The sequence below is a fragment of the Megascapheus bottae genome, chromosome 16, assembly GCF_031878675.1.
Source record: "Megascapheus bottae isolate mThoBot1 chromosome 16, mThoBot2.hap1, whole genome shotgun sequence".
Lineage (NCBI taxonomy): Eukaryota > Metazoa > Chordata > Mammalia > Rodentia > Geomyidae > Megascapheus > Megascapheus bottae.
Window position 1 is genome coordinate 42,027,151 of NC_143524.1, and position 144,179 is coordinate 42,171,329.

Below are 144,179 nucleotides of genomic sequence, written 5' to 3' on the forward strand. Positions count from 1 at the left end.
TCTTCATCCATAGATGTAATACATTTTAATATTGTTCACCCAAATGTGTTTGAATCATCATTAAATATGCCTGAGATTATGTATTTTATACCTACAGAACCTGACAAAACAGTAAATACATGCTTATTTCCATGCATCATTTTGCTTGAAATGTAATATTATCTTTCCACCCCCAAAAATCAATTTAAAAAATCTAAGATGGGCTCCACTGTAAAATGACTAAGCCAAAATATTGTGAAAAATCCAAAACAGAATTGGATATACTTAGTGCACTGATGAATTTTAATTTTGGCACAACTCATAAAACATTAGATCACAAGCTATAAAGCTATTCGTTTGACCAGATATTATTTTATAAAAAGAAAAATGAAGATGAGAAAAATACAAATAAAAAATACTCTTCTTGAGCCAAGAATTATCAAAAACAGGATGAGAAACTTCCTGAAATTTGCATCTAGAGAAATTTTATATGTGTATTAGGCATTCAGTAATTTCTTCCAATTCAACTTAGTAATTAGCACTCTATTACCTACTTATACCAAGCATAGGATTCCCTATAGCCCACTATTTTTTCCAATATATTTTTATTGTAATTATTAGAAGGGTTACATTATATTTGCCAGATAGAAGGTGCATTACTTCACATACATTGATACCCTTTCTCATGTCTTGGTCCCCATTTCCCACCCCTCCACCCCCCCATCTTATTTTCCCCCTTCCCTATCCAATTTCAAATAACCAAATACAAATATATCCAATATATCAGATAACAAAGTGAGATACTGTAACAATATGAGATAACCAAAGGACAGCAAAAGAGATGAGAGATAACATAGTACATTAAGGACAACAATCACTCATTATATGGCTTTTGTTTCTATATCCTAGAGGTCCTTTTGTTTAGTGTCATGCTGTATGGCCTTATGTATCTAGGTTTTGTTCTATAGCAAATTTGAGGATGATTTTTAAAAGGAAAATATATAATGCAAATATATGTTAAAGTAGCTACAATTTTAAAGCACTATAGCGGGCTCGTTTAACCTACATAACTGGAAAGGCCCTTCTCCAGTAATAGCTCTTGCATATTCTCTCTGTCTCTCTGTCTCTGTCTCTGTCTCTGTCTCTGTCTCTCTCTCTCTCTCTCTCTCTCTCTCTCTCTCATACACACACACACACACACACACACACACACACACACACATACATAAACATGTGTGTGCCCTCTCTTTTATTTTGTCTTTAACTGAATACCTCTCTTCAACCTCCCATGGAGGTGAAATAAGTCTTGACTATAAACTTACCAGCATTTGAAAAACTGTAATAGAAATATGGGGAAATGAAGGATAAAGATTTACATTACTTGGTAAAGAAGGGACTTTGATATCTGTGAAAGAAAAGCCTACTGAAAATGCAGATGATAAGATTCTGTACCAGAAATAATGACTATTTCTGTTACTAATTAGTGAATAATTCAGCTTCTTATCTGGTAAGGACTAAGAAATCTTTGAAAAAGATCTTGTAGAACACAAAATACATTTTGTAGCAGAGATGTTTGGTCAAACTCTAAAGTTTTAACTTCTTAAAAATTTTTATCATTATTGCTTCCTCTATCATTCAGTCATTTTTATTCACATGACAAATTTCTTCCTTGGCCAGATATTCTGAACTACTGGAAAAGGACAGTATGCTTCAAATATAACAGTCTTGATTTTAGAGGTAAGTATATGCATAAAGTAGCTGAATTTGAAAGACAATCCAGATAGCATTATAAAACATTGGGAATGGAGCAGAAAGTGAAGAGAACCAACAAAACTTCCATTAATGCTCTGAAACATGTTCTGATATTAAACTTGGACCATTGGTGCTAAACTTTATAGATACATTAAGTATAAAGAAAACTATCTGGTTTGGATGCATGGGTTATAGATGGTTGAGTTAGTTTTGTCTTCTTTTAGCTTTTTGTTCTCCCATCTTTTTGTAGTTTTTTTATTTTAATAAGACTGAAAGACTTTTTCTCCCACATTTACTAATATAATCTTATAATGTGGTGAAGTACATTGATATTATGAGGCAACAACTGCCCTTGAACTTGTGAGAAACATTCTATTTATTCTTGATAGATGGGCATGCTTCATAATTATTGAATTCACTACACCTAACATTTATTAATAATTTGGTTGCAAACGTCTTTATTTTATTTTCACCTAATGCTTTCCTCTTATTTTGGAAAACTAGAAATCAATTATGATTTTCTTTCAGAAACAAAAGGAGTCAGCAAGTAGATCACCACAACTGTGGTGAATAACACTTAAATGATAGTAGTACTAACAGACAAATAGCTGAAAATTGAGTTTAAAACTATCAGTGCAGGAATCGAGGCCTGAAGGAACAAATGCCATTCAATCTTCCTTTATATTTTCACTGAATGCCATGATAAACCTCATTGCCCCACACATTGAAGAATCTTGACATTCAAAGCAGGTTATATAAAGGAGACACTAATCGTGAACTGGTAGATGTTCTTAGTGGCTAGAGTAACATCTAGCCATTGACATCCTTCACCTCATGACAATAATGGAAACTGAGGGAAAAAAAAACTGGAGAATGGCCTGAAAAATGTTTATAAGCTTCTGAATACAATTGAGTTACCTTTTCTTTACAAATATTCGCATAACTCCTTCCCGAATCTGTTTTGTCCTGACCCCGTAAATGACTGGGTTTAAACAGGGAGGAACAACCACATACAGATTAGCCAGAAGGATGTGGATATAGCGAGGAATATTTCTACCAAACCGGTGAGTCATGAAGGAGAAAAAGGCAGGTGTGTAAAAAGCTAAGATGACACCGACGTGGGAACCACAGGTGCTGAGTGCCTTGAGTCTGGCGTCCCTGGAAGGAAGGCGGAAGACAGCTTGTAGGATCTGAATGTAAGAGAGTGCAATGAGAATCAAATCAAAGATCAAGGCGGCAATGGTAAATAAGCCATAGATGATATTGATTCGTATGCTGGCACAGGCCAGTCGAGCAATTCCCATGTGTTCACAGTAGGTATGGGGGATTATATAGTGTCCACAGAACGGCAGTCGTTTGAGAAGAGGGCAGAAAGGGATCACCAGGAGCACTGGTCTCCCCACCACAACAGAGGCCATGATGGCCACCCCCCTGTTGGTGAGGATGGTGGTATATCTCAGTGGGTAACAGATGGCCACAAAGCGGTCAATTGCCATGGCTAAGAGTACAACAGATTCCATACCAGTGTAGGTGTGAATGAAGAACATTTGGATGAGGCAGCCTTCAAAGCTTATCTCCCTAAGGTTGAACCAGAAGACACCCAGCATCTTGGGAATGGTAGAAGTAGAGAGCCCTAGGTCAATAAAAGAGAGAAGCGCAAGAAAGTAGAACATGGGCTGATGAAGACTAGGCTCTGTCTTGATCACACACAGGATGGTGAAATTCCCCACAAGTGCTATCAGATAAACAATGAAGAAAGGAAAGGCAATCCAGATATGGAAAGCTTCCAGACCTGGGACACCCAGCAGAAGGAAGGCAGAGGGATGGGAAGCAGTGGCATTGACAGGAAACATCAGAGGACTTCCCGGCAGAGACTTCACTGTCTTCTTCAGTATTTCTGGGGAGACAGAAGAAAATAAGACGTTGTGTTTGACTGAAACTAGACATAATAAGATGTCAAGAAAGTTCTTAGGAACAGAATGGCAGGGAATTATTGGTTAAATAACTTGGCAAGATATGGAAATTATTGACTCTCCTACCTAATATTGCCTGAGGATTGAGGAAGTTAGAAACCAACTTGTCTGAAGAATATGGGATGTCATGATACATGATTGTCTTTAACTCAGCCTTTTGCAAAACACACAATTCTATAAACAACCATCAAATAAAAATTCTTCTTGTGGTTACATTTTACATATCATCAAGTTACCTTGGCTACAGTCTCGAAGAGACAGATAAGGAAAAACTCCTGAATTTTTTTCTGAAAAATAGATAAATGAAAGATGAGAAATTAGGGAGGGGACGGGTATTAGGAAGTCATGGTCAGGAACACATGGGCTTAAGAGTCCATTTGTTTTTCGTAGTCTCTGATCTTTACTTGTTTGGATGGCAATATAGTCACATGTATATCTTAACAAGACTGGTCTTATACTTTGTTTCATGGATCTATTATTTGTACATTACTGGCTCTATAGTACAAATATTTGCAATATACTGCATAGGCAATTAATATAAAACAATAATTATAACGAAGGCAGTAAAATATTCAATTGCTTCACAACTAGGCACAACTTTAAAAAAAATAAAGATCATAAACATCAAACTAGGAAAAATAAAATGTGATCAGTTTGATGAACATAAAAGCTAATATTTCTGAATGTTGAAATATGTCAAAGATTTTCCCATAAGATTAAGAGTACAACAATTGCATTTGATTTTTCCTGTGATTTCTATCCAGACAACTCTATCAAGAAATATTAGCAAGAAGAAACCATTACTAAAAGGAAAGAAATAAATTTTCTCGCTCATAAATTACATTAATTTTTAGATGAAATTTAGAGCTTAAGGTCTAAGAATCCAGACTTTTGCCCAGTGCCAGTGATTCACATTTGTCATCTTAACTACTTAGGAGTTTAAGATTTGGGGATGACAGTTTGAAGCTGGCCTCAGAAGGAAAAGCCCATGAGATTTTTATCTCCATTAACCACCGAAAAACTAAAAGTTGAGGTATGGCCCAAGTGACAGGACACTAGCCTTGCACAAAAAATGAAGTGGGAGCTCAAAGGCCCTGAGTTCAAGCCCTCGTACATGCATGCATGTGCGACCACACACAGAGAGAAATACAATTTATTTTAAAATTTAAGATAAAAGTTGACAATGCCATTCATGTTAAAATAAAAAATAAGGTACTGTCCAAAAAGTACTGTTCATTGGACAAACAATGGTAAAATTGGAGAACCAATATTAAATAACTGAAACAAGAAAGTGACATTTGCCCAATGATAAACACATAGATAAGAGTAGATTAAAATTAGATTTATTGTGCTTATTCAAGTTAATATTTTTCTTATTTTTTTTTATAAAAGTGAAGAAGTTACAAATTTAACATCTTTAGAGTCAACAAATACATTTTGTCATCCACTAGAAAGTCATAGTCTCCTAGAACCCAAAAGTTATCTCTATAAATTGATGGTTCATTTACTTTTAATTTTCAATATTTACTTGTTACAAAATTAATTTCAAAGAAATAGTTTCTTTAAAAGTTTTATTAAAGACCTAGCGATAAGTTCACAACAGAAAAATTTAATAGTAAAAAAAGATTTAAACTGCCAATTGACAAAGAAATATACACTTAAAATTCTCAAAAATCATTAGATGTCAAGAATTGTATATTAATTATGTAATTACATAACACTATACATGTGCTAAAATTATTCAAATTAGAAGACATGATAATGCCTGCCTTGATAAGGAAAAAGCACAATAGATTCTCCTATAGACAGTGTGAAATGAAAGTATCATATTGGGTGAGGAGAGTAGCTGCTTCTTATGAGCTTATTGACATAGCATACTCACGTTTACATATAACAAGTGAACACTGATATGCTTCCTCAAAGTAAATGAATGCATATGTGGACATGAAGGTGTACACAAGTACGCTCATACCATCCGATTTATAATTACTACCAAGAAGGACCAATCTAAATGCTCAGGAGCAAATATACAGACAAACGGATCCTGGAATACTTGCAAGATAGAATTATAATCAATAATAAAAATGGGTTTGATGCAATGGCAATACAGAAAACCTGTGTTGGAAATGAATTTTAAAACTTCCTGAGAAGGGAAGACAACAAGGGAGAGGTAACAATGTTTGACAAGAAATGTACTCATTACCTTACATAACTGTAACCCCTCTGACATCTCCCTTACAATAAAATAAAATGTAAAAAATAAATAAAAATAAAAAGGGATTGATTCATGTTATTCAAAGTATAAGTGACTCGAATGTCAACACTGGTTACAAAACAATAATTACTACATTATTCTGTGTGTCTGAAGTTCTAGAACATGAAATGATGTGTTCAAAGTATTAGTGATCTGCTGCCAGGAGTAAACAGGCCCAGCGACTGACAGGAAAGAAGACAAATGGATGCTTGGATGCAACAAAAAATAGTGTTTATCTTTACAGTGGTTTAAAATACATAGGTACATACCTCTGACAAAAATGAACACATACTTTGTTACTTGGTAGGTTGTATATACATTTGTTTATTTGAAATAGGAAAGGGAAGGGAAGGAAACAAAATGATTGGGAGGGGCTGGGAAAGGGAAATGGGGACAAAAACATAAGAAAAGATAGCATTGTGTGGGAAGTAATGGACCTACTACCTGGCAAATGTAACTGTAACCCCTCTATCATTACTCCGACACTAAAAAATTTAAAAAACGAACACATATGATTTGTGCAATTAAGTATATGTAAACTTTAAAACAATCTAGTTCAAACTTGAAGAAAAAAGCACATTTATACTTAATGAAATTAAGTGGTAAGTTGTATTGTCTTTCTGCTTCGTTTGTGTATGTTTCAAACTGTCCATAAAATGCTATAAAATATGAATTTTTAAAAAGTAAAACAAAAACTTATTCAAAATAGGTGTCATTATTAATATTTATAATTTAGGGCACAATATTTTCATATATTTTTATTGTAATTAATAAAATTACATGATATTTGCCAGATAGAAGGTGCATTAATTCACATACATTGATACCCTTCCACCGTCTTGGTCCCCGTTTCCCTCCCCTCCACCCCCACCCCTCATTTTGTTTTCCCCCCTTCCCTATCCAATTTCAAATAACCAAATGCAAACATATCCGATATATCAGATAACAAAGTGAGATACTGTAACAATATGAGATAACCAAGGGACAGCAAAAGTGATGAGAGATAACATAGTACATTAAGGACAACAATCATTCATTATATGGCTTATGTTTCTATGTCCTAGAGATCCTTTCATTTAGCGTCATACTATATGGCCTTTTGTATCAAGGTTTTGCTCTATTGCAAATCTTTGCTAGGAGAGCCTAAGGTTTCTACTGATTATGACAAATGAGGGAAACCATTGAGCCTAAGTTCCTTTGAGTCTGGCTTCCTTCACTTAATATGATTTTTTCTAAGTCTTTCCATTTCCTAACAAATGGCACAATATTATTTGCTGTAATACAGTTTTGAATTTTGGAGCTTACTTTAGATGTGGATAACTTCAGTCGAAGAGAATAATATATTCAATAAAAAAACAATACTCAAGCTATTATATTTCAAAGTCACATTTTAAAGGCATAAAATAAATAGATGAGAGTATATATTTTTGTAAAGATTTCTGGACTTTTCATTACCTTACATGATAAAGGAGAGTTTATTATTACTTTTCCATAGCTGGCATTCATCTATGGCTACTACTACCTGATGTGACTTTCAGAATCTTTCCTCAGTGTTCAATGTACTTGGCTTCTCCACCTGGCAGAATGGTTTCGTGAGCCATACCCACAAATATAAAATATAACCTTCACTTCTTGTCAAAGTGTTAAGCCACGGATTAAAGTGTACTTCTCAGAAGGAATATTTTATGTAGGGTAGGTACATCCCCTGAGAAGGCACCTGCGCCTGCTCTTCAGGGACTCAATGTCTCTGAAATAGACTGGAGCTTACTCTAAACATTTGAGTCATGATCACCTCTGCTTGAAATGTTTCCTTCTTTTTACTTTTTTTGACTAACAACTATGTTCATCTCTCTATGTAATTCCACTTGGAGTTATAAAAGATCGTGTTGACTGGAAGTGTTCTTAATATCTGATTGATTATTTTATAGTCTTTTTACATTATGCCAAAGAAAAGAGATGAAGGCAATTTCCCTGGAACCAAATAATTTATTTGATTCTGTTAGAGACCAGTTTTATGAATATATACATAATTCTGAATTTTGTTTTATTATGAAGAATGAAATACACAAAGAATCAAACCAAGGGAATTAAGTTCTATTTTAGTAAAAAATATATTCTTTCTTGATTCACATTTATATTCTTCATAAATCATATGGAATTTGAGAATTCTTAAATTTACCTTGTTTGAGGAGACAATTGTTCTTTCTATTATTAAGTGTCCTTTACAGTAAATGTATTTTTTAATTTAAGAAATAATTGATTCCACGGGTGTAAACATATTTAAGTAGTATATTTTAATTTAATCATGTTAGAAATAGCACAATTTCTACTCTCATATTAAAATTCTCATGGAGATTTCTGGCTCAGGCCTGTAATGTGAGCTACTCTGGAGGTGAGAATAAAAGATTTGTCAAAACAGAGTTAGAAAAGAACTTATCTGGAAAAAAACTACAACCATTCTTTTTCAAAGTTCAAGACAAATAAGTGGCACGTGACTTATGTGAAGCTCTGAGTTCAGTGCTCACTGTTGCTCCAAACACAGCCAATATCCACTGTAAGACAATATCAATATTAATATATAATATATTGCATGCAATTTTCTTAATATTTGTATTTGCCAAAATACAATTTCTATAGCCAGTTCTCCCAATGTATATATATATATATATATTTAAACACATATATACTGCATAATGTATTTATACATACATTTTTGCAGAATTATTCAAATGTATTAATAAAAATACTGTTAATGAAAATATGAAGAAAGACTGTAATGTTTGAACTTTAAAAAAATACCCTGAACACTCACTTTTCCTTGCTAATAGACTCATCAACTATAAAAATTAGTTTTATAAGATTGCTGAAATTATCCTTGCCTCTTCCTCAGTCCAATTTACCATTTTGATATCATTTCATGTCACGTCATAAGGATGATCCTGAAATACACTATGCACAAAAGGAAAATTGCATAATTTTCTAAATATTTTCAGAAATTCTGCACATGTGAGTGGAACAAGCATAGTTTCAGCTGGAGAAATGATTTGTGTTCTATTCAGGCAATTAATCTGGATAGGTGTGAAACTTCTATTTCTTCAGATTGAAAGAATTACCTATGTCCATTCCAGGCTCCTGCCCCACCAGCTAACTCTTCTCTTTACAATATTCAACATAGTATCATTTACCCAGTTGTGTCAACAATAAAAGTGGTTCTGTACCTGTGGCAAGATTATGGAAAAAAAGAAAATTTCAGGAAGTTAACACAAAATACATATGGCCAATGACGTATTTTAAACTGATTCTTATTATCATGCTATGCAATTTCAACAAATTCATGCACTACTACGTTAGTTTTGATATATGCTTGGAATTGAGATTTTGTACAAATTGCTTTGAGGGACTCTTTTTACTTACAGATATAAATAAAAATCTGAATATAGCTTACAGCATTCCCGCAGATATAATTCTGCCATGATAATAGTATTTTTTGCATCTTCCAGTTTGTAATCTATGACCTCCAAATTTTGTCATTTTTTTTCATCTTCTTCCTCTCCCCCTCCTCTTGCGCCTCTCCTCATTCTCCTCATTCTCCTCGTCCTCCTCCTCCTCCTCCTCCTCCTCCTTTGTCTTTTTATGTGGGTCATGGGGTTGAACTCAGCCTGGGCATTGTCCTTCACCTCTTCGGCTCAAGGTTACTAACTTACCCTTGAGCAGAGTCGCACTTCCCATTTTTCCAGAAGTTAATTGCATATAAGAGTCTCCGGTCCTTTTTGCCCAGATTGGTTTGAACCTTGATCCTGAGATCTCAGCTTCCTGACTAGCTAGGATTGCAAGTATAAACCACCAAGTCCAGCTTTGTCATTTATTTCTAAAAATCATAACTACCCTCTCCCTGATCTGCTTGGTTCTGACACCATAAATAACAGGGTTGAGAGCAGGGGGGATGACAACATAAAAGTTGGCAAGAAGAATATGGATGTACTGAGGAACGTTTCTGCCAAAGCGGTGGGTCATGAAGGAGAAAAACGCAGGTGTGTAGAAGGCCAGCATGACACAGACATGAGAGCCACAGGTGCTGAGCGACTTGACTCGGGCGTCCTTGGAAGGAAGACGAAAGACTGCACGCAGGATCTGGACATAGGAGAGGACTATGGCTATGATGTCAAACACCAGGATAGAAATGGCACATAGGCCATAGATGATGTTGATCTTGATGCTGGCACAGGCCAGACGGGCAAGGCCCATGTGCTCACAGTATGTGTGGGGGATGATCTGATGGCCACAGAAAGGCAGTCTAAGGATGAGAACAACAAATGGAATGGCAAATGCTAATGGTCTCAGAAGGATGATCAGAGCTATTACAGCCACCACCTTGTTGGTCAGCACCAGTGTGTAGCACAGAGGGTTACAGATGGCTACATAGCGGTCATAGGCCATGGCCATGAGCACAGCTGACTCCATGCCAGTACACAGGTGGATGAAGAACATCTGGGTGAGACAGCCTTCAAAGGGGATTTCTCTCAGGTCACACCAGAAGATGCCCAGCATTTTGGGGATGGTGGATGTGGACAGGCCCAGGTCGATAGATGAAAGGATGGCCAGGAAGTAGAACATGGGCTGGTGCAGGCTGTGTTCAGACTGGATGACAAACAGAATCGTGATGTTTCCCAGAAGAGCCGTCAAATACACAGCACAGAATGGAAACCCAATCCAGATATGCACATGCTGTAGTCCTGGAATTCCCAGGAGAAGAAAAGTGTGAGGATGAAACTCTGTGATGTTTACAGGGATCATGTTTCTGTTGCCTTTGCACAGATATACATGTGTTCAAACAAGGTTTTCATTCCTTAAAGTCTCTAGCTCCTTCTTTCCAGGATCATCCATCAATTTCCTAATGTATTACATTAAAAAACAAAAACAAAAACATACTTTGACATTTCCCCCCCTCTCTCCCTCTCCCTCCCCCCCACCCTCCCTCTCCATCTTGTCAGTCGTGGGGCTTGAACTCTGGGCCTGTGCACTGTTCCTGAGCTCTTAAGCTAAAGGCTACCACCCTACCTCTTGAGCCACTGTGTCACTTCTCATTTTCTAGTGGTAATATCCATTGGAATTTAGTGCCTGGGCTGGCTTCAAATCTTAATTCTCAAATCTCAGCCTCCTGAGTAGCTAGGATTACAGGCCTGAGCCACTACCCCAAGCAGCTTTTACATTTCTTCTAATCAAGCCTATCATGACATAGCTGTATAACCCAGCAAAAACTTGAGAATGTGCTATTTTCATTTTATTTCAATGGAACTAATCAGACTTTTTTTTCTAACTGTGATTCAAATCTCAATCATATTTAAGTAAACTTTTAAAACTCCAACGATGATACCAGATAAAGGCTACATGAATATACAGACTAATATCTATACAGAGAGAGCGGTATCTTTAGGCAACAACAATATTAAATTGAATGACACTTGTTTCGATGTTGAATTCATATAAAATATTTTCAAAGCACCAAACTAAGTAAAGTCACTAAGTCAAAATTCAGACATATTTTTCTCAACAAGGATATTTTATCCTAGAGTGAAGTTCTTTCAAACAGGTAATATACAATCTCTGTGGATTTGATTGTCAGAACAAACAATAAAAGAAGTATATGGAATATTGTATTGCATGGAAATTTTTAAAACAAACGTAATGAATCTTGCTATGTGACTGAGGAAAGCAAAATCTCACATGTGTGCTTCATCATTCATTTTGTTTCATGTCCAATCACAAAGTGATGTTTCTCCTAAAACTGGCTTTCTGTAAGCATTTCCTTCTTTCAACCTCCAAAACAAAAATATTGGCACTGATTTCACCCTATACTATAATGCTGGCAGAGTGCGGAGTGTTTATCTTGTCCCAGGCAAGCATTAACTTTGAGAAAGCAATTGTTTCACTCATACTCCGATTCCACATATTCAAAATTATATTCCCTTAGCAGTTTAAAAAGTTGATAGGACAATGGTAGGGTGAGTGTTTGAGATAAATATGGACAACATAAAAGACTTACACAAAATCCATAGAGTTTATTGTGCCCAGGGTACTCTGGAGAAGGAAACAATAAGAAAAAAAATTATTTAGATAGCTAGCATGTTTTCTCTACTTTTGAAGTCCTAGCATTTTGGCAATGCTAATAATTCTGTAATTTTAAACAGGATTTCCATGACATTACAATTAGTACTCTACCTTGATCCCCAGATGAACTGGAAGGAAATATTTTAATTTTGATTCAATTCATTGCAAAGGTAGCAGGTTCAGTGATCAAAGACATTTCAGTTGACCAGAATCCGATTCTTGGGGAGATTAGGAGATGTCAAGAAAAAGAGGTGTATGTGGGACTCTATAATGGACACAAAATAGGCAATGACAGACAGGAAAACGTATATATAGGGCTTTCTTTGACCAAAAGTCACCCAAATCACCATATCTGATAAGAAGGAAATCTCAGCTTTGGATTTAGGGCAGTATCTGCTTCAAATGCACCTCTTTTTTAATTTAAGATGATACAATGGAAAATTAGCTTGTGGTTAAAGAAGTCCAGAAACTCAGTGAGAAGAAAGAAGATGCTGGGGAGTTTATGAGAAATAATTGTGAGAGTGAAGATAGCTAAAATAACTCTTTAAATGCTCAACAAGTTATTAGGGAACTTTGACTACAATACCATGTATTCCAAATCAGTATTAATCAACATTTGAATATTTCTGATGAAAGCAATGATAAGTGCTTAATTGACTGATACATCAAGTAACATGACCTAATGATTGCACATTTTATACATGTATTAATACACTATCCTGTTCTTCATAAAAATACAGTTATGATATTTACCAAACTGAAAGGACTGATTAAAGTTAACATACAAAGAGAAGGGAAGAGGCAATATAGCAAAATAACTTAGATGGAAATGAATAGATAAATACAAACACAGAAAACTACTGAAAATATTGAAATGACAATTGTATATTCTCATGTCCATCACTTCTCCAATTATTTAATGATATGATTAACTAGCATCTTTTCTAGAACATATACAAGAGTCTGTATCATTTGTTACCTTGTTAACCTTTTATCCAAGAAAAGCCTACCATATTCACTAGCTTTTCTTGTTACTCCTTTCCTTTCATCTCAATCTCAGTGAATTATCAAACTCAATCCTCATTTAAATGATCACAATTCATTGTGTACTGTTTCCTTGTCAAGTCCCCAAACCAGACTTACCAGGAAAGCCCGTCCAGAGGTGCTAGATTACCTGATGCAAAGCATTTCCATTTTCAGTCTCTTTGACTGAATCACAGGATTTATATTGTGAATTATTTGCTCTTAAAATTAAGTGTGCCACAATACCTGCTCCCTGGGGAACAGAGTCTCTCAGAGGCATCAAAGTACATGTTTCATAAATACAGAGCGTGATGCCAGGGGTGATAAAGTTAAAGGTCCCAATTTTTGATGTAGCTGGGGAGGATAAAACATAAGGAAGCTCTGCATATCCTCTTATTTGTGTATTCTATGGAATTAAGTTCAATATACAGCCTCCAGGGGCATGTTCAATCCTAATTTGTGGGGTACATAGGGACTGATTCATTGCTTTCTACTAAAATAAGGAGTTTCCGTTTTTTAAATATATCCAGATCTCATTCTGTTATCTGACTCAAAAGCTCTGCTCATTTCTATATATTATTATCTGTTGAGTTATATAATAATATGATGCATTCTGAGGATTCTTTTTATATTTTTTATTGTCAAAGTAATGCATAGAGGGTTTACAGTTACATTTTCCAGTTAGAGGGCGCATTCCTTCTCACACATTGATACACTCTCATGAATAAAGTTTTAAAACACATACTATTATTTATGGGACTATCTGTAGAAGGATAATATATGCATATGAAAAGAAAAAAAATAACTGGCTAGTAAAAAAGGCATAAATAACAATTTCACAATTCCATAAAATTTAGGCAAGTGTAAAATTTTTATGAATCAAGAAAAATATTGTTATTAATATCTTATTAATTGTCTTCCTATATTATTGTTTGAAAGAACATAAGTTTTTAGGATAACCAAATTTGGAGCAAGTCAAGATTCAGAATTTAAGCAACTAGTATGTTCTATAGCATACAACTGAACTGAATTATTTAATTTCCAGGAAATTGCCTTCATGCTTTAGCTACAGCCTCACTCTGTGATTTTTTAGTGGTTAATTGGAGATAAGAGTTTCATGTTCTTTAGTGCCTGGGCTGGCTTTGAACCATGATCCTCAGATCTCACCCTGCTGAGTAGCTAGGATTATAGGCATGAGCCACTGCACCTAGCTTACCAGTTATTCTTGTTGCTACTAAATGAATTGTATTCATTATTTATACGTATGTGACATGATTTCCATTTAGTATAATCAAATTGTACAATTTTCAATCATTTGATAAAGGGGATAATTTCACCTGTTAAAATACAGTCTACGTCATATGGCTCAAGTATGTGAAGATAACCATTAGGAGATTTTCTCAGATAAACCTAGAAGATACCATATATCGGAAAAATTCTTTTAAAGCCAAAGAAGTATATAGGTTAAGTAGTGGATTGTGTCTGAGTACTGGTTGTATATATTATTGACAAAGTACTTAATATGGAGTCCTAATTTCAGTTTCAGTACTTTCCTGAAATACTCTTATCCTAATATGATACTAAGATTATTATACAATATTCATGTTACATGCATCTATTTCAAAAATCATCCAAACACATGGAAGTCAATTATGCCAAATTAAGGACAAACCATATTGTACGTTTACTTAGGTATTTACTCAATCATGAAATAATTTTATCAAAATACTGCAAAAAATTATGAGAATATTTGCCTTCTTTATATGATATTTGTTTCATTTTCTTAACACTGTCATTTTTCCTGATCCTATACTTTATTGGTTATGAAAATTATTTTGATACATTTATTAAAATATCCTTCCTTTGTCCATTACTTGATGTTATTGATGTTGGCTAGGTGTTGTCCTGAAGTACACTGTTCACAAACTCAATAATATATATCCATGTAAACATTTTTTTCTGAAATTCTATACTTGTCAAGGTTGAGTAATATTGGAAGGAGTTTGTGCACTGTTTATGCAGGCATTGGGTATGTTTCTATTTCGGATGAAGTAATTAATATTGTTCTAGTCCCCCTTACTTTCCACCAGACACAATTCTTTTCAAAACATTTTAAACAATATCATTTACTCAGGTTCTTCTACAATGTAAAGGAAAAGGTAATGAACAGTACCTATTTCTTACTGCTGATGGAAGAATTCAGGGAATTAATACAAAGTTATATCAAATATATACAGCCCATTACATATATATATATATCAAAGGTACACATAGATATAACATAAATATACATATATACTAGTACAATCATATACTGCAAATATATGTTAATATAGTTGCCAGCTTTCCCAACTTCTATTATATTTTTATAAAACTCTCACTTTATTCAATGTATGAGTTTTGAAAGTGTGATATTTGGTTAGGACTGGCTTTACAAACAATTCTTAGTGTTAAATTTTGCTTATTTTTCATATTAATATAAATGAAAGATTGGACTATAACTTACAGTATGTTCACAGAAAGTGTTATATTGTGTTGAGAGCAAAAATCAAGGTATATTTTTATTCACAAGCCCCTTTATCTCTCATTTTCACATTCTATTATTTCTAAAACCTGTAACTACCTTCTCTCTTATCTGCTTGGTTCTGACACCATAAATAACAGGGTTGAGAGCAGGGGGGATGACAACATAAAAGTTGGCAAGAAGAATATGGATGTACTGAGGAACGTTTCTGCCAAAGCGGTGGGTCATGAAGGAGAAAAACGCAGGTGTGTAGAAGGCCAGCATGACACAGACATGAGAGCCACAGGTGCTGAGCGACTTGACTCGGGCGTCCTTGGAAGGAAGACGAAAGACTGCACGCAGGATCTGGACATAGGAGAGAGCAATAGCTAAAATATCACTTATCATGTTAGAGATGGCACATAGGCCATAGATGATGTTGGCCTTGATGCTGGCACAGGCCAGACGGGCAAGGCCCATGTGCTCACAGTATGTGTGAGGGATGATCTGATGGCCACAGAAAGGCAGTCGAAGGATGAGGGGAACAAATGGGAGGGTGATTGCTAAGGGCCGCAGGAAGATGACCAGAGCTATGACGGCTACCACCTTGTTGGTCAGCACCAGTGTGTAGCGCAGAGGGTTACAGATGGCTACATAGCGGTCATAGGCCATGGCCATGAGCACAGTTGACTCCATGCCAGTACACAGGTGGATGAAGAACATCTGGGTGAGACAGCCTTCAAAGGGGATTTCTCTCAGGTCACACCAGAAGATGCCCAGCATTTTGGGGATGGTGGATGTGGACAGGCCCAGGTCGATAGATGAAAGGATGGCCAGGAAGTAGAACATGGGCTGGTGCAGGCTATGTTCAGACTGGATGACAAACAGAATCGTGATGTTTCCCAGAAGAGCCGTCAAATACACAGCACAGAATGGAAACCCAATCCAGATATGCACATGCTGTAGTCCTGGAATTCCCAGGAGAAGAAAAGTGTGAGGTTGAAACTCTGTGATGTTTGCCGAGATCATGTTTTCGTTGCCTTTGCACAGGTATGAATGTGTTCAGATAAGGTTGTCATTCAGTTAAAGTCTCTAACTCCTATTTTCCCGGATCATCCATCAATTTCCTAAGGAATTACATTTTTTTTAAAAAGCAGAGCATACTTTGAGATTTCTGTCTTTGTTCCTTTCTTCCTTTCTTTCTTTTACTATGTCAGTCCTGGGGTTTCAATGCTGAGTGTGGGTACTATCCCTGAGCTCTTAAGCTCAAGTCTTATTACCCTACTCCTAGAGCTATGGGGAATTGTCACTTCACATTTTCTAGTGGCTAATTGGGAATAACTATGAACATTAGTGCCCTGCTGGCTTTGAATCTAGATTCTCAGATCTCAGCCTCCTGAGTAACTAGGATTACAGGCCTGAGCCACTCCCCCTGGCAGCTTTTACATTTCTTCTAACTAAGCCTATCATGACATAGCTGTATTACTCATTAAAAACCTAAGAACGTGCTGCTTTTATTTCATTTAACACAACTAATCAGATTTTTTCTAAATGTCATTCAAATCTAAAACATATTGAAGTAAACCTTTATAACTACCTAGATGATACCAGATGAAGGCTACATAAAAATGCAAACTGATATCTATCTATGTTTTATACAACAACAATATTATATTGAATGACACTTGTTTTGATGTTGAATTCATACAAAATATTTTCAAAGTTCCAGACTAAGTAGAGAAAGTCACTAATGCAAAATTCATGCATCTTTTTCTCAAAAATGATATTTTATCCTAGGGTGAAGTTCTTTCAAAGATACAATCTTTCAAACATACAATCTCTGTGGATTTGATTGACACACCACAAGGACCTTAATACGACGCTGTGTAATTCATTTTTGAAAGTAGCAGTAATCCAGGATTGATTCAATCCTTCCATTTGTAAAACTGAAATAAGCTTTTCTGATATTTTCTCCACACATATATGGAATATTATATTGCATTGAAATTTTTAGAACGAAGGTAATGAATCTTACTATGTGAATGAGGAAAGCAAAATCTAGTATGTATGTTTCATCATTCATTTTGCTTCATGTCCAATCACAAAGTGATGTTTCTCCTGAAACTGGCTTTGTGTATAGATATCCTTTATCCAACCTCTAAAATGGAAATACTAGCACTAATTCTACCCTATACTACAATGCTGGGAGGGTGTGTAGTGTTTTATTTTTGTCCCTGGTATACATTAACTTTGAGAAAGAAATTGTGTCACTAACTGTGATTTCACATATTCAGAATTATGTCTATTTAACAGTTAACCAAGTTAACATAAAAATGTAGGGTGAGTGTATGAGATTAATATGACAACATAACAGATTACACAAGATCTATGAAGAGTTTCATGTGCCCAGGTTTTCCTGTCAGTTAGAAAGAATGAGGAAAAAAACACCAATGAGATATCTGGTATGCTTTTTCTACTTTGGAAGCCTTAGCCCTTTTGAGATCCATGGAATTCTAATTATTCTCTAATTTTAAAATGGAATTTCCATGGAGTTACAGTTAGTGCTCTACCTTGATCCCCAGATGATCTGAGAGGGAATATTTTAATTTTGATTCCATTCATTGGAAGGGCAGCAGATTCAATGATCAAAGACATTTCAGTTGACCAGAATCTGATACTTGGGGAGATAAGGAAACATCAGTAGAAGAGAGGTGGATGTTGGAAGCAAGAAGGTACAACCAACTGACACAATGACAGACTCAAAAATACATACAGTGAGTTCTTTGACTAAAGTCACCCAAATTACATCTGTAATATCTGATTAAAAGGAAATCTCAGCTTTGGGCTTTGAGCAGTATCTGCTTCAATTTACCTATTTTTATATAAGATGATAGGATTTAAATTATGATAGAATCAGTGGTTATAAGAAGTCCAGAAGCTCAGTGAGAAAAAAGAGGGGGCTGTGTATGAGAAATATTGTTAAAATGAAGATCAGTGGAAGAATTCATTAAGTGCTCAACAAGATATTAGGAAACTTTGACAATAATTGATTATATTTTCCAAAACTATTTACAGACATTTGAATGTACCTCATAAAAGCAAGGATGACCTAATGATTGTACATTTGATACATGTATTAACACTCTATGTTGTTCTTCATAAAATGTAGTTATAATATTTACCAAACTAAAAAGACTGATTAAAATTAACATACAAAGAGAAGGGAAGAGTCAATTTAGCAAAATAACTCAGATGGAAAGGCATAGAAAAGTAAAAACACAGGAAACTATTGAAATGACAATTGAATATGCACATGTCCATCCCTTCTCCAATTATTTAATGATATGATTAACTAGCATCTTTTCTAGAACATACACAAGAGTCTGTGTCATTTGTTACCTTGCTGTCCTTTCATCCAAGAAAAGCCTACCATATTCACCAGCTTTCCTTGTTACTCCTTTCCTTTCATCTCAATCTCAGTGAATTATCAAGCTCAATCTTCATTAAAATGATCACAATTCAATGTGTACTCAGTTTTCTTGTCAAGTTCCCAAACCAGACTTACCAGCAAAGCTTGTCCAGCGGGGCTAATTCACCTGTCCCCAAACATTTTCCATTTTCAGTCTCTCTGACTGAAGCTTGCTCTTAAAATGGAGTGTGCCACAATACATGCTCCCTGGGGAACAAAGTCTCTCAGAGGCATCGAAGTTGATGTTTCATAAATACAGAGCGTGATGTCATGTGTGATAAAGTTAAAGGTCCCAATTGTAGATGTAGCTTGAGAGGATTCATGCTATACTGGCTTCTCTGTAAAAGAGCCTTTCTTCACATGTATTCTCTTCATTGTTTCTCTTGTTCTAAAGTTTCTTTCATGTGCCAGATACAAGTCCAATGTTTATATATATATATATATATATATATACATATATGTACTAATATACTAATTTGTATTTATGTATGTATGTATAAATATTACCTTAGAATCCTCCTGCCTGTACCAGTTCTTCCAACTTCATGACTAGACAGGTCTTAGGAGTCTGGTCCAGCATTCTGCAAACTCCGCACAGATGAGAGTAGCCTGATTAATTTTCACATGATTACATCAGTGTTAAATGCTGTGGGGAGGATGACTGGGAAAGTCAAGCACCAATTACAGAGTTGATCCAAGGCATATTCGATCACTGTACCCTCTCACTGGATAAGTGACTCACATCAACAAAATCCCTGGGGAAGCTGAACTAGATTGTTCCCCTGATAAAGCACCAAGGAAGCTCTATTTTTCCTTCTTCTTCAAGTATTCTATGGAATTGAGCTCCAATATGCAGTTTCCATGAGAATGTTCAATTCTCATAAATTATTTGGAATTGTTCTCCATACAAGAATGTTCCTCCATTTATGTATTTCATAATTTCTTTACACCAGTAGGGATGAATAAACAATTATTTTACACTTTAGCAATTAATTATATACTATTTTAGTATTTAGCAAAGTGACCATTTCTGGACATTGGGAAATATTGCCGTTGGATCCTGGGTCCATTAAACCTACCTCTATGGATATAGGATCCTAATTTTGGGGGTACGTAGGAGCTGCTTCCTTTCTTTCTACTAAAATAAGTTTCAGCTTATCTAGTTTACTACCATCACCACAATCTTACAATGACTTGCTTCCAATGATGACATATCCATACTTAATTTGCTTTAATCTCTGCTTTTTACATTTATTAATTTCCTCTAAATATTTGGCTAATATTCCCTAAATGTTTGGAAAATACTATTTTTAAATACATCCAACTCTCATTCACTTCTCTAACTTAAGAGCAATGCTCATTGCCTTACATATTTATCTTTGAGTTATGTTGTATTATGATGAATCCCAATGTATTCTTAACATTTGATCTTTCTCCTTTACAGTCTGCTACTGCATCATACCATAGCCAAAGAATGAAAGAAATTTTAGTGAAACTAAATAATTCATTTCAGTTGCATGCTATAGAACATATTTGTTGCTTTAATTCTGAATCTTGACTTACTACAAAAAGTAGACACCGTGAAGGACTCATGTACTTTATAAAAATATAATTAAGAAAAAAGATAGTAATAATAATATTTTTGGTTTCATGATGATTTACTCTTACCTAAACTATTTGGAATTGTGAAATTTTTATCTATATCTTTTTCTACCAGTCCATTATTCTCATTGCTGCTAAATGAATTGTACGCATTATTTATAGGTGTAATATATGACAAAATTAGTTCCATCCGTTTTATATGTTCAAATTGTATATTTTTAATCAGTTGATAAAGAGGACAGTTTATATTCATCTGTTAAAATCCAGTGTGTTTTATATGACTGAGGCATAGGCAGACAACTACGTAGGAGACTTTCTCAGATAAACTTAAAAGATACCTTATCTGAAAAATAAAAAATCTCTCAAAGTAAAAGAACTAATATTATACTTTAGTAGTGAATTATGGCTGAGTACTAGGGGTATAGAAATATTGATAAAGTACCTAATGTAAGGACCAAATTTCAATCCCAGTACTTTCCTGAAAAGAAACTGTTATCCTAATATGATACTAATATTAGTATACAACATTCATGTTACATTCATCTGTTTCAAAATTCATTAAAACATATAGAAAGCAGTCAATTATGCCAAATTAAGGACAAGCCATATTATAGGTATACATATTGATTTACTTAGTCATGAAATAGTTTATGAAAATACTCGAACAAAATTAGGAGCATAATTTCCTTCTTTATGTAATTTTGCTTCATTTTAGTCAACACTGTCTCCTTTTCTTGTTTTACATTTTATTAGCTGTGAACATTAGTTTGGTATGGTTAATAAAATTATCCTTCCACACTCTCACTCTCCATTTTCTTTTTCCATCACGCTGGCTAGATGTTGTCCTGAAATTCACTATACACAAAAATTAACCAAATGTCCTTGTAAAGTTTTTTTTTTCTGAAATTCTATACTTGTCAAGTTGAATCAATATTGGAAGGAGTTTGTGCACTGTTTATGCAGGCACTGGGATGTCTATCTTTTTGATTGGAGGACTTCACATTGTCCTATTTCCCCCTTACTTTTCACCAGACACATTTCTTTTCTATACCATATTAAAATATATCATTGCCTCAGTTTTCTTCACAATAAAATGTACAAGTAATAAACAGTACCTACTTCTTATTGCTTAGAGAAAAATTCAGGAATTTAACACCAAGTTATATAAATCACATGTGGGCCCCATTACACATATATCATAGACATATGTAAATAAGCACACATATATATGCTACATATACTAGTACATTTATTTGCTATAAGTATATGCTATTACTATAGTTGCCAGCTTTACAAACTTCAATTACATTTTTATCTAAATCTCACTTTATTCATCATTTTATTTCTAAAAGTTTAATGAATGGCTGGAACTGCCTTATAGTCAATTCTCAGTGTGAAATTTTGACTTGTTTTTCTTCCTAATGCAAACAGAAAATCTAAATATAGTTTACAATGTGTTCACAGATATTGTAACATATTGGGGAGAGTAAAAATTAAGGTCTGCTTTCCTTATCCTCAGGTCTCTTATTCTGTCATATTCAAATTCTGTCATTTATTTCTAAAAATCATAACTACCCTCTCCCTAATCTGCTTAGTTCTGACACCATAAATAACAGGGTTGAGAGCAGGGGGGATGACAACATAAAAGTTGGCAAGAAGAATATGGATGTACTGAGGAACGTTTCTGCCAAAGCGGTGGGTCATGAAGGAGAAAAACGCAGGTGTGTAGAAGGCCAGCATGACACAGACATGAGAGCCACAGGTGCTGAGCGACTTGACTCGGGCGTCCTTGGAAGGAAGACGAAAGACTGCACGCAGGATCTGGACATAGGAGAGGACTATGGCTATGATGTCTAACATCAGGGTAGAGATGGCACATAGGCCATAGATGATGTTGATCTTGATGCTGGCACAGGCCAGACGGGCAAGGCCCATGTGCTCACAGTATGTGTGGGGGATGATCTGATGGCCACAGAAAGGCAGTCGAAGGATGAGGGGAACAAATGGTATGGCAAAGGATAAAGGAATCAGGATGATGACCAGAGCTATGACAGCCACCACCTTGTTGGTCAGCACCAGTGTGTAGCACAGAGGGTTACAGATGGCCACATAGCGGTCATAGGCCATGGCCACGAGCACAGCCGACTCCAAGCCAGTACACAAGTGGATGAAGAACATCTGGGTGAGACAGCCTTCAAAGGGGATTTCTCTCAGGTCACACCAGAAGATGCCCAGCATTTTGGGGATGGTGGATGTGGACAGGCCCAGGTCGATAGATGAAAGGATGGCCAGGAAGTAGAACATGGGCTGGTGCAGGCTGTGTTCAGACTGGATGACAAACAGAATTGTGATGTTTCCCAGAAGAGCTGTCAAATACACAGCACAGAATGGAAACCCAATCCAGATATGCACATGCTGTAGTCCTGGAATTCCCAGGAGAAGAAAAGTGTGAGGATGAAACTCTGTGTTGTTATGTGACACCATGCTTCTGTAGACTGCCACAGCCACGCATGTCATCCACCTTTTCTATCCAATGTTAGCGATTTCCTAATATGTTAACGTAAAAATGTGCTTTAACTTTCTTACTTCCCAGTTCCATTGTGACTTAACTCTGTGCCTCCTCTGAAGAAATATATATTCCCTTTTGGTTTCAACAATCTAAACCTACTTCCTATATTATTTTTACTCAATTTGAAAGTATAATTTTCCAATCTGATTTTGATATTACTTGAAAAGCTATATAAATACATGAATGCTGAAATTTTAACATATATATTTTTATTTTGAACTTAAGCAAGAACTGTTCTGAAATGTACTCCTCTGCTGAATCTGCAGAAATTCACTTTAAAAATCCCAACCAAATTGGAGGAAGCCGCTAAATCAAAGCTCATACATCTTTTATCAGAAATGACAGGATTGCCTATAGAGAGACTGTATTTCATTCAGCAATTGCATTGTCATTGATGTGAATAACGTAACTGGCTTTTGTCATTATTTTTTCAAATCGTTGTTTTTGTCTTTATTTTTACTTTTTGGCCAGTTCTGGGGCTTGAACTTGGGGTCTGAGCACTGTCTTTGAGCTTTCTCAAAGCTAGCGCTCTACCACTTAAGCTCAGCAATACTTCTGGCTTTTTCTGTGTATGTGGTATTGAGGAATCAAACCCGGAGCTTCATGTATGCTAGACAAGCACTCTACCACTAGGCCACACCCAGGTTCACAGATCCTTGTTCAAATATGCATTTTTAAAAAGTATGAGTTTGATTACGAACAATAATGGAAATAAATATCCTTGCCTACGTTCATGCCATCATATTCAGAACTTAATTGACTTACATGGAGTTTTCATATGATAGGTATGGTAGAAGATTTTCATGCCTATGAAAATAACTATATCCTAAAAGTGTCCTGCTGACTAAAGCAAAATCTAGCATATATGCATAGTCAGTCATTTCTGTTTGACTATCACACAAAGATTTTCTAGGATTATTTTCCTGTTTTTCTCCAAAATATGCATTCTCAGGGTAAAGCATTGAAACATCTACAGCTTATTCTTTTGGATTTTCTCCACGCACAATTTTTACAATGTCCATCAATGAGAGGAATAAAATGAGTCGAAATCAACAAGTATGTTCCACCAACAAGAAAACTGTAAGTAAACAGGGATAAACATTGAAAAACAAAGTTCCATGTTTAGTAATTTTGAAAATAACATTATCATTTGTTAAATAAAAGGTATCTATATATTGTATTCAATTAAAAATAATCATTTTGTCTCTCTTTTAGTTGTATTAGCTGTCTATCAGTTACAGACATTTTTGAGATATTTTAACAGAATAGTAGATGTCAATGACACTCTGAATATCGTGTTTATCCAGGTGCAAGTGGCTGACATCTGCAATCTTAGCAACTAAGCAGGCTGAGATCTGAGGATCACAGTTCCAACCCAACCAGAGCAGGAAAGTCCATGAAACTTTTATATCCAAAAAAACTAATCAGAAAAAAAGCCAGAAGTGGTATTGTGTCTCAACAGTGCCCAGACCCAGAATTGAAGCCCCCAAAATAACAACAATAACAACTACCAAGCAGTGTCTGATCTGGGGAGTTTAGTCATGTGTTGTATAAAAATTGTGACAAAATAATATTTGGAGTCATTTGTAAATCATAACAAGAATGTATTACATACAGAACTGTGTTGGTTAACATATATATAATTTCTCTTCCATAAGATCCCATAGTACTAATACTTTTTCTCTAATGAACTACCAAAAACTTGGGAATAGAGCTGTGCCTAAAGGAGTAGCACTCTAGCTTGAGAAAATAAATGCTCAGGGACAGTGATCAGGTCCCGAGTTCAATCCCCAGGATGGAACACCCCCTCCCCCCCCCACACACAAAGGAACTTACATGAGTTCAGAACTAGGAAGATCCAGATGATGGAAGAAAGCACAGAAAGAAAGTATTACGAGCTTTTTCCTAGATCACCCAAACATAAGCTATCTCATTCATCAACCAATGTGATTTTGAAACTATAATGTACCACAGCAATGAATAGTTCCAGCAGGTAAAATAATGCAAATCTGTCTTGAATGAAGCAAAGTATATTTCAGTATCTCCTGATTCTGGTGATTTATGTTCTTGTCCTTCTATCGACCTCTAAAACAAAATTTTGGCACTGATTTCACCCAGTACTATGATGCTCTCAGGACTTGTGAGTATTCTTATCCTGCCCCTGGCAATCATTATCTGTGGGAAATATTTGCTTCACTATGTTCAAACCCCATGTTCATAAAAAGTAGATCGACCTGCCAGGCGTGGTAGCTCATGCCGATAATCCTAGCTATTCAGAAGGCTGAGATCTGAAGATCAAGATTCAAAGCCAGCCCTGGCAGTAAAGTCCATGAGACTCTTATTTCCAATTAACCACTAGAAAATGGGAAATGGCGCTGTGACTCAAGGGGTAGGGCAGTAGCCTTGAGCTGAAGAGCTCAGCGACAGTGTCCAGGCCCAGAGTTCAAGTCCCATGACCAACAAAAAAAAGGAGATTTTGTGGTACACCTGACAACAATAATACAGCACACTGTGACACAAGTGTCCTAGAGATTTTTATGTGTCAAGGTATTCTTTCACTGGGAAACAAAAAGTGAGAAAAACAAATATAATTGAAATGAACAAGATGTTCTCTCTTGTTGGAACATCTACTACATTAGATTTTGGAATCCTAATTATTCTCTCATTTTAAACCTGATGAATTCCATGAATTCGTAGTTCTGTGTGAACATCATCCTCAGGTGATCTGGAGAGTTGATAGTCTAATGTTGATCCAATTCACTGCATGTGAATTTAAGTTAAGCAATCATAAGAGTTTTCTGGTGGATAGCTTCTGATGGCTTAGGACAAAAAGGGAAATAGTAAATTTGCATAAAAGACAAATGAATAGTGGTGACAGTGTACACTTAAAGGTAATAATTAAATTCCTTTGCCTATAAATTTAGTTTCCAGAATCGTCTGGAGATGTGACATCTGATAATGAAGGGAATTAGTGCTCTGGACCCAGGAAAATCTTGACTCCAGTGAAACTATTTCTTTCAAGGTGATAAAATTAAAGATTCTAATAGAAATAGTGATTAACAGAGACCCAGAATCACAAGGAGTGGAAGAAGATGTTGAAGATAGGGTAATATGTAGATGCTGGACTGAAGTAGTTAAAGGGGATGGTTTCAAATGTTATATAGCATTGTAGAAATTTTTTTTGCCAGGCCTTGGGCTTGAACTCAGGGCCTGAGCATTGTCCTTGGACTTTCTCACTCTACCACTTGAGCTACAGCACCATTTCTGGCTGTTTCTATTTATTTGGTACTGAGGAAGCAAACCCAGGTTTTTGTGCATGTTAAGCAAGTACTCTTACCACTAGGCCAAACTCCCAGCCCAGGAAATGAAAAAAAAATTGAAAACAACAATACATTTCGTGTGTGTGTGTGTGTGTGTGTGTGTGTGTGTGTGTGTGCGCGTGTGATCTTAGAGGTTGAACTCTAAGTGATCAGGACCTGATCACTGTCTCTGAGCATTTTTTTTCTCAAGCTAGAACACTACTACCTTAGTCACAGCTTTATTTCCAAGTTTTTTGTAGTTTATTAGAGAAAAAAGCCTCACAGACTTTCAATTCCTGACTGGCTTTGAACCACAATCCTCAGTTCTCAGCATGCTGAGACTGAGATTCTTATCTTCAATAAACTACTCAGAAAAGCTGGACGTGGAACTGTTGTTCAAGTGGTAGAGAACTAGTCTTGTGTAAAAAAGGTCAGGAACGGTTCCTGGGCCCTGAACTCAAGCACCAGGACAAAGAGACAGAGAGAGAGAGACAGAGAGACAAAGACAGAGACGGAGAGAGAGACAGAGAGACAGACAGAGAGAGAGACAGACAGATAGACAGACAGACAGAGATGGAGAGACAGAGAGGAGACAGAGAGACAGAGAGACAGAGAGAGAGCTATAAAGATAATTACATATACACATATCTGCCACTTTTGCAAATATTTAATTATATCATTACTGTAGTTTTTTTCAGAGGATGCACTGAAGCTGGGGTAAGTTGTGATTTGTCATGCTATTATCCAAGAAGGCTTCCCAGGTTCCTTAAGCTTTCCTTTTTACTCCTCTGTTCTTTTAATCTCTTCCACTTAAATCTCAAATAAATTATCACAATCAAGTGGTTCAACAGTGACAACTTTCAAGTCTCCAAACCAAACTTACCAGCAAAGCTGTCTAGTTGTGATAGTTTACCCCAGCCCAGATATTTCCATTTTCACTTGCTTTGACTGTAAGTCCAAGATTTATACTGTTAATTGTTTGCTCTTAAAATGAATTGTACCAAAATAGATTTTTCCCTGGGGAACAGAGACTCTCAGAGGCACTGAGATAAATGTTTCATAAATATAAATTATGTCATGGGTAATAACAGTAAATTTCACAATTTTTAGTGTAGATTTCCTAGTTTAGGATGAGTAATGCTGTACTGACCTGTGCAGAAGCTCTTCTCCCATGCATTGTCTTAGAGAGCTCTCTTATTTTAGATTTACTTTCATAAGTACCAGTTACAAATCATTACATATTATATATATATACATTAGTATGATACAGAATTCCCAGTAAATCTTTTAACCTGTTATTAAAACAAAGATATTTATTAAGAATTTACATCACACAAAAACTGAATCACAAAATAATAAAGTGGTCTACTTGGAGCTACTTAAAAGGCACTGCTGAGTAACAGTGGAGTAATGCTGGTTTACTGATTTTCTGTAAGCATTGTGCTTAGTTGTTTCCCGTTTTCTCCTTGTTGCTCCTCTGTGAGGATGCCTTGTTCTGCAGAAACAAGTAGGGCTGTCCAGTTTATTAAAATACCTGATAACTACACTTCCAATCACTTGGGTCTTGCATATAAATAATGGAGCATACATTGAACAAATGGAGCTAATGAGAAATAAATTTTCCCCTCTCCCCCCAAAATGGCAAATCAGGATATGTTCATATATAAACTTAAAATATAAAAACTGTTAAGAAAACAAATGGTTTATAATTTTGTGCCCAATGTATCTTTGTACACTGTATCATTTTGCTTATGAATAGTCTGTACTATAACCACTGTTTGTACAGTTTAAATGCTTTATTGATGTTAAAAATAAAGTGATTTAGAAAGACATAGAGACATCAAAACAGAAAGCTATAAAGATAATTACATAGACATTATCTAACATGTTTCCAAATATTTGGTGAAATGATTTATTAATGTCTTTATCAAAATATACTCCTAAATCTGGATAAACTCTTACCTTACTCTCCTCTTACCTTGGTGATACCTCCCATTGTCCAGTTAGCTTTTTTAAAAAAATACATCTTTAGTGAAATGAAATGACAACATTGATGTGTTCCTAAGTGACACATTTCAAGTCCACAAACAAGAGTTACAGCAAAACTATCTAGGTATGCTATTTCGCCAGCCCCAATTATTTTTATTTTCACTCTGTCTTACTGAAGCATAAGATTTACACTATTAATATCTGCTCTTAAGATGGAATGTACTGAAATATTCCTCACAGGGCAACAAAGACTCTGCAAAGCACAGAAATAGATATTCCATAAATATGGAGAATAATGTCATTGTTAAAAGTCCAATACTTGGTGTAGGGCCCAGGCTTGAGATAACTAGTGATGCAGTGGCTTATCTTTAAACAGAAAAGGATATTTTCCCATGTGCTAGCTTCAAGACCTCTGTTGTTTTGGATTTCTCAATTTATTTCTTTATATCAATATGGACACAAGCATAAGGTTTTATCCTTCTGGATATAAATTAATAATATTTTGTATTGTCAAAGGGTCCAGCTTAGCCTTGGAAAAATCTATTCGTTTAACCTGTGTCTATTAAAAATACCTCTAGGACAATATATTCTAAACTTTAGGGGTGTTTGGGGTTAATTCCTTACTTTCTGTTAATATAAGAAGTTCCAGGGTGGAAGGAGGGAAATGAGGGCAGAAACATAAGAAGGGGTATCAATGTCTGAGAAATAATGCACCTACTATCTGGTGAATGTAACTGTAACCCCTCTATAATAAACCTTGATAATAAAAAATAAAATGAAAATAAAGCTTTACCTTGATTTTTCATTTCTACAACCAAAATCTAACAAGCAATAGTTTCTAAGGACCACTTCTTTTTATTAAACAATGACATTAAAAACAAAGTTCTCAGTGTGGGAAGTGTGCTTACTGCCTGATCCCATGCTTCACACTTTCAGACCCTCCTGGGTGAGAAAGCAAAAATTGTTTATACTAATTTATGTACACACAAATACCCATATCTGTCTATATATCATCTATGTATAATATGTCTATCATGTTTCTTTAACATATTCATCATTTAAGTGGAAACAATGAATTCTTTCACTAAATACATTAATATTTGAATTATTATAGCATATCCCTATTTATTATAGCATCAAAATCCCTGTGAGAAATTTGGTTCCCCTCTGCCATCTACTATTTTCTTACATAGTAGTTCTAGTTGTGTTGTAACACAGTTGATAAAATCGTTATCCTCTAAATCACTGAGAAATATTTATTCTGCTAGAATTCAAAAACATTTCCAGATATTCTTTAGTTACCACATTTTCCTTAACTTTAATACATTTTTAGCAAAGATTCATTTGCTATATTCACAGTGTATTGAGATCCTTCTTGTCATATTTTGGATTTCATCCTATAATCCCCTGAAATCTACATAATTTTTCAAATGTTCACAAATTACCACAAAATGTTGTGTCAAAAATTGCTTGGGTTTTAAGCTGGGTGTGGTGGCTCATGCCTGCAATCCTAGCTACTCAAGAGGCTGAGATCTGAGGATCAAGGTTCAAAGTCAGCCTGGACATTCAAGACCATGAGACTTTTATCTCCAATTAACCACCAGAAAACAGGAAGTGGTCCTGTGCCTCAAGGGATAGGGTACTAGTCTTGAGATGTAGACCTCAGGGACAATCCCCAGGCCTAGAGTTCAAGCCCCATAACCAAGAAAGAAAGGAAGAAAGAAAAGGAAGGAAGGAAAGAAAGAAGGAAGGAAGGAAGGAAGGAAGGAAGGAAGGAAGGAAGGAAGGAAGGAAGGAAGGAAGGAAGGAAGGAAGGAAGGAAGGAAGGAAGGGAAAGAAAGAAAAGAGAGACAAGAAAGAAAAGAGAGAGGAAGAAAGAAGGAAAGAAAGGTAGGTTTTGTCAAATGTGTAGTGGTGCATCAGCCATTGTGGTATCATAGATCATAATGTCACCATGGAAATCTTGGAGTAAACTTCACATAGTCAATAACTACCCTCTACTTTTCCTGGGACTTAGGTCACTTTACATAGGCTATAATATAATCCTCTTCCTAGAGTGTTCTTTCCAATGGATGCCCACTAGTGTCTGTTTCATGCATGGATTCTTTTCATAAATATCACACTATGTCTTTCTACCATAGATGATTCAGAATCAGATCCTTTGTTGTTCAGAGCCACTGCCTTTACACCTGAGGAAACCTCTCTTTATGTCTTTATGCTTGTCTTTACAAATGACCTTAGAGAAATCATTACCTGAATCTTTTTTTTATTGTAATGTATACAGGGGTTACAGTTACATTTGCCAGATAATAGGTGCATTACTTCTCATGTGATACTTCTAATGTGATACCTCTTCTCATGTTTTTGTCTCCATTTCCTTCTCCCCACCCCCTCCCAATCATCTTGTTTCCCCCCTTTCCCTTTCCTATTTCAAATAAACAAATAAATATATATACAATGTGCCAGGTAACAAAGTCAGATACTGTAAAATATGAGATTTACCAAAGGTCAACAAAAGAGAAGAAAAATAATGTAGTACATTAAGAACACCAATCGCACATTATAAAGCTCTTTTTCTCCATATCCTGGCATTACCTGAATATTATTCACTTTAATGATAGAAATTGACTACATGATTCATATTGTATAGCTTCACCAATAATAAATACCTTGTATGAAGTCCCAAAAGAAATTCATTGATTAATGGTACATTGAACAATTTGTCATTAATTTTCTCAGTGAGTATCATTTTGAGGGCTAATATCAGATTAATAAAACAATAACCACCGTGAATATATTATCTTACTATTATAAACAAGAAACTTATTATCAAAGATGACATCCATGTGAATTGGATCCCATCTTTCAGTCTGTTGAAATCAAGAATCTCATCCAAATTTGACTTCATCAAAATATTCTAAATAAAATTTTTATTTTCTGTATATGTACAAGGGAACAAAGTATGAAGCTTTTATAATAAATCCATTGAAACCCTTTCTTAAAACACTTCCAGGGATAAATTTATAAATTAATTGACTGATGTTCAGAAATATTGAATATATAGTGTAGCTTCCAGTTCATCTACAGATGAAGAGGAGCTTAAATTTCCATTTTGACCACTCAAACTAAGAAATGCATGGTTATAGAATGGTATTCGTGAAGACAGAGGAATATATATAGAGCACCCACACAGACACCTGGAATTGGCAGCCAAAGATCATATCCATGGCCTCTAGCTAATACAACATAGCACGACTTCTAAAAAAGACTACATATTGCTCTACCTCCAGTTCTGGACACAAACCATTCACTCGGGATTGTACCTGATGTCACAGAGACCATATATCCCTGGGTGCTCCCTCTTTGTACTAGAAGTGTCACAATCACATGTGGCTTGTCCTTTAATTTGTAGAAGTTACTGATTCAATGTGTTTATTATTTGTCTGTTTCACAGTTCACACAAAACAAAAGAAATGACAGCTCTAATTATATGCTATTACTATTAGTATATGTTACTCACATTACATTTATTTCATTTCTGATGTATGGAAAAACATATCCGCAGGGGTGACTTCTATTTATTTTTGACATATTTACTTATACATTTAAAGGTTCATCAAATAATTTGCTTTAAATACTGTAAAAGAAATTTTAAATATTGGATATATTTGTATTTGGTTATTTGAAATTGGATAGAGAAGGGGGAAAACCAAGATGGGGGATAGGGAGAAGGGTAATGGGGACCAAGACATGTGAAAGGGTATCAATGTATATGAATTAATGTACCTTCTATCTGGCAAATATCATGTAACCCTTTTATTAATTACAATAAAAATGTTTTAAAAAATTAAAAAAAAGAAATTTTAAACACAATTACTTTGTTTATTCTACCTTGATGTTGCAATTCTTTAGTTATGAAAATGTGTATGATAAGCTAATTGAGATTATTCCTCTATTCTATGCCATTGTCCATTTTCACTTTCAGAAACTGCCACAGTAGCACTGTCCTGAAATAAACTTTACAAAAAAGAAACACAGTGCATGTCACTCTACACTTTATTTCCAAAATCCTACACTTCTTAGGCTAAGGCAACATTGAAAGAAGTTTCTGTTCATTTATCTATGTATTGGCAATGTTAATCATATCATAATGAAAAAATACCTGTATTTTTATCAATTTTTTCACCTCTCCACTTCTATGCAGCTACCTCTTCTATCTATACTATTCTATACCATAGTTTAGCCGCATTTCCCTTAGCAATAAAAAGGAATTAGCAATTAAGAAGTACTTACTTTTATGGCAAATGGTAGATTTCAATGACAACATAAACTTAGGAATCCTGAATACACTCCTGAAATATATTCTGTAAATGCTTCCTAGTATAAATATGCCAGCCAATTTATCAACTTCATGTGATTTTTCATGTAAATCTCATTTAACCATATCTTACTTGATGGCAAGTATGTTAATGAATTGTACATTTATGTCTCATAAATAAAAATTTGTTTAATTTTAACATACCTCATGATCTCCCTCCAGATATCTTACTGTTGTCTGAGAATAGATCTATTCTATTTTACAAAATGCATCATTTATTTCTAAACACCACAACTACCCTCCCCCTGATCTGCTTGGTTCTGACACCATAAATAACAGGGTTGAGAGCAGGGGGGATGACAACATAAAAGTTGGCAAGAAGAATATGGATGTACTGAGGAACATTTCTGCCAAAGCGGTGGGTCATGAAGGAGAAAAACGCAGGTGTGTAGAAGGCCAGCATGACACAGACATGAGAGCCACAGGTGCTGAGCGACTTGACTCGGGCGTCCTTGGAAGGAAGACGAAAGACTGCACGCAGGATCTGGACATAGGAGAGGACTATGGCCAAAATATCAGCCATCATGTTAGATATGGCAAACAGGCCATAGATGATGTTGATCTTGATGCTGGCACAGGCCAGATGGGCAAGGCCCATGTGCTCACAATATGTGTGGGGGATGATCTGATGGCCACAGAAAGGCAATCTTAGGATGAGGGGAATAAAAGGCATGGTGAAGAATAAAGGAATCAGGAAGATGACCAGAGCTATGACAGCCACCACCTTGTTGGTCAGCACCAGTGTGTAGTGCAGAGGGTTACAGATGGCTACATAGCGGTCATAGGCCATGGCCACGAGCACAGTTGACTCCATGCCAGTACACAGGTGGATGAAGAACATCTGGGTGAGACAGCCTTCAAAGGGGATTTCTCTCAGGTCACACCAGAAGATGCCCAGCATTTTGGGGATGGTGGATGTGGACAGGCCCAGGTCGATAGATGAAAGGATGGCCAGGAAGTAGAACATGGGCTGGTGCAGGCTGTGTTCAGACTGGATGACAAACAGAATCGTGATGTTTCCCAGAAGAGCCGTCAAATACACAGCACAGAATGGAAACCCAATCCAGATATGCACATGCTGTAGTCCTGGAATTCCCAGGAGAAGAAAAGTGTGAGGATGAAACTCTGTGTTGTTATGTGACACCATGCTTCGGTCACACTTGGATACCTACAGTTGTTCTTGACCAAGAGTATCATTCAGCAGCTGTCTCCCGCATTTTCTCCACAATGTTACCAATTTCCTAGAGAATTGCACAAATGATTCTTCAGTATTCTTCCTCACCACGCCTTTTATGACAGAACTGGATGATGGTTTTGAAAACAGAAACACATGCTGTTATTGTTTTATTTCAACAAGGAGGTTTGCTTTGCTTTCATTTATATCTAAACATAATGAAATGTGCTTTTATCAATGAGATGGGGTAAAACTCTACATATCCAGATTCAATAATCTCTAAGACACATGCATTCTTCTCAAGTTTAGGCAACAAGCACTCCCATAGAAGTCTGCATTTCCTGTGGAGACTGAATTTACACAAAACCTTTCTTAAAGTCCTAGATCAAATGGAGGAACCAATGAGTCAATACCCATAGAAATCTCATCAAAATGGATATAATAGCCCAAGAGATTGTATTTCAGGCAGAAATGAACGACCCTTTTCATATGACTCACATAACTAGATTCAGCTTAACATTAGATTGTGCAATTCATTATTAATAGAGAAGAAATCAAATGCAATTGCTTTATAACAATATTAGATATAGAAATTACAGCTTGACTCTCCACTAACATTCCAAAGTCTTAATTGTCTTATGTGATGTTTTCACAAGGGCAATATAGTAGGATATTCTAATGCCTAGGAAATTTCACAAGAAGTATATCAAAAGTGACCTGCAGATTAAAGAATATAAAATGTAGTATATGCACATTGTCTAAGACCTTTACATTTGATGTACTATCACAAAAGGATTTGCCCTTAGATATCTGAATGGCATTAGCTTTAGTTATCTTCTATATAAGTCCTGTCTTTGCTCTGCATATGCACCTGTTATGTTTGAATGGTTATGCTCTAAGGCAAACTCAGCTCTTTAATTTTTGGCAGTCATGGGACTTGAACTCTGGGCCTGGGCATTGTCCCTGAGCTCTTTGGCTCAAGGCTACCTTCTCTATCCCTTGAGCCACAGTGCCACTTCAGGTTTTCTGGCAATTAATTGGAGATAAGTGTCTCAAGACTTTTTCATTCCTGGATTCCACAATCCTCAGATCTCAGCCTCGTGAGTAGCTAGGATTACAGGCTTGAGCCATTGTGCCTGACTCCCACTCAGCTCTTACCTCACATGCATATCCCACTCAAGGATTCTTTGATTTACTTCTCTAATCAAGCCACATTAAACTCTAACATCATCACAACTTCTTTTCCATAGAAGGATGACTTGTCTGACAGTCTCATTTGTTGGTCTTTCTACAGTGGTTTTCAACACATATCTCTACATTAGCTCCTTAAGCTGCACTGTCCTTTGATTCATATGTAAGATCTCTCTGCACAAAGCTCAGTCCAAAACCTCTAACATACATTTCTTTTAATATCGCTAGTAAATTTTATACAGAATAATATATTCAAGCTTCATCCATAGTTTCCTATGGAAAGCATTTTCACTTTGGGCTGAGCAATATTCTCCCTTTTTAACTATCACATTTCTTTTATCTATATATCTATATTCTTTTATCTCTTTGTGTAAGTCTCCCAGTTCTTATTGGTAATGCTATAGTATTAACAATATTACTAAGACTTATTAGCCATATCCTCTTCCGGATTGTATTAGAATAGTGTATTGTGGGAACCTGTAAATGCTGAGCCATAAGGTCTGACAAGGAATAGGAATGCCATTCTCTGATTCCTAGAAAGCTGGGAGTGACCCAGAATGGCTCTTGGCATTAGAGAGACCTGAGATTCTGCCCTAAATGTTGAGTTAATCAGAATCCAAACTTTCTTGGACCTTGGAGCCAGGTGAAGGCCTAAACAGATGGTTGTTGTTTGCTGTCTACCTCTGCTTCCTAAGACAAGGAAGTCATTCTGAGATTGTATCACTTGTCTGTAACTTCAAAGAAGATTGTTAACTTGTTTTCTGCATGTCCTCCCCTGTTTTTCAACCAGTAAATACCTATTAATGGGACCTTGGGTAGTCTGTTGCTGGCCAGAGGCACAGGCCTCCTGGTCCCCTGAAAACCACCTCCAGTGACCAGTCTCCTTTTCTGTCCTTCTCGTAGCAGTGGAGGGATAAGATGCTCACAGCAGTTTGCAACAATGTATTGCTGATTTTATTTTCAAATCTGGTGGCTAAGTTCTCAGATGAAGAATTACTGTGCCATACTATTCTATTTTCCTAATTTTAATTTTACACCATGGGTGTTGTATAAGGATATCTATTCCTCCACATTTCTACCATTGTTTATTGTAGTTCACATTTATAATTCCCTACACAAAGTGTAATAATTCTCATTAACTTGTCATAGGACAGAAGTGACACTGAATCGATTTTAATTTATCCATTGCTATGATTTTGACAGAGATACCTTGGCAAATGTTTAAAAATCATAATTAGATATTACCTAGATGATATTATATGATGTCTGATTCCACAAACACATAATACATCTCTGTGGAAGTCAGAAATCAAGGGATTGTAACTAGAGGCAGACCAAAATAAATTGAGGAGAAAGTATCTAAATATATACTCTTCAACCCTGACTTCGTATGTGTTCTCCCTTTTGCCAATCTCCAAAGCAGGCAAAAATATTAACACTGATTTTGTGATGCTGTAATGATTTATTGTTTTATCCTGTCATTCATTTTCTACAGGAAAGCTTTTGCTGCATTATATTAATATCCTATGCACTTAAAAATTATATCAAAAATTGGGTGCATGTGTGAGGTTGGTACATATGGGGAGAATGACAGATGTGGTAATATTGGTCAGGATGCACTGTGCTCATAAACTGACATGTTGGATTAAAATCCCTGTACACAAATACTTATGGATAAATAAATATTCTTTGTGTCTACAAAGAAGCTCTCAAACTTAATGGGAATGGAAGGATTTCAGCTGTGAGATAAATAAGGCAACAGCAATAATAGACTGAAGTGACAGACACTGTTAGAGTGAGAAAAACAAATAGCATTGGGATGTGCAGATGTTTTCTCTCTTTTAGAGGATCTAGCACCTTGGAGATTCTTGGAATGCTAATTTTCTAGAAAGAATTTCCATGGATTTAAAGCTGATAGGCAAACACGGATCCCCTGGTGATCTGGAAAAAGAAAATTTTCATTTCTGTCAAATTAATTGAAAATAGTAAGATCAGTATTCAATATCCTTTAGGCTGATTAGACTGTGAGGGTTTGGGAAACAAGGAAAATACATTTCCACAGAAGACAGGCAAACAGAGATAAAAATTTACATCCCCAAAATAGCTAATACAGTAATAATATAGTAACGCACACATGGCTTATTTGTCAATAAAAACTCCAAATCACCTTCAGAAAGAAGTCAGTTTGGGACTTAGCATAGTTTCTGTTTAAATGGTAATTCTGTTTCTTTCAAGAAGACAAAATTGAAATAGGAAGAGGAAGCTGAATACAGTCTAACAAGTGTATATATGAGCTAAGACACTTAAAAGGGCTCTCTTAAAATGTCCTGTAGCACATTAAAGTAACTTTGCTAACAGTTCATTATATTTTTCAAAAGAGCAATTACAATTTTGAATGTGTGCAACCTAAAGAAATAATAAATAAATAAATGTCAAATAGCTGGATCTAATCATTACATATTTTATAAATATATTAATGCCTTACTGGTTTCCAAAGACTTTAATATGTTTATTAAAATTACAATCTTGATAAAATAAAATAAAGAAACAGTAAATTGTCAAAATAGAAGCAACTAAGATAGAAACACTTAGAGATAGACAATGGAGAAAGATATAAAGATAATTATATATACAAACCATTTTTCTGAATATTTAATTATATGATTTAGTATCAACTTTTTATCAGAATATAAACCTGAGTCTAGATAGATTGTTAGTTTCCTCTACCCTTACCTAAGCAATGTCCTAATGTTCACTTCTCTTTCCTTTTTTTATTCCTCTAACATCTCAATCTTTTTAACCTAAACCTCAGTAACATGGCCAGGGTAAACTTGTTCCTTAGTGACATCTTTCAAGTCCACAAGCCAGACTTACCAGCAAAGTTGTCTAGCTGTGATAGTTCGCGTGTTCCAAAACATCTCCATTTGCTCTCACTTTGACTGAAATGAAAGATTTAGACTGTTAATTATCACTAAAATAGAATATACCGAAATAATGCTCCCTAGGGAAGAAAAATTATCAGAGGAGCTTAGATGATCATTTCATAAACATAGAAGATGATGTCATTGATGATAGAGGTTACTGTCCCAGTCCTTGATGTTCAATCTTATCACAGAATAAGTGATGATGTCCTGGCCTATCACTAAGCAAAAGTGGCTGTCTCATGATTCAGTCTCTTCAAATCTCTCATTAAAAAAAAAAACAACTTTAAATTTCATTTTATCAATCCCAGGTATAGGTCCAAGGTGACCACTATGGAAGTTACCCTCAATATGCCCTCAAGTTACCTTGAGGGTAACTTGCCTTTCTGTTATCTGATCAAAATCTCTAAATTTCTCCATCCTACTCCTGTCCTAACCAAAATACAACAGAAATAAAATCATGAAAAAATTGAAGCTTGTCAACTATCCATCCTTTCATGGAGTCACGTGTCTGAATGTATAATAATGGCCAGTTGGTTTAATCACAAATCCAGCTTCTTTTTGGTGATAGCAACGAATTAGGGATTTTTAATGACTTGAAGGAGACAGAAGTCTAGAGCTAGAAATAGGAGGCAAAGAGAAATAAATAACTTGACAGCTTGAGACCATGTGTATGAGTTTGAACAGCATTTCCTCCATGTAACGGGTAGAGGAAATGAGGCACAAGAATTAAATTATATCTATTTCATCATCTAAAACTGGTTAAATCAGTGCTAAATGACATGAGGATAACTGATGAGGAAAATACCATTTCTCTATTTGATACATGTTCTATTAAAAGTACATTCCATTAGCTGGACATTGATGGCTCTTGCATGGAATCCTTGCAACTCAGGAGGCTGAGACATTAGGATCATTGTTCAAAGCCAGAGCAGTCAGAAAAGTCCCTGAGGTTCTTATCTCTAATTAACCACCAGAACACTGGAAATAGTGCTGCCTGCTCCAAGTGATAGAGCAGGATCCTTGAGTGGAGAAAGAGCTCAGGGACAACGCCTAGGCCTGAATTACAGTCCCCAGGACTGACAAACTAAAACCATCCCATCAATATGGTTTAGGACTGGATAAGTCTTCCAGGTCAACTAAGTCCTGTCGATGTGGACTTGGATCACCTTCCTGAGCAAGCAATTGTTAGGCAGCTTTCCTAGATCAAGTGTTTTCCACGAATTAAGGTTCAATATGGAGGCAAGTGGAGGTTTGAGCTCCATATCAACATGAACTGGTGAATATTTATATATCAACATGAACTGGTAAATATTTATTTTAGACTCTAACATATACTCCAATACTATTTTATTTTGACAAAATGTCCAGCTCTGGCCACTACAAAATCTTTCAGTCAAAGCCTATGTCTATTAGACATACCTCCATAATTGTATGCTCTAATTTGTAGTGTGACTACGGGGTTGTTTCCTTATTTCCCACTAAACTAACAAGTTCCAACTTGTCTTATTTCTGCACCCAGGGACTCTTGGTGAGATGTTTCCTAGGATCACTGCTTCCTTGGATTGGATAATGGTTTTGGAAACAAAGCTCAGAGCAGTAGGCGTTCTTCCTGCATCCTATCCATGTGTTCAAGCTTTACTGAGCTAAGATAAAGTGAAAATAGTCATACTAACCTACGTACATACACATATTTGTGTCTACTAAAAAAAAGATGCAGTGAGCTGAAAAGAGGGAAAGTAATGTAGAATGCTTTTGATTAGTTTTAAAGGATTGGGGCCAGGAGCATGGACTACTGGTAAGAGTGCTTGCCTGCCATGCATGAAGCCCAGGGTTCAATTTATCATTACTACATACACAGAAAAAGGCATAAGTGGTGTTGTGGCTCAAGTGGTAGAAATCTAGCCTTGAGAAAGCCCCCAAACAGTGCCCAGGCCCTAAGTTCAAGCCCCAGGAGCGGCAAAAAAAAAAGTTATTGCATAAACCTCATTATACAGGACACTGAAAGAGTATGATGATGCTAATTTTCCCCCCGTGGTAAAAAAATTGGAGTTGAATGCACTCGTCTGGGAAGACTTGATTTGGAAGATAAAAACTAAGATTTGGCTGAGGTTCTGTGTGGAATTTCCCAACTAGGTGATTTTTACAGGATAAAACTTGTCCTTCCTACTTCCACCAACATAAATACACTGTGACATAAACAGAGTAATTTTGTGTGTAATTTAGGATGATAATTCTGAAATTAGTGTTTGTGCTAGAATTTAAGACATGTATACACTGCCAGGTGCCTTGCTTTAGAAATAACATTTCTTGGAGTTTCTAAAGTGCCATTCCCATATATCTAGATGTTGATATACTCAGAAATACTATCAGTTCCTAGAGACCCTCAAGATCAATTACTGAAAGCAAACAGAGTATTTGGGTGTGAACTTTTTGTGACAAATGAAGAAGCTAAAATACAGTACATCACCACCAGTCAATGATGACATTTATCCTGATATATATTATATATAATATATATTCAAATCATGATACTTTTGTATACTGACTTCAGGATAGTTTTTTATCATAAGATTTCTATATTATATGAATAGCTATAATAATAAATAATAGCACAGACTATTCAAATTGTCTCAAGAACTGTATAAATTGTGTTCTTCACATTAATATGTCTTGTTAAGCATACATTTTCTTAAGCATTTTCTCTAAGATAAGTGTTGTGCTAAGAATCCTTCATTATTCTTTGTAGCTAAAGACCTGTTACATTTTTATTTTATTTTCTGTTGTAAATTGTTTTTAAATAGTCTGAGAAAAAAAGCATAACTTAAAATGTTAAAAAATATAAAGCAGTAAATAGTCTGGGAAAGAAAAGTGTAACTCAAACTGTTTAAAAATCTAAAGCAGCCAGACACGGTTGCTCACACCTGTAATCCTAGCTACTCAGGAGACTGAGATCTGAGGATCAAGGTTCAAAGCCAGAGTAGGCACAAAAGGACCTGAGACTCTTATCTTCAATTAACTTCTAGAAAACAGGAAGTTGGGCTTGGCTCAAGGGTAGGGTGGTAGCCTTGAGCTGAAGAGCTCAGGGACAGTGCCCAGGCCAAAATTCAAGCCCCATGATCCACAAAAAAACAAACAAACAAACAAAAAAAGACAAAAACAATAAATGTTTAATGGCACAAAATATTATAGCTTGATCTTTGGAAATTTTCTGGGTACATTCTTTGTGAATTGTGAATAATTCTTTATGAAGAGTGGTTATGCACAACTTAATCTACAGTTTCTACATTAAAATCTATGAAGGAACTATAGGTATAATATGTGACTGAGTTGAGGGGTTATTGGATTTGTGGAACACCATTTTAGGATCTGAGATTTTAAAATCCAACTGGATATAGAGAAACACCAGAATATATCACAGAGAGAAAGACTAGATGTAACTGGATTGTGTTTATTCTATTCCACGTGGCTAAATGCAAAAGACCAATCAGTAGTATTTTATAGCTACTATAAAATAATGTTGAGATTATGCTTATTTTAGCTATCCTTACTCCAACCTCCATATATTTGGCAGATGATTCCAATTAAAGCTATGGATTGAACAAGGGGTTTTTTTGAATCCAGGATTAAGGATTTATATGAACACAAGAGAATGCAGAGCACATACAGCCAGGCATTCATTTTGATTTACAATCATTTTCCAAAACATTAAGAGTGATTCTGTAAGTGCAAAGGACAGAATGAAATTGGATTAAATAAATAGAATGAGTGAAATGAAATGAAGGAAAGAATAAATGAATAAATAAAGAAACAGGAAAGGAAGGAAAGAAGGAAAGAGAGAAAGAGGGAGAGAGGGAAGGAGGATGGGAAGGATGGAGAAGCGAAGGAGGAAGGAAGGAGGGAGGGAAGGAAGGAAGGGAAAAAGGAAGGAAGGAAAAGAGGAAGAACAGGTTAGTACATTCAGGAGTTCACATGCTAAAACATGCATTCAGGTGTTTATATCCTAATACTTGCATGTGTAATCAAGAGTGCCAAGGAGCTCAATATAACATGTTCTTTCCCAGAAGAAAAGAAGTTAACAATAGTGATACACATAGTCATATAGGCAAAGATAACAAGTTCTCCCAGGATATACCTTTCCCCATACCCATCAGGACTTGTACATGAAAAAGAATGCTTTTTCTGCGTGTTGATGAATCTATTAGTAGCCCACAGCCAGAAAAGTATCAACTTGTCTTGAGAATTGGCAGCAATAAGGCAAGGAAGAGAAGATACTGAAAACTTGAATCTTTGCAGAAGAATCAGCATCCTTCCCAGGAAGTCTTATCTTTTAGTAAACACTTTGAGCACTGGCTCTCTTATCTGCCGGGTCCTGACACCATAAATGATGGGATTCAGGGAAGGTGGGATCACCAAATAGAGGTTGGCAACTAGAATGTGGATGTAGTGGGGAATGCTGTGTCCGAACCGGTGAGTGAGGAAAGAGAAGACCGACGGGATATAGAAAACACAGAGAACGGCAGCGTGGGAGCCGCAGGTGCTGAGGGCTTTAACCCTGGCCTCGTGCGATGGCAGGTGGAAGACAGCGCGGAGAATGGACACGTAGGAGATCCCGATGAGGACCAGGTTGAGGAGGAACAGGGAGACCACGAACAGCCCATAGGCCGCGTTGGCTTGGATGTTCCCGCAGGACAGTCTGGCGATGCCCATGTGCTCGCAGTAGGAATGGGCGATGACCCGGGCCTGGCAGAAGGGAAGGCGGTACACCAGGTAGATTATGGGGCAGATGAAGAGGGCTGGGCGCATCACAATGCAAAGGCTGATGGCCAGCAGCGCCCGGGATGTGAGGACCGTGTTGTAATGGAGGGGAGCGCAGATGGCCACATAGCGGTCGAAGGCCATGGCCACCAGCACCTCAGCCTCCATGCCGGTGAAGGCGTGGATTAGAAACATCTGGGCCACGCAGGCGCCGAAGTCGATCTCATGAGCATCGAACCAGAGGATGCCCAGCATACGGGGCACAGAGGCTGTGGACAGCGCCAAGTCCACGGTGGAAAGGATAGCCAAGAAGTAGAACATGGGCTCTCGAAGAGCCTTCTGCGTCCTGATGACTGTCAGAATGGTGGCATTGCCGATTAAAGCCACGAGGTAAATAGAGCAGAAAGGAAGAGAGATCCACGCATGGGCCTCTTCCAAGCCTGGGATTCCAACCAGGAAGAAAGTAGCGGGGTGGAAAGCGCTCTCGTTGGGGTAGGTCATCCTGTGCTGGGCAGAAGGACGAGGGGAGTCTCCTGCCAGCTGGAGTGAAAGGAGAAAGACTGAGAATGAAGAAGGTGAGGGAGAGAACCTGGGGGAGGGAAGAGAGAGAGAGATCAGAGGAAGGAGTGGTTGAGACAGAACCCTACTGGTGTGTCCGCGTAAACTTCAAGTAACCTCTCCTAGGGAGTAACTGTGATTAGAGATATGCATATGTTGAACAATTCCCTCGACCATTTCAATAGTGCGGGGATACCTGACTCGGGCTTTTCATTTTGCCTGCTGATGGGACCATAATGTTGAACCTGGACTTTCGTAACAAATTAAATGCAGATTTGTAATTATAAGACATTTCCATTCCTTTTGGGAGCTAATGGGACAGAATTCAACTCCAGGAAGAAATTGTCTGCTGAGAGACTTTATAAATGTAACTATTTTATTTATAGTTAACATGGTGCAGAGGTCATACACAATACATGATAAAAAAAAAAAAACAAATTAAAAACCCAAGTTTGCAGACATTCCCATTCTCAAATCCTAAATACTTCTTCCTCTATATTCTGGATGGACACAGATAACATTTATAAAGTTGACATGATTCCAATTGCTTCTCAAGAGTACTGAAATAAATGGTGACCAACATACTCAGATGCTGTCAGACAAATGCTGGTTACTTGAGCTTGTCCATGAGTAAAAATAACTATGATTTATTCACGCAGATTGAAGAAAGGAACACTTGGAACGGAGACTAGAATTCCTTTCTAGTCACATTTGCACATATCTGTTCTTTATTGATACTCATATCAGGTACTCTCACAGCATCAGTTAATTTCACCTGTCTTAAATTTTAGTACTGTTCTAAATATAACACTTACTTGGACATACCTCCTAAATTCAGAGAAAATAAAAATGTGACTAGATGATAGTGTCACATGTTTTGGGTAAGAAACATAATTTCCTGGATGGCTGTGCTTCAATGAAGAAATTGATTCTGGCAATGATCTGAAGGAAAATAAAAAGATAATCAAATAGTGTCTTCAAAATTGTACAAACATTGCAAGCTACCAAGAATGAAGTGAATAAAAATTATCTGAAATCTTTGTGTTAGAAGTTATAATTCATCAAAGCCTATATCTGTCTCTAATTCATCTTTTCCATATCTTAATTTTCTAACCATTTTTAATTATTTTTTTCAATAGCAAAGCACATTGACATGCAATAATTTCTCAGGCTTTTCCAGTTTATTACAAAGGAGAGAAAGCAAGTGCTTTCTTAGTGCTCTATGTGTTCGATACAGCATAGTCACTCTGGACATTAGAATAGCATTGCCCAAAAGAAATAAAATGGTAAGAACGATGTCACAGGATTGGCATTGTTTATCTTAGGATTAAATCTAGGATCCCACTGTCAACAGTAGGCCTCTACTAGTTTCTGGCTTCCTACTGCCACAAATATTTCTTTCACCTAATGTAACCAGATTTTTATAAAGCATCTTAATTTTTTATAGTTCATAAATACTGTGTTTATGATCTACTTGCTGTGCGTTGGCTACACAGTTCACCTCACAGCCTTCCCTGCATGTCTCCATGCACTGACACTAATGCTTACCAGAAATCAGCAATTCACTCACTTGTGTATTCCAGAAAGTGTCAATCATGGCAGTAAAATCCTCTTTCTGAGTAGCATCTGGAAGCTACGTTTATGTGATATATATATATGCATTTATATGTATATTAGCCACATTAGTTTTATAACCCCAAAGGGATATTTCTAAGATTTCATCCCACTTTGATTCCAAACACAGAGCTCTGGGACTAAGTCTTCAGGGAGTTCTCCATAAACTCCTAGAGCCTCAGTTAAAAAAAAACAAAAAACAAAGAGGAACATGGATGAAAACTCAGGTGTATGTAAACACACATGAAATGGGCCAAAACAAACAGCTACTATTGTTCATATTTGATATGAAATAATAGTAGCTCTTCTCATGCATGTAATTTTATGGCCCACTGTGATGATCCTTTTGCACAGAGAGCATGTCTAAATAATTTCTAGCATTTAAAATACCACTTCATTTCCCTTTCTGATTTTAAATGTCAGTATTTCCCTCACTGAAAGGTTATTTAACATTTTATAAATGCTTTCGTTTGTTCTTGAATTCTATAAGAACAAGTAGCTATAATCTTTCAGCCTTGAAGTGTGGCTTAAGTGCTACAGCATTTGGCTAGCAAATATGAGGCCCAGAATTCAATCTCAGTTTCACACACACACACACACACACACACACACACATCCTTGACGTATTTAAAAGAAAAATAAGTTTCTAGACATCAGTGGAATAAGCAGTCAAAACATAATCAAATCATCTAACAACATATAGAAATATTTGTACTTTGATGTTAGTTTGATTTTTTGAAAATGACTAGCATACAAAAATTTTAGGTCTAACAGCAAAGATATGGAACCAACCTAGACGCCCCTCAGTAGATGACTGAATCAAGATACACAATAGAGTTCTATGCTGTCATAAGAAAGAATGACATTGCCCCATTGGGAAGGAAATGGAGACAGAAAAAAATCATATTAAGTGAAGTAAGCCAGATCCAAAGGAACATAGGCTCAATGGTTTCCCTCATTTGTAGTAATTAGTACAAACCTAGGACTCTCCTAACAGAGGATTACAATAGGACAAAACCTACATACATAAGGTCATAAAGGATGAGGCTAAATAAAAGGATCTCCAGGATATGGAAACAAGAGCTTTATCTTTTGTGGTTGTTGTTCTTAATGTAATATGTTATTTCTCTTCTCTTTTTTTGCGCTTTGGTTAATCTCATATTATTACAGTATCTGACTTTGTTACCCGGCATATTGTATATACGTTTATTTGAAATAGGAAAGGGAAGAAGGAAAACAAGATGATTGGGAGGAGGTTGGGGGAGAGAAGTGGGGACAAAAACATGAGAAGGGGTTTCAATATATGAGAAGTGATATACCTGCTGTCTGGCCAATGTAACTGTGACCCCTCTATACGTTACAATAAGAAAATTAGGCTTAGCAAAATAATTCTCTTTTATTTATCTATTTTAATTTTTTCTCATATATTTTATTGTAATTAATAGAAGGGCTATATTATATTCACCAGATAGAAGGTGCATTACTTCGCAAACATTGATATCCTTTCTCATGTCTTGGTTCTCATTTCCCTCCCTCCACCCCCGCCCCTCATCTTGTCAAATAATTCATACAGGGAAATAACTCACTGTAAATTTTTATTTAAAATTAAATTATAGGAAATTTTCATAAACATCAGAATTACTCACGCTAGGAGTATGTGTGTATTCTTTAATCTACATATTCTACATGAATAAAAAGTATCCATTAATCATGGTGTAAGACAGAGTAAAGAGAATGCTTGTGACAATAAACCAACTCTTACAAAGCAGCTCAGTAATTACACATAATCTCTACCCATAGTGCATTTTCACATATGCAACATTTACTTTCAGTATACATTTTTAATTTTTTCTATTCCTTCACACTATTTTAAAATCACTATAGTATGCATTCACTCTTTAGGTTATTTTCCTACCCTGGAAAGAAATTATGTGGAGTTTCAGACCTGTCTAAAGGTTTATGCTTGTTTTTTCCAAAATTGATTCCAAAAAAGAGGATTATTACATTAAAATATTGGTTATGTGATATCATGATGCATGTTTTTCAAAATATTGAAATCTCTTTTATAACTTAAAAGATTCTATTTGTATGTATTTTATGTGTAAAAAAATTTTCTCGGGCGGGGAGTTTGGCCTAGTGGTTAAAGTGCTTGCCTAGCATGCATGAAGACCCAGGTTCGAATCCTCGGTACCACATATAGAAAAAAGCCGGAAGTGGTGCTGAGGCTCAAGTGGTAGAGCTCTAGCCTTGAGAAAGTCCAAGGACAGTGCTCAGGCCCTGAGCTCAAGCCCAGGACTGGCCAAAAAAAAAATTTCTCAAGCTCTCAGATATTTAGGCCACTGCATATGAAATAGTGACCCATCGTGGTTTGTTCTTGGGCAGAAGACTAATACTGAATCCCTATCTGTTATCTATTACTAATATCAGTTCAAAATGGATCAAAGACCTCAGTATAAGGACTTGAAACTACTACATAAAGGAATAGAAGAAACCTTAAAATTTATTGAATGTCAAGCCGGGAGTATGGCCTAGTGGTAGAGTACTTGCCTAGCATGCATGAAGACCCTAGTTTGATTCCTAGGTACCACATATGTAGAAAAAAAGCCAGAAGTGGAGGTGTGGCTCAAGTGGTAGAGCTCTAGCCTTGAAAAAGTCCAAGGGCAGTGCTTAGGCCCTGAGTTCAAGCCCAGGACTGGCAAAAAAAAAAAAATAGCAGACCATTAAGACATTGGCAGGTTCTTGTATTTTGCTAATGAATATTACCAGACCCTTAACATACATTTGGGCTTACAAATATACTTCGGAACTAGAAAATTTTGCAGTATGGAATCCCTGAAAAATGTGACTGCTATGAATATGAAATTATCAAGAAATCTAATAACAACTGATGTTGGTGGGAGTGTAAACTTGTTCAACACTCTGGAAAGCTGTATGGAGGTTCCTCAAAAGACTAAAACATAGAGCTCCCCTATGACTCAGCAATCCCACTTTTCTGAATTTACCCAAATGATGACAAACAAGGCAATACCAGCACAACCATGTTCATTGAAGCATTATTTACCAAAACTAAGATTTGGAACCAACCCAGTTGCCCTTCACTACATGAATAATGTAAGTAAATGTGGTATATATACACAGTGGAATTCTATGTTTCCATTAGAAAGAATGACATCAACCCCTTCATAAAGAAATAGAAAGACTTGGGGGGAAAATCATGTCAAGTGAAGTAAGACAGACTTGAAGAAACATAGACTCCATATGTTCCCTCATGTGTAATAATTAGTGCATATCTATGATAATCCAAGAACAGGATCAGAATAGCTCAACAGCTATATACATATGACTATATAAGATGATGCTAATCAAAATGAACTCCAAGGTATGGAAACAAGAGGTTTTCCTTAGTTATTGTTGCTTTTAATATACTATTTTAAGGTATTTCTTTTTTTCTTTTGCTTTTTCCCCTTTGGCTTATTCCCTGTTATCACTATATTTGATTTTGATACCGTGTTTTGTACATCTGTTTATCAGAATTGGAGAAGAGAAGAGGAAGAACAGAATGGTGAGACAAAGAAAAAAGGGCAGACCAATGCAACAGCAATACTCTCAAGACAATATGTTGGCAATGAGCTTTACAACTTGGGAAGAAAAATGAGGGAGGGCTAACAATATTCAACAAAATGTACTCATTACATTATGTATGTAACTGTATATCACTTGACATTAAAATTAAATTTAAAGAAATTATAGAAAATATATTTATGTTGGCATAAGTATAACAATAAAATGAATTATGCTTATAATCAATGAAATTACCATTAAATCATGTAAACAATGTATCTGCATCACTTGCAAAAACATGCAGCATAGGATTCGGGAGTATGGCCTAGTGGTCCAGTGCTTGCCTAGCATGCATGAAAACCCGGGTTTGATTCCCCGGAACCACATACACAGAAAAAGCTAGAAGTAGAGCTGTGGCTCAAGTGGTAGAGCACCAGCCTTGAGCAAAAAGTGTTCAAGGACAGTGCTCAAGACCTGAGTTCAAGCCCCAGGACTGGCAAAAAAAAATGCAGCAGAAAAAAAGGCTTAGAACAGAATTGTTGAAATTTTTAAAATAGTGATTACATCTACTTAGTATGAATTCCCTTTATTATTTCCTATGTGTAAAAAGCTCTCTATTATGTTTAGTCTGTAGAATTAGAAAATACATGTTCTATATCACAACACAAATCTTTTATTATGATTTAAAATTTAGAAAAACTAACATGATTCAAATATTCAAAATCTGATAACTAAGAAACTAGTGAAATAAAACAAAACCTAACATCTAAGCCGTATATTGTATTTTTTCTATATTCAAAATCAAAAGGTACTTAAAATATACTCTATTTTCTTTTTGGAAACATACATATGGAATTTTTGAGAACTGAAAGTTCTGACACTCAGCATGCTTACTGAGAGCCAAGCTCCAGGGATCATTAAGGAAAAATTACTCTCCTCCTTTTTCTTGTTGTATTTTGTCCAATGATACTAAATTTAAAGAAAGAGAAGATGAATTATGATCTCAAATCTCCAGTTCCTAGCAGTTCATTTCCTTTGCCCTAGGGAAAAGCAATACTGCTCATGGTGCTTTGGGTATTCAGCTATGAGATTATTTAAAAAACTATAAGTGATGAGAGAAAAGAAGATTTTTACTCAAGACACATTGATGCTATTCTAGATCCAAAGAGAACCCAAAATGAAGTAAGTGCTTATCATTTTTACTGTGTCAGGAGCCAAATACACAATAGTCAGATCAAACAACCCAGGACTCAGCACAGTGAGGCTTTGAAAAAATTGCTGACGTTTCTTGAGACTCCTGATCCCTGATGAATTTGTGGCTCCTGTGAAGGATCCATGGATCTTACAATGACATCTCTCTCTTGGTGTGGGCTGGGGCTGAGCTGCAACTTTAATTTTGTTGTTAATTTCCGAGTATAAATATGCTTCCATATATTGAAACATACTTATATGTGCACTTAATCTTTTTTTAATTTTATTTTAGTGTTGGGGGGATGTACAAAGGGGTTGCAGAGGGGTTCCATTCATCGAGTAGTGAGTACATTACTTCTTGAACATTGTTATGCCTTCCCATGTTTTTCTCCCCACACCCCATCTCACTCATCTTGTTTTTCCCTTACCTTCTCATTTTTAAATACACTTAAACTTGATTGTTACAATACTAGTGGAAAACCAAAATAACTTACTTTTATATAACTATCTTTAGTATCAATTCATACGTCTTCTCTGTTTTACATGCACAAATGCATCATAATATACATGTGTCACAAATACTTAACACTTACTTAACAGGTTTAAATTTTGAATGATTCAAGTGTATGAGATTGTAGACATTTAAAAATTGCTGAACAGCCCGGTGTGGTGGCTCATTTGTAATCCTAGCTATTCAGGAGGCTGAGATCTGAAGATCAAGGTTCAAAGCCAACACAGGCAATACAAAGCCTACAAAGTCAAGAGACTCTTATCTCCAATGAATCACTAGAAAATGGGAAGTGGGGCTGTGGCTCAAGGGTAGGGCACTATCCTTGAGCTGAAGAGTTCAGGGACAGCGCCCAGGCCAGAGTTTTGGCCCCATGACAAAAAAAAAAAAAAACAATTGATGAACATACTTAAAAATCTTGTGTACATTTTCTTTTGCATAGACAAAACTTATGAGCAAAACAAGCAGTTAAATTATCTTTTCAGAAACATCATTTTATTAGTATATAATTTCCCGCTTAGAGTAATATCATTGAAACATTCTCATCATAATTTCCTGACTGAAAAAAAAGGATATCTTTTTTAAGCCATTCAGTTTTTGTTCATTTAAAATTTGCCTCCACACAATCTGTCAGCCTCCATTCAGCTGGAAAACATAAATATACATATACATATATAATTACAAATTAAAGACAAAAAGAGAAAGAGAAATGCTTAAACTGCATTAGAAACAGAATGATTCGAAAGAAACATGAGTTAACATGATACGAGCATTCATTTTAGGACAAAAAAATAGAAAATTTGTGAAATCTATAGCAAGGTGAGGCATACCTGTAATCTCAGCTACTCTAGGAAGAGATGGGGAGGATCAGAGGACAGCTGAAAGCCAGCTGGAGCAGAAAATTTCATGAGTCTTCATCTCAACAAAAAGATGTGCTGTGATATGCTCGGACGTCAGACCAAAGTGTAAGTTCAAGGAGACAATAGGCAAAAAATTTGAACATGACCAAAAGGGCTGGGTGGTAGCTAGAGTGGAGGGTATGATTAGGATCTGAGTTCAAGAACTAAAACTATAAAAAAGGCAATAGAGAAAAAGAATATATTTAAACCTAATTAAAGAACAACATAAGATTAGTTGAGTCTGGTTATGCTAATTATCAGACTCAAGCAAGTGATCATTGTTATCTTAGTGATTTGTGGAATGTTTTATCAAAAGAACAAGACTAAGATTTAAAACAACTACTTCATGGATCTTTAAATGGGGTTTCTAACCAAGACTTGTAATCAGATGAAGGGTGAGATTTATTTTTAGTGTGTATGCAGAATATTACAATCTTTCTATTTAAATTAATGTATTCTGTCATATCATTAGAGTAAATTGTTACTATAAATAATCGAGAGTTATGAAATCTATGTTCTAATAAACCAGTTCTATCACTCACCTATGTTAATTTAAACCTGATAGAAATTATATAAGCCTTACTTTAAAAGAAGTCTAAAATTTGTATCTGCTGATATATGAAATGTTTTCAAGAAAACAGCAAACTCAGTGAACTATAATTCACTAAGTTATAATTCATTTTTCGGTGAACTATAATTCACCGAAAAATGTTAAATCTTAGATGTTATACATCATATAATTTGGAATAATCTGGAACAGTCCAACATATTGCATGATTTAGAAATGATATTTCTCCAATTTCCACAAAACCAAAATTCTCTTGGCAAATATATCCAGCTGTTATCATATTTCTAAAACATAATTCATGCCCTAGCCTTCATCCTGAAGATCAGAAAATACATGTAAGAAAAACCTTTCATTGTAAAAGTACAACAGATTAAGAGGCTAAAAAGCAGTACATCTTTACATCCAGTAATTAAATCTAGTCTGCTATACATATCCCAACCCTGACTTCATTGGCCACTGGCTTGATAATCCAATTAATTATTTCAGGATTCCATATTAGATGAATAGTAAAGAAAGTGTGTCTGAATAGTGTTCTCAGTGTTTTGTGAAGGGAGACAAATCACTGGACACAATCGGGAAACTCTTAGGGTACAGTATTTAAATATCAAAACCAAATGGTACAACAGCTGGAGTGTATAAAGCTAAGGTGGGCATCACAGTGCTGAAGACAAATACAGGGAAAAGTATAAGACAAGACTTACATGAAAGAGACTCCCGGTAGAGTGAATTTAACCATGAGCAAGACGTTTATTTAAATAAATTATAGGAAGATATGGGAGCTCAGAGTACAAATTATCATCTAATTACTGTGATATCCCTGTACTCAGATAAGGAATAAATAAAAATAAATTCCATGACCAGTAAAAGGCTGTTAATACCAACATTTCTTACTAACTTCCTAACCCCAGTACCCTCATCCCACTGTATTCACATCTCAGTGAGCCTCACGTCCTTCTGAACGAATCTTGTTCTCCCCATACAGTTGACAACTTCTCCAACCGAGGGTTTTTAAAACTCAGAGTCATGCTGGCATTGTCACTTGTCACTTCCACTCTGCCAAAGGCAAAAAAAAAAAAAGAAAGGAATCCATTCTCCATTCAACCTCCTATCATTCCTCCTGTCTCCAAGCTTTCAAGTACACTGCTCTTAACACACCAACTCATAACTCCTACACAGTGTTTAAATTTCAGTACTGTTAATCTCCTTCTCAATTAAAACTTACCATTTGAAAAGGGATTTTTTCCATTAAATATGATAGATGATAGATAGACAGATACACAGATAGAATGATACATTTCAAATTCATACCACAGTGAAATTATGAATGTAAATACAATGGTAAATTTATTGAGAATGTTTCCTAAATGACTCAAGAGATCAATAGAACTTAATGCATCTCACCACAGAAAAGAAAACGTTTCTTACAGCTTCTAGTGCAAATACATCTTTATGAGTATTTAAGTAGACTTTTCCAAGGTATAGGAACTCTGTACAAATGCCTTTTAATGAAATTATTTGTATTTAGAGACACAGTAAGTATTCAATCACTACTCTCTGAATTACCCTTCTTAACTCATTAGTATCTTAAAAATGGGTAAATTCTGGGCCAGGAGTTTAGCCTAGGGGTAGAGTGCTTTCCTAGCCAGAAATGGTGCTGTGGCTCAAGTGGTAGAACTCTAGCCTTAAGAAAGCCCAAGGACACTGCTCACGCCATGAGTTCAAGGCCCATACTGGCAAAAAAATGATAAATTACTTTTGCTTTGAAGGAAATACCTATGAAAAAGAAGTTAAAACACCCAAGCCTTGTTATGACAGCAGACAACAGAACCAACGTCCATCCATCCACCTTCATTCTCATTGGCATTCCCGGGCTAGAGGATGCCCACATCTGGATCTCCATCCCCTTTTGTGTGGCCTACATCCTGGCTCTTCTGGGAAATTGTTCCCTTCTCTTCACCATCAAGACAGACCCCAGCCTCCATCAGCCAATGTACCTGTTCCTCTGCATGCTGGCTGTGGCTGATCTTGTGGTGTGTACGACAGCGGTCCCCAAACTTCTCAGCCTCTTCTGGTTCCATGATGGAGAGATTTGCCTTGAAGCCTGCCTCACACAAGTTTTCCTGATTCACTCGTGCTCGACCATGGAATCTGGCTTCTTCCTGGCCATGGCATTTGACCGGTACATAGCCATTTGTAATCCACTAAGACACTCAGCTATTCTGACACACACTGTCACGGGGGAGATGGGCTTGGCCATAGTCCTTAGAGGGATAGCACTTCTCACTCCTCACCCTTTCCTGCTACGCTGGCTTCCCTACTGCAAAACCAACATTTCCCACACCTACTGTGAGTTTATGGCCCTCATCAAGCTTGCCTGTGCTGAGACCACAGTCCGCAGAGTGTATAGCCTTATGGTTGCCTTCCTCACTGGGGGTGTGGACTTCATGTTGATCATCTGTTCTTATGTCCTCATACTACATGCTGTCTTCCTTCTGCCATCTAAAGATGCCAGACTCAAATCATTGGGTACCTGTGGCTCCCACGTGTGTGTGATTTTAGTGTTCTATACTCCAGCATTTTTTTCCTTTCTCACTCATAGATTTGGGCATCAAGTGGCTCCCCATGTTCATATATTTGTAGCCAATATCTACCTTCTTGTTCCACCCATGGTGAACCCCATTATTTATGGGGTGAAGACCAAGAGGATACGAGACAGGTTCCTTAAACTATTCAGCTCTGTGAAGGCCTCCAATTGAATTGATTTGGTTGCTGTGTAATATCTCATTAATTGTAGGAAAACATTGTTCTTATCATTCTGGATTATGAAATGGTTTACCATTTTTAAGATAGCAAATCTATTTGTGTGTGATTTTTGCTTATAAAATGACTTGTATGTATTTATTAAATATAAGCTAAGCATGGTGTGTATGTTTGTGTCTGTGTGTGTGTATGTTTGATGACTAGATTATATGTGGTAATGTCTTGGTTTAGATTTTGTAATCGATTTTATAAAAATCTAATGTTTTTGGTGTCATTTCATGTAATTTCTTGACTTTGTTTAGAAGTACAGGTTATTCTTGCTTCACTAAGAGACAATTGCTCATTTTCTAAATATACCTCTATAGGGTTTCTGTCATTTTTCAATTAATGACTCAAACTGATAAACACAGCATTTTGCCCTCAGGATTTTATTAATAATTTAAAATTAGATTTTCAAGAAAGACATAAACTTCTAACCAGTTTCAGACAGACACTACTTATTCCTTCTGTCTTAGGTATTATTTTGTCTTTAAGTTCCTTCTCTCTTTAAGCTACATGTCAGAAATTCTTATAGTAACTTGCATGCCATATTCAATGTTCAGTTTTGTATTTGATTTTTTCCCTTCATTATGTTTCTTGATGTTTCGCTTTAAAATTTATCAAAATCTTACATGAGTAAGAGCTTGTACTTGCCTTACTCAAAAAAAAGAGCTATTGCCGTAAAGCATATGCTTATGCCTCCGTCAACATATGAGTTCCTCAAAGAATGTGAATGATCTTTAAATAGCAAAATGAGGTGGATATGCTCAACATTAGGAGAGAAAACTCATATATATGATGTCTAATATTTAGTTTTTATTAACTTGTAATCTTTAATCCAGCTACCGTGTTATCAAGCCTACCTTCATATTTTCTTTACATAGATTCTGAATTAAGCAAATGATGAAATTGTGCTTCTCTGAATATTTTGTGCCCTCTTTCTTATACAAACACACATACACATTTATACACTGAAATTACCTTAAACTATTTTATGAATTCCCAACAATATGATGTTAAGCCTGAATGACATTTAAACATCAAGGTAATATGAGAAATGTCCATATCGTTTTTTGTTAAGGAAATCTCACTCTGAAATGTGGCAGTACCATTCTTCCTCCTCCATCATTTTAGTCAACAAGGTCTTTAGAAGTATTACATAAGAGGGATTCATGTGATCATGGGATTCCATTGTCAAGATTTGAATAATAATAGCATTTAGAAGAATGGAGAAAACCTCGAAAACCAAAATCATAAAATCAGTGTTTATTCTTTGAAAAGAAAGTGCTGCAAAGTCAGATACAGTAACAACATGATATTAACCATACAGGCAAAAAAAAAAAAGAGCAGAGATATAACATAGTACATTAAGAACGACAACCACACAAGATAAAACTCTTATTTCCATATCCTAGAGTTCATTTCATGTTACCTGGTATGTCATATATACATTTATTTGTTTATGTGAAATAGGGAAGGGAAATGGGGAAAACAAGATGATTGGGAGGAGGGTGAGGGAAGGGAAATGGACAAAAACGTGAGAAGGGATATCAATGTGCGGGAGGTAATGCATCTATTACTTGACGAATGTAACTATAAACCCTCTATACAGTATCCTGACAATAAAAAATAAATAAATAAGAAAAAAAAGAAAGTGCTGCATCAAATAAATTTTTACTTAATCATATCGGAATGAAAAAAGGCTTCCAGGACCCAGAGTTTGGCCTAGTGGTAGATTGCTTGCTGAGCATGCACAAAGACCTGGGTTCGATTCCTCAGTACCACATACATAGAAAAAGCTTAAAATGGTGCTGTAGCTCAAGTGGTAGAGCTCTTGCCTTGAGAAAGCCAAAGGACAGTGCTCAGGCCCTGAGCTCAAGCTCCAGGACTGGCAAAAAAAAAAGGCTTTCAGATATTCCACAAGTTTTCAGTGATAATAGAGATTGCTTCACATTATCAGAGGAAAATCCATATATTAATATTTTATAGTAAGGTCCCAAGAAAGCTATGTTTCCCATATCGAACCTATTGAATTAATATATGAATTCAAAACATGGGTACAAGTAAAATAGAACCCCGCTCATCTTGATACACACTGTCAAAGAACAATTGATTACTTTCTTATGAGAAATACATAGGAGAATTTGAATCATGGTTAAAAGGCTGAATGAGTCTCATGGGGATGGCTGCCAAGACTAATGACATTAATTAAAACCCGTTTTCCTGTTCTGCAACCTAAGGTAGTTATTTAGCTATGATACATTTTCTGCCAGTCTTCCAATGCTGTGACTCTATACCTTGAATACTGAGGTGAATCTTTTCTTAAAGACCATGACAAGTGCTTTCACAAGGTATATGCAACTTTATAACCATTAAAAAATTAAATTAAATTCTCAATCGCTTGATGGAGCAATTCTAATCCGAGGTATTTATTCTCAAAAGATTACAAAGCTATGATGCAGTAAAGCCACCACCACAACCATATTTATTGCACCACTATTTGCCATAACCAAGGTATTGAATCAGCCCTGATTCCCCTCAATGGATGAATGGATTAAGAAAATGTGATATAGATATAGATATAGATATAGATATAGATATATCTACACAATTGAATTTCACTCATGCATTAGAACAATATTGTACCATTTTTAAAGAAATGAAAAGACTCAGAAAAAAATATATATTAAGTGAAGTAGCTCTGGCCCTGAGAGTCAAAAGATCCATGTTTTCCCTTGTATGTAGGAGCTAGATTTAGTTCACAAACTCATACTAACAGTAGATTCAATGCAAAATCAAAGTTCACCAAAATAAAACCCCAGGAAGCAGATACTTGAAAGGGGTAGCATCAAGAGGAAAAGGGTGGAAGAATAAAGGGGAATAAAAAGGAAAACTGCAGTTAAGAATCTAATCCTACAAAATTAATAAGAGTGAAGGGAAAAAATCATATTAAGTGAAGTAAGCCAGACTCAAAGGAACTTAGGCTCAATGGTTTCCCTCATTTGTCATAATCAGTAGAAACCTTGGGCTCTCCTAGCAGAGATTTGCAATAGAGCAAAACCTTGATACAAAAGGCCATGAAAGGATCTCTAGGATATAGAAACATAAGCCATATAATGAATGATTGTTGTTCTTAAGGTACTATGTTATCTCTCATCTCTTTTGCTGTCCCTTGGTTATCTCATATTGTTACAGTATCTCACTTTGTTATCTGATATATTGGATATATTTGTATTTGGTTATTTGAAATTGGATAGGGAAGGGGGGAAAACAAGATGAGGGATGGGGGTGAGGGGAGGGAAATGGGGACCAAGACATGTGAAAGGGTATCAATGTATGGGAATTAATGCACCATCTATCTGGCAAATATCATGTAACCCTTCCTTTAATTATAATAAACATATATGAAAAAAAGAGTGAAGGGAAAGTTGGGTAGGGAAGGAATGCATAAGAATGTTGGAGATGGTGCCAGGTGTGGTGGTTTAGTCCTGTAATCCTAGCTACTCAGGAGGCTGAGATCCAAGGATCAAAGTTCAAAGCCAGCCCAAACACAAAAGGATTTGAGACTTTTATTTCCAATTAACCTCTAGAAAACCGGAAGTAGGGCTTGGCTCAAGGGTATGGGGGTAGCCTTGAGCTACAGAGCTCAGGGATAATGCCCAGGCCCAGGGTATAGTGTAAACCTTGAACTGAAGAGCTCAGGGACAGCACCCAGGCCAAGTTCAAGCCCCAGGACCCACAAAAAAAAAAGTTGAAAGTGGTGACATTGATCAAGATATATTGTATTCATAAACCAATTTGTTAAATGGCAGCTCCTATTTACAGCTTAGAGATAATAATAATAATAATAATAATAATAATAATAATAATAATAATTGAGGGGTATGGGATTATGATGGGGGGACTGAGAGGATTACTTAGGATGTATCTGATGCCTATATGGAAGGCACAATGAAACTCACTTTGTATGGCTAATGTCATTAAAAATATTAATTAAAATAAAGTTATTCTGAGGGACTAAGCCCATTGTCTTTCTTTATGAGATGACTCCCAGGATACTTCTCAATTACTTTCTAATTTCAGAGTCTAGAGAAGTAGCTTCAACATAATTTTTCCTCCCTAGAGTTTATCCCAAGGGAGGAAATGTGCTAGTTTAAGAGCCATGACAGGGTGCAATACTCAGCCACATAAATGTGATGCTGATGAAGCACTTTGCTAGATGAAATCAAGGACATTGAATGGAAAAATATAGAGCATCTTAGGTCACTGACAAAACTTTCAGTGTTTTCCTGGAGACACTTTTACTTCCTTGAAGAACTATCTGCCTTAGGATACATTGTGGACTTGATTCTTTAGCTCCGCCCTTCCATAGTATTGTATACCTACTATTAGTGCCCACCCTTGACAGACCGGAAACCCAGCCAGACCTGTGTCTGTCTGCACTTGAGATCCCACCCGTGCCTGCAGGAAAGCTTTCAGGAGAGAAAGATGGGTAAGAAATCATCACATTATTCATTTTACCATCCAGAAAGTGGGGAAAACCATTAAGATGTAGGACTTCCCTGGGCTAATGTGAAATCACTGCTCTGTGGTAGGTAAAAGGCACTGAATGATATTCCCTCTGACAGGCGCTTGATTATTATTCCCAAAACTACTCAAAGGAGTTCTAGGATGAGATAGTAAACACAATCAGTGGTGAGAATTCATGTACTTGAACTCCTGGTGGATTTCTTTTGTTTTATTTTTGTTTTTTATTCTAACACACTGCTACATCATCTTAAAACTGATGAGCTGGTGATATTAATGATGACCTGTCTTTTCTCTCTCACCCTTACATTTTTCATGGACTCCTAGTTATCCTGGGAGTAAACTTCAGGCTATTTGGAAAGATAATTTTCAAGAGACTCTCCTAGAAACTGTCCATGCACGTGCTCGCCTGGGCATTCCTGGTCAACACCTGCGTTTGCACTGTGGTCCATGGTTAATAGATACTTCTTCCCAGTCACATTTGGCTTTACTACAACCCAAAGTATCTCTCAAGTCTCTTGCACCACATGGGGCCTTTTAAATACTTTTGCTTGAATGTTATACAAAGAGATATAATTGCCAGAATTTTTTATGCTCAAAGGTGTCTAGTAATATGTCCAATGTTTTTGAGGTAGTAAATCAGAGTTGTATTTACAAGGGTTCCAGTCCATACAAAAATCTCATAATCTTTCAGTATTTTGTTCTGTTTTTGTTTTGTTTTGTTATTGTTATTATTGCCACTTCCAGTTTTCTGGTGATTAATTGGAGGTAAGAGTCTCAAGGACTTCCCTACAAGGTTTGGCTGGGAACTGCAATCCTCGGATCTCAGCCTCCTGAGTAGCAGGTATGATTACTAGGCTAGTCTTTCCATTTTATATGGTGTACATTGATCATTACAGACCTAATCAAGAGTACCATCAGTAAATCTTACTTCCATTCCCAGATGAGCTTCATTGCACTTTGTATTATATATCATCTTGTGGCTTTTTTTTAATTTTATTTTATTCTTAGGGTCATGTATAGAGGGGTTTCAGTTATATTTGTGAGGTACTGAGTACATTACTTCTTGAACATTGTTACTCCTTCCCATGTTTATCTCTCACTTCCCCTCCCCCGACCCCTTTCAAGTTGTAAAGTTCATCTTGTGGTTTCACATCGAAACTTCAGCACTAACTTTCTAAAATTATTCTTACGTAGTTGTACACAAGGGTTTCAATTTAATTTGTCCGTATCAGAGCACAATGATATTGATCAATGCCATCTCTCCTATCATCCTTCCCCCTCCCTCAATCCACTACCTCTTAAGAACTTGAAGGCAGTCGGTATAAAATGCTACACTTTTACCATGAATACTTTAATTTGTTGTAGAAGAATTGTGGAAGGCAAAAAGAATAAGTGAATTAGTAAAGTAAGAAATACAAGAGGTAACTAAATATCAGCAGATGATTCAAAGTCCAAAATACAGAGCACTGAACACCAAAATGATATTTCATATAATAGTATCGATTTTTCATCCTACTTTTCCATTTTCCCTCCCATGTAGTCCGTGGATTGCTCCATCAGCACAATGTCTGTCTTCAATAGTTCCTCCCTGTATCCGCGCTTCCTCCTGACAGGCTTCTCAGGCCTTGAGAGTAGATACGGCTTGATTTCACTTCCCATCTCCTTGGTGTATGCCCTGTCAATGGCAGGCAACGTTACAATCCTCTTCATCATCAGGACTGAGCCTTCTCTCCACCAGCCCATGTACTACTTCCTATCCATGCTAGCGCTCACAGATTTGGGCCTATCCATTACTACCTCGCCTACCATGTTCGGTGTCTTTTGGTTCCATGCCCGGGAGATTTCTTTCAATGCTTGTCTGATCCAGATGTACTTCATCCATGTTTTCTCAATCCTTGAGTCAGCTGTGCTCCTGGCCATGGCTTTTGACCGCTACATAGCAATCCGAGAACCTTTGCGCTATGCGGCCATTCTAACCAACGGTGTGATCACTGGAATTGGGCTCGCAATTGCTGGAAGGGCCTTGGCTCTGGTGTTTCCAGCTTCCTTTCTCCTGAAGAGACTTCAGTATCGCGCTGTTAATGTTCTCTCCTACCCATTTTGCCTTCACCAGGATCTCATCAAAACAACTGTATCCAGCCGTCGGGTAAGCAGTATCTATGGCCTTATGGTGGTCATTTGGTCCATGGGACTTGATTCAGTGCTTCTCCTCCTCTCCTATCTCCTCATCCTGTGTACAGTGCTGAGTATAGCGTCCAAGGCAGAGAGAGTGAAGGCCCTCAGTACTTGTATTTCCCATGTCTGTGCAGTACTCACCTTCTACACACCCATGATTGGACTTTCCATGATCCGACGCTATGGGCAGAACGCTTCTCCGATTGTCCATGTGCTCATGGCCAATGTGTACTTGCTGGTTCCGCCACTCATGAACCCCATCGTGTACAGCGTCAAAACCAAGCAGATTCGTGAAAGAATCCTCAAGAAATTCAGGAAACAGAAAGTTTAGGTGACCTAACTCTTATAACACAACCACTCGCCTACCATGCCCTTTATATGAATTATGTGTTTCATCCTTGTTCTAATCATGCCTGGTCTTACTTTCTGAGTTTCTGGATGTTTGGGGGAATTTCTTCACGTAAAACTGCATCCTGCCATAAAACAGACACTTAACCTTGAGATAAGGAAGACACCCTGTTGTCTGCATTTTGGGCAAGAGGTTGCTTAAGTTTGAGGGAAGCAATTTTCTCAGGAAAGCATACATCCTGTTCATTCTTGGGGTGAGGATTGCATCCCTCAGGAAGTATTGCATCCTGTTGTCTCTCTTTGAAAAATTCTCTGTTTCTAAATACCATATTCTTTAGTTTCCTTCACCAAGACCTCATTTTCCTCAAGTTATCCTGTCTCATTTCCCCTACATAGCTTTGGTTCCTTAATCTTAAAGGAAGTGCATGAAAGGCTATCTCCTGTATTTGTTGTAAGCTGACCATGTATCATTTTCCTCTGTCTATCTTGCTTCAGGATTATTTCAAAATTTTCCTGTCTTTTTCTTTCTTTCTTTCTTAATAGAAGTCTTTAAGGAAATGCTGCAGGATTCCTGCCTGCCCAGAACCATCTGTTTGGGGAACATACTTTTCTTTTATTCATGGCAAACAGATATCATCCTGGTGGCATTTGGGGGATGAGGAGCATATTTCCCCCGTTCTCTCTTCATTCCTGTCCTGTGCCCTCCCCAGATTCACATTGTAGCAGCATAAAAGAAACCCAATTGCTGTAGATGTGTGTGTAGTCTGGCACACCAAGGAAAGAAAAGAAAAATAGCGGGGGGAAAAGTGTCAGAGAGGCACATATAGTGTATGATTTTACAGGATGACTTTACTGGCTTCCGGTTTTTTTTCCTATCCATTATTTTTTCTCCTCAAAGCTCTGATGTAATTAGGCAAAGGAGCTGTTAGTCTTGGTTTTCTATGGGAAGGTAGCATTTGTAGTAGAGTGTCTGCTTACACAACTCAGCTGACAGCAGAATCCTTCTCTTTCCCAGCTAATTCAGCTAAGTGAGTATGCCAGAAATTTGAATACTGAAGAGAACCACATCAGGCCATCAGTAAAGATGTGTCCAGGCAGAGAACTTACACACTTAGTATCAACTATGGACTTGTAGGCCACAGTACTATTCTGACATTCAGTCTAACGCTGGTAGCTCAAAATTTTATTATTACTTAATTGGTCTCTAGATTCTCAGGATTGATCCAAGGAGCAAGAGCATAGAACTACCTGGAATGGTCATTTGCCAAACTGCTCCCTAGATGTACAGTTCAGTTTAGCCACCGGTCAGTTTCTTACTACATTCTCTGTACATAACAGGAAAAAAATCCACTGGCTTGGAGCCAGTAATGTCTCATGAATATGTATCCATAGGCTATAATACATTACAAGACACATTACAAGAAATCCACTGAGTATCTGTGGATTATATGCTTGTGAAGTAGAGCAGTAGTGTTTTTGCAGATTGATTTCTGGATTTGGTGTGCAGTAGTTCTCCATTTGCAGAAGGCAGTTATAACCAGGTTGCATTGACACAGCATGTGCAGGGGCCATCATCTTGTGGGCCTTGCACTCTTTTCACCTAAATATTGCACACTTAATAGTGCCCCATGTCCAAGGCTCTGAATCCAGACTTATAGTCATCTTGTGCTACTGGAATTTGCATGCAGAGCCATGAGCTTCCTGTTTTGTTGGTATTCTCCAAGTCTGCAGGAATGGGTGGAATGTTGTCAGGTGCTAATGATAGAACTATGCATGTTGGCCTGCCATGTAAATTATCTATTTCCTACTGTTGCAATCCTTGTGATTTTTAACTAAATAAAAATCTTTGTTTTCTGTCATCAGAAAATGAAAACTAATGTTATTTTACCTTTTTTCCACTGGAATTTTAAAGTAAAGCATTTCATTTCTGAACATGGCAATAGATGTTTTTTTTTGGCATTGACTCAAAACCAGAACATCAATTTAGATAAAATTTGTTGACCAAATCAACTAGCATCAACTACTTTTTCACTTTACAAGCTCTAAATTGTGCTGATTATGTATGCTTGCACATTTATACATGTACATGCTTATGCACACTACCCATCTATATCACTGCCATCTGCTTGTGCAGGGTGAAAATCAAACAACATGAAAAAATATCTCTCGTTTTGTTTTCATTATATACTTATATTCTCAGAACTAGATTTTTTTCTCCCTATTTGATATATTTTCTTTTGGATTGAATTAAATATTGCTAATTAAAACTAGTTTGAAATGATGAGACATGTCAGACTGCTAATGTGTATGTCAGCTAATTGAAATCAAAACCCGAAATCCTTTTACATGATGGGTGAATGAAACTGCACACTCTTTCGTGATATTAAAGAGAAAAAAACACACAGAGAATCAACTAAATTTATTCAGCCAGTTGTCAAATAATCTGGTAACAGCAATGGCTTTTGCCTAGCTTTTCTAGTCTGAGGAGTGCCCTCCCGCCCTCTTTGCTCTTCCCTCCCTCTCTTCATTCCTTTTCAACTCTCTTCTTACTTCTTACATTTCTTCCTTTTTTCCTTCCTTCTTCCCTTCATTTCTTTAATCCATTCATTTTTTAACATAAAATTACTCATTTAATTCACATTCCTTTTGGTCTCTTAAAAATATTTATTACATAATAACAGATGCTGGAGGGGATGTGGCCAGGACGGATCACTACTACACTGTTGGTAGGAGTGCAAACTCATTCAACCACTATGGAAAGCAGTATGGCAGTGCCTCAAAAGGCTAAACATAGAACTCCCCTATGACCCAGCAATTCCACTACTTAGCATGTACCCAACCATCCAGAATCTAGGGCATACTAAATCCACTAGCACAACAATGTTCTTTGCAGCACTATTCACCATAGCAAAGATATGGAACCAACCTAGATGTCCCTCAGTTGATGAGTGGATCAACAAGTTGTGGTATTTGTACACAATGGAATTCTATGCTGCGGTCAGAAAAAACGACATCGACCCATTTGTTAGGAAATGGAAAGACTTAGAAAAAATCATATTAAGTGAAGTAAGCCAGACTCAAAGGAACTTAGGCTCAATGGTTTCCCTCATTTGTCATAATCAGTAGAAACCTTGATACATAAGGCCATATAGTATGAAGCTAATTGAAAGGACCTCCAGGACATTGAAACAAAAGCCATATAACGAATGATTGTTGTCCTTAATGTACTATGTTATCTCTCATCTCCTTTGCTGTCCCTTAGGTATCTCATATTGTTACAGTATCTCACTTTGTTATCTAATATATTGAATTTATTTGTATTTGGTTATTTGAAATTTGATAGGGAAGGGGGAAAAACCAAAACGGGGGGTGGGTGGCGGGTGGGGGGAGGGTAATGCGTACCAAGACATGTGAAGGGTATCAATGTATGTGAATTAATGCACCTTCTATCTGGCAAATATCATGTAACCCTTTTATTAATTACAATAAAAAATATAAAAAAATATTTATTACAAATATAATGCACAGAGGGGTTACAGTTATAGTTACATGAGTCAGGTAATAAGTAGATCTCCTTTTTTTTTATTTTGCCAGTCCTGAGGCTTGAACTCAGGGCCTGGGTACTGTCCTTGAGCTTTCTCAAGGCTAGCAATTTACCACTTGAGCCACAGCACCATTAATTTCCAGCTTTTCTGATGCAATACTGAGGAATCCATGCATGCTAGGCCACACTCCTGGCCCAACGTTTCCTTTTGAGCAGTGTAATTCCTTCCCTTATTGTCTCCCAGGCTCTCTCCTGGCAAAGTTATATAATTCACTTCCAATATATATATATATATATATATATATACATATATGGTGTGTGTATGTGTAATTCAGTATTACTTCTAAAATGAGTGCAATGTTAAGATTTCTTAATTCTTATTTGCAGGAAAAATGTATTAGTTATAGATTTAGTTCTACTTTCACTCGATTGACAAAAATAATTCCACATTTGGAAAAATCTTGACTAAATGTATATGCCATGCTCATGAAAATTAGTGTAATGACAGTACAAACATACATTTAATTTTATGACTATTTTCTCAAATGCCAACAATGACCACCTGTGATTGACCTGCCTTTGGCCTGGTAATATAAATATGAGTGAGGCACTTTTTTTTTGCTAGTCCTGGGGCTCGAACTCAGGGCCTGAGCACTGCCATTAGTCTTTTTCAAGGCTAGAGCTCTACTACTTGAGCCACAGCACCATTACCAGCTTTTTCTATGTAGGTGGTACTGAGGAATTAAACCCAGGTCTTCATGCATGCTAGGCAAGCACTCTACCACCAGGCCAAACTTCTGGCCCTGAGTGAGGCTTTTTTAAGGTAAAACTGCCTATCTTTCTATCTGTGTAATACATGTTAATTTTTGTCTATCACTTTATTCAGTTTTGTTTTGTTTTGTTTTCAATCTACAATCAATCTGAAAATACTCTGCCTCCAAAAACAAAGCTCCTTATCCTGAACCTAGCATACATACCTGGTTCACACACAGACATTAATGTTGGTTCTGCAATTTAAACAAATAAAATAACTGCTTTTCATATGAAATTGAGTGATTTTTTTTAAATTGTTGGGATAATGTATAGAGCAATTACAGCTACATTTGTCAGGTAGTAGGGGCATTACTTCTTGTACATCGATATGTTTTTGTCCCCGTTTCCCTACCCCCACACCTGCCAATCATCTTGTTTCCCTCCTTCCCTTCCCTATTTCAAATAAATATGGTTTTGAAGTGACTTATTGATATAATTTCTAAAAAAGCAATGAAATTTGTGTCTTCAAATTTATCTCATTTTAATATTAATTATTTAATAATTATTTTTGTAAATCTACTAAAAAATGAATTAAATGTTAAAGAATATCTTTTTCCCTGCAAATAATAACTCTTAAGATGACACTTATTTTAGAAGTAATTCTGATTAATATATATATATATTTCATTAAAGTTGAAATCAACTTGAATACTGCCCTATATATATTCTCTCCTATTTCTATAGATTTAGTTATTAGAATTGGTTAGATAGCTACAGATCCCCATACAATTGTAAGAAAAGAAATCACATATACTTTTCTAGTTCTTCCAAAACTAACAAATTGTAAAACTGTGATATATTACTGTCAAGATGAGGGAATTAATACTGCTGTTCCATCTTATTCTGAGTCCCCAGCTTTAAAAAAGTTTGGAGTTTTAGGTAGGATTGTATACCAAGTCATGATCTGACAAGTTCTAAGACACACAGTGTATTCCTTCTTATTGTCATGTTAGAGTCATATCAGACAGATCCCCTCTCCCTTCCCTAACCTTCTAGACAAGTACATCCTTAGCTCATGTGGGCTCAATTGAATATTACTACTTCTAAAATGTGTGGCTACTGACTCCTGACAATGAATACAACTCCCTGGTGAACTTTTCTATTTTGCTCAGGACTTGGCTCCAAACAGAGACCCTTGGGACATTCTGTCCTTCAAAAATACGGTCTCAGGGAGGCTTTCTCCTGGAAAGCACCAACCAAAGGGGGAAAATCTCTGTTATCTTTTTAGGTATTCTTGAAAACACAGGAAGTGAGACTGGCTTACAATTTGGTGAGTTCACAGTGTCTCTCTCCAATCCATGGATAGAATGGCACACAAAGAGAAACAAAGAAGGCATGAAGAGGTGTCATAAAGGAGCAAAAAAGAGTCCACTAATTCATGGCATGAAAGGATCTCTATATTTATTTCCAATAGCAAAAAGTCACTAGTAAGTCCTATTTCCATTTCTTTTTATCTGTAAGGTCAGATGCCTCAAATTAGGCAAATCAGGAAGCTCTGGGTAAAATTGTACAATCTTCATTATCTTCTATCAGGATGATTTAAAACAAAATAACCCCTATTTGCATCCTAGTATAACACAAGCTAGTGGTGCAAAAGAGGGAGAGAGAGGGGGGGTGGGAGATTAGAATTAGTCCAGTGTATTTCAGGCATATAAAAAATTGACTCACCTCATACTAAAGAGCAAACAATTCAGGTGGGTTAACACTAAAAAAAATCCATGCTAGTCTCCAGAATTCATTTGATGTGTGTGTGTGTGTGTGTGTGTGTGTGTGTGTGTGTGTATGTGTGTATTTAACAGTTGAGAATTTTCAGTTTCTAGTTCTTTATGAAACTTACACTGTGTCTGAAAGATAAAATAGCTTCTGTGACCATGAATTATCTTCTAACCCTTTACCTAAAATTTGCAAGATATGCAGTGATCTTTGGGTTTTCTTAATTCATTAAATATATCATTCAAGACTTGTATAATAATGCATTCTGTATAATTTAAGCTAAGTTATTTTACTTTTATTGAAAGGCTTAGTGGTTTATTAACTTATTTAAGAAACAGAATACAAAGATAATAGGTAAATATTTTCAAAATTGAACATATTTATTTCTTCTCAAAAGTACCACCAAATATATACTTAAGATTATTCTAACTAATACATATATATGTCTCCCAAATAAGAGTCTCTTAATCATTAAACGACTCACTAAAGACTCATTAAAACCATGGATTGCTATACATTTCATTAGCTTCATATAAAATATGCAGAAGAAGCATTGCTTTATGTCTTCTTGTTTCTTCAGATTTGACACATACTTACTTTCTGGCATATTAAGTCTACAAGAGACTGCCCTCTAAGTCTATTCTTATTACCTTGAATTTTTTTCTTTTACATTATTGTGAGCACTTCTGCCGTATGTATTTGAGAAATTACAAACTCATCATATACCATTTTATTTTTCTGACACTTTACATGATGTAAGTTTTCCTATAAAACCAGAAAACATGTTGCATAACAAGCCTATGAGAACTGCTTGTATTTATTTTACTATTTGACAAGTTTAAGCAAAATGTCACCACAACATCTATATATATTCCCAGGACAGGAGGAGTCATCTCATTCCCACATTTCTCTCTCTAAATTAGACATTTTCTCAGAACACCCAAGGCTTTCACACGAAGGCCCCTAAATAAAAGCTCTCTGATGACATGAACAATCTCTCCCTATTGGGTATAGGTTTTCATGCATTTCAGTTCTTGATAAAAATCCATTTACTTCCATAAACGCAGTTATATTGATTTCATTTGAAAAAAGAATCCAGTGATAAGCCTCCAATTACTGAAACAGGGAGGATTTGCATTAATTGGCTTTTCTAGCCTCCTGACCAGCCTGGGTAATATAGCAAAAGCCCAGTTTAAAACTAAGAAGCACAAAAGATAATTAATCATTTCTCCTCTTAGATATAATTTAAATAATCCATATAGCCAATTGAGCAATTTTACATATGATCACAAAAGTAATCATGTGCCACTGGTTTTTTTTTTAATTGTGTCCTGCAGAGCTCTATTAGAAATTGGTTTTTTATTTAACCATTTCTCACTACACCCTATCAAGGGCAATCCGCTAAAATGTGACTGATCTTTATTGATGATATCTTGGTCAACAGGATGTGACCGTCTGGTTCTCTTGTCTACATTTTCTATTGCCTCTCTCTATTTTTTTTATTCTACTTTTTGGAATTTAAACCCTATGCACAACTCAACACACATAATGGGGCTTTGTGCTCTAGCTTCTTGAGGAAGCAGCATGTACAAGAAGTATGTGGGGGCCGGGAGTTTGGCCTAGTGGTTAAAGTGCTTGCCTAGCATGCATGAAGACCTGGGTTCAATTCCTCGGTACCACATACATAGAAAAAAGCCAGAAGTGGTGCTGAGGCTCAAGTGCTAGAGCTCTAGCCTTGAGAAAGTCCAAGGACAGTGCTCAGGCCCTGAGCTCAAGACCAGGACTGGAAAAAAAAAAAAGAAGTATGTGGGATCTGGGAACGCATCTCCCCATGGTCTTTTTAATATCACTTCTTTTTGTCCAGGAAATAATGTAGAAAATTCCACAGTCTTTGTGCCATGTAATTACTATGAAATTGATGTTTCTTTCCTGATCATGAGAGAGCAAAGGTCAGACGTGTTCTTCTCTTTACCCCCAGTACAAGCACAACAGCCCGATGACAGCCTTGTGGCCTCCCTCGATGGGTCAGCATGTATCTTCACAGAGCACAGCCCTCTGCAGCCACCAGCAAGATGGCCCTTCACAATGACACCCAGTACCACCCGACCACCTTCTTGCTGCTGGGAATCCCAGGGTTAGAAAGCAACCACCTGTGGATCGGCTTCCCCTTCTGTGCTGTGTATGTGACCGCACTGGTAGGCAACGTCCTCATTTTGTCTGTGATCCAGAGTGACCAAAGCCTTCATCAACCCATGTTCTACTTCCTGTCAATGCTGGCTTCCATTGACCTGGGCTTATCCACGGCCACTATACCCAAGATGCTGGGCATATTCTGGTTTAGCTTCAAGGAGATCGTCTGGGGGTCTTGCCTCACCCAGATGTTTTTCATCCACCTCTTTACTGGCCATGGAGTCGGTCGTCCTTCTAGCCATAGCTTATGACCTCTACAGCACAATCCTGACCAACAAGATGGTACTGTTGCTAGGCTTGGGGATGATAGGGAGGTCGTTCCTTACCGTGTTTCCCTTCGTGTTTCTCATCTCGGCGACTGCCCTTCTGTGGACACTGCATCCTCCCGCACACCTACTGTGCGCGCAGGGGCCTGGCTCGGCTGGCCTGTGCAGATATAAAGGTCAACATCCTCTACGGCCTGGGGACCATCGCTTTTCTGGGTTTGACATCGTAGCCATCGCGGTGTCCTATGCGCACATTCTCCGAGCTGTGTTTCGTCTGCCCTCGCGCCAAGCCAGGCTCAAAGCCCTGAGCACCTGCGGATCCCATATGTGGGTGACCTTGGCCTTTTACACCCCAGATCTCTTCTCTTTTATGGCACATCGTGTTGGCAGGAATATTCCCCGGTGTATTCACATCCTGATGGCCAACTTGTATGTGGTTGTTCCACCGATGCTCAACCCCGACATCTACGGAGTCAGAACCAAGCAGATAAGGGAATGGGTGCTGAGAACCTTCATCCAGAAGTGAGGGCAAGCACGGGGGTTCTCTCTGCGCATACCCTACTGATTCAATATTGGTTATGCACAGAAATGACTATGAGTATGGGCTTGTCTGTGCTTTAAAACACAGGAAGATAAACAGGTCAAATCACACCCCACCGAAAAGGAGATAAGAATTTTGAGAGCTTGGAGGGGATGTGGCCAGGAGGGATCACTACTACACTGTTGGTGGGAGTGCAAACTCGTTCAATCACTATGGAAAGCAGTATGGCAGTGCCTCAAAAGGCTAAACATAGAACTCCCCTATGACCCAGCAATTCCACTACTTGACATTTACCCAACCATCCAGAAACAAGGGCATACTAAATCCACTACCACAACAATGTTCATTGCAGCATTATTCACCATAGCAAAGATATGGAACCAACCTAGATGTCCCTCAGTTGATGAGTGGATCAACAAGTTGTGGTATTTGTACACAATGGAATTCTATGCTGCTGTCAGAAAGAATGACATCGCCCCATTTGTTAGGAAATGGAAAGACTTAGAAAAAATCATATTAAGTGAAGTAAGCCAGACTCAAAAGGAACTTAGGCTCAATGGTTTCCCTTATTCGTCATAATCAGTAGAAACCTTGGGATCTACTAGCAGAGATCTGCAATAGAGCAAAATCTTGATACATAAGGTCATATAGTATGAAGCTAATTGAAAGGACCTCCAGGATATTGAAACAAAAGCCATATAACGAATAATTGTTGTCCTTAATGTACTATGTTGTCTCTCATCTCCTTTGCTGTCTCTTGGTTATCTCATATTGTTATAGTATCTCACTTTGTTATCTGATATATTGAATTTATTTGTATTTGGTTATTTGAAATTTGATAGGGAAGGGGGGAAAACCAAGACGGGTGGGGGGCGTGGGGGGAGGGTAATGGGTACCAAGACATGTGAAAGGGTATCAATGTATGTGAATTAATGGACCTTCTATCTGGAAAATATCATGTAACCCTTTTACTAATTACAATAAAAAAATAAATAAATAAAAGAATTTTGAGAGCTTGTGGTACATCTGCCAAAATTTATATAGTGGAAGATGTCTTTAGAAAAAGTTTCAAAAGTTTCACCACAAAGAAAAGGAAACAGAGAGCTATGGTTGTATCACCATTTGTTGTTGTTGTTTTAGTTCTGTACCCTTTGTCTTGTATATAAGTTTATCTGACTTGAGGTAGGGAAGGGGAATCACAGAAACATGGCACAAGGGTCAGCCAATTCAGCAGTAATACTCACTAGATACTATGTTGAAAATGAACTTGACAACTTGGGGGTAAAAGGAAGTGAGAGAAAATAAGGGAAGGGTAACACTGTTCACAAACCTAACTTGTATAAAACCTTACTTATGTAATTGTGACCCCCATGTGGGCATCAGCTTGACAATAACATTTAAACCACAAAAAAAGGCAGGCTTGATCTTGTACTTTATTCTCAATAGTTATTCAACTATTTTTTCATTAATTGAAACCTGAGGCTTAAAATAAAAATGTAACTTCCAGTGTCAAATAAATAAAGTAAAGGAAGTTATATAATTGTAAAAAGGAAAAAGAAAATATAGCTATTACCTGATGTATGAAATGGTAGACCCTCTGTACAATAACAATAACAGTAAGAGTACCAAAAAATAAATCCTTAAAATACATCTTTCTCTCACACCATACCTGCCTTTAATAATTTTTTTTGTTTTCCTTTCAACTAATGCTGTCATGTGGCTTATGTATCATTTGGATCAATAAAACACTCTCAGCACATCTGGTTACTAGCTTTAATTGTCAGTATACACAAATATCTGTACTACTTTCTCATTTCAAATGCTCATTCTCTTGCTCCACTCTCCATAATCATTTTAACAATCAGACCATGTCATTCCCATCTTCTTAAATGAATTAGTAGTCCCGTCAAAGATGAGAAAGGAAACAAATGAAGTCTTCTGTGTTATTGATTAGCCCATGTTATTGCCACTCTACCATGAACAAAATTAAAAGCAATGAACTCATGTATAATATAATAGTGGCACATTACGAAACCAAAATCAATTTTTTTCCATGAAAGTAAACAAGAAAAGAAGATAATATAGGGTGATGGTAGGACCCCAAAATATGAAGAACTTCAGGATCAAATAATAAGAAATTTATTTAGAATGAAGGTTCTTCTCTGAGTGACACCACCAATTACATAGAGAACAGGATCTGGGAAGATGATGGTTTCTTCAGCAATGAGAATTTACCTTGGATGTCAGAACCTTTCAGCTTAGGGATTTAGAAATTTAATCTAGGTACCTTACTGAGCCACATAAAGGAAAAAGAAAGAGTCAAGGACAAACTAGAATCAGGCCAGATGCTGTAATGGCTAAAATAATACATGAGTGCTTCGTGTTTTAGTTTTCCATTGAAATATGCGTAATTGAAGAAATAAAATATCCTGCTAAGTTCAAATAATGTCCATGTATTCCGGGGGGGGGGGGGAGGAGGGTTGGGGCATTGGTTCTAGTGTTTGACTTCAGGGCCTTGTACTTGCTTAGCTGGTGCTCTTTCCCAGATTTCCTTTGGCTATTTTTTTTAAGAGTCTCACGTTAAATCCAAAGCTAGTATTATACTTAATGGCGAAAAGCTAAAGCCATTCCCTCTAAAATCAGGAACAAGACAAGGATGCCCACTCTCTCCACTCCTCTTTAACATAGTATTAGAATTCCTAGCCAGGGCAATAAGGCAAGAAGCAAGCATAAAGGGGATCCAAATAGGGAAAGAGGAAGTAAAACTTTCCCTCTTTGCAGATGACATGATTCTGTATTTAAAGAATCCTATAGACTACACTCCATAGCTTCTTGAGCAAATTCAAAACTTTGGAAGGGTAGCAGGGTATAAAATTAACCCTCAAAAATCAACTGCCTTCCTCTACACCAACAGTGAGGGGAATGAGGCAACAATCAGGAAAGCAACTCCTTTTGCAATAGCCTCAAAGTAAATAAAGTACCTAGGAAGTATCTTAACTAAGAATGTAAAGGACCTTTTCGAGGAAAACTTTAAAACCCTGACAAAGGAAATTAAAGCAGAACTGAGGAAATGGAAAAACCTCCCATGCTCCTGGATTGGAAGAATCAACATCGTGAAAATGACAATCTTGCCAAGGGTTATCTACAAATTCAATGCAATACCCATCAATATCCCAATGACATTCTTTAGAGAAATAGAAGAGGCAATCCAAAATTTCATATGGAATAATAAAAGACCCCGTATAGCAAAAACACTTCCTAGCAGAAAGAACAGCGCAGCAGGAATTTCAATACCAAACTTTAGACTCTATTACAGGGCTATAATTATCAAAACAGCTTGGTACTGGCACAAGAACAGGCCTGAAGACCAATGGAATAGAACTGAGGACCCAGATAGTAAACCACAGACCTATGGCCACCTAATCTTTGACAAGGGAGCCAAAAAAATAGAATGGAAGAAAGACAGCCTCTTCACAAGTTGTGCTGGCAGAACTGGTTAAGCACCTGCAGAAAACTAAAGTTGGATCCTTCTTTGTCACCCTGCACTAGAATTAACTCCAAATGGATCAAAGACCTGGAGGTAAAAGCTGACACTCTGAAAACTTTACAAGAAGGAATAGGAGATACACTAGGCCTCCTTGGCACAGGTTGAAACTTTCTTAATAAGGACCAAGAATCACAACAAATCAGAGAAAGGCTGGATAAGTGGGACTGCATTAAACTGCAGAGCTTTTGTATGGCAAAGGACATAGCTAGTTAATTAATTACCAAGCCTACAGCGTGGGAGAAGATCTTCACCAACCATACAACGGGCAAAGGCCTCGTATCTAAAATATATCAACAGCTCAAAAAACTGAATCACTCCAAAACTAATCTCCAAAGTAACAACCATCCCATTAAAAGATGGGCCAAAGACTTAAAGAGAGTCTTCTCTGAAGAAGAAACAAAAATGGCCTATAGACACATGAAGAAATGCTCAACATCTCTGGTCATAAGAGAAATGCAAATCAAAACAACTCTAAGATTCCACCTCACTCCAGTTAGAATGGCCAGCCAGGATCAGGAAAACTAGTAACAACAGATGTTGGAGAGGATGTGGCCAGGAGGGATCACTACTACGCTATTGGTGGGAGTGCAAACTCGTTTAACCACTATGGAAAGCAGTATGGCAGTTCCTCAAAAGACTAAACATAGAGCTCCCCTATGACCCAGCAATTCCACTACTTGGCATTTACCCACTCGTCCAGAAACAAGGACATACTAAATCCACTAACCCAACAATGTTCAGTGCAGCACTGTTTACCATAGCAAAGAAATGGAACCAACCCAGATGTCCCTCAGTTGATGTGTGGATCAACAAGATGTGGTATTTGTACACAATGGAATTCTATACAGCTGTCAGAAAAAACAACATCGCCCCATTTGTTAGGAAATGGAAAGACTTAGAAAAAATCATATTAAGTGAAGTAAGCCAGACTCAAAGGAACTTAGGCTCAATGGTTTCCCTCATTTGTCATAATCAGTAGAAACTTTGGGCTCTCCTAGCAGAGATTTGCAATAGAGCAAAATCTAGATACATAAGGCCACATAGTATGACGCTAAATGAAAGGACCTCTAGGATATAGAAACAAAAGCCATATAATGAGTGATTGTTGTCCTTAATGTACTATGGTATCTCTCATCTCTTTTGCTGTCCCTTGGTTATCTCATATTGTTACAGTATCTCCCTTTGTTATCTGATCTATTGGATATATTTGTATTTGGTTATTTGAAATTGGATAGGGAAGGGGGGAAAACCAGATTAGGGGTGGGGGTTGGGGGGAGGGAAATGGGGACCAAGACATGAGAAAGGGTATCAATGTATGTGAATTAATGCACCTCCTATCTGGCAAATATAATGTAACCCTTCTATTAATTACAATAAAAAATATATGGAAAAAAGTCTCACCTTTTTTGCCTGGAGGTGACCTTGTAAATAATCCTTCTATCTCTACATTCCATGTAGCTGATATAGGCAGACACAACCATATCTGGCTTACTAGTTGAGACAGAGCCTTGATATCTTTCCTGGGAGAACCTTGTAGCCCAATCCATCAGTCTTTGCCTTCTACATAGCCAGGATTACAGGTGTGTGCCACCATAATGCACCAAGCAAGGAAATGTTTGATGAATAAATGACAAGAAGGTTTGTAAAACTAATGAATCAAGTCAAGAATTCCATCATTGCAAAACTTAAGGAAAATACAAATAAAGCCTTTTCAAAATCAAAACATCCATGCAAACCTGGGAATAAACTAAAAAAGATTAAAACAATAAAAGGATTCCTAGTCAAAACCTTAGAATGTAGAATGGAATAAAATAATTTATCTAGCAATCTTCTAAGAAAAAAACATCAAATCTAGAATTCCATGGCTTCAAAATACCACTATAATCAATATGGACTGCAATTATTTTATACAAACACAGAAGATATTCACCAATTGAAGATGACAACAAAAAGTATTTATGTTGATCCTGCACATGAATTTAAATTATTGTTCATGACATTTTGATTATGCAAGAGGAAATAAATAGTGGAAGATAATAACTATGTGGAAATATTGAAATAGATATGACAAATCAATAACAAAATACATAATGTTGGAAATATATAAGGATATGTTCTTATGTGGCAATATATACATCATAACGTGGATAAAAAGACTAAAATTTCTAAAGGATTTCTAAAATCCTTTATTATGGAAAGGGCAAAAGCATTACACTTGGATAGTTACACAAATACCCCAAGACATTGGCTAAAATTATGAAAAATATGTAAAGAATCAAAGCAGATCAGAGAAGGTGTTATAGTCACCATACAATCCCACGTGGAAATCGCTGTAGTAAAATATCGGCAGCTTAGTGAGAGTTAAAAGACAATACATATAAAAGGAGTAAAAATGAATAGAATAAATAACAATCTCATGTTAAATGTGCATAAATTGAGCAGCACATATATTTGGGAAAAATGGCAGATGAATGGAAATTTTATGCTACTCAAAACAGGAGACATATAAACTAGAAAATATTAAAAGACTGAGCAAAGAACGATGGCCTTTTCTAAGTTGAGTTTTCAGGCTCAGTTTAAACCCCATATTTCTCATGAAGTGAAGGAAAGTGGGATAATTGCCTGCCATTTCATTCCCAGACCCCAGACATATAACAACAGAAATGAATGCAGTAATCTTGAGAGATGAATAATCTCTAGAAACCAATTGCTGTGACTGAGATGGATGCACTGAACTATAATGTACAATACCTACAAAATATTGAAAAATCAAGAACAGTGATACCATTTTTATTAAGGAAACTGATGCTGAAAACTGGAGAAGGAAGCAAGCAGAAATCCAGACCTTCTCTGAGCAGCCTCGTGTTGGAACCCAGTTTTCACCACAGACCATTGTGCTGACCCGCCTTTCCTCACTGCCTATGGAACTTCATATTTTTAGGGTCTACTCTGATCCCTCTCCTTGTATCTTCAGTATCATCTTCTTCATATTATCATATATATGCTTAGTTCTGACTTCATATATGACAGGATTAAGCATGGGTGGCAACACCACGTAAAGATTAGCCAGGAGTATATGGACATAATGGGGGACATTGTGACCAAGCGATGGGTCATAAAGGAGAACAGTGCTGGAGTGTAGAAAGCAAGAATGACACAAACGTGAGACCCACAGGTGCTGAGGGACTTGAGGCAGGCTTCTTGAGATGGGAGTTGGAACACCACACAGAGTATCCGGATGTAAAAAAGTGCAATGGCTATGTCAAACATCATGTTGCCTATGGCACATAAGCCGTAAGTAATATTCACCTTGATATTGGCACAGTCCCATGTGTTCACAGTAGGTGTGACATGATGCCCACAGAAGGGCAATCTCAAAATCAGAAATACAAATGGAGTGACAAAAATAACTGCCCTCACAAATACACCAACATCAATCCCCGAAACAACCCTGCTCGTGAGGATGGTGGCATAGCGCAGAGGGTTGCAGATGGCAACATAGCGGTCATAAGCCATCGCCAGAAGGACAGCTGACTCCATCAGTGTGAATTTGTGGATGAAAAACATTTGGGTAAGGCAATCTTTAACGTGGATCTCTCTGAGATTAATCCAGAAGATGCCAAGCATCTTAGGGATGGTAGCTGTTGAGAGGTCCAAGTCGATGGCAGCCAGCATGGCCAAGAAGTAGAACCTGGGCTGGTGTAGACCGCTCTCAGCCTTGATCACCCACAACAGAGTGAAGTTCCCCATGAGTGCAATCACGTACACCACACAGAAGGGAAAGCCCATCCAGATGTGCAGGGCTTCTAGTCCTGGGATTCCCAGCAGCAAGAAGGAAGAGGGGTGAAACTGGGTCTCGTTGTGAATGAGCATTGTGCTTGGAAAAGCATCTGTCCGGTCTTCAGAAGATCATGCTTGGCTAGACTTCAGGTTCTTAACGTGCCCTCTGTTTGCTATAGCTGGAGTAGTGCAGATAAAATGAAGGATGTTACATTCTTGCATATATGTTCTTTCACTTGTGATTCTATAAATTTGAAGATTGGTGTGCACAGATCCTGTAAGTGGAATCTCAAATACCTTTCCCCATGGTGTATACAATAAGTGAAAATAATTTTGTCAGTCGTGGAGAGCAATATAACGTCGTTCATTTAGTGTATTTCATCTAGCAATGTAAGGTCTTTCATCTGGTGTATTCATATGTAATAGTTTCTCAATTACTAGATTTTTTTGTTTGTCTGCTGATCCAGGGGCTTGAACTCAGGGCCTGGACTCAGTCCCTGAGCTTGTGTGCTCAAGGTTAGTGCTTTACCATTTGAGCACTTTGGGCTTTTTTAGTGGTTAATTGAACATAATAATCCCATGAAATTTGCTGCCCTTGATCTTCAGATCTCATAGCTCAGATTACAGATGTGAGCCACTGCTTCCTGCGTTAGACTACAGGTATTTACTTTTGGTAATAGATGCATAACTGAAAAGTGATGAAAAAATTAAGCTACCCATCAGTGTTCTTGACAATAAAAGAAATGACCCTATAATCATATAATCCATAATTGCAAATAAAACATGAGGAAATTATGTCTCCTGGATAGTTCGAATTTAACTTATAATGGTTCAGAATCCAAGTATTAAAGAATCATCTAGAAACTTTTAGGAATAAACCACATGCAAGACAAAGACAGAACAGGGGATAGACACAAAAATAGACTACAGGGGCCGGGAGTGTGGCCTAGTGGTAGAGTGCTTGCCCAGGACTGGAAAAGATAGACTACCAATAGGAAATATGGAAAAGTGAATAATATTTTTCTATCTTCATACTCTTGTAGATATTATAATGTATTAAAGATGGCTGTGAAACAACAAGACTAAAGCCTAAGTATATTATCAATAGATACATGAAGTTTGAAGTAGGAAGGATAATTTTTTTTTTGCCAGTCCTGGGCCTTGAACTCAGGACCTGAGCACTGTCCTTGGGCTTTCTCAAGGCTAGAGTTCCACCACTCGAGCCACAGCACCACTTCTGGCTTTTTTTTTTCTATGTATATGGTACCGAGGAATCGAACCTGAGTCTTAGGGCATGCTAAGCAAGCACTCCACGACTAGGTCAAACTCCTGGCCATGGAAGAGTAATTTTTAATGACATGTTCTTCAGGAATTATTTTTAAAAAAGGTCCCTTGTAGTAGAAAAGCTGTGGAGATATGAATGTTTTAAAAGAACTGTTGGTTACCTTGGTTCTTATCTTTGAAATCAAGGATGACTATGATCTTAGGTTTAAAATCATTTTGATTTTTTTTCATTCCTTTTTGAAGATATTCATGACATTTGATGTTACCTTGGGAGCACTGTGGTATTTTCTGACCTCAGACAGAGCTAAAGCTTCCACTACTGTTCTCTTTCAAGTACTATTACTGATCTGTGCTACAGAATCATTGCAAGTGAATATCAGTATTCAATCTGAAATGTAGAATACTTAGAGGATATCTCCTGACAGTATAAAATGTATTAAATATATTTACATTATGAAAGCCTCTCTATATAATATACAACTGGAGGAAAAACAATGGAAGAATCTTTAAATCATGAGAGAAAGAAGAGAAGCATTTACATGAAGCTCCCAAATGAGAAGAACTAACCTACTGCTTAAAAGGTTAAGATAATTGTTACTTGCGCAGCATGAGTTGGAAATCTGTTTTGTTTTAAAAATGAATATGCTGATTAATATAGCTGATCAGTTTCTTAAAACTAATTGAGCTGCATTTATGTAATATACACTTTATGGATATGAAAATCCAAAAAATGGTTTGCTAATATGGCTCCTTTACTGATATAGATAGTATATATGTATTTCATTACATATTAAAATTCATTGTGTCAATTCAATAATAATACAAAATGATAAATCACTATAAGAACATCATAAAATAAATACATTGAACTCTACTGCTATTAACATTTCACACATGTTTATTAAATCAAGATTAATGAATGTTTACTGCCGGCAACATTTTGCTATTGCTACCAATGTTTCCTTTAAAAACTCAAGCTTATGCTACAGTGATCATACAAAATTATATAGAATCCAAGTCAGTGTTTACAAACAATTATACTTGTGAGAAAAGCATGTCCAAAAAATGAAATAGGCCAAAATATTTAAATTTCTTCATACCTTCTGCTCTCAGAGTTACTAAAGTTTAATTTCTTCAAATTTTGAGGCATGAGGGGAAAGAGGGAGAAAATGTGGGAGAAAGTAACACTGTTCAAAAAGAAATGTATTCATTACCTGAGTTGTATAACTTTAATTCCTCTGTATACCACCTTTACAATAAAATTTAAAATAAAAAAAAACTTTACAGTCAAAACATGTTGAGGCATTCTGATTCAAAAATGTATAGAATTTCTCAAGAATAGTTTTTCTCAAGAAGGTGATTCTATGTCTTCCAATAAATTTCACCACTGTTGTGAGTGTCATTACTTATAAAGGTATCAGCTTTCATGGGTTATAGAATGAGGAATTTCAGGATATTGCACTTTTCTGATTTTTCTTTATGCCTCTCTAGATTATATTCATAGTTTTTAAATACTTTTAATTCTCTGATTAAGTATTGGTGATTTTTAATATTTAGTTATGGTTCTTATTTTGTTTTCCATTATCCTTCCTTCTCTTCCCTCCCCGCAAACAAGATAATAGTATACTTCGCCTATTCCAAAGATTATTCCCAATATATAGAACTTAGAGACGATAACACAACTTGGCAATTAATTAACTTGGGCACAGTGATAGAATATAAGTAATCTCATCAGCTATTAAGTCTATACCTAATTATTTGAAATTCAGCATCTTTATTTGTTAATATTTAAGTAATATATTTTATTTTCACATGATGTATGTGAAAATTATGTAATATATTTTTCAGATGTATATGTAATACATATTTCATAATATGAAATTATATGTGATACAACATATAATATTTTAATAATATTAACCATTAACTGATTAGCATACCAGAAATAATTTAACATCACCTTGAGGCAATTTCTTAATCTAGAATATCACTAATCCATAACTATCACTAAGATAGTTCTTAAATCTATTAGTAGTTTTGGAATATATATATTTTTTGCCAGTCCTGGGGTTTGAATTCAGGGCCTGAGCACTGTCCTTGGGCTTTCTCAAAGCTAAGTGCTCTCCCACTAGAGCCACACCACTCTCCCAGCTTTTATCTATGTATGTGGTACTGAGAAATTGAACCTTGGTCTTCGTTCATGCTAGGCAACACTCTACCACTAGGCCAGACTCCCAGGCCCGTATTTGTTTTGTCAATCATGGGGCTTGAGCTCTGAGCCTGGTTGCTGTCCCTGAGCTTTTCAGCTCAAGGTTAGTGCTTTACGACTTGAGCCACAGCACCACTTCCTGGAATACATAATTCTTTCCAAGTATTTTTTACTTTATTGTCAGTATCATGTATTGAGGGGTTATGGTTACATTTGTCAGGCAGTAGATGCATTACTTCTCACACATTGATAACCCTTCTCATGTTTTTGTTCCCGTTTCCCTTCTCCCACCACCTCCCAATCATCTTGTTTTGAACCACTTTTCAAAAGAAATCTAGTCATTCATGATTCATCGATTATCGTGCAGAATAAAGGATACACCAACTAGAATCAGGCTGAAATCGTAATGTTTCAACTAGCAAGATATGATTTTTTTTAAAGATGAGTCTGGGTATTTTTTTCTAGAACATTCTTAGGCTTCCCTGAATATATCACTTCTCTCCTGTCATCTCTTCTATGCCTTTTTTTCCCCTATGAGCCTAGGAGCTGAGAGACAGGGAAGACTCACCAGACAGAACACTAGGATAGAATTCTGTCTGGGCTTTCTCACCTGGTCTGTTTTTATGAGGGCACTTTTGTTTGTTTCAGAGAGGCTTCAATGAGAATATCCCCTAGAGGCAGTGATTGGAAGATATAATCTCTCTAGTACCTGACCTTGAAGACAAGGAAAGGGGAAACATGATCCAAAAAGAATTGTACTCTTTAATCTGATTAATGTAACTGTAACCCCTCTGTATATCAACTCTACAATAACAATTAGAAAACTAAGGAGAAAGTAAGGTTTCTCAATTACATGCAATGTCTGAGCACCTTTTGTTGACTAGCTCTGTATTGGAGTAGCAATGTAAGAAAGAGCTCTTGTTGTCATCCTGGAACATCTTTTAAGAAAAAAAAGTTCAATTTTGTGGTCCATAGCAAGAGCTTCTGAGCCCAATTCTACTTGTAGTTCTAAAAATCCTACTACATAAAATGTCGTCCATTAGGTTATTTAGCCTTTTAGTTCTATTTTTTATTTCCATTTTTCTGTCCTAATCTGTCTTTGTTTTTTCTTTTTTTATTTCATCAGTCATGGGGCTTCAACTCAGTGCTATTCCTGGGCTCTTTTGCTCAAAGCTAAGGCTTTACCACTTTGAGCCACAGCACCACTTCCGGTTTTCTGGTTGTTACTTGAAGATATGAGTCTGATGTACTTTCCTGCCTGGCTGGTTTTAAACTGTGATCCTCAGATCTGAGGCTCCTGAGTAGCCAGGATTACAGAGGTGAGCCACCAGCACCAGCTTCTATTTCTTCTTAATACTTAACTTTCATCATAACCATATGTTCTTGTATTTCTTTATATTTTATTCATATTTTTATTATCTTTAAATAGTTCTAGAAATGAGTTTCAGTTCTACATTTTCATGTATGAATTGTGGTCAGTGTCACGTCTTCTATTATTCTTCCTACTTCATATCCCTTTCATTGATATTTGATGTTGTGATAGTCTTGACCTATCTCTAGTAATAAAATAAGAGTAAAATTAAACTGTACATGTTTGGTTGGTAAGTTTAAGTAGGTAATAGCATTTCATCTTAACTGTTCGAGAAATAAATTATTTGTTCTATCAGTAAAGTTTTACTAGCGTAGGCATGATCTATGCAATCTTTTGTCCTATTTTGTTTCACAGAAATAATAGCTAACCTACATAGTTCCTAAAAGTTGAGGGTGAAGAGGCTCAGTTATTGCCAAGGAGTGTTTCAGAAATATGTAAACTTCTGGTACACAGGATTAAGCTCTCAAACAGAACAGTTATGTGCTCTGAGGCTGCTGACTTGCATTAAGAAATACTTTGGTCATTCACTTGAGAGGCTCAAATGAAAATGGTGCTGATACTGAAGACAAGTTGCTCAGTGCCCAAATTTCTCACTCCTTATTTCCATATCTCCCCATTCCCATGTCTCCGGGATGATTTCTTGGCCACCCATTGCCATATACCTGATAAGACACTGCTGCTTCCTTACCTCTGACTTGTTCCTGACTCAGATTCTATCCTTCACTATATCTATAGCACTTGGGTGCCTGGGATCTGGTCATACACTGGAGTGCTTCCCATTTGTGAGTTCTTTCTTATTTTTCTCTGGTGTTACCCATAATTCAGGTGTGGGCACTGCATGCATATGATCTAGAACATACTTGCATATTGGAAGAGCTGTGACTTTTACCTCATTTTCATGGTTTCTCTGTTGTTACCCCATGGCAGGATTAACCTCACTGGCTAAGCAAGGGCAACCAGAATTCTAGATGCAGTTAACATCTGTGGCCTTAACTTTGGTTATCAAGAAGCTGCTATTTTTATTTTACTGGTACTTACATGATCCTTAGAACAACTTTCAGAACATTGTCCTGGGAATCAATAATTCACTTGCATTTGGATTCAGACAAATGCAAAGATCTTATTGTTCTGTGGACAAATTGTCCTTTAGTATTTTTTGTTGTTGTTTGTTTGCTTTGTTTTTGTTGTTTTTAGAGGGATGGAATCTTGGAGTCTTCATTAGAAAGCCAGTCAGTGACTGCATGGTGGATCTCTGTCTCAAAGACCAGCAGCTAGAAAATATACTTAATGATTAGGAAGCAAGCCAGAGAGAACATAAATAACAAAAACACTACCAAAAAGGGGCTGGGAGTTTAGCCTAGTGGTAGGGTGCTGGCCTAGCATGCACGAAGACCCAGGTTTGATTCCTCAGTACCACATACATAGAAAAAGCTGGAAGTGGTGCTGTTGCTTAAGTGGTTGAGCACTAGCCTTGAGTTCAAGCCCCAGGACCGGCAAAAAATAAATACTAACAACTAATTCACCTCCAATGGAGAGTTGAATTGGGACACCATGGTGACCGGAGAACAGCCGTGAGACCAGACACTAGATGCAAACATGGAGACATGTGACATGGAAACTAGTTTTTTTTTTTTGCTTTTGTTTTTGTTTTTTAACCTTCTACATGTGCATGGCTTATTAAAGATGAGAAACAAAAATTAAAAGTCCTCTACTAACGAGATATTTTTATTACTATACAATTTGTGTTTTATGTATTTTTGTATGTATCTCTAAAGGTCATCCAATGCATTTCTCCATGAAATAGAGAACATGTCTGGATTCTATCTATCCAGATATACTAAATCTTTCCTATTTGATAAGAGGGATAACTTCATTACACTCCCTTCTTCTGGTCTGGAAAGTTTCAGTTTAGAGTTAAGAAAAATAAGCAAGGTCCTTTGAAGCATTTGTCTACAAGACAGAGCCTTGGATCTAGAATATCTACACTATGAATCTTGTTTTTGTGTTTTCTTGCATTTATCAGGATTTATCTACATAGGATGGGAACAGGGCTAAGAAACAAAATTTAAGAAAAGTATCCCTCTTCTACAAGCAATGTCGTTGAAGACTTGACTAAGAATGCAAGCCCTGTGAGAGTCCACAAGAACCTGACATTTAAATAAACATATGAGGGAAGTACAGAATACATGAGAGAGAATAATGATCCAGGCAGAGTCTATCAATCTGCATAGAAAAGATATTTGCATTAGGAATCTCTTTAAATAAATATTATTTTTGGAATACAATAGTTACTCAGAATTATTTGTGGGGATCAGTAAAGGGGAAATGACTATAGTAGGAAATTCTTGGACATTTTGTCCTAGCTTTTATTTTTTTCAAAGCATGCTTTTAAACTTAAAATTGGTGATAGCCATGTTTAGCAATTTTTGACAGAGACATAGATACACAGATAAACAGTTACATAGATATCTCAAGAGTTCTAGGGAAGATGTCATCACATGATGTATTTATTTTTCTTTCTTTGTTTTTCATGAACAGCACCTTTACATTTTAATGTAAAACTTTTAAGAACAAAGTTTTCAGCACATTCTGCTCAAAAAATGTGTATGTACTCACGAAGTCTTATAGACTGCTCAGATAGCATAATTATGTTATTAATATCCATTTTATTATTTTTCCATTTTTGAAATGTCTTATTTTGAAAGAGATAGTTGAATGAAAACCTAGGCTAACAAATTTATAGAACAACTTCTAGATAAAAGAGTCTTTGATTTATTTCCTCACTTAGGTAATAATAGACTGGGGAATTATCAAGACTAAATTCAGAGACAGAAACTACACTATAATATGGATGAGAAAGGTTTAATACATAATATCTAATTACCCCAGGGGATTGATGCCAGGAAGTATTTGCTAGCGTGATGTGATGACAACCACAGCTAATAACAATTTATGAATAAGACAAATAAGGATTCACTTTTAGCCCTCAGACTGCTGCTACCCAGCTTCCAAGAAGACGTGATCTCAGGGCTGAAGTTCACACTTCATTAACAGTTACAGGGCAAGGTCTCACTGCATATCAGAGGAGGTGCTGAGATGAATTGCCAGTAAGATTTGATGGCCGTCTTCCATCTGGGAAAAACCATCCATGCTATGCCTCAGTTGTCATTGTACATTGCCCAGAAAGGATCAGGGGAAACCATGCTCCAGGATGCAATCCCCTACCTAACTCCCAGGAGAGCTCTTCTGGAAAGCTCAGAACAAAGCCCTAAGGGCTTTAAGTAATCTTTTTTTCATCCACACTTTTTTTCCTCCATCAAGGAATGACTGAATTCTCATCCATGTCCCAGCTAGGTTTCCTCTCGTTACCCTGCACTTGTCCCAGCAGCTCAAGGCTTTGCTCCTCAGAGGATGGAAAGTGTGATGAAGAGGATGAAGTATGATCCTCATGATACAGCGGATGCTCTTTCTTCTATCAACCTGGCCCATGCTGGAGATTTCTCAGATCTCTAGACCTGTCTTCATTCCTTCTCATTCCTACTGGAAGTCCTTGGTGGTGTGGGGCGAAAAATCTGAGAAACCATGAATTCTTCCTCGTGTAGTTCATGCGTGACTCAGTCATTCTCTCATTCTCTATTCTCACATAGATCCATACTACAATTTTAAACCTTTACTTTAAAATTTTAGTGAATCTCTTCAACTGGCTAGTACAGAATCCACCAATAATCATATCCTGTCATTTCCCTTTTTGGTTTTTATGTTTTTCTCATTTTTCAGTGAAGTAAAGCAGTATCTTTTCTTTATTCTCTCCTTTCCTTCCCTTTTTTTATTCTCCTGCTTACTCTTTCTTCCATCATTGATTCCTTCTCTTGACTTTTGAGACAGGGTTCTCTTCAGAGACAAGCCTGGCCTCAAAGTCTCTGTCTCCCAGACTGCTTGGGACCTTTGATCTTCCCAAATAGAGAGATTTCAAACATATGACATTACACATAATATGTTTTTTTTGACAGTAGACTAACTTTTCTTAGATTTGAAGTTTTCTGTGATCTTAAATTTCTGCAAACTTCAAGAAAATTAAGAATTTTTTTAATTACCCAGGTATTTTAGACCTAATATTTCTGAATGTTCTCAAGTAGAAATTAATAACACTGTGGTCATTAAAAAACTCATAATAAAAATATATTTTAAAAAACTCATTATATACAGAGTTTGCCTTTAATATGTGATCTTTGATATCACTGTGCCAAAAATACTGTACCTCAGAAAATTAGATTCAACAAAACCTCATGAAAACATAAGATATTCAGATGAGTATAATTCAACTGTCCTAATTATAATTAATTTATGACATATAGCTTAATTTGCTCAGAATAAATACTCTGTATTGAAAACAGAAAAAAATAACATCACAATATAATATTGTTAGCATTGACAATTTTAGAGAGGAAAATTGGACTTCTATTTAAACTTAGGGCATTTTCTTTAATATATGAAAAAAGTATAGAAATTTGTATCAGTCTTCATATAACAGGAAAAATGGATACTAAAGGGAGTTGGCTTCATGAAAGGAGATAATATAATAACATGGAAATTAACAAAAACATACTCATAGCATCCCAGAGGGAACTACAAAGTGTGTTAAAAATGATCTAAGGAAAGCAAGTTCAGAATAGACTTTCTCACAATTTCCTACTGCATAAACCTGATTTCACGATATGATCAAACTCATATTTTCTGTAAAGACAACATTTAATTATCATAAAAGTATGATAATTAAAATGTTTAAATATACTGAATAGTTAAAACATTATAATGAAAGAGAATAACAGCATTCTAATTTAGAGAAATCTCCAGGGAAACATTTATAAAAATGCATATATATAAGTCTAAATCACTCTGGTTTAATCATGGAACTGCCTTGGCCAATTTAATTCTCACAGAAAACTCCCCAATCATGTGATGCTTGAAATATGGCAATGTTGAAAGGACACATAACAAGACAGATGATATGGTTTGGGCTCAAATATTATACAACAATTCAATGGGGGGCCTTCAAAGAGCTGAATAGTTTAAGGAACCTGTCTCGTATCCTCTTGGTCTTCACTCCGTAAATAATGGGGTTCACCATGGGTGGAACAAGAAGGTAGATATTGGCTACAAATATGTGAACATGGGGAGCCACTTGATGCCCAAATCTATGAGTGAGAAAGGAAAAAAATGCTGGAGTATAGGACACCAAGATCATAGACACGTGGGAGCCACAGGTACCCAACGATTTGAGTCTGGCATCTTTAGATGGCAGAAGGAAGACAGCACGTAGTATGAGGACATAAGAACAGATGATCAACATGAAGTCCACACCCCCAGTGAGGAAGGCAACCATAAGGCTATACACTCTGCGGACTGTGGTCTCAGCACAGGCAAGCTTGATGAGGGCCATAAACTCACAGTAGGTGTGGGAAATGATGTTGGTTTTGCAGTAGGGAAGCCAGCGTAGCAGGAAAGGGTGAGGAGTGAGAAGTGCTATCCCTCTAAGGACTATGGCCAAGCCCATCTCCCCCGTGACAGTGTGTGTCAGAATAGCTGAGTGTCTTAGTGGATTACAAATGGCTATGTACCGGTCAAATGCCATGGCCAGGAAGAAGCCAGATTCCATGGTCGAGCACGAGTGAATCAGGAAAACTTGTGTGAGGCAGGCTTCAAGGCGAATCTCTCCATCATGGAACCAGAAGAGGCTGAGAAGTTTGGGGACCGCTGTTGTACACACCACAAGATCAGCCACAGCCAGCATGCAGAGGAACAGGTACATTGGCTGATGGAGGCTGGGGTCTGTCTTGATGGTGAACAGAAGGGAGCAATTTCCCAGAAGAGCCAGGATGTAGGCCACACAAAAGGGGATGGAGATCCAGATGTGGGCATCCTCTAGCCCAGGAATGCCAATGAGAATGAAGGTGGATGGATGGACGTTGGTTCTGTTGTCTGCTGTCATAACAAGGCTTGGGTGTTTTAACTTCTACATGGTCATTTTCTTTAAAAATAGACGTAAGAGAATTTACCAATTTTAAAATTCCTAATTAGTTTAAGAAAGGCATTTCAGGGAACTGTAGTGACTGAATAATTAGCATCTAATTATACAAATACAATCATTTCATTTAATAACAGAGTCAGGCCTATGTACAAAGTTTCTATGCCTTGGAATAGTCTCTACTTAAATTCACATAAAAATGTGTCTTCACCAGAAGTTGTGTTGAGATGAACTCACCAATCAGTATTTAAAACTCATTTACAAAATATTCTTAATGTTTGCTACTGTATTTGCATTCATATTTGCATTCATATTTGTTGTCTGAATTTAAGATGTATGCATCTTTCTATGTATCCTTATATAATCTATCTATCTGTATATATTCTAAATGTATCAATTGTTAAGTGGGCAAATCCTTTTACAAATGACCAACTTCCATTGAGAAGACAATTAGCAGAATTAAAATTTAAAGATTGTATAAGAGTTATGCATTGTTGGAATAAAAAGAGTCCTTGAAAGCTTAGGAGAGAGACAGGATGAATGATAGGAGGTTGAATAGAGAATGGATTCTGTTTTTGGTAGAGAGGAAGTGGCTTGTGACAGTGCCTGCATGACTTAAGAGTTCTAAGGACCCTTAGAATGTGTCAATTGTATGATGGTGAGATTTATTCAGAAGGATATGGTGAAGCTCTCTGAAAATCCAGTCTTCATAATGATGTGAAGTCGATGTGTTAGGAAGTTATCAAGCCATGTTGGTATCCATGGCCTTTTACTGGTCATGGAACTCACTTCTTATCTGAGCACACAGCTATCACAGCAATTAATTATAATCTGTATTCTAACTTCCCAACCCTTCCTATCATTTATCCAAACATCTTGCTCTTGGTTATATGCACTCTACAAAGAGGCTATGCCATCTAAATCCCATCTTCTTTTTTCTTTTTTCTCTAACTCCTTCAGCATTGTGTGATTCTCACACCAGCTTCATACTGCTGTTTGTCTATACCATTAGGTGTTTTTTGCTTATTGTAATTAATAGAGGGATTACAGTTATATTTGACAGATAGAAGGTACTTTCCTTCTCATACATTGATACCTCATTTCATATTTTTGTACTCAGTTCCCTCCCCACAGTCCCTCCCCTCAACTTGTTTTCCCCCGTTCCCTTTCCTATTTCAAATAAACAAATAAATGTATATATAATATGCCAGGTAACGAAGTCAGATACTGTAACAATATGAGATTAGCCAAAGGGCAACAATAGAGAAAAGAAATAACATATTCCATTAACAGCAATCACATAATATAAAGCTCTTGTTTCCATATTCTGGAGATCCTTTCATTTAGCCTTATCATGTATGGCCTTATGTATCTAGGTTTTTGCTATTGCAATCCTCTGCTACTCTTAGAATCGTTTCCTGATTGTGTCCACGGATGTCTTCCTTTAGTAACACAGCAGACACTATCCTGACACACATTCTTTACTCTTATATATGTTATATTATATTATGGAAACCTGAGATAATTAATTGGATTATCAAGTCAGTGTCTGGTGAACTCAGGGTTGGACTGTATTGTAGACTGGATATAATAACTGAACTGTAAATATATACTGCTTTTGCCCTCTTAATCTGTCTTGGTAGTTTTAGAGTGAAAGGTTTTTCCTACATGCATTTTCTGACCTTCAAGATCAAAGGACATGGATAATATTTAGAAATAAGGCATCAGATGGCAGTTGCCAAGAGACCTTTAGGAAATTGGAGAACTATTACTTCTGAAGCATGTTAGACAGTGTAATAATAGAGCAAAATTATGCGATATATAATACCTACCATTTCTAAATTGGTCAGTTATTTATAATGAGTTTATTGTTTACTTGAACACATTTCAAGAGTTAGCAGATACAAGTTTTAGCCTTATTAAATAAGACTTAATTTATAGCAGGTTTAAAATTTCATGAATGATAAAACTAGTTTCTAGAACAGACATCTATTTCAGAACCCTCTTGATAATTTATAGTGACCATTTACCCTAAGGATTTGCAAACTACATACATTGATTTAAATAGAAACAATGGGTTCTGAACTCTAGCTACAACCCTGCCCCTTTTTGCTTTACTCTTATTTTTTTTGCCTGTCCCCAGCTGTAATTGTGATCTTCCTACTTACATCTCTTCCCAAACCAATTTCAACAATCTTTTCACCTGTGACCTTAAATACATAAAACATTTCGATTATATTAGACCTTCTTTTTTTATATTTTTATTGTAATTAATAAAAGGGTTACATGATACTGCCTAGATAGAAGGTGCATTAATTCACATATATTGATACCCTTTCACATGTCTTGGTCCCCATTACCCTCCCCTCCCCCCCCCATCTTGGTTTTCCCCCCTCCCTATCCAATTTCAAATAACCAAATACAAATAACCTTCTTAACTTTCCCTTCTCCTTCTCCACATCCTTTTTTCCCTTTTCCTCTCATTCTCTGGATAGGACCGGTTTTATGTTCCTGTTATTCACTTTTTTGTGGTGTGTGCTAATATTTTCAAAGGAGTTTCACCTTGATTTCACACAATACATGCATTTTAGTCCACCTCACCTCCTTATTTCTCTCTCCCCTGTATATCCATTCACTATACTATTAGTCAACAGCATTCAGTTAGTTTCATTTTTCCATCTTCATGAACAAATTCAATATATTTTAATCTTACTCACCCTATAATATTCTCTTTTCCCATATTTTTGTGCCAGTCATGGAGATTGAATTCAGGACCTGAGCACTGTCCGTGAACTTTTTGCTCAAGATTATCAAGCTACCACTTGAGCAAAAGCTCCAAGACTGCTTTACTGATGGTTAATTGAAGATAAGAGTCCTATGTATGGACATTGCTGTCGCAGCTGACTGCTTTCATAACACTTATTCTTAGATGTCAGTGTCCTGTGTAGCTACTTACAGGCCTGAGCCACCAGCTCTCAGCTCTTATATTTTTTTAATTTTATTTTTTTTTATTTTTTTTGCCAGTCCTAGGCTGGAGCTCAGGGCTTGAGCACTGTCCTTGGATTTTCTCAAGGCTAGCACTCTACCACTTGAGCCGCAGCACCACTTCCGGCTTTTTGCTATGTATGTGGTACCGAGGAATCGAACCCAGGTCTTCGTGCATGCTAGGCAAGCACTCTACCACTAGGCCAAACTCCCGGCCCTCACCTCTCCATATTTTTGCAAACATATACAGTAATATAAACCAATGTGCACTGAGTATGTGTTTCACGTGGCCAGTGTTACCTGATTTTGTCCTTGGTAGAGTCTTGGGATTGTGGATCTTAACTACGACTCAAATAAAGATACCATCAAAAGTTTACATAATGATCTGGGCATGGTGGCTCAAGCCTGTAATCCTAGCTCTTCATGAGGCTGAGATCTGAGGATCAAGGTTCAAAACCAGCATGAGCACGAAAGGACCTGAGACTCTTATCTTCAATTAACCTCTGGAAAATGAGAAGTGGTGCTGTGGCTCATGGGTAGGCAGTAGCCTTGAGCTGAAGAGCTCAGGGACAACGCCCAAGCCCAAGGGTAGGGAGCTAGCCTTGAGTTGAAGAGCTCAGGGACAGCACCAAGGCCAAGTACAAGCCCCATGACCCACAAAAAAAGAAAAAGTTTATGTAACATTGCCTAGGAATAAGTCAGAAATTTCAGTCCAAGTAAGGATGAAATTGTAGTGTTTGTATTAAGAGATGTATACCCATAGGATGATATAATTGTTAAATGACCATAAGCATGCCACCCTGCTCCAAGCAGGGTAAGGTATTACTTCAACACCATAGCTTGCTAAGGCTTGCTCAGCACTGGTACCTCTCACTGCTTCCTCCCCTTCATCAGCCTTCTCAGCTCATGAAGTACACTGCAAAGTCATGCACAAATTCATTCTTGAGAAAAGTTGCAGCTCAGCCCCAGCCCACAACAAGGGAGAGATGTCATCATTTGTAATATCTATGGATCTTTCACAGGAGCCATGAAACTATGAGAGTCAGAAGTCCCAAGAAATATTACAGATGTTTTTCAGAGCCTAGCTCTCCTGAGTCCTAACTCCTTCGATCTGACTTGCACACTTGGCTCCTCACACAGTGAAAATGATCAGCATTTCTTACCTCATTTTGAGTTCTCTTTGAATCTGGAATAGCATCAATGTGACTTGAAAAAAAAATCTTTCCCTCATAACTTATAGCTTTTCAGATGAACTCATTAATAGATACCCAGAATTCCACGAGCCAGGAGTGGGAAGGGCTTTCCCCTGGGGTTAGTGAAATAAACTGTTGGGAATTGGAGACTTGAGGTCAGAACCCAGCTTCTACTTCTTTAAATTTAGTATCATGAAGCAAAATAAATCAAGATAAAGGAGACTAATTTTTCCTTAATGGTCACTGGAACCTGTCTCTCAGCAGGCATGCTTGAGTCTCAGGATCATCAGCACTTAAAAAATACCATATGCATGCTTCTGAAAAGAAAGTACTTTTGGTTTTGAATATAGAATAATATAAAAAAACATAGTAGTAGTAATATGGCTTCCGTGTTAGGTTTAGTTTTATTTCATTAATATCTTGCCCATCAGATTTTGAATATTTAAATTATGTTTGCCTTTCTACATTTTATATCATAATCCAAGGTTGACATTGTGATATATATATTTATACGTCTCATAACTACAGAATAAATATCATAGAGAATTCTTTACTCATATAAAATATTAATAAAATTTATATGAACAAGCATATATCTAATCATTGTTTTGAAAATTCAGCACTTTTTTTCTAAGCCTTGCATGTCTGCTGCATGTTTTTGCAAAGTATTTCAGATAAATTTTAGATTTGAAGCAATATTTTTGCATATTTTAATATAAATACCACTATTTTCATTTGCTTATCTTCGGGAAAATAACGAGGCACAGAAATGGAGGGACAAAGGGTGACTGGATGCAGCAGTGGTACTCTTCTCTTTAAAGATTGTCTGTTAGAAAGGGTATGTAGGTGCACTGGTGATATTCAATGAAATTTTCCTAAAGTACTACATGATTTGCCATGCCCAGAACAGAGAAAATAACTTGGTTTAATAAGTTTCCATCTAGAGTGAAACACAATAGATGATGTATTCAAAACTTAAGAATTAACACACTTCCCTCAGAAGAATTAAGAAGTTTCCCTGTCTTTCTGTCTGTCTGTCTATCTATCTATCTATCTATCTATCTATCTATCTATCTATCATGAGAACTGCTAGAACAATGCCAAAGGGCCCCTTGCAGCACATAAAAAGGAAAAAATGGGCCTTTTGATCCTTAGGTCTTGACGTCTCACTCAACATGATTCGCTCTAGATTCATCCACTTCCCTGTGAATGCTGTTATTTTATTTTGTCTGTTGGCTATGTAGAATTCCATTGTGTATATATACCACATTTTCTGTATCCATTCATCTGCAGTAGGGCATCTGGCTTGTTTCCATCGCCTGGCTATTGTGAATAGTGCAGAGATGAACATAGCTGAGCAGGTGTCCTTATAATATCTTGGGTCATGATGTTCAGGATAGATGTCCAGAAGTGGTATAGCAGGATCATAGGGAAGGTCTATATTCAGTTCTTTAAGAAACCTCCACACTGCTTTCCAGAGTGGCTGAACTAGTCTACATTCCCACCAGCAGCATGGTATCCTTAATATGTGGCTATTAAATCCAAAGAGTACAAGAGCAAGGACTCAATAACTACATACCCAAAGCTATAGACATGGTAATGGAAATACAAACATAACTATATAGACATAAAAACCTATTACTCTATAGACAATGTTTTATTTCATAAATTAATATGTTTCTATGACATACAAACCCTTAGCCTAATTTTGATTAAGTTCTAAATACTAAGTCCCAGTGATTGTAAATAGAGATTCCCTCCTTGAACACTTGTTTGTTAAACTTGTCATTTAAAATATGATGTAAAAATCAATGTTAATAAATTCTTTAATAAGAAAAAAAAGGAAAAACTGGAATGAAAAGTAAGTATTTAAAAAATGTTTAGTGGGCCATTGTTCTGAACTGAGTTCCTGTCCTCACAACAAAAGATTGGAACAAACCAGATGGTGTAGTGTGTACTGTGGTATATTGAAACTCAAATAACAAAATCTCCAAACATTTCCATTTTCTCCATGACCTAGGTGATTCAAAGCAACCAGAGAGGGGCTGGGAGTTTGGCCTAGTGGTAGAGTGCTTGCCTAGCATGCACGAAGACCCACGTTTGATTCCTCGTGTACCACGTATCTAGAAAAAAGCCGGAAGTGGTGCTGAGGCTCAATTGGTAGAGCTCTAGCCTTGAGAAAGTCCTAGACAGGGCTCATGCCTTGAGCTCAAGCCCAGGACTGGAAAAAAAAAAAAAGCAACCAGAGAGGTTCCAGTCAGCATGATACAGAAGTCCCTTTTGCTTTAGCACTCATAAGAAAAAAATCTTGACTCATCTGAAAATAACCATTCATTTTTTGCATTATTCTATTCCCTTATTCCTGCTGAACCAAGTCTACAGAGACAAATGTCCTAATCTATCCCATGGAAGTCTCCATATTCCTGAATGTTAGCGTGCTTAATAATCTCGACAGACACAATCTTAAACATCAATATTCTAACTGCTAAAGTCCTCTAAAGGTCAAAACATCCAAATATGATTCTGACAAAACAAAATTGCAAACCCTTTAGAAACATTTATTTATGCTTTCAAAAGGACATTTATTTAAGAAACATTAAAAAATGATTGGGAGGGAAATGGGGACCAAGGCATGAGAAAGGGTATCAATGTTTGTGAAGTAATGCATCTTCTATCTGGTGAATATAATGTAACTCTTCTATTAATTACAATAAAAATATCTGAAAAAAGAAACATTAAGAAATGATAGACTTTTCATTGACCATTAGCTACATGAATGACAAGCACATGGATTCTCATTGGTTGTTAGTTACTAGGAGAAGAATCACATAAATATAAGACAAGCAGGTGGCTCAATCCTATAATTCTAGCTACTCAAGAAGCTGAGATATGAGTATACTTGTTCAGAGCCAGCCTGGGTAGAAGTCTCTCCAAATTTTTTCTAATTGCCAGGAAAAAAAGGCCAGAAGAGGAAGTATGCTTTAAGTGGTAGAAAGCCATCCTTGAGTGAAAAAGCAATGGAGAAGTTGAACAGTGTATTCATAAGACAATATGTTGGCATGAACTTTATAACTTGGGAGGGGCAGGGGAGGAAAATTGGGAGAAAAGCATACTCACTACATTATGAATGTAACTGCAAGCCCTCTATATATCACCTTGACAATAAAGTTTATAAAAAAGATTGTGAAGCACTCAGGCTCTGCTCTAGTACTAACAAAACAAAACAAAAAACCCCAACCAACTAGAAAAGAAACCAAAAAAAAACCCATAAGCCAAGAGTACTATGCATAGGAAATGCATGTACTCAGCTTTATTGCTGTACTCATCTATGACAGACAACTGATTTCTAGTAAGCATTTTTGGCAATGTATAGGAAAATGTTTGGGCAAGGAAGACAGGGCTGAAATGTGTGGCAAGTCCAAGTACCTCTTGTGTCAAAATTAGCACAGGTAACATTAGCAGATGCCATGAGAATACCTGATATAAGACTAATAAAGGGAAGAGTGTGCAAATGTCATTAGACAAAAATGCTGGTCTCTGTTCCAAGTGTTCCTTCTATCTGCACGTAACAAACCACAGCTATTTTACTCATGGAGAAGCACAAAGCATTTATCTGAGAACATCTGAGCATATGGGCCGTGGTCTATTTCAGTGTTCTTGAGAAGCAATTGGCATCATGTCTCAGATTTTACAAACATTATATGTGTGTATAATATATAAGGAGAAGTAGGATTTGAGAATGGGAATATCTACAAACTTGAATTTTTAATTTATTTTTAATATGTATTGTGTATGTCCTCTGTAGCATGTTAACTATAAATAAAACAAAGTATTACGTTTATAACATCTCTCTGTAGACAAATTCTTCCTAGAGTTGAATCCTGCCCCATTTATTCTATAAGTTAGAAAGGTGGTGGCAATTATAGTGTGTGTTTATGGGTACATGTATGTGTGTATGCTGGCTATTCATTGCAGTCTCTGCCAATTTGAACCATTTAATTTCCATCAAACAGCTTTCAAACCAGAAGCATAGTTCCCTTAGTGTTTTCTCCATATATATATGTATATGTATATACACATATACACACATATATGCATGCATATATACATGTATATTCATGTATGTATACCAATTACAATTTCATTAAAATATGGTATATTCAGGGGAGGACTCAAAAAGTGTAATTCCTTTGAAAGGCAAAGTCAATCTTCAACAAAATAAATACCAGAAGCAGTCACATGAAAGAGTTGGGGTGAGGTAGGGGGAAGTGGGAGGCTAAGGAATAGAAGAGGGAAAGAATATAGTCAATAATTCAATGAATAACCTACAAAAATAAAGATGAGTGCAGGGAGGGCTGAGTGGGGGAGGGACGGGCAAGCATGATGAAGGGGTGACATTCATCAAGTTGCATTGTATTCAGCAACTGCTTTGTTAGATGAAACCGGGTGGTACACAGGACATTACTATTTGATTTTCCTCATTGATGTATATGAGTGACCAGTGGCTCATAATGCTCATTAGTTAGCCAAAGTAACAAAACCAAGAGCATGTGTAAGACATTATGTGAGGAAGGACACTCCAGGTCTCATAATGAGCAAGGCACAGGCAGGCAGCATCGTATACCAAAGCTGAAAGGAGACTTTCTAGCACCACTGATACTTTAACCTGGAAAGCCCAGGTCACACAACTCCTTCCTCTTTCAGTATTTGGAGGCTTATCATTGGATTCTTTTCTGAAATAAAATCAATATGTCAGAATTTGTGGAAATGAATTAGTTAAGATCAAAAACTTAAATGTATGAAAATCTCTACGCAGGCCGAGAGTTTGGCCTAGTGGTAGAGAGCTTGCTAGCATGCACAAAGACCAGGGTTCAATTCCTCAGTACCACACACATAGAAAAACCCTGGAAGTGGTGCTGTGGCTCAAACGGTAGAGCTCTAGCCTTGAGAAAGTCCAAGCACAGTGCCCAGGCCCTGAGTTCAAGGCCCAGGACTGGCAAGAAGAAGAAAGAGAAGGAGAAGGAGGAGGAGGAGGAGGAGGAGGAGGAGGAGGAGGAGGAGGAGGAGGAGGAGGAGGAGGAGGAGGAGGAATAATAAGAGGGGGGGAAAAAAAGAAAACCCATACCTAGCAGGGAGAGATTGTTCATGTGAACAGAGAGCTTTTGTTTAGGAGCCTTCGTGTGAAAGCCTTGGGTGTCCTGAGAACATGTCTAATTTGGAGAGAGAAATGTGGGAATGAGATGACTCCTTCTGTCCCAGGAGTATACATAGATGTTGTGGTGACATTTTGCTTAACCTTGTCAAATGGTATAATAAATATGAGAAGTTTTCATAAACCTGATTATTAATGAACTTGTTTTCTGGTTTTATAGGAAACCCTAAATCATGTACAGTCAGAAAAAAAATAAAATGATATATGATGAGTTTGTAATTTCTTTACATATGGTAGAAAGGTTCACAATAAAGTAAAAGAAAAAAATAAAGGTAATAAAAATAGACTTACAGGGGAGTCTCTAGTAGCTTTTGATGCCAAAAAGTAAAATATTTGTTAAATCTGAAGAAACAAGAAGACATAAAGCAATACAACTTCTGCATATTTTATATGAAGTTAATGAAATGTTTATCAATTCATGGTTTTATTCCAAATTCTACACAGTGAGCACTTTAGTGATTATATATATACATATATATATGTATACATAGGCTAATATATATATATATAGCCTAAACAATCATAAGTATATATTTAAGTGTACTTTGAAAAGAAATAAACAAATGTGTTCAATTTTTTGCCTGCTATCTTTGTTTTCTGTTCCTAAAGCAAATAAATCACTAAAACTTTCTCATTTCAATAATAGTAAAATTAAACTTCGTTTAAAATGTTACAGAATCTATTTCACAAGGACCATAAGACTATTTAATGAATTAAGAAAGCCCAAGACTTACTATAGATTTGGTGGATTTTAGGTAAAACAGTGGGGATAGTTCGTGGTCACAGAAGCTATTTTATCTTGCAGATACAGGATCTAAGTTTCACATGTCACAGGTAGTGAAAATCCTCAACTGTTAAATACACACATTAAGTGAAACATCACACACAGGAAGCAAAATATTGTGAATTCTGGAGAATAGCACAGATTGTGTTAGTGTTAACCCATCTGAATTGTTTACTCTTTTCAGCATGAGGTGAACTTTTTTACATCTGGCATAAAGCAACACTTTGAAATTCTAATTTATAAATATATATATGCATATATATGTATACATATACTTCTAATCACCATTGTGGCTTAGAGGAGGGGATGAATGCAGGTTCTTTGTTTAATCACCTGATAGGACACACACGATTAGCTTAGATTTAATAAATGCATCCAAATCATTTTATAAGCAAAAAAATCACACAGATGAATTTTCTATATTACAGTAGGGAAATCATTTCATAATCCAGATTAATAAAGACAACATTGTCCTAAATTTGATATAAAACAGAGAAACGGAAATGATGCCTCTGATTAAGAAGCACTTAGACATGTTAAATTGTATCCCTCTTGTATAACCTTTTGAATTTCAAAAGAATAAATTCAATTCAAAAGTCATTTTAGAATATAGTAAACTAAAAATAGAAGAGAATTTCCTTGGCGTATTTGTAAGAGGAAGCTACAATGGTTATCAATCTGAATCATAGAGTATTAAGGAAATTTTTCCAGATATAAAAAAGAAGAAAATATTCACTATGTTTGCCCTTAAAAGTGTGCTATAGTCCCTGCTTCCTAAAACTAGGTGAGATAAAGTAATACAAAACATGATTTGGAAGGAAATAAATTTTATTATTCACAAACAATATTGATAAAAAATAATGCAAAACACTCCGAAATCATGAAAGCAAGTCCATTTAACTCATCAAGATAAAGACACACCAATTTTACACCTAAAAGGACTAAGCTAGCAACAATAAACAAATTTAAGTTTAAAGATGCTAATTACATAACGCATAAAATATTTAAAAATTATAGAAGATATGAGAAATTTCTTCTATAAAATGTCAAGGATTAATGACATAAAAAATGTCCCATTCTGTAAAGAGATTCACTTGCTTATGGATCAGAAGAAAATATTGTAAGAATGGACCATCACTCCAAATTGACCTATAAGCCCTAGGTTTTAACAAAATTGAATATACATCATGCAAAATTTAATGTAAAATCATAAATTCCCAGACAATTACAGACATTTGAAGTATTTGAGCTACTTAGCTGATACCCACCTCCCATAATAAACTATAAAATCACAATAATCAAGAGCAGCATTGAATGGTCCAAAAATCATTGTCCAATAGAACAAAATTGAAAGAATAGAATTTATTCCCACACAGATACATTCAAATTATATAATGCAGGCTATCATGTATGGAGAATTCTTTCTTAGATAAATAATTCTGAATGAATGTCACAGTCATACAAAATTTTGCCTTGATAACATCATCCATAAAAGTAAATCCTAAATTGCATCAATATCCAATTTTGAAAAATAAAGCTAACAAAAATTACACCAAATAATAGAAGTGATAATAAGTAATATTCTAGCTAGAAATGCCCCTGTCCCAACTCATAGTTTTCAGATTGCCTACTCTCCTGCAAGAGTGTAACCAAATCCAAGGAACATTCCCCCACCCCCCCCCCCAGATGACAGGATGTTGAGCTTGAACGGTAGAAGATGTCGCAGAAACACTTGTAAGAGAAACCCTTGTGTACTTTCTGTTTCTTCTTCCATGTGGAAGGGACTGCACTTGTGCTGGATATTGAACAATACTCACACCAGCAAGTTCCAGCAGCAGCCCTATAGCTAGACTTTCTGACTCTTGCAGTTACTGTTAGCTATCTGCTTTCTGCAGGGAGTGTCTCTGGCTTATCAGTCCAAACTGTAATTACCTATCTCTGCTTCAAGTGGATGCCAGTTGCTCTCTGTCCAAGCTGTTTCTCTGGCTGGTACTTCCTTCTTCCTCATCCTGAAAGGGTACTGAGTAGATGGCCTTGGTTCATGATTCGCCCACAGAAGATTTCTTTTTTGTCCTGTGCAATTGATTGACCTTTGCTAACATTAAGTGGCTGGAAACCAAATAGCTCAACTTCGTGATGCAGAAAATTCCAATTGTGTGCCTTCCTTGAATATTAACCCTCAGCTCTTGAGAACTGTTGGTCTTCATCCCCCCCATTAAAGTTGTTTTCCTGACCAAGTTATTAATCACATGTACTGGTAGTCCATGAACTCTTTTAAAATACAGGTTGTGGTCATTGTCTTCTTATTGAACTTTAAAAACATAGTAGGCAAATATTTTTAACAGGCACCAACAATACAGCAAGTTTATACACTAGCTATTTCTCTTTTCTTACACTAGCTATTTCTTAAAATGAAGAACATTTCTGACAAGCACACTAGGAAGAGGAAAAGATTATAATACATATTACATGCATATCTTACAACGGTACGTCCAACAGAAACTATGTGTACACAGTGACATTTCAGAAAGGACATTCCTGTGATATATCATTAATTGTAATAATTTCACATATTAACGGACATGTAACATTTCTCGCAGCCTCCATTTCTTTTTTATAGTTTTGGAATATTTTTAACTATATTTTATTATAATTAATAGAAGGGTTACATTATATTCGCCAGATAGAAGGTGCATTACTTCACAAACATGAGTCCCCTTTCTCATATGTTTATCCCATTTCCCTCCCCCCACCCCCTCCCCTCGTCTTGTGTTCCCCTTCCCTTTCCTATTTCAAATAAACATATATACATTATATCAGATAACGAAGTGAAATACTGTAACAATATGAAATAACCAAGGGTCAGCAAAAGAGATGAGAAATAACATAGTACATTAAGAACCATCTCTTCTATATACATTACCTATGATTGGGTTTTTCTGATGCCCATAGGGGTACATGAAGCAATACACCCTATTGCAGTTTACCCACCAAAAGGCTCCATGACAAAAAGGTTGGCAATTAGCAGAGATAATCTACTTAGGAAGTAAAAAAAAAATGCGAATTTAGGCATACAAGCATGCCCCATGCCATGGGGTAACTGAGAGTTGCTCCTAGGTGCGTCACAGCCTCCTGGCTCTGGAGAGCGTGCGCAGGATCCCCAGGCGGATCTGCTTGGTCCTGACACTGTAGACGATTGGGTTGAGCACAGGGGGAAGCAGCAGGTAGATGTCAGCCATGAGGACGTGGACGGCGGGCGGCAGGTGCTTCCCAAAGCGGTGGACCACGGACACGCCGATAACTGGCACGAAGAAGATGAGCACCACGCAGACGTGGGACACGCAGGTGTGCAGCGCCTTCAGCCGCTCTTCCCGAGACGCGATGCCCAGCACGGCGCTGAGAATCAAGGCATAGGACAGCAGGATGAGGACCGAGTCCACGCCGAGGGTGGCCATGACGACGCACAGCCCGTAGACGCTGTTGACCCTGGCGCTGGAGCAGGAGAGCCTCAGCACGTCCTGGTGCAGGCAGAAGGCGTGGGACAGGGCGCGGGCCTGGCAGTAGTGGTAGCGCCTGAGCAGCAGAGGCGTGGGGAGCACCACGCCCAGGCTCCGCAGGAAGCAGAACAAAGCGATCTTGCCGATGACATCGTTGGTGAGGATGGTGGTGTAGCGCAGGGGTCGGCAGATGGCCACAAAGCGGTCAAAGGCCATGGCCAGCAGCACCGAAGACTCCAGGAAGGTGAACGTGTGGATGAAGAAGAGCTGTGCATAGCAAGCGCTGGCCTTGATCTCCGGAGCGTCCAGCCACAGCACAGCCAGCACGGTGGGGAGAGTGGACAAGGACATGCCCAGGTCAGTCAGGGCCAAGATGGAAAGGAAGTAGTACATGGGCTGATGGAGTGAGGACTCCACCCAGATGACGGAGAGGATGGTAACGTTGCCAGTCAATGCTACCAGATAAGCCAGGCAGAATGGGATTGAGAGCCACGAGTGAACGTACTCCAATCCCGGAAAGCCTGTCAGGAGAAACACCGTCTCCTCGGCTTCACTTCTGTTCCAGAACACCATGGTGAATAAGGAGGCGAGCGAGGGAGATCAGACTCGGATCTGTCTCCAGCACTCCCGGTTATCTTTGGTGGGTACATGCAAAGCCACTAGGACAAGACACATGATTCTTCTAACCGCCCACTTGAAGAATAAGAATCCCATATGGTTCTTTATGGAAGAATAATATAAAGGAATGGATGAAGAGCAAACATGAAAAGAAAAGTGTAAGCCATGTGCATGTCACCATCTCTCAGTAGGAATTCCTTGGATTTTTTTTTCGCTGGAATCACTGGCAAATTCTAAGCAACACAGAAGGAGACAGAGGAAGTTTTCTGATATATTGTAAAGATAAACAGAGAGAAGTCAGAGTGTATGCTGATGGGGCGGCATAAATTTCTTGTCAGAAATGTTCTTTAGGGCCTGGGAGTTTGGTCTAGTGATAGAGTGCTTGACTAGCTTGTACAAAACCCTGGGTTCGATTCCTAGGTACCACATATACAGAAAAAGCCAGAAGTGATGTTGTGGCTCAAGTGGTAGAGCCTTGAACTGCTCAGGGACAGCACCAAGGCCCAGAGTTCAAGCCTCATTACAAGAAAGAAAGAAAGAAAGAAAGAAAGAAAGAAAGAAAGAAAGAAAGAAAGAAAGAAAGAAAGAAAGAAAGAAAGAAAGAAAGAAGGGAGGGAGGGAGGGAGGGAGGGAGGGAGGGAGGGAGGGAGGGAGAGAGGGAGGGAGGGAGGGAGGGAGGGAGGAAAGAAAAGAAAGAAAGAAAGAAAGAAAGAAAGAAAGAAAGAAAGAAAGAAAGAAAGAAAGAAAGAAAGAAAGAAAGAAGGGAGGGAGGGAGGGAGGGAGGGAGGGAGGGAGGGAAGGAAGAAAGAAAGAAAGAAAGAAAGAAAGAAAGAAAGAAAGAAAGAAAGAAAGAAAGAAAGAAAGAAAGACGTTCTTTAGCAAGTCAATAGCTTCCTTTGGTATCTTCAGATTTGACAACTGAAGGGACTCCTAGTAATTCAGTGTAATTTCCTTTTCAAACCGACTTTTTATTTAATAATTTAAAATAATGAAATATTTAGTGCTTAAGTGATAAAATATGAATGCATCTAATATGTACATCTATTTTTGGTTTCCCTGTCTAACCCCATTGGCTGCCCTTAGGAAATGTTTAATTTACCTTGTAAGCTGGCTGACTTCAAACACCTGTACAGCTGTGGCTCATTGTTCCTGGTAGACTCTAGACTCTGACTCGGAGAGTCTAGCAGAGTCAGTATTAGCTGACTGGAAAGACTGCTCCAAATGTAGCTTTGAAACACATGTCTTTGCACTCTGACTATCCAGTACTAGTAGATTTATTTCTGAACGCATTTGTTTATTTTAACATTTCCCACATTTGATTTATTGTTAATCGTCATTCTTTAATGAGAAGGGTACAGCTCTTGAGCTGCACAATCTATAACTCCAGAAAGAACTTGACTCAAATCTGATAGCTGGATGAAAGAAAATATTAATCCATTCTTTAACTGAATCAAGAAACATCTCTCAGGGAGTTTTCGTTTCTGTTGCACTGTTTCTCGTTATTCCTAATTTCCTTTCTTTGTTTTTCGTTTGGTTTATTCCCTGTTGTCACTGTTTTGAATTTCAGTAACCTTTGTCTTGTATTTAAGTCTATCTGATTTGGGGAGGGGAAGGGGGAATCACAGAAATTGTGGGAAAAAGGGTGAACCCATGCAACCTGAGGGACAGGACAGTCAGGAATGGGAAGTGGGAGGAAATGAGAGAGGGTAACACTGCTCAATGAGAAATGTACTCACTACATTACTTATGTAACTGTGATCCCTCTGCACATCACCTTTACAATAAAATTTAATTAAAAAAACATTCCTCTCATTTTGTCGGAGATTATGCATCTCTCACCCTCTGTGTCAGACTCATCACTGATACTCCACTCTAGCCCCAACTAGGCTACACTGAGCTTTCACTGGGACCCTTGCTTGACTAAAGCATCCCAGCTACTCATGGAATTCTATACCCATCAAGAAGAAGTCTCAGGAAAGGTGTTTATTTTTCTCTACCTAAAGTCTCTAGCTGACGGTATATTTTTCTTCTCTCTTGTTCAGAAAGTTTTTTTTCTATTCTACTTCCTACTGTACAGCCAAGCTCATAAGAGTAATCTAGACATTAATTAGTATTGGTCTATTCATTGCACACACACACACAAACACACACACACAATACACACACATCAGACACACATAAGCATACGCATGCACACAACAGTCAAATACAAGAAACCATAGCGAATGTTGTGACCACTGTGAAAAATGATTTATCTTTTGCTGGGAAATGGGTCTATATTTTTCCCTTAATTCCACTTCTAATATAAACCACATTTCCTTTGATTTTTAGATATGTTTCAGGAAAAAAATAGCAAATTGACAAATCTTCAGAATGTAGTACAACTTGATCTACCCCAGTGTTTAGGTAGGGTATATAATTGGATTTCTAGTCTTTCATGACTGCAAGACCAACCAATTTCTCTCCTTCTGTCTGCTTGCTCTTCTCTGGTAGCCAGAGTTCACTTCTGAATTTCTATATCTGTTTTTCTTTTCTTATTCTTTCCTCACTATTCCATCTGACACAATTTTCTCAGTTTCTCAGTCCTGTTATTCTTCTTTCCTGTTCATTTCTTTCCTAGATATTTGTAAACCATTGACAATGACACATTATTGTTCTTTGTTTAGTTTTAGCAGAATTGAATTACTATAAGTATGAAAGAGAAATAAAAGCCAGTGACTGAGGAAAATATTGAAACATGGAAAGATTCAAGTAATATAATCACCTATTCCAGGTCATTGAGAAAATTCAACCAAAGATAATTTTAAAAAACATAGATTCTTAGTCATCCTAACAGCAAGCATCAAAATCCATTTTCCACTGCCATCATTTCTTCGATTTTATCTCTTGTTCAGGTAAATCACTCACCTGAGAGGAGTCAAACCTGTATGGAAAATTGACAATGCAATTCTGATTCTTCGTGAACCTCACTCTGGAGTTAATTGAAAGCCTCTGAGAAGTGGATCTTGAGTGCTTCCTCTATGTCTGTAAATACTGCTCATTCCTCCTGGGGTACAATCAGGAAGTCTGTCACAGGTTTATACATCCCTAGGGTGTGAAGGACTGGCACAGCCCCTAACCACAGGTGTTAGAGAGTGCATGACCTTGATACTGGAATTAAAAGAAATGCATCGCCTCTTCTGCCTGTGAGTCCCAGTCCTTTCCTTGTAATCCAAAGGTTTTCACTTCTCACATGCACACTGGACAGCGAATTCATGGTCCTTCCTCTAATCCAGAGGAATTCTGAAACCAGTTTTAGTTAAAAGCATGATGTAAAACGATGGTAATAATGCCCAGTGAAGGCTTTTCTGCCAAAAATGTTAGTGTTGTGCCATTTCTCACTGAACAGTTAAATTCTGTACATTTAATAATCACATATAGAAATGGGATTAAGTATCCAAAGTAAGTACAATAAAAGGAACATCATGTCATTGTGTCTATGAGGTTCACTAGGGTATGATGTCTCAGCAATTCTTATTTTATAAATTGCCATCCTTTTGCATTTATTTCAGAAAATTTATTAATCTACCACACGACACAAACTGGGAGTTTTATTGAGAATGTTTTAAGAGAATTGAAATATCTGTGATATCAGATTTTTCAAAACAAAAACATGGTCTTGTTTGATACTCGTGTGTTTGGAGATTATATAACTTACATTAGATATTTCTGTAACTATTTGATAGGAACTGGTGGTTATGCAAATGACCCATTTTTTATAAATCTTTAGTAGTGCTATTGATAAGCAAATTTAATTGTTTAAATTTAAATTTAGAGTAAGCTCTGAGTATGTGTGATATTCCCTCAGCGAACACAGTGAATTTTGAGCTAGTTTAACTTCTGCATTGTGTGCCTTAACTCCCTCCTTCCTCCTCCTTTTTAAAAGTTTATTTTTTCAAGTGTGGCAGGTTTAAGTTGTGTTTAATTTTCTTCAGGATTTTAACCTCATGCTTTATCAGTGACAATGGCCTGAAATTTTCCACTTGAAAAATTGTTTGCCACATTTTGCTCAAAGTCAGGCAACATTAAAAGATAACTTAGAAAATATTCCCTCTTTATACTAGAATATTTTACCTACAGTTGACATGATTTCATTGTTAAATGGACTTCTAAGGATTGTTTTAATTATGATTTTGGAGTTAAGAAGCACAAGAAACTCAGTTTTTCATTATGTCAGTTTGAAATTACTTAAAAAGATACAAAAAAGGTTGCTTTTTATAAATATCTGAATATTTTGAGTTTCTATTTGTTACTTTTCCTATTTTGTCATTTGTATTTATCTAGGAATATGTTCTCTGGCCATAAATTTTTTATATTTATTGGATAAAAGTTGAATGGATACCTTTCAGTAGCCTTTAAGAAATTTCCTTCTTCCATCATAAATTCTGGCTTTATGTGTGTTACCCTTTTGTATCAATCAGTCCCACAGTAGACCAAACACTTTATTGTTTTCATTTAAATGATCCACTCTCTAAGACTGTATTTTCCAAAATCAAGTATCCAGATACAATATATCTAGGTAGAGAGATAGATAGAGATAGATAGACAGACAGAAATGTGTCTAGATAGACAGACAGAAATGTGTCTGAAGACAAACAAATCAAAAATCACACACACACACGTCTTGCATCTGTCATCTATGTGGTTGAGCTTACAGAAGTCTATATTCATTCTCCAAATATCTAACTAGAGTACAAAGATCATTAAATCACACACACACACACACACACACACACACACACACACGTATTGCATCTGTCAACTATGTGGTTGAACTTACAGAAGTCTATATTCATTCTCCAAATATCTAACTAGAGTACAAAGATCATGTTGATAAACTCAAAGGGAAATGTAATAGACTTCACAATACTTATCAGTGAGACCCATGTGTGATATCGCTTTATTCATTTATTAGCTATAAGAATCTGGACACAGTTTGACAAATTTCTATTTGGTTTCACTGGAAAAGCTCTTGCTCATTAAACCAAGGAACTATCAAAGGGGGTTGAGTTGACTGAATACATCAATCCCATTACACAGAGAAGGACCAGTGTCAACTTGGATCCTGTATCCAATAATCTGACTTAGGGTTCACTTTTTATTTTTATCAACTTACTCAAGAAATTTGCCATAATTCTTTTGGGGGAAGGCAGAAGAAAAGTTCTCCTTGACTGCGTCTAAGTACCACAGAATCCAAAAGATCCTTTTACTTGGGACATGTATCTCTAACCAACTGCTGCAGAATCCAAAACTATTTCAGCTCTGAAATCCAGGCCAGCAAGACCCAGATAGTCTTAAAGGATGATCACTCAGTAATTCCCTGTAACCCTTCTTTGGTTTACTTGGTGGCTATAACCTAAGTAGTATTGCTATAGCTGTCTGATGTTTTTGTTCTGTAGAAACCTAACAAAGACATTTATTTGTTAGCGCTAATAAAATAATGACTACTTTTACAATTCTGTAGCATAGTCCATTCAGATGCTAACCTTCCCCTTTATTATTATAATTGTGATCCTGTTTCACATCAATCATTCCAGAGACATATCTTTCCCATTGCTGTTACTGAGAAATGCTTTGTTGTGCTGGACTCATCAGCACATTTCTTGGGCTTAAGAAGTTAGTGGGTGGGCCAGGTTTGTCTAAGGCATGGTTTAGTATCCCACCATGCTCTCTCTGAATCTTGCAATATGTTTCATCACATCTGCCATGCTGCTGTTTAATTATCAAGTTCAAAATATATTAAATATCAGTTGGTATATAACTATTGAATATTATTTGATTTACTATCAATCAGCTAGTACTTAGTCATTTTAAAGGTGATTTAAATAGAAACAAATAATAATTGAATTTTATTGACTATTAAACATTATCCATTAATTAAGTTAATTAATTAATGACTTGGTTTTAATTATTATTTTTTTTGGTGGTGATGGTGGTGGTGGTCATGGATTTGAAATGTGGACCTGGGCTCTTCAGCTCAAGGCTACTGCTCTACCACTTGAACTACAGCACCACTTCCGCTTTTCTGGTGGTTAATTGGAGAGAAGTCTCACAGACATATTTTTCATATATTTTTATTGTAATTAATAGAAGGGTTACATAATATTCACCAGATAGAAGGTGCATTAATTCACATACATTGATACCCTTTCACATGTCTTGGTCCCCATTACCCTCCCCTGCACCCCCCCATCTTGTTTTCCCCCTTCCCTATCCAATTTCAAATAACCAAATACAAATATATCCGATATATCAGATAACAAAGTGAGATATTGTAACAATATGAGATAACCAAGGGACAGCAAAAGAGCTGAGAGATAACATAGTACATTGCTGGTTTTGAACTGCCATCCTCAGATCTCAGCCTCCTGAGTAGTTAGGATTACAGGCATGAGCCACCAGTGCCCAGCTTTGGTGTTAATTATTAAATTGCCTCAGAAAATAACGTGTGGCCATGTCTCCAGAAGAAAGAGGAATCCACTGGGTTTTGAGGAGCAGAAAAGGCCTGTTGGGAATTAAGTACCACTAGCTAAATCCATGAACACTGTGAGAGTCAGCAGAACTCAACTTGAAGGGACACTGAGACCTATGAGCTTTTTAGTAACATTGGCAATATCAGGAGGAGCTGTCATCCCTAGAGACCTCCATTCTACTAAAAGGCTTCAGGGTAGGAGTGGTTGACTCCAACTTTCAGAAGGCACCTGTGCACCTCACAACTGGGGCTGGATGATTTCATTCTGAATTCATTTCTTTCAGACACATCAAGTGCACATCAAGTTGTATATTTCTTGGTAAGTAACTGAAAAGCCAATACTTCCATTGTAGATATCTCATCAGACCTGAAATAATGATGGATGGCCTATTCTTGACACACAATTTTCATTTAACTCTTTCATTGCTCCCGTCTGAGGATGTACTCAATGTAAGAAACAGCCTGCTAAGTAGATAACTGGCTGTATTATTTAAATGTTAAAATGTATAAACTCAATAAAAGCTTAATTGAAGTAGTTAATATATGTTTAAAAAAAGTGGAACTACCATGGTGAAGTATTGCAGTTTGGGGAGAAAATTGAAAGAAAAATCGTATTTTTTCATGTTTGTACAGGAAGCACTCCTTTGGATATCAAGCCCCTCTTTGGGGTGGACCAAACAGGGAGCTGAGGAAATGAAGCCTGAACTGGTTGGGTTTAATACAATGAAAGACTCCGAGAAATAAGAGTAGCATATTCTTAAATTGTATTTACCTTAACAGTGTTAGTATTCCACACAGATTGAGCCTCTGTCCTTGTGGAAGACAGTTTTGAGTCACTCTGCTTATATACACAAAACACTCCGAATATGACTCTTCCACAATCCTGTTGAAATACAGCTTTATTTTTCCTTCAGAGGCTCTTCTCATGCCCTCAGACCCATATCAGAAAGAAGAATCATGACAACATGGATATGCTTTCTAAAAGACAGCATTCTATTGATGGAAGCATTTCACACAACTGTAATAATGTTTAAGCCAAACAGGAAACAGAATAGCTTTATCACAACAAGCATTCAGTCACGTCTTCAAGGGCAATAAGAAAAGATTGCTTAAAAAGTAAATAGAAACTCAGACTGTTAAGAAATCACCTATATGTTTGAAAAACATTGCCAAATCATGACAAGATTAATAGTGAGAGCTAAAACAGTTCTAATGCATTTCATATAAATTTGTTTCATCATTTAATTTATAGGAGTAGGTTATTTAATAATTTTCCAGTAAATTGACCCTTTCATTAGTAGATTAATACTTTAATAGGTTTCTTTAATAGATTAATACTCTTGCTATAATAGGTTATATTTTGAAAATGGTGTGTTAAGCTTTGGAGGAAATTTTTATTCAGTATATTATAGTAGGCCAACTTAGATATATCACTCTCTACAGCAAACATATTAGTAATAGATACAAATACTAAATGATAAAAGCATTACTATTGTGTTTTTCTACCAATAGAGCAATAGATGCTACGTAAATGCTACGCTGATAATAGATAAGGAAGCAGATAAATGATAGATGATAGATAATAGATGATATCTCATAAAAATACATACTTTTGTGTCAAATTGGATAAAAAATACAGGGGTCCACAGGGCTCCAGCTGTAAAGATATTAATTTATGACAGTTCTCTAGCTGAATGTTGCTAACCATGAAAGTGCTCCAAGAGTCAGATATTTACTCAACATGGATTGTGACCTTTGTAGCCCTCATGGAGCTTGCTACCACCACATAGAACCAGCTAGTCTGCACCATAGAACCAGGTAGATGTTGCAGCAGATGGGGGTAAATAACCAAAGTAAACTCAGGTTTGCTTTTGAGGAAAGACCCCTTCACTGTTACTGAAAATAAATCCTAGTAGATTAACAAAATCTGGGAATTACAAAGAAACTCTGATGATGTCTAATCTGGGAACATGAATATTTTGTTTAAAGTACATCATCAAACTATCAAAAACCCACCAGTTGAAGATGAGATTACAAATAAGAGTTCAAAATTTTAATATAAAGTGAAATACTGATGAAGACACTCTCCAGTGTGAATAGCAAGTAGAGGAATGAGAAATTAGCCAAAGGATGGAGTTTCAGCAAGGCTGAAGAGATAATCTGGTCATATTGATACCAAGTATAGGGATGGGAGCTAATGAGGATGGTTTGCATATTTCAGTGTCACTCAAAATAGGCGTCTCAGCTCTCAACTAGTCTGAATGCAAATAATGTAAAAATGCAAGGTGATACATTTGTTAATGTGACTAAAACAACCATTCCGCGTTGTAATTATCAATATTAAAAAAAAGCTTTTTTCACTGAAGATAAAAATGCATCAAACCCAACATGAGTGCAGAATAACCAAAAAGAATGAAAATTAATAGAATAATTAACAAGCACAAATTAAAGTGCACAGGCATTTAAAGAAATTCAGAAAGAACAAACGTGCATTATATTTATTCAAAAAAGAAAAAGCATATAGTTGAAATGAAGCTTAATTGTTAGGATGCATTTAAAACCAGAAAAAATAAAATAATTAGGAAATAAAAAACTAATGAATGCACTAGAAAATAAAACACAAATGAAAGAAATATTTTAAAAGATAAATAATCTAACTAGCAAGCTAGGCTGAGGCTTTTCCTAGCTATATAAACTGCTTAAGTATAAAATATTAGATGGCAACATGACTGACTTATCTAGAAATGAAGATATAAATGGCTGTTACCATTGGAATAATCATTGAGGTCTATGCTGTATAAAAATAAAGTTTGATGATGTTAATTTTACTCCCCTCCTAAGAATCACATATTGAAATGCAGAACATCGGTGAATCAGAGAATATCCTACTTTCCTAGGTTACTAAGAAAAATTTTAAAAAGAAAAAAAAGAAGTATGCCTGGGGCTGCTAGCTCTAGCTCACACCTGCAATCCTATACTTAAGAAGCTGAGATCTGAGGTTCAGAGCCAAACACACCAGGAAACTCCTTAAAATTCTTACCTTAAGCAAAGCAAGAAAGGAAGAAAGGAAGGAAGGAAGGAAGGAAGGAAGGAAGGAAGGAAGGAAGGAAGGAAGGAAATAAACCATTAAAAATGTTCCTCGTAGTATAGTTTTACTGATTTTTTAACACATATCTAGACATAGGTTATAATATACTAAAAGACAAAATTGTCTGGTTTTCAACTAGGTAATAAATATTTTTATAATTATCTTAATTCTATAAAAGTTTTTATATAAAGCTAGTATCACCGGGCCATGAGTGTGGCCTAGTGGTAAGAGTGCTTGTCTATATAAAATCAACCCTCAAAAATCAACTGCCTTCCTTTACGCCAACAGTGAGAGGAACTAGGCAATAATCAGGAAAGAAACTCCTTTCACAATAGCCTCAAAGAAAATAAAGTACCTAGGAATTAGCTTAACTAAGAATGTAAAGGACCTTTTTGACGAAAACTTTAAAACCCTAAAAAAGGAAATTAAAGCAGAACTAAGGAAATGGAAAAACCTCCCATGCTCCTGGATTGGAAGAATCAATATTGTGAAAATGACAATCTTACCAAGAGCTATCTACAAATTCAATGCAATACCCATCAATATCCCAATGGCATTCTTTAAAGAAATAGAAGAGGCAATTCAAAATTTCATATGGAATAATAAAAGACCCCGTATAGCAAAAACACTTCTTAGCAGAAAGAACAGTGCTGGAGGAATTTCAATTCCAAACTTTAGACTCTATTACAGAGCTATAATTCTCAAAACAGCTTGGTACTGGCACAGGAACAGGCCTGAAGACCAATGGAATAGAACTGAGGACCCAGATATTAAACCACAGACCTATGGCCACCTAATCTTTGACAAGGGAGCCAAAAAAATAGAATGGAAGAAAGACAGCCTCTTCAACAAGTTGTGCTGGCAGAACTGGTTAAGCACCTGCAGAAAACTAAAGTTGGATCCTTCTTTGTCACCTTGCACTAGAATTAACTCCAAATGGATCAAAGACCTGGAGGTAAAAGCTGACACACTGAAAAATTTACAGGAAGGAATAGGAGATACACTAGGCCTCCTTGGCACAGGTTGAAACTTTCTTAATAAGGACCAAGAATCACAACAAATCAGAGAAAGGCTGGATAAGTGGGACTGCATTAAACTGCAGAGCTTTGGTATGGCAAAGGACATAGCTAGTAAATTAATTAGGAAGCCTACAGAATGGGAGAAGATCTTCACCAACCAAACAACAGATAAAGGCCTCATATCTAAAATATATCAACAACTCAAAAAATTGAATCACTCCAAAACTAATCTCCAAAGTAACAACCATCCCATTAAAAGATGGGCCAAAGACTTAAAGAGAGTCTTCTCTGAAGAAGAAACAAAAGTGGCCTATAGACATGAAGAAATGCTCAACATCTCTGGTCATAAAAGAAATGCAAATCAAAACAACTCTAAGATTCCACCTCACTCCAGTTAGAATGGCCAGGATCAGGAAAATGAATAATAACAGATGTTGGAGGGGATGTGGCCAGGAGGGATCACTACTACACTGTTGGTGGGAGTGCAAACTCGTTCAACCACTATGGAAAGCAATATGGCAGTGCCTCAAAAGGCTAAACATAGAACTCCCCTATGACCCAGCAATTCCACTACTTGGCATTTACCCAACCATCCAGAAACAAGGGCATACTAAATCCACTAGCACAACAATGTTCATTGCAGCACTATTCACCATAGCAAAGATATGGAACCAACCTAGATGTCCCTCAGTTGATGAGTGGATCAACAAGTTGTGGTATTTGTACACAATGGAATTCTATGCTGCTGTCAGAAAGAATGACATTGCCCCATTTGTTAGGAAATGGAAAGACTTAGAAAAAATCACATTAAGTGAAGTAAGCCAGACTCAAAGGAACGTAGGCTCAATGGTTTCCCTCATTTGTCATAATCAGTAGAAACCTTGGGCTCTACTAGCAGAGATCTGCAATAGAGCAAAATCTTGATACATAAGGCCATACAGTACGAAGCTAATTGAAAGGACCTCCAGGATATTGAAACAAAAGCCATATAACGAATGATTGTTGTCCTTAATGTACTATGTTGTCTCTCATCTCCTTTGCTGTCCCTTGGTTATCTCATATTGTTACAGTATCTCACTTTGTTATCTGATATATTGAATTTATTTGTATTTGGTTATTTGAAATTTGATAGGGAAGGGGGGAAAACCAAGATGGGTGGGGGGTGGGGGGGGAGGGAAATGGGTACCAAGACATGTGAAAGGGTATCAATGTATGTGAATTAATGCACCTTCTATCTGGTAAATATCATGTAACCCTTTTACTAATTACAATAAAAAATGCAAAAATAAATAAATAAATAAATAAAGAGTGCTTGCCTAGCATGCACAAAGCCATGGGTTTGATTCCTCAGTATCACATACACAGAAAAAAGCTGGAAATGGTGCTGTGGCTCAAGTGGTAGAGCACTAGCCTTGAGAATGTCCAAGGACAGTGCTCAGGCCCTGAGTTCTAGCCCTAGGATATATTTTGATGACTAATAGCTTTATTTTTAATTTTTTTAATTTTTAATTTTATTTTTAATAGCTTGGTTTTTAATTTATTTGGATTATGATATGTACCTCTTCACCTATTCATTTTTCTCCATTTAGAATCCTATGTAAGGACGGTGTCTGGATCACTTGGTCTGACAAGAACAAAATGTTACCAAAATAACAAAGCTGGGCATTTTGGGCCAGTCAATTTGCACTACTACAATTCACCTCTTCTGAATCTTTCATGGGATTTCCCATACATACTGTCATGTCCATCGCCAACAATTCCAGAAATGAGATTGTCATGTTCTATTTGGTTGGGATTCCAGGAATGGAGCATCTGCACATTTGGATCTCCATACCAATATGTCTCATGTATGTTGTGGCCGTGTTGGGGAATTGTACCATCCTGTTTTTCATCAAAACAGAGCCTTCTTTGCATGAACCTATGTATTACTTCCTCTCCATGCTGGCTCTCTCTGACCTGGGACTTTCCTTCTCCTCTCTTCCCACCATGCTTAAGGTTTTCTTGCTCAATGATCCAGAAATTTCCCCCAATGCCTGTTTTGCCCAAGAGTTTTTCATTCATGAATTCTCAGCTCTGGAGTCATCTGTCCTTCTCATCATGTCTTTTGACAGATTTATTGCCATCTGTAACCCTCTGAGATACACCTCCATCCTCACCAATGCCAGGGTCACTCAGATTGGGCTTGCTTTTGCTCTCAAAAATGTCTTGTTGATCCTGCCCTTCCCTTTAACTCTAAAACATCTAAGATACTGCAAGAAGAATCTCCTGTCCCATTCCTACTGCCTGCATCAGGACGTTATGAAGCTGGCATGTTCTGATAACAAGGTCAATGTTGTCTATGGCTTGTTTGTAGCTCTCACGGGTATCCTGGATATAACCTTTATTTTCCTATCCTATGTGATGATCCTGAAAGCGGTGTTAAGCATAGCCTCCCAGAAGGAAAGGCTTAAGGTCCTCAACACCTGTGTCTCCCACATCTGTGCTGTGCTCATCTTCTATGTTCCTGTTCTCACTCTTGCTGTTCTCTATCGTTTAGCCAAAAATAGCTCTCCAATAGTCAGGATCCTAATGGCTGATGTTTTCCTGATGGTGCCTCCATTGATGAATCCCATTGTCTACTGTGTGAAGAGCCAACAGATAAGAACTCTGGTCTTAGAGAAACTGTGCCAGAACAAAGCTCACAGAGGTTTTTGATCATGTGAAAACCCCATGAGTGACATCAGAACACGTAGGGTAATTCATTCAACAACTACATTGGCGTCTTCTCCCTAACATCTGTCATCATGTTTATAAGCATAGAAGAATCACCGTGGGAAACTGTTGGCTAGGGATTTAAGATCCAGTTCCTGTTGTAAATATAGTAGATAGTCTACTTTTCATAGATAGAGATAGATAGATACCTTTAATCACAGAATAACAATTTTCTTTATGCTTAAAGGAATATTCAACATATTCATTTTGAAAGTCATAATATACTTTTACATGACAATTGGTAGTGAGAAGTGATCAAAGACTGCATTTACATTTAAAGTGTTTACATTGTTTTGACCTCTTTGAGATGTCTTCATGCCTCAGAAATTGAACCAAAAATGGTAATGCCACACCTACAGATGAAACTCAAGCAAAAAATATACAACATCAACTGTTCATAAGAATTAAATGAACATTTTGTCTCTTCCTTCCTCCTCTACTGTGTGCCTTTACTATCCTCCCTTTCCTTCCCCTGAGTTCTTCTGCCTAATACTCATAAAATATCTACCTACCTCATCCATTTCTTTGCCCACTTTTGCCAGATCCTTTCTTTCTCCCTATGGTCATGAAAGTATTAGAGCACCTGCATAAACCAGGGGCTCTCAAGGAACTCAGCCCATATCTTCAAAAATAAAATAACCTCCTTGGAATGGATTCGTTATCCACATAGAGTATGGACACAGTAAGGCAGCTGCTTTGTGGCTCCTCTATCTAACAAGTGGTACTTGATATCCAGTAGGTTACAGATCATGGATGAAGAAACTATAATATTACTCTCCACAAATACTTCTGTAAAAATCAATACTTAGTCCTCATTGAGTCAGTTACTTTGGTTGAAATATAAGAGTTATGAAAGATGTGAAGAAGTGGTGCTGTGCCTAAGGTGGTAGAGCATCAGTCTTGAGTTGAAGAGCTCAGGGACAGGGCCTACGCCCAGAGTTCAAGCCCCATGACTAACCAAAAAAATGTGATTTTACTCAGGGACAGAACATCTAATTTTATTTCAAAGGAGAATGTATATATGTATATATATATATATATATAATGTGCAGACACATATAAAGTTCGACTTCAAATTTTAATTCTGAAGCAATACAACATAGCAATATAAACTCATTAACTTAGCTAAAATAATGATCTCTAGATTTTATTCTTTGTTAAACTTCTATCCCAACGATGTTCTAACAAAAATGTTTAGGTGTTCCAAACTAAAAATGTGAAAGCTTTATACTGACTTTTTATTTATCTATTTGTTTTCTTCTCTATTTATTTATAGTAACTTAAATAGTTGTACAAAATGGTTGCAACTCAATATTTCAGTTTGTGAGCATAATCTATCATGTTCAAACTTACCCTTTCATTATCCTCCACCATCTCTTCCCACCCTACCCATCCCCTCCATTTCACATATGAATATTGGCTGCATTTGCCCACTCTTCCTCTTTTCATTCACATGCCCATTTTAAAAGATAGTGAAGAGGTTGTAGCAGTAGATTTTAGAAATGGAACTTTAGAAGTGGTTAGACACCTAAACATTTAAATGAATTTATTTACATTTTTAAAAAATGAACAATATTAGAACCAAACAAATCAAGTCCCATGGGTCATTGACCTAGTCTCTATTCTAAAATTTCTTTGCCATTTTAATCATCTGCCTAGAAAACAGAAATTTTCTGAATTATTTACATCATGTGCTTTATACTTATCTTTGAACTGATTATATATATATATATCATGACTTTGACTTTTCTTTCCTTCCTGGTGTCCTCAGTGCTGGTGCTTTCAAGTTATATCACACACACACACACACACACACACACACACAGCATAGTGAAATTTACCAACACTCTTCAGAAAAACAAAATAGGAGAGGAATGAAGTGTCAGGGATGAATTTGTTCTTCATGCCCTGTGAGCAGGGCATGATGGGAATTCCCACAATAATCAATATATTACAAATGTGTACTAACTCAACAATAAGTGATAAGAAAGAAAATCAGAGAAGATCTTTAATATTTTCCTCAATCATTTATCTTAGTGAGATCACAATTTCACTTTGAATCCTCCCCTCATCAGCTCCAAACCAGACAGATCTTACCATGCACATTTCCCTGTAGTCTTAGAATGCTAGTCATATGCGCGCCAATCCTATGGCTTGAACTCAGGACCTGGGGGCTGTCCCTAAGTTGTTGCTCAAGGCTAGTGCTCAAGGCTAGGGCTCTACCATTTGAGCCATACCTCACCTTTGGCGTCTTTTGGTACTTAATTGGAGATAGCTGCATGGACTTTTCTGCCCAGCTTGGCTTCAACCCATGATCCTCAGATCTCAGCTTCCTGATTAGCTAGGATCACAGTGTGAGCCACCAGCACCAGCTCTTTTGCTCCAAATCACTGGACACATTTATTCTGTGATCTGTGCGAAATCATCACAGATCCCCTTAGGCGAGGCTGCACCAAAACCCTGAAGTACAGGTGGCAATGTAGTAACCATGCCCACTTAGTTTAATGAAGCTTTCTCCAATGCTTTGCAGACAGATATGACAAAAAAGGGACAGATTTTAGACTAGATTTCTCCAGTTGAGATTTGACATTTTTTTTCTTGAGTCCTAGGTATTATGGTTTATAACAGTCCTCTCAGCTCTCCCTCCTGCCTCTGTCCTCAATTAAATATGCTATAAAATCTTTAGGGAATTATTCCTCAGCAGAAGCCTCTGAGGAGATATTCCTGCACACTTTAAAAGGAGATTTCCTCTCAGACAGAGACTATTAAAGCTGAGCTACCGCCTGGCCTGAAGCTGAGCTACCGTCTTTATGCGAGCATGCTGGCTCAGCCCTTTTGCTATTGTCCAGGTATGTAGTGCACACAGGATTGCCTAAAGAACAATCAGTAGTCTGATGATGATTCCAGACACGGAAGCAGGCCCACAATCTGAGCCCTCAGCCATAGCCACATCCCCATATCACTGCTCACAGAACTTTAGAATGACAGATGGAGCTGGTATAGAAGCTCCATGGCTGTAGTTCTAGCTCTCTAGTTGTGTTTGTTCCTGCAAAAGTTGGGTTCATTCTTTTAATATCCCCTACCTGACATCTATTCTGTCATTATTCAGAACATGGTCCATAATCTTTGAAATTACAATTGTAATCTCTCTTCTTTATCTTAAATGTGTATTCAAATAATACAGTGGACTGACAGCACTTTAAAATGCTGAAGCTCTCGACTAATATAGGAGAGGAAAATTGTAGAGTACCAAACTGCATGTACTATATGAGGTTATTTACTTTTTCTTTTGTTTTTTTTGTCCTTCTATCATTTATGGTTTATCCCCTGTTGTAACTGTATTTGATTTTGGTACCATGCGTATTGTATATACATTTATCTGAATTGGGCAAGGGAAGGGGAACAATGAAATTGTGAGAAAACAACCAAGGGAAAAACAATGCAACATCTACCTGATCTCTCAAGACAATACATTCAAAATGAACTTTATAACTTGGTGGGGGGACACAGGGGCAGAGGGCGAGAGGGCAAATGGGAAAAAAATAACAGAGGAAATAACAGTACACAAAAAGTACTGTATCTTCTTAGAACTTATCTCACTTCATATTTTTGTAATTAATAGTACTCACTTGATTTCATTGACCTTACATCCTTTATCTTGTTTCCCTGATTCTATACTCCCTGTCTCTTTTTCCTTTCTATATTTAAGCCCTCCTTCCCCATTTAAACAGTTTCCAGTCATTACATTGGCAGCTATCTTGTAATTCAAGCTGTCAGTTAAGTGAGAACCCAAACCAAACCTCATCAAGAATTGCTGGTGAGACTTGCATTCCAAATATCCCAAGCTTAACTCATTCCCTGAAATGTTTCCTGTCTATTGTTTATCAATACCAGTTTGTTTACTGTGGCAAACACGTCCAAGAAAACCATGAGGTTTCTTCTTTTAATTTCAGTTTGTTAATTATCTACCTCTTACATCAGCTAATCTTCTTTTTTATCTCTCCCTCCGGCCCCCTATATCAGCTAAATTTCAATGCAATAGGTATGGGAAATATGGTATAAGGAGATAATACAAATATCATAGTCTCAGTACTATGCATTCAGGGTTTGAATTTCAAGTTCAAGACTTCCTTACTTGCTCTGTAACTTAACCCAGATCATTTGATCTCTCTGCCCCATAGTTTTCGTCCCTATGTTATACTCTTGAGAGTTAAGAACAGAGTAAGTGATAACATTAGTGTACTTTTCACCCATACAATCTTCCTAAGAAGAGAACAGGTCTCTCTAGCACTAATGTACCAGTGTCATGGTTAAATGACATTATTCACAATAGTGTGTAGAAAAGTAGTTTATATATAACATAGTTAGTCTAGTATAAGTTTTTACAAATGTGATAACTAATACTCTGGTCACTTGCATATACAGTACACAATAGGATGCTTTACAACCTAACTCATTATGAAGGTAGAGTAAAGGAAAGCCCAAGTCTGGTATTATAAGAAGTCATAGCCAGCCAAATCTCAGAGGCAGAGCTAACTTTAGATTCTCACTCAGCTCTAGAATTAGTTGTCTCATTCTCATCTAAACAAATGCTACTCTTTCAGATTTCTTTCCTGTCGTCTTTTGCTTCAGGTTTGGTGCACATCTCCTTCTCATCCTCATTTCTATATTGTGTCCTGGCTTAACAACTCATTTGCAGACCCATCTCTCCTGGTGTCTCTCAGAACTAAGTCTCAAAGCCACCTGTCTAAGAACTCCTTCTTCTCTGAAGTCTCAGATGTTTCTCTTTACAATGCTACTCTTTTCTAGGCTTTAGATCGATGATCTATATGCATGAATTTTGCCATCCATCAAAATATCAGAGAGAACTATAGAGCATTCCAAGGTGGACAAACAGCGTTTATATGAATATTTCTGGAAGAAAATTCCCTGTAAATGGAATATTTTGTTTCTTAGTATATTTCTGCTCCATTTAAACCAGGATTGCTTTTGTATGTCTTCCCCATATTGCTGCAATTTGCCTTTCAAGATAATTTCATATGCATGTTATTCCTAGTAGTGAAACCAACAAAAGTAATGTTCCATCCTTTCATTCAAAGAAACAAATACAATTTGCCTACAAATTGCATTGCTCTACAAATGAATGTTACATAAATTCAGAAGACACACATTACTCTGATGTGCTTCAAATTCAAAGGTTTCAACATTCACCAAACTTTCTCTGGTATCCTATGTTGGCTCTGCACCTAGAATGAAATAAAATACTCAGGCAAATTGCAACTATATTTGAAACCACATCTCATATACCTGATCCTAGTAGACTGTTGTTCAGGGTAATGTACAGTGCCAATTGTCCCACATCGGTGATACTCATTGAGTTGGCAAATTTTTCAGGGTTAAAAAAAAATACTACCTATGGTATCCCTGTTGACCCTGAAGGTAATCCACTATCATAATCCCTTACCCTCTGCAGACACTTCTTGACCCACGACTCCTGGCGCATTGAGGTGACTGAGCGTTCAACCTCGTCAAGCCTCTGGATCCCTATTCTGCATGTCAGGTTGGTGAAAACAGGTTGCAAATCCATGGCTATCCTTTACAACAGCAGCCTCCAAAAAGCCACTTTCTTCCTGACTGGCTTTCCAGGTCTGGAACATGCCCACGGCTGGATCTCCATTCCCTTCTGCTCCATCTACTTGACCGTGATTGTGGGGAACCTTACCATCCTCCACGTGGTCCGTACGGATGCCACCCTTCACGAACCCATGTACTATTTCCTGGCCATGCTGGCCCTCACAGACTTGGGTCTTTGCCTGTCCACATTGCCCACCGTGATGGGCATCTTCTGGTTCGGGGCCCGAGAGATTGGCCTCCCGGCCTGCTTCACACAGCTCTTCTTCATCCACACTTTGTCTCTGGTGGAATCCTCCGTCCTCTTGTCCATGTCCATCGACCGCTGCGTGGCCATCCGCCACCCGCTGCGTTACTCCAGCATCCTGACCCCGGCCCGCATCCTCAAGCTGGGGCTGGGCGCGGTGCTGAGAAGCGCCCTGCTCATCCTGCCCTTGCCCTTCCTCCTGCAGCGCTTCCAGTACTGCGGCTCCCACGAGCTGGCCCATGCCTACTGCCTGCACCTCGAGGTCATGAAGCTGGCCTGCTCCAGCATCCTCGTCAACCACATCTACGGGCTCTTCGTGGTGGCCTGCACGGTGGGCGTGGACTCCCTGCTCATCCTCCTCTCCTACGCCCTCATCCTGCACACGGTGCTGGGCAAAGCCTCTCCACAAGAGCGCTTCCGGGCCCTCCACACCTGTGTCTCCCACATCTGCGCCGTGTTGCTCTTCTACATCCCCATGATTGGCTTGTCTCTGGTGCATCGCTTTGGGGAGCACCTGCCCCGCGTCGTGCACCTTCTCATGTCCTATGTGTACCTGCTGGTACCACCTCTCATGAACCCCGTGGTCTACAGCATCAGGACCAAGCAGATCCGCCGACGGATCGGGCAGAAGTTTGTAGGGATGAAGTCCCTTAGCTGTTGCCGTCGGGATTAGGTTAGTATGAATGGTGGAAGGCTTGGTCAGATATCACTCACAGATATTTTGGGTTTCAGCTATGCTGTGTGTGGGGGGGGGGCATGCCCTCAATATTTAATAACAGCATTTATTTAAAAAGTATGCTCCATGTGGACTAGATAACTATGAGAAAGTCACCTACCTTGCTCGCAGTTTTCTCAGTTGAAGAATAAACCCAAAAGTAATTAAAATACTTTATTCTTTATCTGGATTTGTGAGGAATAAATAAATAAATAATCTAACTCAGGCCTTTATTTTTGCAGATACACAATCCTCAATAAATATTACCTGTCCTTAATTATTTATTTTAAATCGCAAAATCCAGAAGACTATACAAGTTCTATCTTTCTGTCACATAGTCAGTGGGTTAGCTGTACTTTGGGGGGGGCGGGTCATGGGGCTTGAACTCTGGGCTTGGGTGCTGTCCCTGAGCTCTTCAGCTCAAGGCGACTGTCCTACCCCTGGAGCCACAGCCCCACTTCCCATTTTTTAGTGATTAACAGGAGATAAGAGTCTCAAGTTCTTAGTATTTCTCACATCTGTATTTAGCCACATCAAGCAATGTACACACACATATGCACATGTAAACAGACAGTTGCTGTGTTTCTTAAGTTTCAGTGTGTATATGTTTGCTATACCATGTTTGTTTGTATTGGCACATGTGACCCAATTGACCAGGTTTTCTTTGTTGTTTTCTTTTTAACTATATTTTATTATGTTTATAAATAGTACAAGTCAGTCTATTAATGCAACCCATCTGGATCAAAGTCATCCCTTTCATCATTCTCCTTCTTCCCTCCCACCCCAACTTCTCTCTGTTTTCTTAATTTCATATATGCATAGGCTTTCATACCTGCATTCTTCCCCACTTCCTGTATTTGCCTAGTCTCCTCACCTCTCCAACACCAGTTTCCTGGTATTCATTTTGTCAGACTGTGAGTTAATTTGGGGGGGAAATACTATTTGAATTCTCCCCCTGGAAATTCCATATTTCAGTTATCACTGGCCAGTTTCATGGATTCATTTCTATGCATTACCACATATGTTGAAATACACAACAAAGCACAAGACTTTAGGAAGGGGCACTGTGGCTCAAGGGGTAGGGTGGTAGCCTTGAGCGTCCAGGCCCAGAGTTCAAACCCTGCTAGAGAAGTAATACACCCACTATTTGATGAATGTAACTGTAGCCCCCCCCCCTTTTTTTTAAGTACACGACCTTATACTCTCATGTAGGTAGATGCATCTGCCTGGGGAATTTTACCTGTATGCATGAGAGGTAAAAGGGCTGGTGCTGTAATTCCTTTCTTTTCATTGTTTTGGCCTAACTCCAGATACCAAAAAGGAATCCATAGAAGAGAAACACAAAGATGAAGCATTTCACCATGATAATAGCAGATCCTTTTCCTCCCCTGTGAGGAAGGAAACAAAAGAGAAATCAATCAGAATAATCATAACGTGTGTAACTTTGCAGGGTCACCTCTAGATAGGAGCACCTGGTAAGACAGAGTTCAAATCTTTCAAATATGTGGATTCACATATACATACATACTAATAGATTTCTACCCTTCCTTTATACTGGCTCCACCATGAGATTGTTGCAGATTCCACATTTCCTCCCTTGTATTCATAATGTCCCTGCAACACTGGGGAGTAACTTCTCAACCGCTGAGTAAGAACACTTCATTACTCCTTGTTTCTAGAGACCACTAGTAGGGATGATGCTGGCCAGAAGCTGATCACAAATCTAATAAACCTCCAAACATGAACTTTTTAACATTGTGCGCTTTTGATTCTGTGAACTCTAGTTTTTCCACATAGTCTCTTTTCTACCTACAAAATCGTCATGGCTAAGACATAAAGCACACAACATTACCATTCTTGCAAAATAAATCAATTGCTGTTATCTTCTTAAGGATGTAAAGAGATTAATCCTCTCACTCTGTATATTTGTTTGTCGTGTATGTGTGTGTGTGTGTGTGTGTGTGTGTGTGTGTGTGCTGTTTCATTCTTCCTTCCTCCTTCCTTTTTTCCATATGGTATTCAAACCTAGCCAACCATATCTAATACTAGTTTTCTCCTTAGAGACTATAAATGCTGGGGGAGAAAAAAGATATCCTTTCATTGTATGCAAAATATCTTTTTGTTATAATATATATGAATAAATGACTGATCAGATAATGACTAAGTAGGTTATGGGCTGAACTATTCCTTTCCCCAATCCCTATCTTTCAAGAACTCAAGATGTACACATACCTGGATATGTGTTTAGTCTTCAAAGAGTGTTTACATTTTGTTGTTTTCTTTTTTTAAAAGGCTAGAGCCAAAGTTTAATAAAACTGACTTTTTATAAGTAGAGGAAATTAACACATGTGAAAAGAAGCCAATGTGGCCAGGAACAGAGCAAAGTTCATGTGACATGTGAGGACACAGTGAGGAGGTGGTGACTGCCAAAACCAAGATGAGATGCCTCAGAAGAAATCAATCCTGTCAATTCTGCCATCTTAGATTTCACCAAACTTCAGAACTATGAAAATAAACCACTTTATTAAATTACCCAAACTATGTCATGTTTTTTAAAAGAATTTATTAATGTTGATTTTACATCATATTTTAAATGACAAGTTTAACAAACAAGTGTTCAAGGAGAGAATCTCTATTTACAATCACTGGGACTTAGTATTTAGAAGTTAATCAAAATTAGGCGAAGGGTTTGTATTTCATAGAAACATATTAATTTAAGAAATAAAACATTATGTCTATAGAGTCATAGGTTTTTATGTCTATATAATTATGTTTATATTTCCATTACTATGTCCATAGCTTTGGGTATGCAGTTATTGAGTCCTTGCTCTTGTACTCTTTGGATTTAATAGCCACATATTAGGGATACCATGCGCCTTTTGTTCCTTAGGTCTTGACTTGTGTCACTCAACATGATTTGCTCTAGGTTCATCCATTTCCCTGCGAATGCCATTATTTTATCTTGTCTGCTGGCTATGTAGAATTCCATTGTGTATATATACCACATTTTCTCTATCCATTCATCTGCAGTAGGGCATATGCATTGTTTCCATCGCCTGGCTACTGTGAATAGTGCAGAGATGAACATAGCTGAGCAGGTGTCCTTATAATATCTTGGGTCATGATGTTTAGGATAGATGCCCAGAAGTGGTATGGCGGGATCATAGGGAAGGTCTATTTTCAGTTCTTTAAGAAACCTCCACACTGCTTTCCAGAGTGGCTGAACTAGTCTGCATTCCCACCAGCAGTGTAGTAGGATTCCTTTTTCTCCACAACCCCGCCAGCAACTGTCATTGTCTGAGTTCAAAATCTTGGCCATTCTTGTTAGGGAAAGGTGGTATCTTAGGGTTGTTTTTTATTTGCATTTCCTTTATGACCATGGATGATGAACATTTTCTCATATGCTTTTCTGCCATTTTAATCTCTTCTTTTGATAAGTCTCTCTTTAGTTCCCTTGCCCATTTAGTGAATGGTTTATTGGGTTTTGGGGGGATTAGTTTCTTGAGTTCCCTGTAGATACTGGATAGTAAGCATTTGTCAGATGTATTGTTGGTGAATATCTTTTCCAAGTTGGTTGGCTGTCTCTCTACTTTTGCAACTATGTTTTTAATCTGTACAGAAACTTTTTATTTTTAGGTAGTCCCATTTATCGAGTCTCTCTCCAATCTGTTGTGACCCTGGGATTCTGTTCAGGAATCTTTTGCCTATGCCGACGAGTTCCAATGTCTCTCCTACTTTATCATGTAGCAGTTTCACGGTTTCTAGTCTGACGTTGAGGTCTTTGATCCACTTTGAGTTAATGCTTGTGCATGGTGAAAGGCTAGGGTGAATTTTTAGTTTTCTGCATGTGGCTGCCCAGTTTTGCCAGCACCAATAATTGAATAGACTGTGTTTGTTCCATTGTATATCTTTGGCTCCTTTGTCAAATACAAGTTGTCTATAGGTATGTGGTTCTTTTTCTGGGTCTTCTATTCTGTTCCACTCATCTTCTGGTCTGTTTTTGTGCCAATACCAACCAAGCAGTTTTTGTTATTATGGCTCTATAGTAGAGTTTGAAGTCTGGTATTGTAATACCACCAGCATTGCTCTTTTTGCCTAGAATTGTTTTGGCTATTCTAGGTCTTTTCTTGTTCCATATGCATCTTTGGATTATATCTTCTATTTCCATAAAGAATGTCTTTGGGATTTTGATGGGGATTGCATTGAATTTGTATATCAATTTTGGTAGTATAACCATTTTCACTATGTTGGTTCTCCCTAGCCATGAGCATGGGATGTCTTTCCATTTCCTAGTGTCCTCTTTAATTTCTTTCGTTGGGCTTTTATAGTTTTCATTGAATAATTCCTTTACATCTTTGGTTAAGTATATTCCTAAGTATTTTATTCTCTTGGGGGCTATTGCAAATGGGATCATTTTCTTGATTTGGCCTTTTGTTTGTGTATTGTTGGTGTACAAGAAGGCTACTGACTTCTGAAGGTTAATTTTGTGTCCTGCCACTTTGCTGAAGTAGTTTATTAATTCTAGAAGCCAAACTATGTTACTTTTATACCAGCCTTAGTAAATTAAGGAGGGTAAATTTGGTCAAAATACTGTATTTACTTGTGTGGAAAGGTGAAGTTTGGAGAAAAAGGAGAGAATGACATTTAGGCACATTGTACTCACAAAATAACATATTGAATTGAAGCCCCTTTGTACAACTACTTAAAGATAATAAACAAATAAATAAATAAATGAAACTGTTGAGAAGGAGGGGGCTGAGAGATAATGACTGACTAGTGATAAGTTGTATGCATATATAGACATGTCAAACTAATCTCCTGTATGTAAGCAAGTTAATAAAAATATGGAAATCTTAATTTAGCTAGTAACTGTGTTCTAATAGTCTTAGACTAAAGTTAAAGATGTATAATTTATCACAAAGTAGTTGTGAATTCTAGAATCAGAGTTGTAACATACCATAAGAAAAGTATATGAAAAATGTCTGAATTCTGTAATGACCATAAATAAGAGAAAGAGAAGAGAGGAGAGAAATCTTGTGAGCTGTCTGGATGGCAAGTTCGGGAAATGCCATGCATATGTACCTAACACTGCTTAAGATACGGAGAAAATTTTTCACTTTCTCCATAATTTCAGGAAAGCAGAATGGGTGTCATTTGTAATATTTCATGTGTGATATAGGATGCTACCATTTCTCTTCTTTGTATGTGTCAGTGTGCATTCAAAAATTTTTCTCCATATCCTCTCTTCCTTTTCCCTTATCGTCAGAGTCTGAGTTAGTGAAGCCCTGGGCCCAGTCAAGGTTGGATGGTTACATGATAATGGAGATTAAAACATTCACCTTCTAGCCTGTCCATACCCTTCCTAGCCTCAAGTTTCAGCATTCTTCTTCCTTACTGTGAGGTCTGCAGACTCTGGCCAATCCTTGGTATGTGATGACTCCATCCTGTAGGCAGGAATTTGGTGCTTCGCTGTGGAATCAAGAAAAGGTCCAAAATGCTCACCCAAAGCTTTGCTTAGGCAGTTGGAGATGAGGGGCTTTGACCACATAAAAGCTACAAAGTGTGCAGGCTGAAGAGGCCCACTGCTACAAGTTTTTCCTTTCACAAGATCCCAGCTCTTAGCACTAGCTTTGAAAACCAACAGCTTTCTTACAACCATTTGCTGACTAAGCTTATTGCCAAGAGAGGGTCCTTCTACATGATAAACAGCAAGAAGACTGAGATGCAGGAAGACAAACAAATGAGATGATAAAACTGAGGTGATGGCATGACATGGGCTTGAATATTTCAGGCTCACCATCTACCACTTACTTCCAGACACAAGGTTAATGATTTGTAAGTTATTTTTTTCACAGGGGAAAATATATCAAAGGATCAGAAGCAATCTAAACCTTTGAGTAAAGAAAAAAATACATATATGCATATATATCACATAAAAATATTTCCCTGACTAATCACAGAGTTTAAGTCATTATACTTGCTGAAATCTTTTCAAGGAAAAAAAGTCTGGATAGAAAGGCCACAGCAAAATGAACTCACTTTCCTACCCCATCCTAAGCAATTATTTCAGTACTAGTTGGGACCAATGAAATCTTTCCCCATTAGAAAATAAATATTTGGACACTCTTTCAATAATAGGACTTACCATACTATCTTACTAAATTCTCTAGTTTGAGAAGACTATACGTGCTCATTCCCCAGAAAATTCTGACTTCGTTATTCTAGACTTTCCTTTATTTCTAGGTTCTTATCATTTTCCCTTTGATTCTTCTTCTGTCCTACTCCCCATATGTTGAGAGGCGCAATTCTAATCCCAAAGACAGTTTATCTGCAGCTTAAAGCAAATAAAAGATAGAACTCCAGACCTCTTGATACATCTGTAAATAATTTGTCATTTAAACTCCACCCACCTCATACTGTGTTAGAACAACTGCTGAAATGAGTGCCCTTCCTTTACATTTTTATTATGCACATGGAAAATTCCAGGGAATTAAATCTGAATTGTAGCTGTAGGTTCTATGACCTCCATTGCATTATGAAAATTCTTGAAGCCTCTCTTTTCACATTTATAAATTGAGGTAATAATATGGAAGTTTTTGTGAGCTCTTAATATGATTACATTTGAAAGGTCTCTTTTACAGTACCTGGTAAATAGTTGATGCTCCTTACAAATTATATTTCTATTTTCACAACCTTCATTTTAATAATGTGCTCAAACAGCAGTAGAAGTTGGAGCCAATGGGTTCTTTGAATAGAAAGTGAGTTAATGACAAGAGCTGCTGATGGCTCTGCCACTAAGATGGAGAGAGAAAATGTGTACATATTTATTTCTTTAATCAGTTTTTTTCTTGGTGAATGGGAATCAAGCTCAGTATCACACAAATGCAAGGCAAGCCTTCTATAACTCAATCCCATCCCTACAACCAGTTTATAGGTCTGTAGTCAGCAATTTTAAAGACCTGTGTGTTTTTTATTTTATACAAAATGGTGTTATTTGTCACTGAATTATATGAGAAGAATATCCACAGCTGTTTAGAGCCCAGACTCAGAAAAGTTTATTGTTGGCTAAAATCCTACGTATTATCTCCTCAGTCTTTGCATAATATATTTTTATTGTATTTTATTGTTATGGTAATGTATAGAGGAGTTACCACATTCATCAGATATTGGGTACATTACTTCTGGAGCATTGATACCCCTTCTCACGTTTTTGTTCCCCTTTCCCTCTCCCACCCTCTCCCAATCATCTTGATTTTCCCCTTCTCTTCTCTATTTCAAATAAACATATTTCTTTTGTTTTCTTTTTTCCAGTGAGCTTGAACTCAGGGCCTAGATGCTTCCTTTAGCTTTTTTCCTCAAGGCTAGCACTCTACAATTTGAGCCACACGTCCTCCTCTGGTTTCTTGGTGGTTAATTGGAACAGGTATCTCATGGACTTTCCTGACAAGGCTGACTTCAAACTGTGATCCTCTGATCACAGCCTTCTGAATAGCTAGAATACAGGCATAAGTCACAACCACCCAGGACAGTAATAAGTTTTTAACCCTCTATTTCCTTAATATAATATGGCATTAATAGATCATTCATGGAGATTTAAAGGAGATAAAACATATACCAAATTATTCATTATTAACTAGATAAAATTGCCTCTTATGAAAGAAACTGAGCGTGAGCCATAGGCTAGGACATACTGTATACACTGAGTTGACAAAGGTAAAGAAAATAAATCCTTGCCCTCTCCTTATATTATGAGGAATTATGAGGGAGTGTTCCAGTCGAACTCTAGGAGACAAAAGGTCTTAGTTGCATCTGACATAGCACAGGGCCTTGACTTCTCAGCCTTTATTTCTACAGCTATGAAGAATGGAAATTATGACCACCATTGTTCCTTCTGTAGATTCTCAACTCAGCTTGTGATAGATGATGAGATTATGGCTAATGATGCTTCAACTCTCCCTCTATTTAGTTCTGTGGCTGTTGGATCCTAGAATTCTGGGAAATGTCAGCTACTGGTCGAATAGATGATTGAAGGTTTTTAATTGTATTGATTCAGTATAACTTTAGAAATAGCCATGACAGGGTCGGGATTTGGCCTCGTGGTAGAGTGCTTGCCTATCATGCACGAAGACCCGGATTCAATTCCCTAATACCACATACATAGAAAAAGCCGGAAGTGGTGCTGAGGCTCAAGCGGTAGAGCTCTAGCTTTGAGAAAGTCCAAGGACAGTTCTCAGGCCCTGAGTCCAAGCCCAGGACTGGCAAAAAAAAAAGAAAGAAAGAAATAGCCATGATACCCCTTCCAGTTCTCTAGTTCTCTTATAATTTGGTAAACAGCTTTTATCAGCTATGTTGTCCAGGAATGATTTCTTTGTCAGTAACACCAGAGCAGGAGATAAGAGAAAGACCAACCCTTAGGGTCATTTGTTTTATATGGTTAGTGAAATTGAAAGGAAAAATGGAAAAAGGAAAGAAGGAAAGGGGAAAAAGGAAGGAAGGAAGGAAGGAAGGAAGGAAGGAAGGAAGGAAGGAAGGAAGGAAGGAAAAATGAAAAGGAAAAGTAGGAAGGAAGGAAAGAAGGAAGTCAGTTCAAGGAATAGAAAATGATAAATTATGTATGGGAAGATAAAAGAAAAACTAAAACCTTAGAAAGAGGCCTAGCAGAAGAGAGGTATATGAAGTGTTCACTTAAGGTTTACTAATTAGAGATCATGACACATGATCTTGCTTATCCCTTGAAGGAGCAAACACAGAAATTACTAGAATCCAAGGAGATAAAATGCTCTAGAACAAGGATTCCCCAACAAGAGTTGTGGCCTTCAAAGATTGCACAAGTCACTACTGATGACCCATCTTGGCCAGGGACAGAATCATTGTCTAGGATCTGCTCCTAGTTGTTTGCCATTGACAGAACCTACTGAGTTCAAAAACGGTCACAGTACATACCACTGCAGTCCACCTACTCACAAGGCTGAAGAAGGAAGATTTCTTGAGCAAATGAGCTTGTTACAAGTGTAGGAAACATCAAGTCCTCACCTAAATAAATTTCAGAGTGCACTGGATAAAGTGGAGAGCAGATACACAGGTCAGAGAAGAGGGGAAGGGTAGAAGAGCTTGCTGTGGAATTCCACCTCACCCAGGTGAACTCTTAAACATTGCATAACCTAAGCAAATTCTTTTAACACTTCATGTCTTTGTTCCTCACTGAAATGATAAAGTTAAAAATATTTCCCTAAGCATTCACACAGTGAGACCAAAGGAGGCTATTCTTAGGAGAAGATCACAAGAGCCCAATAGCTGTATGATGGTATGAAATGGTATTTCATTGAAATGAACTCCTATAAATGGAATAAGAGGGTATTTTCATACTGTTTGTGGTTCTTTGTTCTTTGTTCTTTCCCAGACCTTTTTGCCTTTTTTTATTTATCCTTTGTCCTGTGTGAGAGTTTGTCTGGGGAGGGGTAAAGGAAAGCACAGAAACAGTAGGACAAAGGATGAACTAATTCAGCAGAGACACTCACTAGACACTAGGTTGAAAGTGAGCTATTCAGGGTCAGGAGTTCGGCCTAGTGGCAGAGTGCTTGCCTAGCATACACGAAGGCCTGGGTTCGATTCTTCAGTACCACATATACAGAAAAAAAAAACTCAGAAGTGGTGCTGTGGCTCTAGTGGTAGAGCTCTTGCCTTGAAGAAAGCCCAAGGACAGTGCTCAGGCCCTGAATTCAAGCCCCAGGAGTAGCAAAAAAAAAAAAATGAGAGGGGGGAAATATCTGAGAGAAAATGAGAGAAGTGAACAGTTTCAAGAATGAATGTACTCATGTTGTTCTTAGCTCCTTATTCTACTCTATTGTTCTCAGAATAATGTGGAACCATGGAGGACATTATAGGATTCAGCAAATAGTATAATTTTATTAATTTTCTAATGAATTTGTGAAACTTTTGGTTCTTAAGGTATTTGAAAACTGTTTACATTAAAAGCACAATCAACTTAAAAAAAAATAACTATCCTCAATACCTGATTTGTAACTATACCCCCACTGTACATCATCTTTACAATAAAATAAGTAAAAAAAAAAAACATTTAAAAGACATTGACAATAACTTGGGTCCAAAACTTGAAACAACCTGTTTGTTGGAAGAGTGGCTACCTGATTCTGGTTTTTATTTGTGTTTTCCAGTATTTACTAGGTGCAATCACTCACACTTTCAGAAGGTGTTCTGAGATTTTGGAAGTGATTTTTTCAAATGATCACGTCTTTGTGAGATACAATGGTGCTGGGATACCAAGAAAACAGTAGCAGCATGTCTTCCGTCTTCCTGCTGAGTGGCATTTCTGGGCTTGAACATTCGCACATCTGGGTCTCCTTCCAGCTGTGTTGCATGTATCTGATTTCCATCCTCTGCAACTGCATGGTGCTTTTTATCATGAAAGTCGACCCTTCACTCCATGAGCCTGTGTGCCTCTTCCTGTCCATGCTGGCTCTCACTAACCTGGGACTTTCCCTTTGCACCCTTCCTACGGCATCTTTTGGGCAGGAGCGAGGGATATTAGTTATGATGCCTGCTTTGCCCAGCTCTTTTTCATCCACTGTTTGTCCTCTCTGGACATGAACCCCATTGTCTACAGCATGAAGATGAAACAGAGCCGAGATCAGGTGGCACACGCTTTCTGTTTCTGACTGTTTGGAGACGTGAACGCCTTTGGAGACGTTCTCTCGCTGCGCCATCTCTAGAGGAGGGGATATGCACCGCACCGCAGGGAAGAGGCCTTGGTTGGCGCTACACCTGTGCATAAGGATGAACAAAGGGCAGCTTTCACGCCATGCGCCATGCATGACTTTGTAAAAGGCAGATAGGGAGGGACTCGGGGTACTCTGAGGCAGTAAAGTTCCCAAAACTATCTTCAAAGATATTCCCAGTCTCATTTTCCAAAGGGAAGTGTTTCCAATCCCAGAGGTTTGCCCTTCCACGCAAAGCCAGAGAGTTTCTTCTCTTAGAACTGAGGAGGCCTATGTAACTGCCCCATGAAGACATGCTGTAGAAATGAGCCCAAAGGCGTCTCAAAATCAGATCATAGATGGCACGTTTCTCATTGATGAGGTCTGCCTGTCTGTCTGTCTGTCTATCTATCTATCTATCTATCTATCTATCTATCTATCTATCTTACTCAACATTTGCTCTTGCTTCTCAGCCACTATACTGACAGGAATCCAGGTCCATATAGGGCAACTGCATGTTTCATCCAACAGGCTCAGCTAAGGTATGAACCCAGTGAGTGAGTATTCCATTTTGCATCCTCAGAGTATTCCATGTTGCATCTCTCCAGTTTTTTTTCCAGCAGACATAGAAACAAAGGGGTCAATCCTACTACAAGATCAATTCAAATGCAAATCAGAGTAAAAAGTAAAACTTTTAAGACTCTAAATTTGAGGATAAGCTGTTTCACAGACCTATTATTTGTACTATTCGAAGTGCAAGCAGTTAAAATGGTGTTAAAATAAAATCTTCCAATGAGGAATATGTTTTAAAGAAGATAGCCAATCTTAATAAAATTATTTGAGGTGTCTTAGGGACATATAAAATTTAGACAAAGGTGGTAGGGGAAAAGATGTAGAAATGTATTTTAATCTAGAATAACATATTCGATGCTGAGGCAGAGACGAGGGAAGAGACAGTGTATTCAGAAAATCATCTGAATGTTTCATTGTCACCATGGAGAAAGTTGTTCAGCTAAGGCTCAAAGTAGAAGCAGGTGTCTGGGTGACAAGAGGTGCTGATTGTTTACTGTCTTTCAGTGATAATTGGTCATGGTCCTAGAACCCAATCCCAAGACTAACAAAGGACTGTGCCCAAAGAAATTGTAGACTCTATGGTTTCCCTCATTAGAAATAGTCTAGTATATGTCTAGGAATGTCCTAGCAGAGGATCACAAGAGTTCAACAGCTGTGCAGAACTCCAGGCTATGGAAACAAGAGATTTTTCTTTATGGCTATTGTTTTTACTGTAATATGTGAAGCGATTTCTTTTTTCTTTTTTTCCCCTGTGGTTTATCCCTTGTCACTCTATGCGATTTTGGTACCTTATATATTGTATATCCGTTTATTTGAAATAAGGCTGGAAGGGATCAGTGAAATGGTGAGACAAAGGACAAAGGGTAAACCAGTATAACAGTAATAGTCACAAGACATTATGTTGGAAATGACAATGGAACAACTTGGTTGGGGGGGAGTATGGGGTGGAGGGAAAATAGGAGGAAAACATGGGAGGGGGTAGCAATGCTAGAGAAGAAATGTACTCATTATCTTACATATGTAACTGTAACATCTTCGTACATCACTTTGATAGTAAAATTAAATTTACAAAATGGACTATGCTCTTAAAATGGGGATTACATGGGACTTTGTTATGTAACAGTATAAAACAAATACTGCGTTGCTGAAAGAAAACACACAAAAAACAAAGGTTTCAGTATAAGTTTAGTAAGGTGATGCTCCATTTATATTACTCTGCAAGATGCTTTAGGTAAAGCTATAGAGGAAAGTAGATATGGAATAATAGGGGAAAAAACATGGTAGATAAATTATATACCTAAAATTTATTGAAAATGTCTTGATACACAATTTTCTGTACTATAGTAATTTAATATTTAAAAACATATTTGAAGGGTTATGCTTTCTTTTAAATGCTCAAGGAAAACATTATCACAAAAAATGACTAAGTATGAAAAATCATATAGTTTGAAATTATTTTCTTTCCTTAGCAGAATCTGTGACTTTTCTATAACTTATATGCTGATTTTATAACAACATATTGTTCCTTAAAATTAGATGTGTCCTGTTAGGTATTTTTTTGCAGACTCAATAGGATTTCTAACACCTCCTAAATTTAGACTTGCAATTCTCTTCTAAATACAAATAAATCTTATTCAGTCACTTTATCCAAAAATGTTCCTATGGATTTGCCACGTTACATTCTTCATAGATAATACATTCTCCTTGATGGTATAGAGATTCCACATTGAAGCAATGATTTATTTTGTGGGTCATGGGGCTTGAACTCAGCCTGGGTGCTGTCCCTGAACTCTTCAGCTCAAGGCTACCACCCTTCCCCTTGAGCCAAGCCCCACTACATGTTTTCTAAAGCTTAATTGTAGGTAAGATAAGCCCTGGTCATTTTGTGCCTGGGCTGGCTTTGAACCTTGATCCTCAGAATTCAGCCTCCTGAGTAGCTAGTATTATAGGTGTGAGCCACCACGCCCAGCCTGAAGCAATGATTTTAATAAATGCTAATCACACAATATTCTGTTTGCTCAAATTCTTATTCTTTCTGATCTAACTGGTCCATTACCCAAGTTTTATTTCAACTCCTCTTAAAATGTTCATTCAACTTCTATGAATCTTGCAGATCCCTTGGCTATTTTTTTCCCTAGCCTGTTTAAATTATTTTCCCGACATCACCATCACCTTGAAGATAAAACAACTCTACTAAGTATTTACTAGCTGGTAATTTATTTCTTACATATTCAAATTATCATCTGACACAGATGTTGGCTACCTTTCCCAAAACCTTCTCCCGGATTTGCCGAGTCTTTACACAGTACACAATGGGGTTCATCAGAGGTGGCACCAATAAGAATATATTTGCAATAAGGATAATGACTAGAGGGCTTTTGTGCTTGGCAAAGCGATGCATGGCAGCCAAGGTGATGATGGGCACATAGAAGATGAACACAGCACAAATGTGGGAAACACAGGTATTTAGGGCCTTCAGCCTCTCTGCCAGAGAAGCAATGCTGAGTACAGTCTTCAAGATGAGCACATAAGACACCGTAATCAGTGAAAAGTCCAGCATAGTACAGAGAGCAACAAAGAAACCATAGATGAAATTGATCTTGTTGTCAGAACAGGCGAGCTTCATGATATCCTGATGAAGACAGTATGAATGAGAAAGGAGATTTTTTTTGCAATACTTCAGTCTCCTTAGAGTGAAGGGAAATGGAAGCACTAAAATTAGGCTCCTAAAGGCTAAGATTATTCCAATTTTAGCCACTCTGCTGCTAGTAAGAATAGAACTGTACCTTAGAGGGTTATGGATGGCGACAAAGCGGTCCAAAGACATAATGAGAAGCACAGAAGATTCCATAACAGTGAATCCATGAATAAAAAATTCTTGAACAAAGCAGGCATCTGGAGAAATTGTCATGGCATTGAACAAGAAGATTCTCAGCATGGTAGGAAGGGAAGAGAAGGATAGTCCCATGTCAGAGACAGCCAGCATGGCAAGGAAATAATACATGGGCTCGTGAAGTGAGCGTTCTGTCTTGATGATAAAGAGAATGGTGCAGTTGCCCAGGATGCCAACCAGGTATGTGAGGCAGATGGGAATGGAGATGTATATCTGGGCATGCTCCAGTCCTGGAATCCCCGTCAGAAGAAAATACTTCACGTCAGAGTTGTTAAGAACAGACATGAGTGGAGATTGTGGGAGTTTTAGCCAGCTCTGAAATTTTACATGAGCAAAATCCAGTCAGACTTTTGAATAAAATGCAGTTTTGTGGGGCTAGAATGTGCTTTCATACATAGTACAAAGAAAGGTATTTGGTATCTGAAACAATTACACTATTCCAAAGTTACCATAAGTCTTAAATATTATAAATCCTCCTACATGACAGGTTCACTCTAACAATTCATGCTAAATATTTATTGTTCAACATTTTTCACCAAACAGGTAAAGTATATCAATGTAGAACTGTTTGCATTGACTGAATAAAAAGACACACAGAATCTTTTTGCTGGAATTTATAAAATTTATGGAAGAAATTTTGAAACCATTATCTAACTCACAGATCACTGAAAATAATTAGTAAACAAATTCTAAAGTGTTAAGTTTGTGGACTATTTACTGTTTTAAACTTAGGAAATAGGATCCTATATACATAATATTCATGAGTATGATTTATGTAAATGTGTTCATATATTCCTTCAAGAATTATATAAAAAAACAATGATTTATGGTCAGGCATATTTTTCACCTATTTGGTGAAAAAGATTTAATTTAATTTAATTTAATTAATAAGTAGTCTGCTGTTGTAATAATAAAATACAATTAAACCTCTGTTCACCATATTGCAGAGAATTATCAAAAATATTGGTATTTATTATAGTAGACTTTAGTAGAATATGTAAGGGATAATGCAGTCAAATTACCTTATCTAGTCTCAATATTTTGGATTAGACTTCATTCATTTTATTTCAAAGGGAGAGTTGTAGTCTGTACAGTAATCACACACACACACACACACACACACACACACATATTCATCTTGTCTATCCTGACTGGGCTAACATATATCTGTGTCATGTCAGTTAAAGAAATTGTAAGAAAAATGTTCAAACCACTTGATTTCTTTTTTAAATTTAAACATTAAAACTCTACCTACATAATAGTACCTGATTTGCACATGCAGTCTATAAAGCAAGTTTGCTATTTACATTTTCAGAGACAAGATACATGATCTTCCAATTTATTACTGCATTTTAAGTTTCAGGATAACCAAATATTGAATAAGTGATATAAATGACCAGAAAACACAAATATCTAAAATAGACAACATAAATTCTCCCTCCTTTGAATTAACCTTCTAAACAGATGCATAAATACTTATGAGATTCATTTCTACTGGAAAAAATGGCAAAATATAAAACATAATGGTAGAACCCATAAAAGGGTAATGCACTTAGTATATATCATTGTCACCTCATAAATTTTTAAATTTCGAATTACAAATGAGAGAAATTCACCAAACTTTAATAGAATATATACAGGAAGAGAGAATCTGTTCTCTTCCAAAGCTTCAATGCCAGTTAAGGTGATCAAAGTTCAGAGCCAGCCCAGGTACCAAAGTCTGTAAGACTGTAATCTCCAATTAAATTCCAGAAAATCAGAAGTGGCGGTGTGGCTCAAGGGGTAAGGTGATAGCCTTGAGCTGAAGAGCCCAGGGACAGCACCCAGGCCCAGAGTTTAAGTCCCACAACCAACTGGGGAAAAAAAGAATAGGTTGCTGCCATTCTTCAGATTATATTTTCAGTAATAAATTCATTCTTCAGTGGACTATGTATCTGGGCATGGAGATCTAAGCTTCAGAAAAAGAAATAGCCCAAAATAATTTAAATTAACAAGTATTGACATGATCGCTGCTAACTTTATATCATGAAAATAGATTATCTGGAGTCGGGAATTTGGCCTAGTGGTAGAGTGCTTGCCTCGCATGCACAAAAATCCAGATTTGATTTCTTGGTACCACATACATAGAATAAGCCAGAAGTGGTGCAATAATCAGGCCCTGAGTTCAAGCCAGCTCTGGGCTAAAAAGATAGATTACCTTACCCAGATTTTTAAAAAAAACATAAAAATAGATTATTTAAATATCATGGAACTCTTCAGATCATCAATGTTATTGAGAAAATGTTGAAAAGAAATATTAAGAGAAATTGGCAGAAATCTAAGATAGTAGATACAATATGTAGCAAATGAACACTTAAAGAGAAGAGTCTTATGATTAAATATTGTCCAGACCTCAAAATTTTGGTATTTAAGGTAACTAATCAGTCCTTAGCCTAATGAACAAATATCTGAGCATAAGCTTCAGCATGGTAACCTAAAGTGTGAGCCAAAACTACCACGTAGCTGTTTCCTCTTCTGTTGAAGTCTGTAAAGAATCATACCTACCTTAGAGTTATTTTAGATCCTCAGATACAATCTTGAACATACTGAAGAAAATGAGCAAACACCACTAGTTAATTTAAACAATACTCTGACAGGGCTGAGAGTGCAGCCTCATGGCAGAGTGCTTGCTAGCATGCACAAAGCCATTGGTTCAATTCCTCTGTACCACATCCTCAGAAAAAGCCGGAAGTGGTGCTGTGGCTCAAGTGGTAGAGCCTTGAGAAAGCTCAAGAACAGTACCCACGCCCTAAGTTCAAACACCAGAACTGGCACAAAAGAAAAAATATACTTGAAGAATATTGCCTTAGCCCCTCCTTCCAAATAAGTCTTACACTGGCAATGAGGACATTTTCTCTTCTTTGTTGTTTTATATCAAGTTTTATATTATCAAGTACATGGGACCTTACAAATGTTAAAATATTAATAAACTAACCTAGTAATTACTTAACATTCAGATGTTACCATCAGCCACACACGGAGACATATTTATACACACATATACATATACACACACATTCGCTGAACTCACATTCCTATTTTTCCCCTGCAGTCATTTATTTGGACACAAGCTAATGTGAAGCCCTGGTTTAAGGTTACCAATAGGATTTTTTTTGGCTCCTCAGACTTACCGAAACCAGACACTTGGCTCCCTGAAAGATAAGAACAAGAACTGTGTGTTGACCTCCACTTTGTCTCAGTGTATCTATAGACCTCTGGGGAGTTAACTCCTATGAGATCTCCTCATAAGTTAATAAAGAAAGGGTTAGTACATTAACCCAGGGCTCGTACATTAACTCTTTCATACCTAGAGCCTCAGCAGGAGCCGGTGACAAAACATAGGGGAAAAATATCTAGAGGGTAGAATTATATCATTATAAGGCAGCTTACTTCTCGCTTGTAACCTTTGCATCTGTTTAAGATGGGGATTTCACCAGCAGCCTGTGTTTCCCACATTGCAAAAGTGCTGTAAGTCTAAACACACCTGGAAGAGTCCTCACCGGAAAAACGCAAAATACATTTTAAGTGTTTCCATCTCTTTCAATCAAATATTCTAAACTGGCTCCTGGTTACCCAGGAGTAAAATTTGGTAACTTCCTACATGATATAAAACCTGTCGGCCACTTTCATTTCCCTGCATAATCGTTCTGTTGAGCTATTGGTATTTAGGGAATTTGATACCAAATAATCAAGTCATTCTAAAATTAGGTTCTTTTTCAGAATATTTTTTCACATCATTATTAACATCAATGAGTCAACAAGTGAACACCAATGAGTTATGCAAGTGAATGAGTCTACTCAGCCCCCCAAGAAGCTATAAATCAAGAGCATGAGCTACCATGCTCCATCAGAAACACTCTGAATAAAAAGTCTAAAATGTTCTGAACAGCAACGGAGTTACTCCATTAAACAGCATCAGAAAATGAGTGTTAACTGATGCATTCACCTTGGATATCACTGTGGCAATGTATCCAAAAATTAAAAACAGGCCCATCTTTAAGATGCTGCTGTAGTATCACTCCTGGGCAGTGTGAATTAGCATACAAGATCCTGCACACCCATGTTTATTGCAGCACTTTCGGCAATCATCAAGCCTTGAAATTAGCTTGACTACTGCAACCATCCACCAACTGATGAAACGTGATATATATACAAAAGCAGATCATTATTTATCCATAAACAAGAGTAAAATGGTGACACTAATAGGAAAATTAATAGAAGTGGAGACCATCGAGTTGAGTGAAATAAGTCAAACTCAAAAAATCACATGTCACATAGTTTCACTCCACATGAACTCTAGGCCTAAAATGATGGTGATGCTGTTATTGATGATGATGATGATGATGATGATGATGAAGATGATGATGATGATGATGATGATGGTGTTGATGATGATGATGAAGAGATGTGAATGCAAAAAAAGGACAGAGAGGCTAGTGGGACTTGTGAAGAGGGAAGATGATACATGCACATGCACATGCACACACACACACACACACACACACACACACACACACACACACACACGAAAACAGCATAATGAAGCCCACCAAATATTTGAAAAAGGGAAGGAAACCAAAGGAATACAAAGTGTGACTTTGTTCAAAGTACACTAAGCATCTCCAATGAATTGCTTTTTTATTCTAAATATATGCCCATTAAGATCAGCGAAAACACACCAAACAAGAATACAACTAACTAATCAGCATGGAAGTTACTGTACAATATACTATAATAAGCCCAACAGAATACAGAGCCAGCTAACAGACAAATCTTCCCAGCAGAAAAAGCTATGAAATTATAAAACATAAGAATACCCAGACAATGAAAAAATACTTTATATACAAAGCTGACTGGAATGCTGGAAAGTAACCATAAAATTCCCTTCACTACATAAATTAAAGGGATTGAAGATAACACAGAGTGCATCTGCATTCTTAGAGGCACTAGGAATGACTAAGGAACTGAAACCAGCTGATTTCCTGGAGATCTTAATTACAAATTCATATGAGCATGCTTTTACACAGTTGTGTGTTTCCCTCCTTTAACTACCTCAAGGAACAATCCTTTTTGTTTCTGGGAAAATTGAATTTCATTTCAGTTGACTAGAAAAAGAAAACCCTTGGCATTTACTTCTGACCTAAATGACTTTAAAAGCAGATAAATTGTTACATCTTGTCGAAATTATTGTAATTATGCTTTTAATGTGTACACCCAGGAGTCCAGGTCATAATTTTCAATTCTGGGTGGAAACCAAGTTGGTTTTGAAAAGTGATATTTAAAGGGGGGAAACAAAACCTCTTTGAATAAGCTCAAGGGAAAAATCACATCTCCTTCTTTCTCCCATGATCCAGTCACTAACCAAAATGTCTCTGGATGACACTAGTCCAAATATTATTTACAACATCACCATAGTTTTATACCAGAAAATTGCTCAGTTCAGTTCCACCTTCCTCACAAGTTCCTGGTATTGGGATCCCGCCAACCCTTGAATTGAAACAGCTGGCATATGGCCCGGCGGATCACCTTGGTCTTCAAGCTATAAATGATGGGGTTCAGAACAGGAGGTAAGAGCAGGTAAATATTGGCCAGAACGCTGCAGATCACCCTGGGAGTGGGGCTGAAGAGCCGGTGGGCTAAAGACAGGCTGATCATAGGCACGTAGAAGACGGTCACCGCACAGATGTGGCAGACACACGTGCTGAGAGCTTTCTGTTGCTTCTTGGGGGCCACGAGACTCAGGACCGTGCGGAGAATCAGGACATAGGAGAAGAGAATGAAGAGTAGGTCGGTGCCGGTCAGGTAGAACTGAAGAAACATCCCCCAGAAGCTGCTGACCCAGGGGTTGGTATGGGTAAATTTGATCAGATCTGGGTGGAAGCAAAATGGATGAGAGAGCTCTTGGCCTCCCTGGAAAGACACAGAGTTCACCGCCAACACGCAGGGAAACATGAAGACGACTTGTCGTATGACGATGGTGAGTCCCATCACCAGGCTCGTCATGTCTGTGAGGACTGTGGCATACTTAAGTGGGTTACAGATGGCCATGTAGCGGTCAAAGGCCATGGCAACCAGCACGGAGGACTCCAAGAAAGAGAAGCCGTGCACGAAGAACATTTGAACTCGACATGCTTTGATGCTGATCTCCCTGGCATGGAACCAGAGAACTCCCAGGACTGTGGGAAGGGTGGTGACAGTCAGACAGAGATCAACCCCGGAGAGCATGGAGAGGAAATAGTACATGGGCTTGTGGAGTCTGCTCTCAACCATCACCACCAGCACAATCATGCTGTTTCCCACCAGGGCAATGGTATAGAGGCAGAAGACAGGAATGGAGATCCAGATGTGAGCCAGCTCCAGCCCCGGGAAGGCGGTGAGTAGGAAACTGGAGGAGGAGGTGGTGTTATTGAAGATCAGCATGCTGAGTGGACGGAACTCCCTAAGGAGAAACTGAGTAAGGATAATATCTGTCACTAGATCATTCGTGTAAGTCTTATCACACTCTTATAAACCATTTAAAAAGCAGATGGTTGTGCTTAAATCCTTGTATTTAAAATTCCCAGGAGAAATGTGCTTATCATAAGAACTCCACAGAGTCTTGGATTGTTCTTATGAGAACCTGCCCTAATTTTCTTACCCCTGCTCTTTCCAGATCATAAGTGTTTGTTGTAGTTTCCATCTTACACATTTCCCATGGCTCGTGTGCTAAGATCTGGGCCCCAATGCAGCTG

At 37.2% G+C, this 144,179-nt stretch overlaps 14 protein-coding genes and 2 pseudogenes across 14 annotated transcripts; 5 read left to right on the top strand and 11 right to left on the bottom strand.

The window, feature by feature from the left end:
• Positions 1–2,645: 2,645 nt before the first annotated feature.
• Positions 2,646–3,584, bottom strand: LOC150053384 (olfactory receptor 52E4-like). The gene has a single exon (XM_090349063.1). The coding sequence runs from the start codon at positions 3,582–3,584 to the stop codon at positions 2,646–2,648; it is 939 nt and encodes a 312-aa protein (XP_090205189.1).
• A 6,232-nt stretch (positions 3,585–9,816) lies between these two features.
• LOC150053385 (olfactory receptor 52E1-like) lies at positions 9,817–10,752 on the bottom strand. Its single transcript, XM_090349064.1, has one exon. It carries the CDS (start codon positions 10,750–10,752, stop codon positions 9,817–9,819), a length of 936 nt encoding a protein of 311 aa, XP_090205190.1.
• A 4,927-nt stretch (positions 10,753–15,679) lies between these two features.
• LOC150053386 (olfactory receptor 52E1-like) lies at positions 15,680–16,621 on the bottom strand. The gene has a single exon (XM_090349289.1). The coding sequence runs from the start codon at positions 16,619–16,621 to the stop codon at positions 15,680–15,682; it is 942 nt and encodes a 313-aa protein (XP_090205415.1).
• Positions 16,622–22,211: 5,590 nt separating this feature from the next.
• LOC150053387 (olfactory receptor 52E1-like) lies at positions 22,212–23,162 on the bottom strand. The gene has a single exon (XM_090349065.1). It carries the CDS (start codon positions 23,145–23,147, stop codon positions 22,212–22,214), a length of 936 nt encoding a protein of 311 aa, XP_090205191.1. The 5' UTR covers positions 23,148–23,162.
• A 9,947-nt stretch (positions 23,163–33,109) lies between these two features.
• LOC150053388 (olfactory receptor 52E1-like) lies at positions 33,110–34,045 on the bottom strand. Its single transcript, XM_090349066.1, has one exon. The coding sequence runs from the start codon at positions 34,043–34,045 to the stop codon at positions 33,110–33,112; it is 936 nt and encodes a 311-aa protein (XP_090205192.1).
• A 4,124-nt stretch (positions 34,046–38,169) lies between these two features.
• Positions 38,170–43,443, bottom strand: LOC150053389 (olfactory receptor 52J3-like). Its single transcript, XM_090349068.1, has 2 exons — positions 42,320–43,443; positions 38,170–38,202 (listed from the first exon to the last, which is right to left on the bottom strand). The coding sequence occupies exon 1, from the start codon at positions 43,441–43,443 to the stop codon at positions 42,508–42,510; it is 936 nt and encodes a 311-aa protein (XP_090205194.1). The 3' UTR covers positions 38,170–38,202; positions 42,320–42,507.
• A 10,173-nt stretch (positions 43,444–53,616) lies between these two features.
• On the top strand, positions 53,617–54,597 carry LOC150053390 (olfactory receptor 52D1-like). Its single transcript, XM_090349069.1, has one exon. It carries the CDS (start codon positions 53,617–53,619, stop codon positions 54,595–54,597), a length of 981 nt encoding a protein of 326 aa, XP_090205195.1.
• A 6,137-nt stretch (positions 54,598–60,734) lies between these two features.
• LOC150053391 (olfactory receptor 51G2-like) lies at positions 60,735–61,676 on the top strand. The gene has a single exon (XM_090349070.1). The coding sequence runs from the start codon at positions 60,735–60,737 to the stop codon at positions 61,674–61,676; it is 942 nt and encodes a 313-aa protein (XP_090205196.1).
• Positions 61,677–69,835: 8,159 nt separating this feature from the next.
• LOC150053392 (olfactory receptor 52E2-like) lies at positions 69,836–70,940 on the top strand (annotated as a pseudogene).
• Positions 70,941–77,251: 6,311 nt separating this feature from the next.
• On the bottom strand, positions 77,252–78,180 carry LOC150053393 (olfactory receptor 52E2-like; annotated as a pseudogene).
• Positions 78,181–87,990: 9,810 nt separating this feature from the next.
• On the bottom strand, positions 87,991–90,063 carry LOC150053394 (olfactory receptor 52K2-like). The gene is made up of 2 exons (XM_090349071.1): positions 90,052–90,063; positions 87,991–88,962 (listed from the first exon to the last, which is right to left on the bottom strand). Exons 1-2 carry the CDS (start codon positions 90,061–90,063, stop codon positions 87,991–87,993), a joined length of 984 nt encoding a protein of 327 aa, XP_090205197.1.
• Positions 90,064–102,273: 12,210 nt separating this feature from the next.
• Positions 102,274–103,221, bottom strand: LOC150053395 (olfactory receptor 51L1-like). Its single transcript, XM_090349290.1, has one exon. It carries the CDS (start codon positions 103,219–103,221, stop codon positions 102,274–102,276), a length of 948 nt encoding a protein of 315 aa, XP_090205416.1.
• Positions 103,222–115,624: 12,403 nt separating this feature from the next.
• Positions 115,625–116,578, top strand: LOC150053396 (olfactory receptor 51A4-like). The gene has a single exon (XM_090349291.1). It carries the CDS (start codon positions 115,625–115,627, stop codon positions 116,576–116,578), a length of 954 nt encoding a protein of 317 aa, XP_090205417.1.
• A 5,642-nt stretch (positions 116,579–122,220) lies between these two features.
• On the top strand, positions 122,221–123,186 carry LOC150053397 (olfactory receptor 51G1-like). The gene has a single exon (XM_090349072.1). It carries the CDS (start codon positions 122,221–122,223, stop codon positions 123,184–123,186), a length of 966 nt encoding a protein of 321 aa, XP_090205198.1.
• Positions 123,187–136,755: 13,569 nt separating this feature from the next.
• Positions 136,756–137,694, bottom strand: LOC150053398 (olfactory receptor 51A7). The gene has a single exon (XM_090349073.1). The coding sequence runs from the start codon at positions 137,692–137,694 to the stop codon at positions 136,756–136,758; it is 939 nt and encodes a 312-aa protein (XP_090205199.1).
• Positions 137,695–142,887: 5,193 nt separating this feature from the next.
• Positions 142,888–143,868, bottom strand: Or51t1 (olfactory receptor family 51 subfamily T member 1). The gene is given in 1 exon segment (XM_090349074.1): positions 142,888–143,868. A coding segment is annotated over 1 exon segment (981 nt).
• Positions 143,869–144,179: the final 311 nt, after the last annotated feature.

Excerpts from the sequence above, each read along its gene's own strand:
- LOC150053386 (XM_090349289.1), bottom strand. The coding sequence starts at position 16,621 with ATGATCTCGGCAAACATCACAGAGTTTCAACCTCACACTTTTCTTCTC.
- LOC150053397 (XM_090349072.1), top strand. The coding sequence starts at position 122,221 with ATGGCTATCCTTTACAACAGCAGCCTCCAAAAAGCCACTTTCTTCCTG.
- LOC150053396 (XM_090349291.1), top strand. The coding sequence starts at position 115,625 with ATGTCCATCGCCAACAATTCCAGAAATGAGATTGTCATGTTCTATTTG.
- LOC150053384 (XM_090349063.1), bottom strand. The coding sequence starts at position 3,584 with ATGTTTCCTGTCAATGCCACTGCTTCCCATCCCTCTGCCTTCCTTCTG.
- LOC150053385 (XM_090349064.1), bottom strand. The coding sequence starts at position 10,752 with ATGATCCCTGTAAACATCACAGAGTTTCATCCTCACACTTTTCTTCTC.
- LOC150053388 (XM_090349066.1), bottom strand. The coding sequence starts at position 34,045 with ATGGTGTCACATAACAACACAGAGTTTCATCCTCACACTTTTCTTCTC.
- LOC150053395 (XM_090349290.1), bottom strand. The coding sequence starts at position 103,221 with ATGGTGTTCTGGAACAGAAGTGAAGCCGAGGAGACGGTGTTTCTCCTG.
- LOC150053387 (XM_090349065.1), bottom strand. The coding sequence starts at position 23,147 with ATGGTGTCACATAACAACACAGAGTTTCATCCTCACACTTTTCTTCTC.
- LOC150053390 (XM_090349069.1), top strand. The coding sequence starts at position 53,617 with ATGAAAAAGAAGTTAAAACACCCAAGCCTTGTTATGACAGCAGACAAC.
- LOC150053389 (XM_090349068.1), bottom strand. The coding sequence starts at position 43,443 with ATGACCTACCCCAACGAGAGCGCTTTCCACCCCGCTACTTTCTTCCTG.
- LOC150053391 (XM_090349070.1), top strand. The coding sequence starts at position 60,735 with ATGTCTGTCTTCAATAGTTCCTCCCTGTATCCGCGCTTCCTCCTGACA.
- LOC150053398 (XM_090349073.1), bottom strand. The coding sequence starts at position 137,694 with ATGTCTGTTCTTAACAACTCTGACGTGAAGTATTTTCTTCTGACGGGG.